The 135,515-nt window shown below is 35.3% G+C and overlaps 9 protein-coding genes, 2 long non-coding RNA genes and 1 other non-coding gene across 20 annotated transcripts in view; 7 read left to right on the top strand and 5 right to left on the bottom strand.

Annotated features, from left to right (window-relative positions):
* The window catches only part of LOC101738488 (uncharacterized), a 9,275-nt gene extending 1,437 nt beyond the window's left edge, over positions 1-7,838 (top strand). The window contains exons 3-14 of the mRNA XM_062673001.1: positions 91-673; positions 1,381-1,450; positions 1,558-1,659; positions 2,622-2,699; positions 3,118-3,991; positions 4,075-4,145; positions 4,362-4,438; positions 4,738-4,874; positions 4,967-5,031; positions 5,146-5,828; positions 6,469-6,734; positions 7,553-7,838. Coding sequence (XP_062528985.1) covers positions 91-673; positions 1,381-1,450; positions 1,558-1,659; positions 2,622-2,699; positions 3,118-3,991; positions 4,075-4,145; positions 4,362-4,438; positions 4,738-4,874; positions 4,967-5,031; positions 5,146-5,828; positions 6,469-6,734; positions 7,553-7,690 — 3,144 coding nt within the window. The 3' untranslated portion in view covers positions 7,691-7,838. The remainder of the gene's footprint in view (positions 1-90; positions 674-1,380; positions 1,451-1,557; positions 1,660-2,621; positions 2,700-3,117; positions 3,992-4,074; positions 4,146-4,361; positions 4,439-4,737; positions 4,875-4,966; positions 5,032-5,145; positions 5,829-6,468; positions 6,735-7,552) is intronic.
* On the top strand, positions 1,753-1,847 carry Mir2807a-2 (microRNA mir-2807a-2). The gene has a single exon (NR_107401.1). It is a non-coding gene; the product is annotated as a microRNA mir-2807a-2 (primary transcript).
* Positions 7,839-14,631: 6,793 nt separating the features above from the next.
* On the bottom strand, positions 14,632-17,506 carry LOC134200332 (uncharacterized). 3 transcript variants are annotated; one of them, XR_009975189.1, is made up of 3 exons: positions 17,143-17,506; positions 16,715-17,002; positions 14,632-16,231 (listed from the first exon to the last, which is right to left on the bottom strand). It is a non-coding gene; the product is annotated as an uncharacterized LOC134200332 (long non-coding RNA). The 3 variants fall into 3 exon arrangements; XR_009975190.1 differs by having other exon boundaries at positions 16,715-16,961; positions 17,288-17,383; XR_009975188.1 differs by having other exon boundaries at positions 16,715-16,961; positions 17,143-17,374.
* Positions 17,507-17,718: 212 nt separating this feature from the next.
* On the top strand, positions 17,719-21,337 carry LOC134200333 (uncharacterized). Its single transcript, XR_009975191.1, has 3 exons — positions 17,719-19,162; positions 19,619-19,739; positions 19,831-21,337. It is a non-coding gene; the product is annotated as an uncharacterized LOC134200333 (long non-coding RNA).
* Positions 21,338-21,636: 299 nt separating this feature from the next.
* Positions 21,637-24,957, top strand: LOC101738618 (large ribosomal subunit protein mL44). Its single transcript, XM_038016418.2, has 6 exons — positions 21,637-21,803; positions 21,883-22,161; positions 22,703-22,863; positions 23,490-23,616; positions 24,065-24,238; positions 24,745-24,957. The coding sequence occupies exons 1-6, from the start codon at positions 21,734-21,736 to the stop codon at positions 24,900-24,902; spliced, it is 969 nt and encodes a 322-aa protein (XP_037872346.1). The 5' UTR covers positions 21,637-21,733; the 3' UTR covers positions 24,903-24,957.
* LOC101737275 (centromere protein J) lies at positions 24,934-29,710 on the bottom strand. 2 transcript variants are annotated; one of them, XM_004933740.5, is made up of 3 exons: positions 26,374-29,700; positions 25,798-26,002; positions 24,934-25,293 (listed from the first exon to the last, which is right to left on the bottom strand). In XM_004933740.5, exons 1-3 carry the CDS (start codon positions 29,538-29,540, stop codon positions 25,162-25,164), a joined length of 3,504 nt encoding a protein of 1,167 aa, XP_004933797.2. In that variant the 5' UTR covers positions 29,541-29,700; the 3' UTR covers positions 24,934-25,161. The 2 variants fall into 2 exon arrangements, with proteins under 2 accessions (XP_004933797.2, XP_062528984.1); XM_062673000.1 differs by lacking the exon at positions 24,934-25,293 and having other exon boundaries at positions 25,915-26,002; positions 26,516-29,710.
* Positions 29,711-32,550: 2,840 nt separating this feature from the next.
* On the top strand, positions 32,551-64,505 carry LOC101747181 (nardilysin). Of its 2 annotated transcripts, XM_062672998.1 has the most exons (25): positions 32,980-33,275; positions 33,629-33,842; positions 35,980-36,084; positions 41,359-41,499; positions 41,601-41,769; positions 48,043-48,251; positions 49,118-49,288; positions 49,786-49,907; positions 51,429-51,549; positions 52,306-52,383; positions 53,172-53,312; positions 53,918-54,047; positions 54,499-54,757; positions 55,410-55,544; positions 56,120-56,168; positions 56,602-56,703; positions 57,585-57,718; positions 58,587-58,716; positions 58,996-59,100; positions 59,905-60,048; positions 60,651-60,787; positions 61,139-61,283; positions 62,163-62,225; positions 62,694-62,795; positions 63,704-64,505. In XM_062672998.1, the coding sequence occupies exons 1-25, from the start codon at positions 33,046-33,048 to the stop codon at positions 63,911-63,913; spliced, it is 3,546 nt and encodes a 1,181-aa protein (XP_062528982.1). In that variant the 5' UTR covers positions 32,980-33,045; the 3' UTR covers positions 63,914-64,505. The 2 variants fall into 2 exon arrangements, with proteins under 2 accessions (XP_037872311.2, XP_062528982.1); XM_038016383.2 differs by lacking the exon at positions 35,980-36,084 and having other exon boundaries at positions 32,551-33,275.
* Positions 64,506-65,524: 1,019 nt separating this feature from the next.
* LOC101735389 (apyrase) lies at positions 65,525-77,296 on the bottom strand. The gene is made up of 11 exons (XM_004928818.5): positions 77,056-77,296; positions 76,391-76,613; positions 75,734-75,925; positions 74,557-74,687; positions 72,554-72,698; positions 71,347-71,473; positions 70,292-70,446; positions 69,540-69,630; positions 68,614-68,775; positions 67,723-67,889; positions 65,525-65,906 (listed from the first exon to the last, which is right to left on the bottom strand). Exons 1-11 carry the CDS (start codon positions 77,169-77,171, stop codon positions 65,781-65,783), a joined length of 1,635 nt encoding a protein of 544 aa, XP_004928875.1. The 5' UTR covers positions 77,172-77,296; the 3' UTR covers positions 65,525-65,780.
* Positions 77,297-81,734: 4,438 nt separating this feature from the next.
* LOC101735519 (cell cycle control protein 50A) lies at positions 81,735-92,786 on the bottom strand. 2 transcript variants are annotated; one of them, XM_062672999.1, is made up of 10 exons: positions 92,545-92,764; positions 92,336-92,469; positions 91,664-91,866; positions 90,685-90,818; positions 89,325-89,444; positions 87,377-87,462; positions 85,530-85,665; positions 84,680-84,845; positions 83,395-83,445; positions 81,735-82,947 (listed from the first exon to the last, which is right to left on the bottom strand). In XM_062672999.1, exons 1-10 carry the CDS (start codon positions 92,597-92,599, stop codon positions 82,902-82,904), a joined length of 1,131 nt encoding a protein of 376 aa, XP_062528983.1. In that variant the 5' UTR covers positions 92,600-92,764; the 3' UTR covers positions 81,735-82,901. The 2 variants fall into 2 exon arrangements, with proteins under 2 accessions (XP_062528983.1, XP_004928876.1); XM_004928819.5 differs by lacking the exon at positions 83,395-83,445 and having other exon boundaries at positions 92,545-92,786.
* A 983-nt stretch (positions 92,787-93,769) lies between these two features.
* On the top strand, positions 93,770-108,174 carry LOC732880 (septin). The gene is given in 11 exon segments (NM_001046881.1): positions 93,770-93,944; positions 97,044-97,236; positions 97,772-97,902; positions 100,511-100,638; positions 101,313-101,430; positions 101,821-101,907; positions 102,895-103,055; positions 103,506-103,607; positions 104,142-104,235; positions 105,011-105,130; positions 107,235-108,174. Coding segments are annotated over 10 exon segments (1,140 nt in total). The 5' UTR covers positions 93,770-93,920; the 3' UTR covers positions 105,113-105,130; positions 107,235-108,174.
* A 2,211-nt stretch (positions 108,175-110,385) lies between these two features.
* On the top strand, positions 110,386-125,788 carry LOC101735655 (squamous cell carcinoma antigen recognized by T-cells 3). Its single transcript, XM_004928820.5, has 17 exons — positions 110,386-110,601; positions 112,218-112,330; positions 112,552-112,718; positions 113,235-113,406; positions 113,927-114,077; positions 114,163-114,239; positions 115,090-115,195; positions 117,375-117,584; positions 117,922-118,095; positions 118,833-118,944; positions 119,444-119,664; positions 120,405-120,684; positions 121,257-121,353; positions 122,162-122,282; positions 122,856-123,088; positions 123,774-123,953; positions 124,877-125,788. Exons 1-17 carry the CDS (start codon positions 110,500-110,502, stop codon positions 125,037-125,039), a joined length of 2,679 nt encoding a protein of 892 aa, XP_004928877.1. The 5' UTR covers positions 110,386-110,499; the 3' UTR covers positions 125,040-125,788.
* A 1,685-nt stretch (positions 125,789-127,473) lies between these two features.
* Positions 127,474-135,515, bottom strand: part of LOC101738750 (protein ABHD18) — a 9,338-nt gene continuing 1,296 nt past the window's right edge. For 2 of the 4 annotated variants that reach the window (XM_038016346.2, XM_038016348.2), the window contains 7 exons: positions 134,486-134,598; positions 133,876-134,014; positions 133,373-133,462; positions 132,532-133,057; positions 131,868-132,239; positions 130,704-130,839; positions 127,474-129,355 (listed from right to left, as the gene is read on the bottom strand). In XM_038016346.2, the coding sequence (XP_037872274.1) occupies positions 129,289-129,355; positions 130,704-130,839; positions 131,868-132,239; positions 132,532-133,057; positions 133,373-133,462; positions 133,876-134,014; positions 134,486-134,598 (1,443 nt within the window). In that variant the 3' untranslated portion in view covers positions 127,474-129,288. The remainder of the gene's footprint in view (positions 129,356-130,703; positions 130,840-131,867; positions 132,240-132,531; positions 133,058-133,372; positions 133,463-133,875; positions 134,015-134,485; positions 134,599-135,515) is intronic. The other 2 variants (XM_038016347.2, XM_062672997.1) reach the window with 1 other exon arrangement.

The following is a 135,515-nucleotide window of genomic DNA, read 5'->3' as shown; positions in this document are numbered from 1 at the left end:
CAGGCAAACTCAATAGCGGTTGTTATTGCATCACTCTATTTCAAGTTTTCAGTATTGCTAGTTAATTTATAATTTTGTCGCTACTTTCAGTTGTCAAGCAAAGTATCGCAAAACTTCAATGGTATTGGGAGGGATTTCGCAGAAGAAAACAAGCCCGTTATTAAAGTTACTGTAATACCCAAACACGACAGACAAAGACCAAACAAACAAAGGCTCAAATCAAAGACAATAAAGAATACGTCTTCTGACCATGAATATTCTGTACACGCGAACAATTTATATTTTATTGTAACCGGAAATAACAGTAAAGAAAAAATCTACAACGTGAAAACAACAGAGAGCGCGGATTTTTCTTCTGAATATTCAAAAAAGCATCATGATATCGAAGAGATTTCTATTAAAGAATTATCGAACATCACTAGTCTGCTGAAATCACTGGATATGGAGAAAAATAAGAAGAAAGTAAAGAAAAATGTGAAAGATCACAAACCTCTGATGAACGTTACTATACATCCGAATTACAAACAGTGTAATTGCGTCAGCAAGGATTGCAGCAACATAACTGATGATTTGAACAAAGTAGCCAGCAGAGTCCGAATATTTGGACGCCTAGGTCTAAATAATAACGATGAGTTCGTTATGAATTGCGCTGCCACAGTAAATGATAGTCTAAGTAAGTCCATCAATAGATTTCATAATTTTGAAAATGTTAATTGTATTTTTTTGACTTGTTTTTTCTTTTATTGTGAATATTTCTATTTATTTAAAAAAAAAGAAAATATTTGAGAAAAAACAAAAAAAAAAGCCCGCTGAGTTTGTTTCGCCGGTTCTTCTCAGGACTGTGGCTTTTTTTTGGAACCGGTGGTAGAGTTAACATTGTTATTTGTATTTTGACATTCAACAAGTGTGTCATACTGACATCTAAGTTGAAATAAATGATTTTGAATTTGAATTTGAATTTGAATTTGTTCAAAAAAAATTATATCGCTTCAGACATTTTAGCTAAACTAAAGTTACTTAAACCTAAAGCTATGACGAAATAGTGATGTTGGTAATAATGATTACTAAGTGCTGAGATGATATTTTAGATGTTATTACACCTTAAATGCAATACATCTTTTTTTATTGCTAAGATGGGTGGATGAGCTTACAGCCCGCCTGGTGTTAAGTGGTTACCGGAGCCCATAGACATCTACAACGTAAATGCAGCCACCCACCTTAAGATATGAGTTATAAGGTCTCAGTATAGTTATATTTCCTATGTTTGTCTCGGGTCGAGATTAAACTAATGAAATTGTTTATATATTAAACTACAAAAGTTGTCAAATACTTGTTCGAATTATTTGAATCAAACAAATTTATAATCAATAATATTTTCAGTTCCGACAAATTATCCTACAAATGAAAGTATATCCTCACCAGTTCATTACACGGACAGCACAAGACCACAGTTAGTTACGTTTTTCACGTTTCATTACGAAGTTCCTACGTAAATAGCAAATTGAGTTCAATTAGCATTATACATAAGATAGTTAATAGCTTATATTGTTTCTGCAGGTCACCGATAGTTTTGAACAAAATCGCCTGCATCAATCCGGAATGTAGTAAAAATTGCGATCTCTGGTCACAAGACAGTCATGCTTATGGTCGGGACTTCAGGTAAGTACAAGCGTCTGTCCCGTTAAGCGTAAGGAGTAAAATATTCAGATACCAGTATGGGTAGTGCGAGTTTTTTAACGTTCTCCATAGCGTAAAAGTTAAGTCAAATTTGTATGGAGTTGGAACGTTTGCCTATGTTTGCCGCTAGGGGCACTGTTCCAGCTGCATACAAATTTCAGGTAACTCTTACGTTATCGAGAACGTTAAAAAACTCGCACTAAGCACATATAATAACACAAATAATAATACTTGTACCGATAAAGTGGTTCCCGCCCCTTTAATGACAAGTGCCTACCGTCACCGATGGACATCAGCAGTACCACGGGCTGCATATAATACAATAACCAAGTCGCTGCATACCGCTAAGCACTATTTTCAAATCTTTTTTTTTTTTTATTGCTTAGATATGTGGACGTGCTCACAGCCCACCTGGTTTAAGTGATTACTGGAGTCCATAGACATCTACAACGCAAATGCGCCACACACCTTGAGATACAGTTCTAAGGTCTCAGTATAGTTACAACGTCTGCCCCACCCTTCAAGCCGAAACACATTACTGCTTCACGGCAGAAATAGGCGGGGCGGTGGTATCTACCCGTGCGGACCCACAAGAGTTCCTACCACCAGTAATTACGCAAATTATAGTTTTGCGGGTTTGATTTTTATTGCACGATGTTTTTCCTTCACCGTGGAAGTCAATCGTGAACATTTGTTAAGTACGTATTTCATTAGAAAAATTGGTACCCGCCTGCGGGATTCGAACACCGTTGCATCGCTCGATACGAATGCACCGGACGTCTTATCCTTTAGGCCACGACGACTTCAAATCGAGAACATTCTTTTTCTATTTAATTCGTAATCGGTCAAAAGTAAAAACATACTAGGAAGAACTGATAAATTTCCCCTCGTTCGTAAATAAGGGTGCGTTCTGTCCATACTTTATAACTTATTTCAAATTACAGAAACACCAAAGAAGTCAATGTCCAGGTTAATACAATTCCTAGCATCGTTCAAGTTTCAAGGCCTACTAATTTGCGACGGTGGGTAGATAAATTTGAAATGAAAACGGTCAAATATAAAGGCTTATTTAAATTCATTCACTCAGATACGATGATACAGTCGAAGAATTAGTACTTATTTATTAATCTATACTAATATATAAATCTACAATGGTTTTTACGGATGTTCCGTTATAACTACTGAACCATGCATCCGATTGACTTGAAACTTGGTATCCATGTAGAAAATACATGTACTTCATGGATAGGCTAATATTTATATGAGTGATGGACTTCCTAATAATAATGAAAATAAATAATAATGTTAATTTTAAATGCCCAGCGAAGCGGGCGAGTAGGTACGGCTAGTATTATTGTAAGCCTGTTTTAAACATTTTTACTATAGTAACGTGTATCTTTTTTTGTTGCACAATTCCAAGCTTTTGTTAATAATTTACAGCAAAGAATCACAAGGAACACAGGTTGATTTTTTCAGAAATGACGCATTTGAGAAAGCTCAGTCTGTTAACCACAATGATAAAACAGCTCAATGCAATTGCATGAATTGTAAAAACACACTAGGTCCCAATGAATCTAAAGAAACACAAAACCCTCTAGTTGTTATATCGGTTTATCCTAAAGAAGAAACAACAGATCTAGTTAAAATCACACAACATTCCGGAGAGAAAAGCCGTACTAGCTCACCACTAACTAATTACATGAGATCAAATACAAAAGAATTAAGGGGAACACGGAGAAATTTAAGTGAAAAAATTTACAGCCCGAAAGCAAGCCGATCACCGTCGCCGAATAGAAATTCAAAACTTCAAAAAAATAAAGAAGATAGAACTATTCAATCAGGAGCGTGTAGTTCTAAATGTCAGAATGGCTTGAAAATGCAAAAATCCTATCGACCCCTCAATATAGTAGACAAAAAAGAGCCAATTAAAAGAAGTAAAAATTTGTCTGATTCAATAAACACTGGACAATATGGTAACAAAGTAAAAAATACTACAGGAATCAATCACATGCCTACTGTACGTGATCAAACCACAACGAAAACGGAAATAAAAAGAGCATTAATAGACAGTTATACGAAAAACATAATAGAGAATATGGATAAACAGAAAATGAATCCTACTAACAGACTATCAAATGTCAAAATCAATATTGATAACAATAATGAGTTTTACGATGTAACGCTGCAACAAGATAAAAGAACAACTGATTTGAAAATTAGAAAAAAAATCAAAGATGATTCCGCAAAGAACGTGTTAACTGATGTATCTGTTAAGGAGCCTAAGAGAAAATCTCGTGACTTTTGTTGTAGGACTGTGAGTTGAATTTCCTCATAAAAAACAACTCGTTAAAGAAAGAGATTTAAAATCAGTGGATGACGTTGGATTTTTTTTTTCAGCGAACTGATACAGGGAGGCGTTCTGAAAAGCCAAATATAAATATTCGAGATAGTTTGGAAATTTCTCACAGGTAATTTTTGTGTTGAGTTAGTTACCTTCAGCTTGCGATTGTCGAAAAATACAATTAAATAATTTCTTTGGTTTTCAAGTTGTAAACATAATTAAAACGACTTTTACGATTTAATATGGCGTACCTAACGAAAACTAAATGTCGTAAATAAATGAAAAACGCAAGATTAAGCCGTAAAAGTAGTTCTATTTCTAATAAATATTATTTTCATTTCAGGCGTGAAACCAATCAAGGCTTAAAAAATATGCAAATAAAAAACAGCAAAACAAAAAACGACGATTTAGTAAACAGAGGTAATTCAGTAGCATTATTATAGCCACCGAGTATAGCTCGGGTAACAGATTCTTTTTCCGAGCAAAACAGCACACAAATCATACAGTTTTAATTTAAATAAATAGAAATATCAAAAATCCTAAACTTTCATGAAACCCTCTGTCAGTTGGTGAAAACCGTATGAAAAATCGTTTTTCTTACATTTTGAATGTATTGTGTTCAGACTTACAGGCCGGCTTGTTATTTAATATATTGATAATGATAAGTGTGTGTGTGTGTGTACAAATAAATAAACCATAAACTACACTACGGCTTACAGCTCATATCAAACATTTTGTTGGAGATAGCTGCAAGCTTCCTGATCCCCTTGAGAGAGATAAACAAATTAGGGAACTACTTGGATTGAATTGGATACATCAAAGTGTGGGTACTACGTCAAAGATAACAAAAATGCAGGTGAAATTATTTACGTACCTATTGATAAAATGAAGTCTTTAAAGAATGAAATGTATTGTAAATTTTTATTTTTATTTTTTATTTTTTTTTAGTCTAATTCCTTTGGAAACATTAAAGAAGACATTCATTTAAGAAAAAAGGTCTCTACAAAACACCGGTATAAACACATCGTCTAATATACATTGTCTGGATAGATAAAATTATTTTAAACATTTTCTTTTTTTTATTAAGAAAATTAACGTAGTCATAACGTAATTAAATGTATTTTTAGCGATAACAACTCCCAAACTGAAGAAACAGAAATCATACACGAAATTGGAAAAAATATATTTAAAACTGCGGAATTTGCCACCCAGTGTGACCGAGAAATAAATAGAACCATATACCAAGAGCTCGTTCTTCACCGAAACATCGAAGTGTTCTTACAATTTGATCGTTTCACAAAACAAAAGCCAGTCGTATTATCTCGAAGACAGTACGTAACAATCAAGAGAACTTTACAGAAAAGCATGTCAAAAAGAGCCAATTTAGACAAAAGGAAGAATTGCATTTGCAAACGAAGCTTAGTTTCCGTTGGTGACGTCAAAAAGAAAATACGAAAATTAAAATTATTCAATAACGGCTGTGATAAGATAACTCAGACCGAAACACAGACACAGATCCCGCTGTCTAGCAATAATAGAAGACTACTAACAAATAATTCGAACGGTCGTATTGAGAGTTGTTGCGATGAAACCGAACAATTACAGACTATTGTTCTGTTCAATTCTAAAGATGTACAAAACAAGATGCCTGAAGAGTTGTCGGTTCCCACAAGACAAGCGGTTTCGTCCGTAGAAGTTAATTATAGCGTTTCTTGTAAGCAAAATGTATCGTTTTCTTCGACTAAAATTAATTCATTGCACTCGTCGAACTTTATAGTTAAAAAGGATTCAATTCAAACTCTATTCAGAGGTACGTGATAGTTAATTAATGTTTGAAATGTGCACGCGCGTAATATTGTATTCAAAATCCCGATCCATTAACGGTGCTTTTAGGTATTTCAAGAACCGGTCACCGTCCTCGCCGAACCCGTCGCTTGCGACGAAGGGCTCGACGAAATTAACCCATAGACACAGCCCACTGAGTCTCTCGCCGGATCTTCTCAGTGGGTCCCGTTTCCGACCCGGTGGTAGATTTTGCGAAGCACTGCACTTGCTAGGGCCAGTGTTAGCCACACTCCCGGTTTGAGGCCCGTGAGCTCACCTACACGTCAAGGTGAAGCTGAAATAGGCTCTCAAGGCTATTAGCATAGGTAGGGGAAAAAAATCCGAAACATTGTTTTAAATTATTGGAATGGCCAATATCTCACTCGGCTCACTGACGTAAAATGTACAGTCTTGAGAGAACATTCATTTTACATTGCGTTCGTGACCCCGAAATAAAACTACATATATACCTTACCTGCTTTTTATAATTTTATTTATTGCTTTATTTATTTTATTTATCATTGATTCCCGTTGCGGTTACGGGAACGGTTTCTTTACACCCCGTGTATGCATCGGTTTGCCATTTTACACGAAATTAATTTATTTCATCCTTTTTTCACTTATAGGTTGGAGAAAATCTCCCACTCCAAATCTAGGAACATCAGCTTATTCATTAGATTCCGAAGCGATCGAACCGCTCACGACATCAGTTAGAAATTTGATGGAACCGTTCAAAATTGAGAAGGAGGAAAATAGGCGACCATTTTTCAAGAGATTAATGTCTTGTCTGGTGATGCGATCGAAAATTTCGCAAATTAAAATACCGACGAATCCGTCTCCGTTGCCAATGGAAACATCTATGGATTCTTATCACATTAGTACGTCGCTCGGTGTAAGTACAAGTTAAAATTTCGCACATAATGTTTTATTTTATTTTATGAAAGGCGATTGCATGCAGCAGAGATGCGAATGTTGCGATGGATGTGTGGAGTAACGAGAATGGATAGAATACGGAATGAATATGTTAGAGGAAGTCTGAAAGTGACACCTGTGACAGAGAAGCTGAGAAGTGCGCGTTTGGGATGGTATGGGCATGTGATGAGACGAAATGAAAATGAGGTCGGTAAGAAAATGTTAACTATGAATGTGGAAGGATATAGAGGAAGAAGTAGACCTAAGAAGAAATGGATGGATTGCGTGAAAGACGATATGGGTAAGAGGGGAGTGAGCGAAGGAATGGTATATGATAGAAGAGTATGGAAGGAGAAAACATGCTGCGCCGACCCTAGGTAACTGGGAGAAGGGCAGGATAATGATGATGAAATGATGAATGTTTTATTTTTCTGTTTGTCCCCTAGCAGCTGGAATTCGTTGTGATATAATAATATCAAGTAAGAATCAGGTAGGTACCGATTTTTATGAATGTTAAATGTACCTAACATGAGCCATTGATTGGCTTCTTCCACGATTCATGAAAAATGAATGTATCATAAATCGCTTGTGATCATATTAATTAAGACTTTATGAATAATGACTTGTGGCAAGGGGTAAATCTGAGAAAATATAATAAAATTATAGCGTTGCATTCTAATATAATCGCGATGTAAACGCCTATAAGTCTCTATTCGTATCTATGGTATTTTATTTTCAGAAATTATAATTATTGCCATGAATGAAGTAATTACGCATATATGTTTTTGTCTTTTTCAGGCAATGGAAATGACTTCGTCCATGTATGACACGTCGATTTCGTTCTACACCGACCACAACGTGTTCGAAACTAGCAGTAAAACAAAACGAAGCTTCTTTAATTCCGTGAGAGGCTTTCTAACAAATCGTAAGAGTTAAGAAACTTTATAGATACTTACTCTGTTAATCTGATATTTCTGTTTAAAATTCATTAATGGCATTGTATTAATTGTATTCTTAATGTTTTTAGAGTTATTAGGCATTGTGATAATGTTTATTTTCTAATAAAGTTTTTGTCTCATTATAAGTTTACTTTAATTTATCATACCTCTATTTCAGAACACTTGCCGAATAAAGAAGTAAAGGCGATATGCCAAATTTTTTTAAAACATTCGTCATTTTTGCTCTATTCCAAGAGGGCTATTTAGACTTTTCAGTCTATTTTATTTTCGATTCAAAAAGCGATTACTGCTATTTGCTATATTTTAACCAATTTCATTAGGTATCGCCTTTAACAGTATGGATTTCATTATTAGTTTAAAATTGTATGAAGTTTTTATGTGGAAATTTTGATATGGCGTTTTTAACTAACTACTAATACAGCTTATTTAAATGCAATTTTACGACTAATTGAAATTTACTTACTTCTACGATGTATTTCCAGAGATAGTTATTGCAGCTCTGGGCGAGTACAATGTGGCAACACCTCTGAAAACCCCCCTACTGTTTTTTTTTATTGCCTTTGTAGGCAGACGAGCCTACGGCCCACCTGATGGTAAGTGGTTACCGTCGCCCATGGACTTCAGCAATGCCAGGAGCAGAGCCAAGCCGCTGCCTACTGCCACTACTACTACTACTACTACTTTTTCCTGAGCTATTGCCAAATGCTAATGTCTATGAGCGACGGTGGCCACTTACCATTGGATTGGTCGCATACCTTTTTTTCAGTGTAAAAGTCTCAGTACATTCTAACAATTTGACAGGGACATTATTTTCATATTATCCCATATCATCGGGTTTCGTTCAATTCAATCCCGATTTTAATTCATCATTTCTTTCCGCTTTAATATGTATGCAACAGTATGTAACAATGGTATTGTAAGAAGATGATTCCTATACTGAAAAAGAAAAGAAAAAGAAATTACATCCGACAACTTTGTTTCATTTTCATATACTTAAGCACTTTCACAGGTGCGAAACGGTTTATAAGCCACGATTATTACACTCCTAAAGAAACACTAAGCTAACAAGGTAGGTAAAACTGTTCACATAATTTCACTCTTCGCGTTCCCACAGGAAAGTCCATTATGCCTTTGAATCTTAAAAGGAATAAAAAAAAATCAAAATGCGGCATAACGTAAACACCACAAGAAATGTGAAACTACAGCATACCTGTAGACCGAATGTTAAACAGTCGACGTCGCCCTAAACACGTCATTACGGATCCTCCCGATCCATTGACGGTGCTTTTAGGTACCACAATCACCGATCAAGGCCACGTCGAACCCGTCGCTTGCGACGAAGGGCTCGACGAGTGAATTAACCCATAGACACAGCCCACTGAATTTCTCGCCGGATCTTCTCAGTGGGTCGCGTTTCCGATCCGATGGTAGATTCTGCGAAGCACTGCACTTACTAGGACCAGTGTTAGCAAACCTCCCGGCTTGAGCCCCGTGAGCTCACCTACACGTCAAGGAGAATCTGAAATAGCCTCTCAAGGCTATCAGCACAGAAAGGAAAAAAAAGAAACTACAGTGAAAAAATGGGTTACAGAACTATAATGTGGACGAGCTCATGCCCTCATACAACTTTAAGTATTGAAATATACTTAAGTAGCTATCTTAAATGTTATTTTTTTTAGCTGGATTCGCCGTATTATTGCTCTCTGAGACGTCTGCTTTGAATTTAAAAAAAAAAAAGTGTGTGTGTCCGCTCCGACGCACGACTGGAGTTTACTGGATATAAAAAATTAAACGAAACAATACGAGAAATAGTTCTATATTACGACAACACGATACACTACAGATTATTAACAAATTAACGAGACACAAAACAAACGACTAACAAATATATGAAAATACAATAATGAGAGAAACGCGCGATCAGTACGAGGCTTTGTGGCGGACTGCCGGCGCAGCAGCCCGGCGCGCATTTCGTGTGACATGCGCAATCAGGCGCATAACGCATTTCGTGTGACATGCTAGTACGATTTTGGTCCCCATAATTTTCATACCCCGGGCCTATATATGTAAATCGATTCTAAAGGAGTAAACTCCAAAAAAAACGACCTTAAATTACAATATTTAAACTTCAAACTTATGGAGGGTAGAGGTAAGGAGCACCATCTTGTATAGGGGACAAGTTGAAAAAGTTCGAAAACTCATCGAATTAACGCTAGTGTAGCAAGGGGAAATAATATGAATGTAGAAGTTTTAAACTGAGTGAAGTGTGCTGGATTGCAGGCTATGTTCCGATTTACACTGCGAGCACTGTTCAGTGCTCTCACTGCTATTCGTTACTTGCGTTAAGGGCTGACAGTATACAGTCGCAGTAACTTAAGAAATCATTGATGATACATGATGATGAATGGAATGGGGGAATGAATGGAATAGAGGAATGATACATGATTTCATAAATCTTCACTTCAGCACTTTTACCCTGCATAACCTCATTTCAATAATACGGTTATTAAGTCATTATATATTAAATTGCTTGAAAAACAATATTTTCTTTTACTAAATAATATACTTACTTTTAGCGATTAATTCAACTGACAATAACTTGAATATTCTATTTTCAAATATAACTAAATTTAAGCAAGATTTTTTTGCTGAAGCGAAAACACCGCCATGACAACGTCGATGACAGTATACTGTACTGTAAAGGAACGGCTTCGCAGTATACTAATTTGACGTCACACCTTACAGTGCTCGCAGTGCAAATCGGAATATACCAGAAGTTTGGTAGCGTATGGCGCTGTTTTTAAATTCTTTCCACTTGCTACTATGGCGTCGTCTTAATTTGCTGCCCTTCAGTGGACACTTTTTCATATACTAAGATGGTTCTGCTCCTTACCTATACCCTCCTTTCAAACTATCACAAAATAAACCAAAGAGACTTTTTGGAGGGAACGCGAGAAGTGAAGTTGTGTGATTTGTTTTATTTTGTCTATTTAGTGTTTCTTCAGGTTTGAATATGTAATAACGGTGGTTTATTAACTGTGACAGTGCACAAATGTGGGAAAATGAAACAAAGCTGCTGGACGTAACTTCTCGGGATCCTCCAAAAAGTCCATTGAAAAAATCTCAGTAAATGACCACCATTTTACTAAGATTATATTTCATCCCATATCATCTTATTTCATCCCAGTTGATTAATGTCTAAAATTAATCATCTTCATTTCATTTCACTTCATATTATCATTTTTCATAAAAATAAGAATATAAATTAAAATAAGACATGACTTAAAGGTCTTAGTTACCAGGTCATAAAACCCTTTAAAAAAAAATCTGTATGGCATAGATTATACACAGGAAATGCCATAATCCTAAGAGATAGATATAGATTATACACTGTTGTATGGGCTTAGATCCCTTTGCCTTTCCTAATAAGGAAAAATTGTACCAAAAAAAATCTATGGAGTAACCCAGGGGGGTGCAACTGGGTGAATGAAGTTAGCCCCTCAAAAAAATTTTTCTTTCCTATTTTCTACTTATTTTCTATTAATTCGTTTGTTCATCATTTGTTCATGATTGTTCACTATCAATAATTGTTTGTTCTGCATTTATTTATTTAAAAATAATTATTAAAAATATACCTACAAGTTAGCCCCTCAGTTGCAATTTTTAATATTTTTTCGTCCTTAATGACTCGGACATATTCATTTTCGATTGTTCTTATATAAAATACGTTTGTTCTCTTTCTAAATAACTCATTTTTTGTTTAATTAACTATTTGTATTAGCATGCAAAATATGTGTACTGTAGACGTGCGCTAATCATGTTCGGAACTGGATTGAACATGACATCGTTCTTTTGAGTGTCGGAACTAGTTCCAGTAAACATGTTCGCGGAACTGTTTAGTTTCACGAACATGTTAAGTCTAGTAGCTGTTTGTAGTTTGTAGCTGTTTAGTTCCGCGGACATATTAAGTCTAGTAGCTGTTTGAAGCTGTTTAGTTCCGCGGACATGTTAAGTCTAGTAGCTGTTTGTAGTGTAGCGAATCACGTATTAAGTTATTATTAATTACACAATATTTTTCAAAAAAGGTATTAAAAATACAATTTTTTAAAAGCACTATATAAAAATAGATTGCCGCTTATGGCAATTATTATTGTAATTATTATTTTGTAAGGTTTTTAGTTTTAGGTTCATTGTTACAGCTGGTTGCATAATTTATTAATGTACTGTAATTACTTTGTCATAATTTCAACTACTCTACTACTTTCATTATTTTTCAATGTAGGTATTGTACGATGCACCGGAAACTATAACCTATCAGTTGTTAATTAAAATACCACGTTATTCTGATATACAACGTAAATTAAGCTCGTTGTAGCCTTACAACCTTTTTCCCATAACCGAGATACCGAATAGCGAAAGTGGTGAATGTTTTAAAATTCTCGAATTTTGAATTATGATTTTCTAAGAAATGGTCCACAAACACTTAAGGTTAAGTGCTCGTAGGAATGATGCATGGTCAAGGTCAAAATCCATAGCAAAACATTTTAATTTATTCAACTATCGACTGTAACACGTAGGTCGTAGAGCATAACTTCAATATTAATAAAAATGTAATATGAAAGAGCTCCACACGCAGTTTCATGCACTCGCTCCATCTCACTCTCTCGTATTCGTGCCATATGTCGCCTTATCTCTTTACGTGGACTCGTGTCGGTTCGAGACTCGTTCGGGTGGACTCGCCGCGCCACGCCTCCGCGCCGCGCGGTACCTATGCTCTAATCATGTCCGCATGTCCTTCATGTTCAACGCATTCGTAGTTCCTGCATAACAGTACACTTGGAATGGAAATGGAACTGTCTGAACATGTTAATTTTGACAACTCGGATTGAATGATATAGTTCCATATGAGGACATAGTTCCAGGAACTATTTAGGTCCGGAACTACGCATGTCTAGTGTACTGCGCATGTGTCAACTATAATGCCTAAACCTTCTATGCGGTTTTAATTGTGAAAAAAAAAACAATTATAAATCCTGAAGGATCAATTAATTGGTATACAGTTTAATTCAAAAAATTAAAAAATAAATAAATAAAATAATGTGCATTCGCGTAAAGTTAGCCCAAATACATTTTTTCCATCCTCCTATATACCTATCGCTATGAAGGTATAAAAAAGATAGGTTAAGAGTTCACATAGGTAATATAAACAAATAAGTAAATATGTTCATTATTTCTCTTTTAAGAGATAATGTAGGTATACATTATAATAACTTTTTTACACAGTCGAAATTATATTCATAACATTAGTAAAATAACATTTTAATATTTTTTTATAGGTTATGTATTGAAAGTGTTTGAAAATTATTTCATGTTTTAGCTGGAAAACGACATAGAGAATTATATGCAATACAAGATAATGGGCTTCATCAAATGAATTCGAATGAAACCAAACTGTTTACCATCCAAATTTGATTGTTGGGCAGATAGAAAACGAAAATTCACTCAAAGTGAACCTCGGCCTGCATTTGTGAAACGGCAAAGACTCACTAATACTCACTGTTATCAAGGAGATTGGAGAGACGACTAAAAATGAGATGTGTCATATACCTTTGCCATATTGTAGTCAAGGTAGGTGTAACTGTCAATAATTAGTTACACTCACAGATCTCATAATCAAATAACAATATCAGAAAAAAGGAGAATAGTTTGTTAGTTAGTGGAAGTAGCCAGAATGGGTAAGTGGACCTCAGTTCCTATTACATAAGGTTCTAGGAAGTTTGTGATAATGAAAATTTATCACAGTGTAATATAACTTACTTACTTTAACAGTGAAGGAAAACATTGTGATGAAACCTGCACACCTAAATGTTCTTAGGATTTTCTTAGGTGTGTAATCCACCAACCAGCACTAGGCCAGCGTGGTGGACTAAGGCCTAAAAACCCTCTCAATGGTAGTGAAGGCCAGTGTCCAGCAAGGGGATATATTATATGGGCTGATGATGATGACTAGGAAGTTAAATACTACTACTACTACTACGACAGTACACATATAATCCTATATATTTACAAACTATACGTTTGTTGGAAATTGCTAACATTATTTCATATTTCCAGATGTCCAGCCACTTGAAAATAGGTGTAGTAATGACAAAGCTATCCAAGTAGCTCCAGCACAGGAACACAAAGGCAAGGCAAGTGTGTATTGCCACATCACCCCTTAATATATCTGAAGCAAGTATAAGTAAACAATCAGAACCAGCAAAAAAAAAAACTGTTGTTCCTGAGGACAAATTTGACAGTGATGAGTCAAATGCACCAGCAACAGAAGGATCAACTGTTGACTATGAGTTATCTCTCTATATCTCCACTCCATCAAAGACTTGTGCACTTCAGACTATAGCTCTCAAGAAGACTAAAAAGTTGAAAAAATGAATGTGTTAACAACTTTATCTAAAGTGAAAAATAAACAACGTTTATATATTGGTCTTCCACAAGAATTATGTTTCATAATAGGCTTGATTGAGAAACATACAAATGTTTCTGAACAAAATATTATATTATGTCTGATGAGAATAACATTAAATAGAACATTCTCTCAATTGGCTGATGATTTCGATTTATCTGTAAGTCAAGCAAGCAATATATTTTTCAACAAACTCCCAGAAATTGCAAATGTAATATCACCCCTTGTTAGACTATAAAAAAAACAATACAATAAATATATATGCAGGAAGGATAATTGATGTCAACTTGGTGGAATAGAAAGTTTTTAGATAGTTTGCCACCTACAAAACTCTTTAATTAAATAAGTAATCCTTACTTATAAATAGGAAGTTTTGTAAGTATTTTCACTCTTCATTCAAAAACTACTGAACAGATTTTAATAAGACTTTTATGCTGGTCTTCTATGGCTAGCAACTCATTATTATTTTGATTCTGTTTTCCACAAATGTGCTAAATATGGGCTTATATATATGAAAAGGAATAAATATTAATGTTATGTAACCTTTGTACCTGTATGTTAAGAATAATTTTTAATAAAACATAATTTAAATTGAAATATTATTTTTATTAAATCACATTCATTTTGTACACATCAATATTTTGTACTCCCTAAAAGGAAAATAGGTATAAAGTTTTTTTAAAATATTTAACATTACATTTTTGTGTAATATTAGAAAATTGTTATTCTTCCAAAAAGAAACTACATTATCTAACAACTGTGCAACTTACTCGGAATCAAAATCAATACCTACTAATTATAGTGACCTGATTATTTTTTTCAAAGTTGCTGGATGCTACACAAAAGTAGCAAGTTTTACTTTTAGCACAATACATATGCATTTGAACTTGTGCATAATATCTTTCTTTAATTTTTTTTTGCCTTTTTATTTATGGAAACATAGCATTACTCACTTGCTTGTTTGTAGATCTATCAAAAAAACATAATTTATGTTTTTTTAGCACAGTGGGCAATACCCTATTATTCATATTAATTATATACGGCGCGGCGATGCGAAAATTCATTACTGAATTATTTAAGAATGATAGGCATAATATAATATTTTAATTCGCGATCTGTTTATAATTTTTAATATATGATTTAAAAATAAGTTATCTTTAATATTTTTAATTTTGTGATTTATGGGGTGGTCACAGTCATTATTATAAAAATAGAAATTTTGAGGAAATATAAATGTTTAATACAAATTATTTTGATAATCGAAATAAATTCATATCAATCCAAATTCATATTTGAACTATGAAAATTGTATGGTATGTAAACAGAAATATATTTTATAATTATAATGACTATTTATTCCATGCAGTATCGGTTAGAGAAGCTTGCACAGCTTCTCTAACCGACACTGCAACTAGAATAAAGTCTAATAAAGAATAAGAATAAACTTTTCTTCGAAGCTCAATTCTACAAGGGTATTCAATCAGATAGCTATCTATCTGTCGTTCCTGTATGAAATTTTGGTATGTCGAAATCTTGGATAAATCCAGCAAAGCTAAATAAAGTATTTACCTAAAAAATATGTTTATGCATAAAGTCACGTGTTTATATTATTCGAAAGTATTAAGCTCCAAGCAGCATTTAGCTCCAACTAAATTCATTAAGAACCAATTTTTCAATCGATGATTAAAACAACATTAATACTGAGAATGAATATTTATTTATAAAATACATATGTTTTGACCACAAATTTTGCACGATAATTAAAATTAATATTCATTAATATTAATTTAAATAAATATGAATTAATCTTCTTCTTCTATAACCCATAGTCAACAGTTGATCCTTCTGTTGCTGGTGCATTTGACTCATCACTGTCAAATTTGTCCTCAGGAACAACAGTTTTTTTTTTGCTGGTTCTGATTGTTTACTTATACTTGCTTCAGATATATTAAGGGGTGATGTGGCAATATACACTTGCCTTGCCTTTGTGTTCCTGTGCTGGAGCTACTTGGATGGCTTTGTCATTACTACACCTATTTTCAAGTGGCTGGACATCTGGAAATATGAAATAATATTAGCAATTTCCAACAAACGTATAGTTTGTAAATATATAGGATTATATGTGTACTGTCGTAGTAGAGTAGTAGTATTTAACTTCCTAGTCATCATCATCAGCCCATATAATATATCCCCTTGCTGGACACTGGCCTTCACTACCATTGAGAGGGTTTTTAGGCCTTAGTCCACCACGCTGGCCTAGTGCTGGTTGGTGGATTACACACCTAAGAAAATCCTAAGAACATTTAGGTGTGCAGGTTTCATCACAATGTTTTCCTTCACTGTTAAAGTAAGTAAGTGATATTACACTGATAAATTTTCATTTTCACAAACTTCCTAGTACCTTATGTAATAGGAACTGAGATCCACTTGCCCATTTTGGCTACTTCCACTAACTAACTAACTATTCTCATTTTTTCTGATATTGTTATTTGATTAGGAGATCTGTGAGTGTAACTAATTATTGACAGTTACACCTACCTTGACTACAAGATGGCAAAGGTATAATAATACGACACATCTCATTTTTAGTCGTCTCTTCAATTTCCTTGATAATAGTGAGTCTTTGCCGTTTCACAAATGCAGGCCGAGGTTCACTATGAGTGAATTTTCGTTTTCTATCTGCCCGACAATCGAATTTGGATGGTAAACAGTTTGGTTTCATTCGAATTCATTTGATGGAGCTCATTATCTTGTATTGCATATAATTCTCCATGTCGTTTTCCAGCTAAAATATGAAATAATTTTCCAACAATTTCAATACATAACCTATAAAAAAATTATTAAAATGTTATTTTACTAATGTTAGGAATATAATTTCGACTGTGTCAAAATGTTATTATAATGTATACCTACATTATCTCTTGAAAGATAAATAATGAACATATTTACTTATTTGTTTATATTACCTATGTGAACTCTTAACCTATCTTTTTTATACCTTCATAGCGATAGGTATATAGGAGGATGGAAAAAATGTATTTGGGCTAACTTTACGCGAATGCACATTATTTTATTTATTTATTTTTTAATTTTTTGAATTAAACTGTATACCAATTAATTGATCCTTCAGGATTTATAATTGTTTTTTTTTCACGATTAAAACCGCGTAGAAAGTTTAGGCATTATAGTTGACGCATGCGCCATAGAATATACACTTATGGCATGCGCAGTACACATATTTTGTATACATTTATTCAACTAATACAATTAATTAAACAAAAAATGAGTAATTTCGAAAGAGAACAAACGTATTTTATATAAGAACAATCGAAAATGAATATTTACGAGTAATTAAGGACGAAAAAATATTAAATATTGCAATCGAGGGGCTAACTTTTAGATATATTTTTAATATTTTTTTTAAAATAAATAAATGGGGACCAAACAATTATTAACAGTGAACAATCAAGAACAAATGATGAACAAACGAATTAATAGAAAATAAGTAGAAAATAGGAAAGAAAAATTTTTTTGAGGGGCTAACTTCATTCACCCGGTGCAACTCCCATACAAAGGAAAATAACATACAACTAGCGTCATCTTACTCCTGTGGCGACGTCATTTTTGTAACTTTTAGGCATTAATGATCTAATAAACTCACTAGATGGCAGATATGAGTTCTGACTCAATAAAAAATGTAGCGTACTTTGAAGCAGTGCTTCCACTTTTAGGGAATTCTCCCTTTTTTAGGGAAAAATAGCTGATATTTTGGATGATAAAGACAATTTAAAAAATACCAGGATTTAGGATATTTCGGGGTAAAAAGCAAAGCCTATACTAGTAACTGTTGTGAATTTTAAAATAAACGATAATTAAAGTAAAACAATGAACATTTTATTTTATGGAGAGAGAATGACATTAAGTCGAGTTGACAAGTAAAAGAATAAAACAGAGTTGTGTATAAAAACTATAAAGGTTTGATTCAACAGTAACCCTCTAGTAAAGTAAATCATAGATTAAGCCACTGCTTTTTCTTAGGGATTCCCCAGAATCCCAATAAGTATAATCCGCCAAATTTTTATTTACCTATTTTCGTTGATGTCACCAGAACTTACTTGTATTGTAATATACAGGTACTTCATGTACCATGAAAGATTATCATGGTAATTTCATTTACGAAAACCTTGTAATTGTCATTTCACTTTTGCTAGCAGTTCCTCCTTCAAAGACTGAGGTGGAAAGATTATTCAGTGTTCTCAAATTTAAAAACTGACAAAAAAAAACAGGCTTTCTAATGAAACCCTGAACGGCTTGCTTCATAGAAAGTTCCCAACTTTGCCAGCAAACAATTGCTCAATTTTAGAACCGAACAGTGTTAGGTTGTGCAGCAAAAGAATATAAAAGCAATGCGTCGACTTCCTTGAAAATTCTAATCCTATAGATCTATGATCTTCTGGGGGCGTTTATATTATATATACCTACATTAAATAATATGCTGTGGTTTATTTTCTGTATTTTATTTACGCTTTCTATATAAAGGATTTATGAAAGTTGTCTAGGAAATTTTAGGGTAAATTCAAAAGAAACTAGGGTAAAATGTGTTAAAAAAAACGTAAGTGGAAACACTGCTTTGAAGTTTTCAAAATTCCAGGGCCGTAAAACAATCTCAAAAAAAAAAAAATGTTTTCAAAATGTCGTAACGATTTAATTTTTTAAATCGTTTTTTTTTGGTCTTGGTGTGAGTTATTTTACGTTGTAGTATTAATTTAGAGCAACTTTTAGCTTTATGAGAATATTAGACGATTAGACATTGAGAAACTCTGTTTTGAATTCTCTTTAGACATAACTTGGCTCCAATACTTTTTTCTTCGTTAGCGTTTCGTAAGCCTGTGTAACTATTTTCATTTCTTACAGAATGTTTATTATTAAAAATCAGCATGCCTCGAAGATCGAAAATGAAATGCTATTTCGGATGCCTTGATAACGGTGAGTTTACACTATTTTCCCGGTATATTATTTGCTAACAGAATTATTATTCATAATATAATTAAATGAATTAGCACCAACTAATGGTCCTTCCTATTTCTGCTGCCTAGCTATCATATATGTTAAGTTTTGATCAAAACCGTCGGTATTAAGTCTCGTACTATCACACACACACCTCAGATAATAAAATTGTCTCGAGTGGGTGGAAGTATTTATGTTTTGCAATTCAGCGTATTATATGCTTATTGTCAAGTGGGCCCGAACTAGTTTTTTGGAATGATCAATCAGTCATGCTTTCCTGTTTAAATAAAATACAGCACAATTGATCTCACATCCAAAGTTAGATGATGGCATTCACGTTTTGTTTCCTGGTGTTTGATAACTAAGTTACACCAAGTGGCCTGTGACCACGTTCATCCTTCTACCCAATATAAAATAATGTTTTTATTTTTGTAGACAAAGGTTTGATAATGACAAAATTTTATGGAAAAATTATAAGGAGCACTAAAATGTCTGAAACATGAAAAGATTGATGCACTATATTTGAACCAGAACGTGTTATGTAATATATTAATTTGTAAGTAAGATTACATTAACACTAAATTTTTCATGGTCGTATTTTTTCAATATTTGTTACATACTTAAGATACTTTGTTTCTCCGTTTCAGAAGAGAAACTGATTCAGCAAGGAACGTGAACTCTCAAGGGATCTTAATTTTTTTTAAATATGTTTATAATTGATAAATTAATAATTGAAATAGTTCATAAGAACTAAATTGATGCCAATTTTGTTTTAAAATAGGTTGTTTAGTTCTTATAGTTATAGTATTACGTTTGAATAGTTGTAATTAGTAAATTAGTAATATATGAAAATACTGATATAAATTTTTGTAAATAACCTTTTGTAAATTCTACAAGAAGATGATTTTAATTAATGATCAAAAGTCAACGGTCTTTAAAAGTATTATTTGCAATTATTTAGATTAACTGTGGAATATATTTGCTAAGTTGTGTTTTCTGTATGAGCAGATATAAATGAAAATGCCCAAACATGATTATGTTTCTTACATTTTCATTATGTGAAATCAATATGCTTGTGACTGAGTATATTAATAATTTATTAAAACTTAAGTGATAGACAGCAACCCCTATGGCACTGCTGAAGTTTATAAGCACTGGTGACCACTTATCATGGGCCGGGTTGCGTGCTCGTCTGCTGTTGAGTGCAATAAAAATTTTCGAAACCCTTTCTATTATTTAGATGTAATATTAGTGTACATTTAATTTGGATTAAAAGATAAATTTACATTTTATGTTTGCATGTGTATGTTTATAATTCATTTGCATGTAACGAACACCAGTTTCTTTTGTAACAAAATGTAAACTAATGGTTTGTAATGAATGTAATTAACTTTAAGATGATTTTCTTTCAATCTGCTGTTTGTTTCATCGAGTATTACCAAAGCTAAAGCATCAGAAACGTCAGAATAGAAATAATTTAGATAGGGAATAAAAGTATAACTAATGTAATCATGTCTAAGATTACTATAAGCGTCATTAAGTACAAACTATCAATATTTAAGAGTACTTTAAGTCATCATTACATTTTTTAAACATTTTTTGTTTTTCAAATCATGTAATAAAACGTTTGTGCAGAACAAAATGTCACATGTTATGAACATGATTGTGGGTTAATCGTTTCTTAAATTTCTAAATGTTTATAAGAATGCTAAGAATAATTTAGTATTCACTTTAGTGTGTGTATTATCTCTACAATGCTAGTATAAATGACAATTATTGTATGACGAAGCATAGGTAGTGTTTATATATGTAATATTTTCATACAAGGTCATGATCTGTCACGATCAACTTTAAGCAAGAACTGCTATAGTTAAGAAACAAATTTATTAAATTTAATTCAAATTGTCTACTATGTTTGTAATGGAAAGCTGACATGTTTATATTTCGCACAAATGACTTAAGTGACATTGAATGATTTGATTATCTAGACTTAATTAACTTTTAGATAACTTTCGATTTAATGTTATTAAGTACTCTAGTAGGATTAATCTAGAGGAGTTATTGTTATTCGAAATTTTATACAATTGTACGTTCATACTATCTTTTAACAGTAAATTGTTTGTAATATAGGGAAATTAAATAGCTTACAGAGAATTACAGCTTTTTATTTAAAAAAACTGTTTTCTCTCTGTATGAAAAGGTCTTATCGATTAGAATGCTGAACACAATCAAACGTTCTTTAATATTTCATAAGTACTACCGGGAATTTCAGCGATTCTAAACGATAAGATTTTTTCATAAAGAGAGTTAATTATAAAAAATATTAAAATTACTAAAAAAGCCACCTGGTGGGGGGTAGGGAGACTAATAATCGACAGCAGCGACGCCTGCTGTCCTGGGCTCTAACTAAAGCAAAAATAAAAATGAGAGTTGCGCATCTATCTCAAATATATTAAGTGTATAATCTATGGTATAATCTATGGAGTAACCTATCAACAAAAACAAAACATTCAAATTGAAATAAATACATTGAAACAAAAACTAATTAAAATGGCACTAATGAGAAGATGTGCTCCGCTTTTTGCTAGGTGTATCAAAATACCACCTATGACTTTACAGAGTACGTAATAAAATCTAAGCTTCAAGAGGTTATGTGTAGAAGATTTTTAGTTTTCATGATTAACGTTTGAATTTTATAGGTCAAAAAATTCATCGATGGGTAGCTCCTACGCTTGTAGAATTAAAGAGGAGAGAAAAAAAGTTAGGCGGAAAGAAAACAAATCCCCGTAACACTTTTCTGGAATGGAATTTGGAGGCTGAACTTTATGCTTTTGGAAAACGTTTGAATGAAGAATTCGACTCGGATTTGTTACTACAAGCGTTTACTGACAGAACTTATATTATAAAGGAAGAAATGAAACAAAAAGAAATGGGAGTAGATATTCCTATGAAGGACAATATGGAGTTGATTGCAGAAGGTTTGACATTAGGCATTAAATTCCACAGAGTTTATACTTTACCACAGCTTAACAACTATCCCACTTGAAATTTTAGTATCAAAATTAGATAGATTGCTGATTTTATCAAGTGCAGATTAACATGACTATGGTCACCTTTTTCACTGTTTATAAGACACATTTTTTATTTCTCTTGTGATGTTCCTTCGTCATAGAAGTCACCTATCTACACATATTAGGTACAAAATTATTTAAGCTCCAAACATCAATTATAAGCACAATAAAATATTAATTAGTACTTATTTGATAAAATGTTAAGTAGTTATAATCTGAATTGACAATAGTTTTGTACAGTGCTTTTCCCTGCCACACTTTAAAACATAATGAAATGAAAGCCAAATCCTTTATGGGAGAAATAGGGAGAATGCTCAAGCATGCTCCTTAAACCATACAACACCTGAGACCAAAGTTTGAATATTGCTGAATACAATTTGTTGGATAAATTTTAATGCTATTATGAAACAATTATTGAAGATAGAATGAAAATCTTTTATTATTTTAGGAGAAAAGTTCATAAATGAATATGTGCAGCTCTACCTAGAGACAGTTTTACCGAAATTTCCATTAGAGGGAGTGAATGAAGTGAGAAATTATCTTACAAATGAGGACAGACTGGCTAAAATCTCCTTGAGTCTGGGAACTAAGGACATCATACTAGCTGCAGTAACTATTTTGTAGTTTTTTAATATGTTTATATTATATATAAAACTCTATTGATGTTATAAATAAAAAAATAGAAGCAAATCTTGTAATAATACAAAATAGTATTTAGAGCAGTTTTTGTTAGGAAAGACAACCCTGTACTAAAAACATTACTTAAAAAGAAATGGTTATATAAGATTTAAATATTTTCTTTTTTTAATTAAGCTGTTTTTATGTATATACAATAGTCTGGACATTATAAGAAGCTTTCATGCTCGTGAAAATGTATAATAGACAATTGTTAATAAAAACGAGTGTTCATCCAATGATGATTTGACAATAATAACGGACACTTTGAAGATTTAGATTTATTTTATGTATTTTATTTTTCCACTTGGCATTGACAAAAAAGGACTTCTATTTAAAAAAAAAATATTTTTAATAATGCCTATAGCCACCAAGAAGTAGTTCGTTAATATCTATTAAAAATGAAAATAATATTATTGACAAACAGAGCAGAGAAGTAAGTTAGTTAGTAAGTTAAAATTATTTTTGTAATCTATAGTAAGATTTGAAATCCAAATTTTTCGTATCAAATATCATATTGTTCTGTAATGTGTTTTCTGTAAATTTTAATATTTTTTCAGGAATATCCAGTTGATAATTACATTTTAGCAAACACTTTTAAAGCCATTGTAGCTGCTTTGTTAGAATCAACAAGTGAAGAAAGAGCAGCACATTTTGTGAGAGATTTTGTTATCACACAGTTACAAGGTAAAGCAAAACTATTTTTTGTAAGGATTATTCTACAGTTTAAAGAAATTTGGTTAGGATCATTTGCTTGTGCATGTTTTTGCATAGTAAATTGATGGTTACAATTATTTTTTTAAACATTGGTGTGAAGTTCTTGCAAATTACTACTAAGCAAGAAACTGGTTATATTTAATCAACACAGTGCTCTTTACTTTTGAAATGATTTTAAATTGTATATTTAACACCATATGGTTCAACACTGTTTTTATTTCATTGGGACTTACCTTCTTATGCATCAATTTTAACTGCTAATTGCCAGTTCATGATCTATTGGGTGCGGTTTGAAGAAGCAGACAGAAACACTAGTTTAATTAATTATTTTAAAATTTTCTCCACAATCTATATGACAAACTAGATGTGTGATGAGCTCAATTAAGTAAATTAATAATTGTACAATATATTATGATAGGTAAAGATGTGAACGAGTATTGGAACATTGAAGACCCTTGGACTATGCTTACTGGCATCTTAGAAAAAGATGGAAGTAAAGTAGAACCTCGACTAATTGGAGAAGTTGGAAAAAATACGTTACTTGCCTGTTACAGAATTGGCCTTTATGTGAACAAGAAAATGATATCTGAAGGTAAAATCTTTAGATTTTAAAATAAAAATAGATATTGATAGTTAGAAACTAAAATTGATAGGAAAAGATATATATTTTTTATTGCCTAATAAGGTAGATGATAAGGGCCCATCTGATAGTAAATGTCATGGATGTAATTAATGATTGGAGTACAGACAAGCCACCATACAAGATTCTTTTCAAACCTCGTTTAAAGAAGGATATATCATATCACTCAGGAAACACTGCAGGGGTGCTCATTCCAGAGACGGATGGTATTTAGCAAAAATGGAAACCTATTTTGAATATTAATAAAAAGGAGTAGACGCCTCATCTCGAACAATTACTTAATTTAGTTTATACATTACTTAGATTTATTTTTATATTATTTAGACTACAATACCGAAAAATCATTTGAACGTGGATCCCAAGAATCATATAAAAGTTCAGAGATAGTATTTGGCACAATAGCTCCATAAAAGTACAGTCAATGCTAATTTTCTTTTATATTTTGTTATGAATTACAGGTTTCGGTGAAAAAATTGAAATAGCAAAAGAAATGGCTGCTAGAGAAGCTCTTAAAAGAATATTTGGTACCGAAGATCACATGAAACCTATTAATTTTAAAATTTCTGGTATACCAAAGGGGTCCTCCCAAGAACGTTATCAGATTGCCAGTAATTAACTATACCTTTGTAGCATAAAACAAATAAAAATTCAATTAAGTAACATTTATTAAATATTTTTCCTTATAAAATTAATTTCATATTTTTTAAATGAATGTATAAATATAATTCATCACAAACAAAATTGGCACCAGTCAACTTTACAAATAATCACATAGTCAATAGCAAAACATTTACAAAATTTTTTTTTAATCTCCACTTTAGCAACTATCCCTATACAACTAAACGGGTTGCAGAGTATAATACTAAGTGTGGAATTCAATTCCGTGCAGAGTCCATAATCAAACTTCCGTGTTTATCCTTTATTCTGATACGTCCTGATGCATAGCGAGTCTCAGAAGTACCATCGTGATATACCAGCTTAACAGTACCATCTGGAAACTCGCGACGCTGAAAAGTTGAAAAAAAAAAAAATGTTTTTTTTATTGAAGCAACAGTGTATTGTTCGATAGTACTGGGGTGTCTTAACTACTTAGAAAAATAGATGTGATCTTAAGCGAGTTACTGTCCTTGTGTGAAGATCAGGGAAAGAAAAACTCTTCCCTAAGTAATTAATTAATAGTCCCTAATGACTATTCCATTTTTCAAACTGGAAAGCATGACTGATTCATGGTAGAAATGAGAGTGCTGGTAATTTTTCCTAAAAGCCATGAATGTCAATACATATTTATGTCAGTGTATTTATAAAAAAAACCTTATTATATATCTATTGGTTGTGGAGAGGCTGAAAACCCCTTCATTGAACTAGATATTTGCCATGTTAAATCTATGGACAGGAAATTGTTAACTAGACACTTAAACATTATATCAGACCAGACCTATAGCTTGTTATTAGTAGAAATCTTGTACCATATACATACATATACATGATAATGAAATTGTAGAGATGCTAACCTTATGATCTGCTGCATGCACTTCAATTTGACCATTACTAAAAATGATGCGTTGTTCCCCACTAGCAGAAATGGTGAGTGCAGCTCCATCAGGGAACCTCCACTCCTCACGAACATGTTCATTCTTAGGGTCGAAATATCGGATACTGCCATTCGGTAAGCGTATTTCAGAGGAACCATCTTTATATCTTTTTTCTACTTGACCACTGAAATATTAATATAAATGATGTCACAAGATTTAATTTGGAAATTATTAGTCCGAGGTAATAGGTGATTAGGAATATAGAGATTTTCATTTGATATTGGTTGATATTTCAGTTAAAAAGGTCGAAACTTATTATTATTGCACTAGATGGGTGAACATGTTCACATTCCTGCCATTGTTATAAAGTTGCAGGAGTGCACGGGCTGCACATTGTGAATGCCGCCACTTAAGATGTGAGGTCACATAATGATGTCATGAGTTATGTTAATTGCTTAACACCAGATAGGCAATCAGTTGCTTCACCCATCGCCATGCAATAAAATAAAAACCAAATTTTGCTTACTTTTACTTTTTACAATTAGTACAACTTACTCTGGAAACTCCAGCACCTCCAAACCATCTGGATGGGTCGTGTGATATGTTTTTGTTTCAGCATAATAATATTTGATTATCCCATCACTGTAAAAATTCTCCTTGACATCACCATTATAATAAATAAATTTACTATATTTACCATCAGCAGATATGTGTTTAACATTCCCATTTGGAAACCTTAATTCCCGTGATCCATCTGATCTTTTAATTTCCATTGGATTCAGATTTGTTTTTGTCAAGCTAGATGAACTGGTTTGTTTTGTAGCATCTGCACTCTTTTCATTGAAAATAACTGTTTCTGATCTTAACGATGAATGATTGCTGAGCATAGTGGATATTGGTGATTTTGTTCTAAGATTTTCGTTGATTCCAAAAAAATCTGAACAGCTTTCAGGAGAGTAACCGGAAGTTTGAGATCTGTTGCTCAAAATAGATACTGGTGATTTACTTCTATTTGTACTGTAGTTCTGGTATGTCCTAGTTGTTGAATTTGGAGATTTAGAAGTTCTTATTGAATTTGAAAAAGAATTGGATTTGGTAATGAAATTGTTGTCTCTTTTTTCTTGAATATTAGAATTACTATCAACAGAACTTGTACTAGACCTGAAGCTTTTTGGAGAGTTACATCTAAATGTTTGCAAATAAATCTTTTCTAAATTATTTACACCTTCACTGTTGGATTTTTCATTTGGATTGTCTTGGATGTCAGATACTTGTTCATCTTCCAGTTCCTCTAAATCATTATCATTATCTGAATAACTTATATTGATCTTATCCTTATTCAATGTCCGATTTTGTTCTATTTGACTAAGAGCATCTCTTTGACTGAAATATTTGGCATATGCTGAAGACACATTTAGGTTTGGTACACTCTTAGCTCTTTGTCTTGTATTACTTTTGGCTATTGGAGCAGTTTTATTTCTACTTTGTCTTTCTATCTCAAAATCTTTATACTTTGCATCATCATCTAAATCAGGTTCAGATCTAATATCTTTTGGATTCACATTTTTTAATTTTTTATTTATTTCAGCTAAATATTTCATGTTGGATAAACGCCTTGTAATATCATTGCTATGTTGAATTCTTTTATTTTCCTTTTTCAATTTTTCTATTGTTGTCTCCTTGTCTTTTTTTTCTTTTTCAATGATCTTAATTTGATTTCGGAGTCTAGCTATGGTTGATGTTGATTTTGCATCTTTAACTCTTATTTCTTCTTTGAGACTTTCTATTTCCTTTTTCAGATTGATTACTTCATCTTTTTCTTTTTTACTAAACCTGCCTCTGATTTCTCTTATGTTTCTTTCATACATTTGCTTTTGTTTTGTTAGTTTTTCTTTTTCTTCAGCTAGGTAATATTCAGACAAAATTTTCTCCTCATTAAACTTTTGTTCAAAAGCAGCTTTTTCTTGATAGAACTTTTGTCTCTCTAAATCAATATCTTCTCTAAGTTTTGCTAAATTTGAATTTTCCTTTCTAAATATTTCTATTTCACCTTCTAGTTCCTGCAACCTTTCTTTTAATAGTTCACTTGTGTTTACTAATTTGGCATTCATTTCCACTAAGTTGTTTTTCATTATGTCATGTTCAGTGTCATTATTATGACAACTATCTGCTTTTTCTTTGTCAACCTTTTTTTCCTTTGATTTTAGATTCTGTTTTATTTGTACAGGAGTTGTTTTGCAAGAGGTATTATCGTCAGTGTGCTCAGTAGCTTTACATGAGCAACAAGTTGATACAGAAGAACAATTGTCAGTACAACATTCTGTACAATCATAGCTTCTACATCTATCAACATCAATTTCTGTATATGTACTACTAACCTCTGGTAGACTTAAGCCTGCAGATATATGCCTTAAAGCAGGATTGTTCATTATGAACTTTTGTACGACCAAAGGAGTACTTTCTCCAGAAGAATCAAGATTCTTGGGTTTTAAAAATTTATTAAGAAATGAATTTTCTAATGTAAAACTATCATGAGAGACCTTGTTCTCTAAAAGCTCAAACATATTTTGCTCAGCTGCTTCTCTTTGCTGTCTTATATTGATTAAGCTCTCGTTACAACTAATATCAGATACTGAGCTTTTAGTTGGAGAAGCAAAGTTCTTGTAAAATTCACTTTGCTTAAGTTGCCTCAAAAAGTCATTCTGTTCATTTGTTAGAACAGAGGCCCATGTCTTTCCTTTATTTGCAACAAAGGGGTGTTTTTCTTTTGGTATTTCAGTTATTTTGTTAGAGCCTGTTTTGTTAGTATGAATTTCAGAAATATTGGATTCTACAAGACTTTTAATGCTATCTTTCTTCATTTCATGTGCTACATTTTCTGGTTTTAAAGAATTGCTTTGCTTAACTAATATCTCCGGCTTCAGACACAGACTTTGTGGTTTATCTGCCACTTTTTTAATTTCATTCCTTTTATTTTGTTTAATTTGCTTTATAGGAGATTGGTAACATTTAGTCTCAAAGCTTTTACGCCTCCAGGGCAGTGAGCGTGTGTTTTGAATTTTTAAATCGTTTTTATTAAGTCCAAACCTAGCCGTGCCTTCTCCTCTTTTCAGAAAAGGCTTTTTTATTATCCCTGGAACAATTTTGGATTTTGGACTTTTACTATCTGGAACTTCTTTACTGTTGTGAAGTTTTTCCATTAATAAGCCTTCAAAATCTTTTTTTGGAGAAAGTATTGGCATTTCATCCAGTGATATTTGTTTGCTTTGTACAGAGTGTATTTTTACACTATTATTACTGAAGGGAGGATTTGGTGTCAATTTCACATTATCAACCTTCAGGTGCGAATCCGAACTTTTTGTAGAAGCTGGAGATTTCACAATAAATTCTGATTCTTGAGATAAGTTCAAAACAGTCACTCCCTCAATCATATCATTTTCTTTTACTTTGGGCGCCATATCACCACTGTTGCGCCGTGGTGTTTCTTCATAAGTTACTTCAGAAGAATGCAACAAACTTCGGAAAGTGTTATAGCTAGTACTATTGCTGAAATGGCTCACAATTTCTGTTACGTTTGAGCTTACTGGAGATTCCTGGTACTGCAAACGCTGATTCTTAAGCTTTCCGCGTTGCATTAACTGTAATTGTCGAAGAACTTGTAACCGTTCCAGTATTTGTGTAGGAGACATAGAAACATCGCTGTCCGTATATGAATCTTCCATTTTCACTTCAGTATTTATTCAATTTTAATTTATTTTATTTTCTAAGCACATTGTAATTTTGGTTCAAAATAACTCCGTTTTATTGACTGTGTAGATACAAAAAATCAAATCAACGAACTTTTATTTTGAAGGCTTCTGTCTGTTCTTTTAATTCATCCATTAAACAAGCAAATGAAATTGTAGCATACAGCTCAATTATTTAATACCAAACAGATAAACAGTAATATATTTTGTAGCAAGCCACGTCTATTGTATAAAATTATAATGGAAAGAAATTAAATGTGGTGAGATAAGACAACACCATACTTGTTGGATGAGTTGTAATGATTCTTAATATTCGTAGATACCAATATTTTATATAATATTTATAAGGTAGGTATAATATTATATAACATTGATTTAAATTATGGAGAGTAGAATTAAGGAGAACTGTCTCATATGAGAGAAGCTTGAATAAGTGTCCTAATACCTAAAATTATTGCCATGATAAAACGTGGAGACACCGATTGCATTTTCTTATCAGCTTTCATTAAAACACTTTTTGTGATTCTGTAGTTCTTTCGTCTTTTCATAATTCTCTATCTTATTCTAATTACTTTCGGCGCCTTTTTTAAAATTTACCCGGTTGCTACTGTAGCGCCACCCTTATTTAATAGATTTTACACACACTTTTTACACACAGAGACGTTTCTCCTTACCTCTACCCTCCATGGTTGAAATGAAGACATCGCCGAAAAACGTCGATGACAGTATAATATCATACTGTAATGTGTTCCTTTTTAAGCAAAGACTAGTTTACGGCTTCGCACTAAGCTAATTTGACGTTACACTTTACAGTACTCGCAGTGCAAATTATATTAAGTGTATAATCTATGGTGCAAATCGAAACGAAAGCTGAACGGTGGAAGCATAAAGCGTTGCTTTTGAAATCTTTTCACTTCCTACTATTGCGCCTCTTTAATTGGGTCTCGGATACTTTTTAATACGCTAAGGTCGAACTCCTTAGTTCTACCCTCCATATTTTCTTGCCTGAGACCTGCACGAGTCGGTATTATTATCATGTATTTATCGCAAAGCAGTTTTATATTCAGGCAGGTTTGAACAAGGGGGAAACTGTATACAATACAGTGGATATTGCCGCGCAAAGTCTTTCAATGCCATTCAATCTATTACATAGATCAGGTGGGCCGTATGCACGTCTGCCTACAAAGGCAAAAAAGAAAAATTATTAATGTATGCACCGTTGCACTTTTACCATCTCATAGTTAGTTCATTGATCCCTTTACTAAAAAAACCAAGGGGGGGGGGGGGAGAATCAATAAACTCTTTGAAGGCGGTTTGGATTACCGCATCAGAGTTGAATTTTTTTCGTTGTAAGAAGTTAGCCAAATTCCGAAAAAAATCGTAATCTGTTGGTGCAAGGTCCGGGGAGTACGGTGGATGTCGCAGATATTCCAATTGTAGCTCATTTAACTTAGCGGTTGTTTGTTGTGCATGTGGTCTTGCGTTGTCGTGAAGCAGCTGTGGCCTAGACTGCAATCAGTCTTGGAGTCAGTCTCAAAGATTGGTCAATACCAATCTCTTAGCAGCTAGTTCTTCCTTCATGGTTTGCAGTTGCTGAGAATAGATATCTGCCGTAATTGTTGTGAACGACACCGGCACTAGTCCACCAAACACTCACAAGTAACTTTTTCTGTGTCAATTTTCGCTTAGGGCAGGATTTGACTCGGTCTCCAGGGATCAGCCAATGCGACGAGCGCTTCCGATAATCGTACAGTATCCATTTTTCATCACCAGTAATGATTCGATTTAAAATCCCTTCATTATTGTGTCGGTTGAGCAAAGTAACAGCAATCGACGCGAGTTTTCAAGTTCGACTCACTCAATTCATAAGGTACCCATCGTTCAAGTTTTTTTTTTCCCGATTTGCTTTTATCAATTACCATGAACCTTGCAGCTATCTCTGAAGTGCTTTGAGATGGATTTGCTTCAACAATAGCCTATAATCTTTCAATTTCCATTTGGGCTCCGACCGTCCACGGGTTGGTTCCGAAGGTAGAAATTTCCAGAACGAAATTATTAAAACCAAAAACGTACCGTACAAAAGAAATGCGACATCAGCGCCGGCGCCGTACACATCATTAATACGTTGATCTGTTTTTGCAGCACTCGTGCCACGGTAGAACTCATACTCGTAAATATACAGATATTTCATGTTTTCCATTGTGCGGTAATAAGCGACGCCAAAGAAGAAGAAATGAGGAAAAATCAAATAAATGACTGTTTTCAAAACTCAAATGTACCAGCTAAATGAATTTTATAAATTTGAATTTGGAATTCTTAACCAAAGAGGAGATTTTCAGATCAAAGTGGTCAGTACGAACGCTAATTTCATATGTAAGAACCTAATAATAGTTACAAGGAAATAGAATAAAGTAAAAATTTGCCTTTGAAATTATTGAATTATGAAGTCGTCGTGGCCTAAAGGATAAGACGTCCCGTGCATTCGTGTGTAATGTTGCACCGGTGTTCGAATCCCGCAGGCGGGTACCAATTTTTCTAATGAAATACGTACTCAACAAATGTTCACGATTGACTTCCACGATGAAGGAATAGCATCGTGTAATAAAAATGAAACCCGCAAAATTATAATTTGCGTAATCACTGGTGGTAGGACCTCTTGGGAGTCCGCACGGGTAGGTACCATCACCCCGCCTATTTCCGCCGTGAAGCAGTAATGCGTTTCGGTTCGAAGGGTGGGGTAGCCGTTGTAACTATACTGAGACCTTAGAACTTATCAAGGTGGGTGGCGCATTTACGTTGTAGATGTCTATGGGCTCCAGTGACCACTTAACACCAGGTGGGCTGTGAGCTCGTCCACGCATCTAAGCAATAAAAAATAAATAATCTAAAACCACTTTTTGAATGACGCTTAGAACTGATGGGGCCACTATTAATTTAAGTGTATGTATTATCTATGGGGGCCAATTCACAGATGTACAGTAGGACTTTTTGGCGGGAACGCGAGGAGTGAAGTTGTGTGATTTGTTTTATTTTGTCTATTTAGTGTTTCTTCAGGTTTAAATGTGTAATAACGGTGGTTTATTAACTGTTTAATATCTGTGAAAGTGCACAAATGTGGGAAAATGAAACAAAGACGCTGGACGCAACTTCTCGGGATCCTTCAAAAAGTCCACTGAAAAAATCTTAGTAAATGACCACCATTTTACTAAGATTATATTTCATTCCATATCATCTCATTTCATTTCATTTCATCCCAGTTGATTAACGTCTCAAATTAATCATTTTCATTTCATTTCACTCCATATTAACATTTTTCATAAAAATAAGAATATAAATTAAAATAAGACATGACTTAAAGATCTTAGTTACCAGGTCATAAAATCACTTAAAAAAAATGTACAATAGATGTCATACAGTCCCCCACTCCCCACTCCTGCATGGCGCTCCGAAACTACACATCAATAAATGTCAAATTTTTTGTATGAATTATTCATTCAAAAAACTTCTGAGTTCGTGCAGAGTCGTACTGATCAAACACACATTTGCTGCCATGTCCAAAAGAAGTGGTTTTCAAAGGACACCTAAATTTAAACCCGAAATTAAGGTGTTAAATAACCGTTCTAAACGGCCAGTGACTATGTTCCATAGAAAAGAGAATGTTGAAGTGCTCCCTGAACCCATTAAATCTGAAGCTGATAAAAAGCTATACAAGTGAGTATTTAAGTTTTAATTTTTTAAATGTGAAAAAATATTTTTTCCTGTAAAATGAATTTCCTATTACTCTAAATGGGTTGACAAGCTCACAATCGACTTGGTATTAAGTGGTTACTGAGGTAGATAGGTATCACAATGAGAAGACTACCATTCAGCTTAGAACATAAGGTGAAATCTCAATTACATATATTCTACATCAGTTATACCTTCATTCAAATTGCATTGTCAGACTGGATAGTGAAATATTATAAAACTAATTATTAAATAAAAATTTATACGTACATATTATTTACGATAACTCCAATGCAGTAAAAATTATTAGCAATAATTTGAATGTCAAATTTTTACAGGACTATCAGGCTAGAGAATGGTTTGACAGCATTATTAATATCTGACCCAAGTCGACCTGCTGTGACAGAAGAATTCAGCTCTAGTGAGGAAGAATCAACTAGTGGTTCAGATGAGAATTCAGACCCAGAAAGTGATGGAGGTAAATCTGTTCAGTCTGCCACCAGTGACCATCACGGAACCACAAGGCGAAATGACTTTGATGAAGAAAAACTAGTAAGTATAAAAAACTGTATATTTTTGGCATTAGAGCAAAAATCAAACCAATGACTGAAGCTGCTTATGATACTAACTTTTAATGATAAATAAAAAATAACGTCCAAATTATTTGTAAGATTGCATTCATATTTAAAAACAATCAAATAAAAATGTGACAATATTTTTACACATTGTGAATAATATTAGTTCAGAATATAAAACACACAAATTAAATAGAAATAACTATACACGTCACGTAACTTATTACAAAAAAAAAAAAAAACTGTTTAGTGCTTGCAGTCAAAGTGAATAATGATATTCTTGTCACCCAAATAATCAGTGATGTGTGAATTCTGGCTGCTTGTGTTTATTTTTACACTCCTGTATTAATGTATATTTGGTCCACGTCAATTATACATTTTTGCCATTCAACTCACGGTTGGAGTTATACATATACACTTATAATAACAGTGGGATAATTAATAATCTAACTTAGAAAGATGAAGATAACAAAAAAAGAGATTTTTTTTTAATTGTAATCGGGAATTAATTAAATATAAGAAATACAGTGGTACCTCAGCATACAAGCTTAACTCATTCCGTAACCTTACTTGTATGTCAAATTGCTTGTATCTCAAAGCAATTTTTCCCATTGAAATTAATTGGAATCCATTCCAGCTCCCAAAATGCTTCGAAAATGAGGGAAACAAGCACACCGATTGAGGTGTAATCTGAGGTGAAAGAAACTGTTAGACGTAGATAGTGCAGTGTGCGGTTCCTCGTATCTCAAATCTTGCTCTCATCTCGAAGTCAATATTACTCGCTCGGCTCGTATCTCAAAACACTCGTATGTTAGGGCATTCGTATATTGAGGTACCACTGTAAATACAAATGCATATAGTTTAAAAACTGTATAGTAAAAATAAGTGATATTAAAAAGTAAATTTAGTATTTATATTAAACAATTATAGGCTGAATAAACAAAATTATGGTCTGACATTAGTCCTTGGCATGTGTGTGATTTTTTGGTTAATCTGATGCCTTAAAATTTATAAGTTCATTTCTAAGATTCCATTACATAGATAGGAAGTGTTTTTAATTTGCATTTTGTGATCCTCTGTGACTGATATAAATATGATATTTAAGATCTACATAAAGGTGCGACGCATCGCTAAAAACCTAAAAAAAAAAGGAAATCCATCATTTGGTTTCGTAAAACAAATTTTTAATTACACCCCATATGTTTAAAAATTGTGATTTATTTTCATCGAAAGAGTTTTGAGAATATTTTTTCGCGGTGTTCGTGTCGTTACCGTTATCTATGGTGTATGTGACCATTTTCTATTAAGCGAAATTCATACTCTTCATTTTTTTTTAAATAAAATCTTGTAACTTAAGCCCAGAAGGGATTCTTTAAGTGAATTATGGTTCGCCAATCTTCTTGTTGACGCGGTTATTGCATTATGCTTTAGCTTGTTAATACTGAAGGGCAGAAAAGGCGTATTCTGTTTAATGTTGCCCGCGAATTACTGAACGGTCTCCGTGTATGGGCTCCGGTAACTATTTATCACCAAGAGGACCCTAGGCTTGTCTGTCCTTAAAAGCAACTATAGATTTTATTTAGCGTCACATTTAATGGGTTAACGTTTTCGATAGCGTAAAAGTTAAGCCAATTTTGTATGCAGTTGGAACAGCGCCCCTAGCGGCAAACGTACGCAACCGATCCCATTCCATACAAATATGAGCTAACTTTTACCCTATCGAGAACGTTAAAAAACTCGCACTAAGCACACTGAAGCGCAGAACGGAAGTTAGGTACGGTACCGAAAGTCTTATGTGAAGGCTAAAACTGACGTTCGTTTCAATGCCACCAATATAATAATAAGCAAAGATTGCTAATAACTTGACCTAAAAAACGTTACCATTAAAAAAAAACTACTACACGGCTATTTTTATAGTTTATTGTTTTGATGTTCGTATCCTTGTGGTTTTTTTTGCCGTTAGAAATCTGCGAAATATTTTCGACAAAAAACCAGTCTGTTGTTGTTAAAATTCCCTTTTTTTATCTACAATAACGCAACGTATCGTTTACTCGACGGCAATACAAATTCTAATATTAGCTTCTAAGTGGAATTATGTTTAATGTTTTCGACAGAACAATCGCCGCGGACGCAATGTATTCAGATTAGTCAAGAACACATACGAGAAAATAACTAGAAAGCAATGCAAGACGTTGTTAAACGAGCTTTCATTCGATACGGTACTGAATCGATAGCGACCAAATCGATATTTCATTCTTTTTTTGGCTTTAAAATCGATTGTTGACGGTTGATGTAATTTTAATGCAATATTTAGTTAAATAGCTTAGTCCAGATTGCTTTTAGTGTTTCTGTTCATAGAGTACGTACTTATTTTATTATGTAGGTATGTCAGAAAAGTATCGTGGTATAGTGTGAAATATTTAAAATTAGGGTTCTCGCTGTGATCGAATTATATAATTATTATATAATTATTATATTATTATATATATATATATAATTATATTATTATATAATTATATTCACTGACATAAGACACCTCAGGACTTAAGATTCCTTTTATCCATGTAATATGTTTTTTTTTAAACTTATTATTATTATTATTTTATTGCTTAGATGTATGGACGAGCTCACAGGCCACCTGGTGTTAAGTGGTTACTGGAGCCCATAGACATCTACAATGTAGATGCGCCACTCACCTCGAGATATAAGTTCTAAGATCTCAGTATAGTTACAACGGCTGACCCACCCTTCGAACCGAAACGCATTACTGCTTCACGGCGGAAATAGGCGGGTTGGTGGTACCTACCCGTGCGGGCTCCCAAGAGGTCCTACCACCAGGGAATTTTCGTTTAATTCATTTTGAAAAAAGAGGCCTGAATATCCTTAAAAAAGCTTAATTGATGGCAGCTCGTCAATAGAAGTTAAACATATTAAAATATATATATTTCTGTTGATAATCAGAAGAGAACATTGCGCTCAACTGCTTTGTCTTTGCTTTTTTATGTATGGATATTTGGAGTCTTATTTACAACTCAATGCAATCAGATTGAAATATTTTTCAAACGTTTATCAAGAAAAATATCTAGTATTTATCACATTAGGCATTTTCATAAAAAAACCAACTTTGCCAACTTTTCATAAAAAATATTCCTGTAAGAAATCGAAAAGATGAAATCGTAAGAAAAATATAACGAAATAAAAAATTCAAACAAAACGATCTACTCCAAAACAATCATTACTTGGGATCTTTGATCTCGATAATGCAATACTAAAAAGAACAGGTTTCGCGGTTATTTATGTACATATACATTTTATTTATATACATCTGAAATGTTATTGACCCAAAGGTCAAATTAGATGTTTTTATTTAAGTATGGACCGGACGAGTCAACAACGGCTTCATTATGCAATTTCACTTATATCTTTTCAAATTACAATGTTTAGTATTATTTTTTATATTTCGAGTTGTACATACATACGTACTATAAAGCCGAATTTACATTATGAAATTAGTGGCGTGAAATTAATTTCGTGACATTAGTTTTACTAACAGTTTCACGTGTAATTTAATACTTTCGTAATGCATGCATTAATTTCATGCATGGAAATTAGTTTCGTGCCCTGCGCGATTTTTTGATGAAATTAATGTCATGCAACTAATTTCATAGTGTAAACGCGACGTGAAACTAATGTCGCGAAAGGGCCTGCGCTGTGCGGACGTGTGTATTGTTAGTTCGGACGCGCTTCAAGCGTTGAAAATGGCAAACCAATGATGGAGTACAGAAAAAAATATAGATCTTATTAATGAATATCAATGACAAGAGTCCCGAAACACCTATAGTAAAAAATCAAAATTATCTTCACTCATTCGAAAATAGTTTTTATAACTCTCAGGATCTTCATCTGCTAATTCAGAGACTAACTTCATTGCACCTAAATGCCTTCTTGTTGACCAACCTCGAATCTACCAACTTTTTTTTTCTTGATAGTCTTTTTTTAAGTTTATAGGTATATAAACATTTCTTTAGCTACATTGAATATAGCAAATTATAGCTTTGATGCTGAAGGCGCCATGGTTACTGCGATACTGTTGATTTCGCGACACTAATTTTTTAACGAAATTACTTTCGCATATATCGAAACTACTTTCGTGAAACTGAGCTCAACATGCATGACACTAATTTCGTAATGTAAACTCGGCATAAGCGCTGGATAGAAAGTAAAAAATCTGAATAAATTACAAAATCAATTCCTCTTTGTCTATGGGCTCCAGTAACTTAACACACATCTAAGCAATAAAAAAAAAGTATTTTTTCTTTTCAAATTTTATTAAAACACTACGTAGTGTGAAACATGTTCATCAATGCCCACAGATGCATACCTGTTACCAATGCAACATGGGTTTTAGGTTTATCACTATAATAAAAAATTTATATTTCATTTCTTAAAGTGATCGTATTCTGACTACTTCATTCGAAGCAATAATAGTTGCAAAGTCGTATATTTCAACGATTGTTGTCCGAGGATAAATGAATTCCTTAATATCCTAGTGCGAATACGAAAACATCTCGTGAAAACAACTTTCACTCCTCAAAACGTCGGTTTCGAAAGTAGATTTATTATACGCTATCTCTGCCAGTATTTCTTATTACTTCCAGAGATTCTTGTTTGCACATATCTACTACATTATATTTTCGATTGATCCGCTTCTAAAAATCTTTATAATAGAGTTTCTGAACACTATTTTCGTGGTTTCTGTTGGACGGTTAAATTTGAGGGGATTGGGTTCTGTAGGTTGATGAGGGGCTATTTAAAAACACACTGCTTCATTATAATTATATTGCAGATAGTTTGAACACTGTTACACCATTATAAAATTATTATCTTTATAGTTTTATAAAAGTCCTGACTTTTTTCTTACGAGAAGCCAATCATCTGTTTTTAAACATTTAAAATAATTCTAATATTCGAAATCTGTAATCATGTGTCAAGTGTTGCCTGCCATTACATTTATATTCAAACTCAAACAGTTTCTTATTTTATTTCGTACCACAGTTCATTGCGTTATGCGATTAGGTTTAGCGTTCAACAAACTCTCATCTCGTCAGATGGCCTTGCCATTAACATAAAATACGAATTTTTTTATAGTTATCATTTATGCCCAAACGAACTTGCGATTCGTCTGATGTGAGCTGTCAACAGAACTCATAGACAATAGTAAACAAATAAGACTTTGAAACTTTCGAATGTATTGTAAAAAATGATTCAAATCAGGAGATTGATTACGTAATTTAAACTATTTTTTGCGGTTTAATATTGTGTTTTTTATTTATTATTTATTACACTTCATGTCATAGCTATATTGGCGGACTTAATGCCTGACTTAATGCTTAATGCGGATTTAATTAATCTAGCAATCAACCAAAGGTAGTCCAGAGTAAATAATGATAGGTGCATTAAAATTTAAAATAAAATAAATTATAAATACATGCATAAAACTACATACCTACCATACATTCATAAGTATATACAACATAAGTTAATATATAAATATATATAAATTCATACATTTTTACATATTTAATACATTAATACATTTTTAATTGCCATTAAATTATTTTCGATGTTTACTTTACAGTTTTCGTGGTCACGGACGACCGAGTTTAACGAAATAATAATAAGATACTGTCACGGAACTGATATGATGACCATAAAAACCCGGGATTAAGCCGTAATAGTAGCATAGTCTTAATCATGTCGTCTTCTATCTCTCACTGCTGAGGATCGCGACCACATGTGACATTCCTCCACAGTGTTCGATCATGGGTGGCACGGACCGCATGGTACAGACTACTTCGCAAAAATCTAAGAGAATACTAGACTGATTACTTGTCATCCAAAAGATTAGCCACAGCAGTAAATCTTGCTACTTTTCCTTTAACATGGCAGATTCCAATCAGGCAACTGCAACAGCTAAGTCGTGGCGCTCTAGCGACAGCGTGGCAATATTAATATTCCACAGAATAAACATGCATTTTTTTTTTTATTGCTTAGATGAGTGGAACGAGCTCACAGTGCATCTGGAGTTAAGTGGTTACTGGAGCCCATAAACATCAAACAAGTAAATGCCGCCAGCCACCCTGAGACGTGAGTTCTAGGGCATCAGTTTTTACATTATAACGGTTGCCGCATTACTGCTTCACGGCAGAAATATGTCGATGGTTGTACCTACCCGGGCTGGCTCACAAAACGCCCGACCGCCGGTTACCTAATACGCGTATTAGAATTTTTACGGGTTTGATTTCACAATCTTATTTTCCTTCACCATGGAAGTCATTCGTGAATATCTGTTAAGTCATTTCTTATTAGAAAATTGGTAACTGTCTGCGGGATCCGAACACCGGCACAGTTGCGTCGCTTGATGTGAACACACCGGAAGTCTTATCCTTCAGGCCACGACGCTTTTGTACTGAAGGGTTTTTTTTTTGTCTCATTTTGATGAATGTTCGCAGTTAATTGCTACATACGCGGTTGCTGTAAGACGAAGTTCGACTATGTATACTTTATAAAATTTACATTGATTATGTTAAATAGAGTTTTAATATCAAACATTATTATAATTAGACAGTAAACACTTGATCCAACAACCAAAAACGTGAAAACAAATAATAATTCGCTAAATAAATCGTATTCCTTAATTTTAACAGTATTATAAATCGAATAAATTTTTAATACGGCTCGTTTTGCGATATTAAAGGTCTTTTTACCTGTGATGTTGCCATTTTACAAAAATGCCCATTTGAAAAGTAATTTATGTATGGTTGGCAATAAATTCAAAATTCAAATGAATTTTATATCGCTGTTTCTACACGACAACGCTCAACCACAGACTGCGTAACGGACTCTAAGCTACAAGAGTTAAGGTTGAAAGTTTTGCTTTGACCACCGTATTCCCCAGATCTTATGCTGACCGACTTCTATGTTTTATAACTATAATGTAACTGTATATTGAGATCTTAGAACTTATATTTCAAGGTGAGTAGCGCATTTACGTTGTAGATGTCTATGGCTCTAGTAACCACTTAACACCAGGTGGGCTGTGAGCTCGTCCACCCATCTAAGCAATAAAAAAAAGTTTTCCAAAGTTTGGAAAACTTCTTGGCAGGAAAAAATTCTATACTCGACAGGTGGCATGATAAATTGTTTGAAAAATTATTTCGCTCCCGCACATCTGCTATCTTCGAGAAGGGCATTGAAAAATTACTTCTACACTGGCAGAGATGCATCGATACTATTATGCAGTTTTTCATTGAGAGAAATAAATAATGTTTATAAAAAATATGACTTGAACTTTCTTTAGATTAAACGATATGAGGCAAAAGACCCAAATATATTCAAATTTTCGACTATCAGACACGCCTTGTGTCCGTTCACCTCCCTATACGCTTATACGTTGGAATGTAGTACTTTTTACATGCTACCTTTTTAAACAGGCAGCTTGCGCCCTCTGTGTTGGTGTGGGCAGCTACAGCGACCCAGCAGAAATACAGGGATTGGCGCATTTCGTCGAACATATGGTGTTTATGGGAAGCGAAAAATATCCCAAAGAAAATGAGTTCGATGCCTTCATAAAGGTAAAAATAATCATATAAAACACAAGGTCGATCCGGTTTATTCAAATTCGTTTGGTGACCGGCACCTTAATTCTTATCAAAATCGTTTTTTTTTAATACAGAAAAAGGGCGGTTCAGATAACGCTTCGACAGATTGCGAAGTAACTACTTTCTACTTTGAGATACAAGAGAAGCATTTACCTCATGCCATGGATATGTTCAGCCAGTTCTTCGTGAGCCCGCTAATGATGAAGGAGGCTATGCAAAGGGAGAGAGAAGCTATTGAATCGGGTAAGTCCGAGTTCTTACTTCTAAGTGAATTATAATTATAGAACGGGATTGTTTTCAGATATTTTTTGTGTATATAACAAACCTCTTTGGTCGACTGAAATACTGGCCACTAGTAATAATGTAATGATTGTCATTTTCATGAATCATGTTATCGTTTCTTTGAACATGTTTAATTTAAAAAAAAAAAAATTATACATGCTGTATGTCCTCGATTCTAATGATCGTAATTTAAATCGTCATTGTTTCATTGTAAACACGAACAATATCATATTATTATTATTATTACTATTATTGTTTATTGCTAGCTGACATATTATGCTTAATAGTAACGATAATCTATACTTCTATACTAATATTATAACAGGAAAGATTTGTTTGTTTGTTTGTATTGAATAGGCTCCGAAACTATTGAACCGATTTGAAAAATTCTTGCACTGTTTGGAAGCTACACTATTCACGAGTGACATAGGCTATGATCTTTTTTGAAAAAAATTAGGGATCCTTATTAAAGCTCCAATAATGTAACCCAAGGTGTAAAAAAATACCTAAAATATTATTTACATCGCGTGCCCTGCGAAAACTATTGATGATAGAATAAAATAATGTACTACGACTTTGTAGGACACATTATTATTTACAAAAAGTGTCGCGACAGCATATGTCTAACTATTATAGTTATGGCACAATAAGTGTTCTTTTATTTAAAAAAATAAAACAACGTCAAATATCGTTGAAATTTTTATTCCGGAGCGGGCCGCTATCTAAAATATACAACTAAGCACACAGTCAGTATAAGCGTGTCGTATTAAACCTTTTAAAACTACAATTTTAGATTGAATTGAATCATTAAATTATGGGAAGTGGCCAGTGTCGCTCATGGACGCATGGGCGAAGCATACAATGTTCTGCAATCGTGTCGTCATCACAACATGATAACCCGTCCGGGCGTAACTGGAATAGCCCCTCAGGCTACCAGCGAATTGCTAGTTTAAAAAAAGTAAATTACATACATATTGTTACTGGTTGTAGGACCTCTTGTGAGTCCGCACTGGTAGGTACCACCACCCTGCCTATTTCTGCCGTGAAGCAGTAATGCGTTTCGGTTTGAAGGGTGGGGCAGACGTTGTAACTATACTTGAGACCTTAGAACTTATATCTCAAGGTGGGTGGAGCATTTACGTTGTAGATGTCTATGGGCTCCAGTAACCACTTCACACCAGGTAGGCTGTGAGCTCGTCCACCCATCTAAGCAATAAAAAAAAAATTGATTATACTAATGTAAAATATATTACATAATAATATATATTTAAAGGCACCCATTGAATTTAGCTTGGTTTGTTAATTTAAGGTCTAACATTTTCTCGGATGCCGTCGAATCGCTTCTCGACTTGAATGTATCGAAAAAAAAAACATAAACAAGAAAATTTGTGATTACTAAAATGAAATCACCAATCATGAACTCCAATTAATAATATTCGTAATTTAAGTTTTTTTCTAACGCTTTCGTAATAAATAACCTGGAAATGTTTTAGCGTGTGTCTGAACATTGTTACGTTTAGTGAATTAAGTTGTGTTTTTTGCGTGACGATACGACCTTGAAAACGACGATAATAATTGCAAACTGTAATTAAACGAAGATCGAACGCGTTTCACTTACATACAGGGTGTTAGTTAGTTAGGCGAAAATGTAATAATCTACAATGGATTGTGAGTACAATGTAAGAAACAATGGGATGATTAAAATAGTGAATAATAAAACTGAATTATATGTGATATATCGTATGCAATATGATAACGCGCTTATTATATGGAAATTGTCTGTGTTTCTTAACTGTACTCACTCAATTTATGAAATGAAACTTTTTTTTTTTTTTTTTTATTGCTTAGATAGGTGGACGAGTTCACAGCCCACCTGGTGTTAAGTGGTTACTGGAGCCCATGGACATCTACAACGTAAATGCGCCACCCACCTTGAGATATAAGTTCTAAGATCTCAGTTAAGTTACAACGGCTGCCCTACCCTTCAAACCAAAACGCATTACTGCTTCAGGGCAGAAATAGGCAAGGCGGTGGTACCTACCCGCGCGGACTCACAAGAAGTCCTACCACCAGTTCACAAGAGGTCCTACCACCAGTAAACTGAAAAAAAACGTAAGTGATGCCTATCGTTTTCATTAAAAAGATGGCAGCATGCAAAGACACCGTGAATCACTCGCGTCATTAGTTATTGATCGTGGTAAACAAAAGCACTAGTCAAGCCAAGAGTCAACGTCGCGTCGCTACCGGCCTTCGATATCTGAAACATTTTCTTAACACCCTGTATATGTTACAAAGCGTGATATGAATTGTCTAATCTTCATGTTTCATATTCGTTAGGTTTGTATGGCATAATAACACAAATATTAGCGTAACCTGTTCTTTTTGTGTTAGACATATTCATGTCGTACGTGAAGTCACATTTGAGACTTAGAACAAATGTCTCAAGTTGGTTAGTGGGCATTTACGTTGTTGATGTCTACGGGCTCCAGTCTAACACCAGATGGGCCGTGAGCTCGTTCACCGATATTATGAACAATAAAACAGCGAGTTTTTTTTAGATTCTGTGTCACGCTTAGTTTTCACGATAACAATTTACAAATATTTAATATTATCCTCATAAATACACGGATGGTGCATGACGGTGATAATCTAGATAGTATTTTAAAAAATTACCCAATAAAATAGAAAGTTATTTAGAAAACTGATTCGCTACTGGGAGCGTGTAATTCGGAATAAAGGTAGTAGTCATCTACAAAGAAGCCGGCAATGTTTATCTATACTAATATATAGGTATATATCTACAGTGGTTTTTACGGATGTCCCGTTATAACTACTGAACCATGCATCCGATTGACTTGAAACTTGGTATCCATGTAGAAAATACATGTACTTAATGGATAGGCTAATATTTATATGAGAGTTGGACTCCCTACACCAGTTGCAGTGGTGGCGTTAATGATGAGAATATTTGTGGGGGTGAGAAATAATAATGTTAGTTTTAAATGCCCAGTGAAGCGGACGGGTACAGCTAGTCGTGCATAAAACTAACGTAAAATGATAATAGAAAGTTGTGTAACGAATTCATAGGTCACTTGGTTTTGGTATGTTCGCAATTTTGCGTAAATTAACCCATGTTTATAACTACATACACTTGAAATGACATAAATTCAACCATACGAATACAAATAAAAATCGATTACGCACACAAATGTTTCCAAGTTGTGTCATCGATACGAAATAATAAACATCATGACATCTATATATTAATACGTGAAGCAAAAACTTTGTATCCCTTTTTACGAAAATTGCGCGGACGGAGGAGTATGAAATTTTGCACACTTATAGAGAATATAGAGAAGAAGTGCACAGTGCTAATATTTTTTCAAAATAATGCATAAAAGATACATTAAATCACTAAAGAAAACATTACACACACTCCATACCATGTATTTAACGCACACACGCATGTATACTATTTATTGTCAAACTTTTGTTCTTGGCGTCTGTTGTCAAATTGAGAATAGATTAAATATTGTTGTTAATATTTTTTACGGTGTAGTCTTGGCGAAATTTGTGATTATAGAAGTATAAAATACAATCATAATAGTGTACAAACTTACAATTCCAATTAATTATAGTCGAATTTCGACTACTGCGGGACCTCTAGTATTCATTAAATCATGTTTAAATTTCATTTTTAATAATATATCCTTACCTCTGTTTATTTTTAATTCTAAAATAGGATAAAATATTTTTATTATTTCACATATTATGCAGGGTAGAGGAAGAGAACGTACGTAAAAGTGGTGTTATTTAATTTTTATTTTATTGCCCTTGTAGGCAGAAAAGCATACGGCCAACCTGATGGTGAGTGGTTACCGTCGCCCATGGACTTCTGCAATGTCAGGGGCAGAGCCAAGTCGCTGCCTGCCGTTAAGTACTCTCCACAAGCCTCGTTAAATTTCAGCACATTTCATTCCATAGCAGTTGTTAAAGATTTTAAGTTGCTAGGACCTCTTGTGAGACCTATCACCCTACCTATTTCTGTCGTGAAGCGGCAGTGGGGCAGCCGTTGTAACTATACTTGAGACCTTAGAACTTATATCTCAAAGTGGGTAGCGCATTTACGTTGTAGATGTCTATGGGCTCCAGTAACCATTTAATACCAAGTGGGCTGTGGGCTCGTCCACCCATCTAAGTAATAAAAAAAAAAAAATTGCTGCTCTACCCTCAATAATATACTATGAAGTTTATAACCTAAATATTTTTACATGAGTACATATTATAAACGAAGTAAATGTCGAAAATCATAATTAAAAACCATTATTAAACATAATATTCTTCATAATACTGTTAGTTAAAAAAAAATTGTTACATAGTATTTTTTCATTTATTCGAACAAAATCTATACAAAATGATTGTATGTTGTGATGGCTAGTTTACAAGAATTAAATAATAGAAAAGGATAGGTACGTCTTCAACGATAATTGTGTATCATTTAAACTCTTAATAACCGCGTCCCATCAATGATTACGCTATAGCTATACCCGCCATATCAAATGCGCGCGTTCACGTTTCGTTATTGAAGGACGTAAAAAATACCTGTTTACATTTGAAGGTAGTTTTTTTATTGAATGACACTAGGCTTTCGATGCGTATGCGGTAACCATATTATTACGAAAACAAACATGGTAGCCGCCAATTAATTCTAAAACTTATTTCTTTCTCACAAAATTCAATCTAAAGCGGTTTGGAAATACGAATGTTGAAAAAAGTATTTTATATATCGAAATTTTGACTCGTCCCTTTTTGCGTTTTGGGCCACATTTAGTACTACGCATTAAAAGCGTCGCAGCTAGCCGTGCGATAGTCTGCGAGAAGTGATCGAATATTCGCCGACACATGCGACCAGGTCCTTCTTCAAACGAGGCTTGTGGAGAGTATTAAGCGGTAGGCAGCGGCTTGGCTCTGCCCCTGGCATTGCTGAAGTCCATGGGCGACGGTAACCACTCACCATCAGGTGGGCCGTATGCTCGTCTGCCTACAAAGGCAATAAAAAATTATAATAAGAAGGGTCCCATTTGCAAATGAAAGAAAGCTATTTGAATTGTTGGTTAAACAAACTCATGTTTGGATACATTCAAAACGACTCGTGTTTGGGTACATTAGTTATAATGGATTTAAATATGTATTTATATTAAATCCACGAGTACCTGGGAATCCCAACTATATTGCACGAAGTTAAGTAATAAGAACCGCTGACAGCTCACCAAAACCCGTTGTCCGATATGTTTTTGTAGACAAATCCGATTAGAAGACTCAAGGAGCTGGTTTGCTATCCTACTGAAGAGAGACAGAACATTGGCTCTGCCTCTCCAATCCCTAATCTCTCGCAACTCGACTAAATCGCAGGTACCAACGAGAAAATAAAAAAGTAAAAATTTAGAAACAAATTTCCGTTTTGATTCTACCTGCCTTGTTGGAAAGCTAGTTTGTTAAATAGTACATTAAAGAACAGAGAGTTTCACCGCAGACTTCTTAGATCTAATCGATTTGCGGACTATCGATATAAACTGGTTCTACAAACATTTAAAATAAACTTTCCCGCGGCTGGCCGTAGCCAGATATTAATGAATTCGCGTAGTTACTTTTCCAACATTTGGGTGCTATGTGCCCAACCAAATTCCAGTATGTGAACTATTGTTCGTTTAGCACTTAGCAATCGGGAGCTTTCGAGGATTGTCCGCATATCGGTACGGAATGTGTGGCCAGCCCATGGATTAATTATTTAATAATTTATATTGAACTCAAATGACGCAACAATTTTTAATATGCTTTTATTAGCTATATACATATGTATGTTTCTATGTATGTATCGGAATCTTTGAATTTCTTTCTCATTTACTTCATAACGTCTAATTAAATTGAAATTTTGGATTGCATTAAGGAACGATGACAATACAGTAATTTTATAACTTCGCTCTAATATGCTGACCACTATCAACAGTATATAAAAAAATATGAAATCGTATGCTACTTCGGTTTGTTCTATAAGCGGTTATTTTTTATTGTCCTTGTAGTCAGACTAGCATACGGCCCAGCTAATGGTGAGTGATTACCGTCGCCCATGGACAACAGCAATGCCAGGGGCATTGCCAAGCCGCCGCCGTTAAGTACACTCCAAAAGCCTCGTTTAGTTTTTTAAACTATACATTTTATGTTTTTTGTTTAAAGAATTCGCAATAGCGTCGCCGTCTGACTCGAATCGGAAAGATCAGTTGCTGTCAAGCCTATTTCCGGAAGGACATCCGGCACGCACTTTCACTTGGGGTAACCTGCGAAGTTTAAAAGATGACATCAACGACGAGGAGAAACTACACAAAGCAGCTCATGAATTCAGGAAACGACATTATAGTGCCAACAGGATGACGGTCGCCGTTCAGGTATGAGACTCTATGATAGTTTTGCTGACGTCATAAGCAGACAAGTCTACAACCTTCTGGGGAATCCATTTACGGATACCCGGTCGAGGGGGGTAACGGACCGGTTTATGTCGGACTCCGGCGCCTCCTGAGAGGAAGAAGGGGAGAAGAGAAGGGCCGAGGTCCTTCACCTCCCCCAATTTCTCACAGGAGACTACGCCTTGAAAAAGGCGCGCGAAGCACTTGCCCCGCAGAACGACTACCGACTCTGCAACCTACTTAATAATAAACACGAAATGAAGCGAAAAATTCGAATATTTTTAAAGTTAACACCAGTCACAACGCATATCATTTAATAACGCATAATTTACGGTAGGCAGCGACTTGGTTCTGCTCCTGACATTGCTGACGTCTATGAGCGACAGTAACCAACCATCATGTTGGCCGTATGCTCGTCTGCCTACAAGGGCAATAAAAAAAATTATATTACAATTATTATTAATTATTTAAAATTAAATAGGCTTACAAACAACAAATCTTGGTGTATTGAAAATTAGAATTTCGAAAAAAAAAAACTTTATTGTTGATGTCAAGATCCGATCGCTACCTTCCTATCTATTTTTTCCGTGAAGCAAATTTATGTACATAATGTTTAGTAGATATCTTTTGTTAAGTTGTTCATTTTGGCCTTTCTTGCACATAATCACAGTTAAAAATTTTGGTAATATTGATAATTATGTGCAGTTTTAATGTATGTATGTTCCCTTATTCAAACTTTGTTTATTTTACAACGCTGCAGCTAACCCATCATTTTAGCCCGTGAAGAAATTTTACATAGAGCAACGCCAACTGATCTTTCTAGAAAGAATTGTATCGTTGTATTTTAGGCTCGCATGGACTTAGCCTCTCTCGAACAATACGTCATAAATACGTTTGGTCGTGTACCGACGAACAAACTTCCGGCAGACGACTTCAGTCCCTATTCGTTCCGTCCAGAAACCGTCACGCCAGAATTCCGAAGTATTTACTACGTCAAACCCATCGGAGACACAACGGAGGTAGGTGGAAATAAACAATAACAAAAATATGAAGGTAGCTGTAAATAGAATGTTATCGTAATGGTCTTAGATAAACTATGTAGTATTATGCTAATTATATACACATATTAACGAAATAGAAATCAAACGTTTTGAATCATACTTTAAAAAAAAAAACATAAATAAATGGGCATATAATAATATGATATTTATAAAAAAATATTATAAAATTTACAAAAATTTTAATTAAATTTTTTGATAACACACCCTAATTTATCTTAAAGAAAAATTGCGAAAATTGTAGCATTGTAACTTCTTTACATATTGTTTGAGGCAGTAATTTATTAAGGTTAACTTGTGCTCACAATAAGCCTGTATTGCCCAGTGTGAGTTCCGTGAACGTTCAATATGTAATTTAGTTTCGATAATAAATGATTTGGTTAAAATATTTATTAAATTCACGTGTATATAACTGAATAAATAGCGCAATACGTTAAAATTTTTTGTTTAATTTACAGCTTCACTTAACTTGGTGCATGCGCTCCTTGATATCCGAATACGAATCTAAACCACATCAGTACATTTCGTACTTGCTTGGACACGAAGGAAAAGGCAGTCTTTTATCTTACCTTAAGAAGAAGTAAGTTCTCCGTTCGTCATTCTAATTTCAGATGCGGTCTTTGAATTTAACACCATAATATTATTAATAAAATATCGCCAGATGCTAGACAAAAGACTCCCTCTAATTCTGTCTGTCTCTCTCTTTCTCTATCAGTCTTAATATTATAGTGGTAACCCATAAGGAATGTTTGATTTCGGAATTCATTAGTAGTCTGTGTGCTTAGTGCGAGATTTTTAACGTTGTCGATAGCGTAAAAGTTAACCCAACCTTGTTTGCAATTGGAACAGCGCCCCTAGCGGCAAACATAGGCAAACGATCCCATTCCATACAAATATGAGCTAACTTTTACGCTATCGAGAACGTTAAAAAACTCGCACTAAGCACACTGTACAGTTTTAAAGTAAATGTCTTTGCACGTTATAGTGACATTTGTGACAGAGTACGTATCGAGATAGTGTTACTAGAAAATAAAAACAATTTAAAATTTTCGGGAAATTTAGTCTATAGATAAATTTTAACATTTTTTCTCAAGACGAAACCATTTTAGTGCCGGTTTTCGCAATCTGAATATACATTTTTGTTCAGTTGTAACTATCAAAATGTTTCTTAATAAACAATATTTCTGCATCTATTCATATATTTTATAATACATAACTCTGCCGTTTACGCGACTTGTATAGAGTATTCGAAAGACAATAATAATGACAATAATAATAAACGCGGGATTAAAAAGTAAAAGTTGTTTTAATTATGTTCGCGGGTTGTAGACATAGTTAAAACAACTTTTACTTTTTAATTTCGCGTTTATTATTATTGTCATTATTATTATGCTTCGAATACTCTACAGCTTTCATGGTTACGGACGACTAAGGTGTTAATCGTCGACATTTGAATATAGTGCTAACTACCGTCATAATATCTATAATAATTATTGTTTTCTTTATAAAATAGTTTGGATTTTGGATCTATATCTGGTGCATTCGTGATGTCATTACCATTTAGAACTTTTTTTTTATTGCTTAGAGTGATGGACGAGCTCATAGCCCACCTAGTGTTAAGCGGTTACCGGAGCCCATAGACATCTACAACGTAAATGCCGCCACCCACCTTGAGATATGAGTTCTAAGGTCTCAGTATAGTTACAACGGCTGCCCCACCCTTCAAATCGAAACGCATTACTGCTTCACGGAAGAAATAGGCAGGGCGGTGGTACCTTCCCGTGCGGACTGACAAGATGTCCTACAACCAGTAAATTGTTAGTATTAAAAATATATATTAACTAGCGACCCGCCCTCGCTTCGCTTCGTAAACATTAAAACACAAATGAAACCAAAAAAATAAAATTAAAAAAAATTAAAAAAAAGTAGCCTATGTTCATCAGGGACAATGTCGGCTTCTAATGGAAAAAGAATTTTTCAAATCGGTCCAGTAGTTTCGGAGCCTATTCGAAACAAACAAACAAACAAATCTTTCCTCTTTATAATATTAGTATAGATAAAAAAATACTATTTTTATGTAAAAATATATTGTTTATTGCAGGGTTTGGGCGTTAGGTATATACACGGGGAACTCTGAGAGCGGTATCGATTACACATCAATGTACAGCTTGTTCTCTACACAAGTAGTTCTTACCAAGGACGGGCTCGACCACGTCGATGAGGTGAATACTTCTTAATTACTATTTCTTAATTAATTACTTCTTAATGTTTTAGTTGGGTCTACCAGGAATTGTGACGTCACCGTAGTACATAGACACTGTGACCTAAACGCAGGTTTCAGTGTGATTAATGCGAGTTAACTCTTACTTTGTATGGAGTTGGAACAGCGCCCCTAGCGGCAAACGAGGGGAAGCTGTTTCAACTCCATACAAGTTTTGAGTTGACTACCAAAAAATCTCGCACTAAGCACACAGGACAAGAGATCAGAGTAGGTATTGTAAGTGGGGTACGCGAATTACTTCCACGATGAAGGCATAGCGTAGTGTAATTAAATTCAAATTCGCAAGAGATACAATTTGCTTTTTTTTTCCTACCTAAGCTGATGGTCTAGACAGACCAAATCAGCGTAACCTTAACTAGTAGGTGAGCTCACGGGGCTCAAACCTGACAATGTTGCTACCACGAGCACGCGCAACACCCTAGCAAGAGCCGCGCTTCGCAGAATCTACCACCGGATCGGAATCGCGATCCACTGAGATGTGGTTTAATTTACTCGCCGAGCCCTTCATCGCAAGCGACAGGTTCGACGAGAACGATGGCAGGGCAATTTGCGTAATTTTTTTGCAACTTTAACCATAAAAAGCAATTCATGATTTCTCAAATAAATTAATACACGTCATTACTTCGCTGCTGATCTTTCGATTTCCTGCGCCATTACTAGTACGTGTAATTCGAAATGTAACGGGTATTTTTTTCAGGTACTCGAAGCTATATTCTCGTACATAAACATGTTAAAGAAAATCGGACCTTCGGAAAGGATTTACAACGAGATCAAGGTAATTTTTCTTTAACGCCTCAAGCGCGAACCGTCGATATTTCGACTTTCTATTAATGCGGATAAAGTGCGGAGCATCGGAATATAGACTATTACGATAACCATTTAAAATTATTTTGTTTGTGAATTTGGCATTGATTTTTGTATTTATTATTTATGTTAAAGTTTTTGTAAGGTATTTTTTAAATCCTTTAGCAATTTTTGCAAATTTTAAATCCTTTAGCAATTTTTGCAAAATATGTGAAAATAAGCTCAGCACTAAAAGGGTTAAACATATATCGATCTTGTTTAGTTGCCGGTCCTTCCTTCCTATTAACAAGCTTCCTATTTATAAAATACACAAAAAAGGACCTATACTTGGCATATTGGTGTGGCCTTATGCGAAACTATGCAGTCATAGCGTCCAACGTGTTAATATTGTAAAAATCCCTCTTTTTTTTCCTACCTATTCGCTGGTAGCCTAAGAGGCTATTCTAGCTACGCCCGGACGGGTAGGTGAGCTCACGGGCTCAACCTGAGAGAATTTGTTAACACTAGCCCTAGCAAGAGCAGTGCAGAATCTACTAGAAGATCGGAATGGCGACCCACTGACAAGTAACTATACTGAGACCTTAGAACTTATATCTCAAAGTGGATGGCGCATTTACGTTGTAGATGTCTATGGGCTCCAGTAACCACTTAACACAAGTTGGACTGTGAGCTCGTCCAACCATCTATGCTATAAAAATAAAAAATAAAGTTCCGGCGAGTAACTCAGTGGGGTAAATTTTGAGTGTTATGTTGTTTTAGACTATAGAAGAGACCAGTTTTCGCTTCGAAGAGGAGTCCCAGCCAGCGGACTATGTGGAAACTCTGGCCGAGAACATGCAGTTCTTCCCGCCCGAACACTACATAACCGGCGACAGACTCTACTACAAATACGATCCGAAGGTAAAGTGGTAGTACATCAAGCTTAGTATTTTTATTACTAACTATTACTCTAGCCGGAAGATCTTACATAATAACCGATAACCGAACCGGAAGATCTTACATGATAACCGATAACCGTGTGGGTAATGAAGCTACGTCCCTCCTGTGACTAGTACTGATTTAAAAAAAGGACCATTCATCAAAACTCGCACGACATCTAGCGTGCGTTTTTCGGTACTATAAAATTCAAGGTGCAATTTATTAATATTAATAATGTTTTCAACTATTCAGGGCTTCATGTGGTTACCACTTCCACTTGCTTCAACCGTGTGCTGACATTTCTACAAGTTTTTATAATTTATCTCCTTAAGGGCAGCAGATTGGATGTTATATTATTGCAAAACAATAGACTAAAAAAAAAGTCTCACATATGCGTGTCGATGGTTACCGTGTCTATGTAATTTCACATCTAATGGACCATAAACTAGGGCATTGTTTGTCAAAAAAAATTTTTAAGTTTTTTTTTTACATAAATTTGGGCACCGGGGACTTGGTCATTCTTTATTTAATTAAGTTTTTTTTGTTGTTCAATTTTTTTATATATTACAATTTGGCATTCGCAACAGGGTATCACGGAACTATTGGATTGCATGACAGCCGACAGAGTCAACATCATGATATTGTCAAACAAACACTCTAAACCCATAGCGTACGATTCCAAAGAGAAATGGTTCGGCACTGAATATAGGAGACAAGGTAACATAGAACAAATTCGTTGTATAAATGAGTAACTGATGGCTCAGTTGAGATAGTTTAAATTATACGTTATTCGCTTTAATCTTATGACATACTTTTGCTTGGCAAGAATTCGTCTTAACCCTTTTAGTGCTGGGCTTATTTTCACATATTTTGCAGAAATTGCTAAAGGATTTTTGAAAAAAAGTACTTTATAAATAACTTTAATAGCAAAATATCTTAAAGTCGATACCTAATACCTATAATCAAATTGTGCAATAGTCCAGATTCTGACGTTCTGTACCTTACACGCATTAAATAAAGTCGATCTATCGATGGTTCGCGCTCTAAGCTCTGTTCATAACCTCGCAATTCAGGTCAAGTTAAAAGCCTAATGATTTTCTCATTCTTTTTTGTTAGTTCCTACAGTTGATTTACAAGGAAAATAAATGCTATATTATTTTTTTTGCAGAAATCCCAGAGAAATGGCTCGAACGTTGGTTGAACGCCGAACCGAGCCCGCAGTTTTACCTTCCGGAGAAGAACATCTACATAACGACGAACTTTGACTTGATAGCTCCAGCTCAGCCATACCTCGAGGCGGCCAATGAACTCGGCGTCGACTTAAAGAACAGTTCAGTCAAAGACATACACAAGAAGACGGCTGCCGTCGGTGGTAAGGAGCGGGTGTTGAAACGCGCCGACTTGATTGCCACTGTTAATAATTTCAGGTGAATATTCGTTGCGTTAATAATTGGATAGAATTAGCGGTAGGCAGCGGCTTGGCTCTGCCCCTGGCATTGCTGACGTCCATGAGGTCCACTCACCATCGGGTGGGCCGTATGCTCGTCTGCTTACAAGGGCAATAAAAAAAATATAGTAAAATTAGTTTCGAAATACTTTCTCCCGTTGCTTACGTCGAAGGGCTCGACGAATAAATTAACCCATAGCCACAGCCCACTGAGTTTCTCGCCGGATCTTCTCAGTGGGTCGCGTTTCCGATCCGGTGGTAGATTCTGCGAAGCACTTTTTGCTAGAGCACAGTTTTTGCTAAAGCCAGTGCTAGCCACACACAGAGCTGGAGTCCCGTGAGCTCACCTACTCGCCCGATTAAGTTGTCATAGCCTCTCAAGGCTATCAGCTTAGGAAGGAAATAAAGCTATTATTCATTGCACTGTTCTTAATAGAGCGATATTAGTTGTAATAAATGAGTTCACGGCATCTGTGATCGTTAGCAATACACCCCCCGCCCCCCCAAGAGTCTCAAGTTATATTCCTGACTTGTCTAAGCGTGGCGGTTCGCCTCTCACACCGCCGCCCTTAAGGTAGGGGAAAAAATCACCTCGATCAGAAGATAATAGTGATGTAATATTTTATTTTCAGGCTGGACCAGCCGAACCTGCTACGCAAGAACCGTCACATGGAGCTGTGGTACAAGCCCGACTTCAAGTTCCGCTTCCCGACCGCTCTGCTGTACTTCTACTTCATAACGCCGCTCAGTCTGAAGTCGCCGCGGGAGTGAGTAGTCCACAACAATAACCAGTTTATTTCAAATACATATTTGCGTTTAAAATATTAACAAATTTATTTAAAATTAAATTACGTGTCTCGTACTCTGAATCAAGGATTTGATATCTTCGTCTTGTTATGTTGAATATTAATGGAATGTTTCGGCAAACGGTAGGCAGCGGCTTGGCTCTGCCCCTGGCATTGCTGAAATCCATGGGCGACGGTAACCACTCACCATCAGGTGGGCCGTATGCTCGTCTGCCTACAAGGGCAATAAAAATATGATTAAACTTGAACTCTGATACATGAAGTTAGCAAGTAAAAATATTTAGAATATTTTTCATTTTAGTTATTCAATCAAATTGTTTGCTGACAACGATTGAGGATATGAATCTGTATTTTAATTTAAAAAAAACGATCAGTAAACTTCTATTGAATTTTTTACATACCTAGAGTTGTAGAGTTTTTTCATTATATTATTTTTATTTCGTTAATTTCACAGAGTATTAATTTGTTTGGTAATGTTTAGACGAATGATTTAATTATTTTAGAAATATTATGAGCATGTCAGTTTTGTATTACAGGTCGTGCCTACTCGACTTGTGGACTGACGTACTCCAGCAAGGACTCAAGGTAAGGCTAATTTTAAAATTTTTGCTTTTTAAATTATTGGTTTGTAAATGAAACCTATTGCGTAAAACGAATGTGTCTTTTGATACAAGTTAAAATCAATATTGATTCTCGATTGATTGATTAATAACATTCTACAAAACACTTTGACAGTAGTATCAATATATTTTTATTCGTCCATTAAGTATTACAGATTTCTATTTAAAAAAATTTAAAGCCATTTCCAAGTGTGACTATGCCCAAGTTAGGTTAAGATATTAAAAATATAATTAAAAATCACTATTTCTGTATAAGTATTCAAAACTTCAGAAATAATGTAATGACAATAAAAAACTCTAGTCTACTAGAGTCTATGACTCGCGAAAACCAAAGATAATTAATGTTTTTTAATAGACCTATCGCATACTATCATTTCACAGACATTCTTTTGTTTCAGGAAGAAGTTTACCCTGCCAATATGGCGGACTTGACCCACTCAATATACGTCTCAGATAAAGGGCTAACGTTAAAAGTCAACGGGTACAGTCAAAATTTACATGTAAGTATAAAAATCTACAAAAAACATCAATGGCTGGGCCATTAATATTCACCAATTAAAAGTTCACAGTAACATCCGGTATTATAATATTTTCTCACTAAACTTAAAATTGTCGGTATTTTTCTCTTTGATAATGAAGTTTTCGCGTTTGTACTCTTCATTACATAGCTAACATTAGCATTGTTCTTGCAAAAACCAACTAAATATTGACAAATAAACTCATTAAAAATTCCAATTGATTTAGACAGCTCGTGGCATTAGTTTAACGATTGCCCAGAAATAACTGAAGATAAATATTTTACTTATTTAAAATTTTTAAACACATGCAAATCTTTTTTTTTAATACGCTTTTATTAGCTTCAGACATATGTATGTATGTTTATAACGGAATCTTTGAACATGATTTTGATCCCCTTCAAAACGTCGAATTAACTCGAGATTTTGTATACCTATTTAGGACCCATTATTCAATCAAAAATAAAAATGGAAATAAATAATTGAAAAAATTGAAATTCAACTAAAAAATCAAAAATTAATTATAGTTTAAAAAAACTAACAAAATACGCTTTTATATAAAATCCAATAAAAAATAAAAAATAAATTAAAAGCGTGGAGTGCATGGTATCAGTAGTTATAAATATGTTATATGAGTAGAAGGGTTATTATGATAATATCCTGAAAAGCACGCACGCTATTTTTTTGTTCACTATTTTTAATTCAAATTTATTAAAATATATTTTCAATTTTTTTAGTTGGATTTTATATAAAAGCGTATTTTGTTATAATAGTTTTTTTAAACTATTATTTATTGCCTTTTCATACAATTTTTTTTTTTGTGTGTAGCCATAGAAATAATAATTAACCACGGATACTTGTTACAGTTGCTAGTGGAGTTGATAACGCGCGAGATGCGTACGTCTCCCGGCGGCCTCACGGCGGCCATGTTCGAGGCGGTGCGCGAGGTGCGGGCGCGCTCGTACCACAACGTGCTGCTTAAGCCGAACCGACTCGCCAAGTACGCACGCACACTGACCCTAGCCGACATCTCATTATCTTACACGCCAGCTATTTTACTGCTCATCTGTTGAATTGTTTCCAATAGCTCGAGATAAATAAAACTTTCACCGAAGTACAAATTAAAATTCTATTAAACACTTAGAGCACTTCAGGAACGCTTTACAAATCGCAATTCACTTCTTCCGCTTCGCTTCAGGTGATCCGTTCGCTGGTTCGCTTCTAGTAGAACCGGTTACTAACTGCTTTCATGTCGTCGTGGCCTAAAGGATAATACATCCGGTGCATTCGTATCTAGCGATGCAACGGTGTTCGAAGGTCCAATTTTTCTAATGGAATAAGAAATTTTCACGGTTGACTTCCACAGTGATGGAATAACATCGTATAGTAAAAATCAAACTCGCAAAATTATGATTTGCGTAATTACTATTTTTAGGACGTCTTGTCAGTCCGCACGGGTAGGTACCACCACCCTGCCTATTTTTGCCGTGAAGCAGTAATGCGCTTCGGCTTGAAGGGCGGAGCGGCCGTTGTAACTATACTGAGACCTTAGAACTCATATCTTAGTTGCGTAAACGAGCTCACGACCCACCTGGTTTTAAGTGGTTAACGGAACCCATAGACAAGGTAAATGCCACTACACACCTCGAGACACGAGTTTTAAGGTCTCAGTTTTAACAATACAAACATTTAACCGTTTTAACTATATAAATTAGTACACATCAGCTACTAAATCCATTATTTACAGTACATCCTCTAGACTTGATATTTTGACTTTGTCCGGCCTGATGTGAGTTGTAGTTCAAAATCCACAATATTTATAACGGAACAAATATGTATATATTTATCTAATTCGAAATATTTTTCAGAGACCTCCGGATGCAAGTGTTGTTGGAGCCGTACATATCGCCTCGAGACAAAGCCTTTGTTATCCACAACATAACTCTGGACGATCTGAGAGACTTTCATGATAGACTGCTCAGTAAATTGTATATGCAGGTACGCTTATAATAAAATGTTATAGTTAAAATGGAAATAGGAAGCACGATGGAATCTACCCGACAACTAATACTACTAAAACCACATAAACATGAGAAATGACGGTAGATTGATGGTAGTAGAAATGATGGTAGATTGCCGACTTAACCTAATAGGTGTATGGCTCTAATAAAGAATTAAAAAAAAATTGATAGATTAATAGTTAACGCTATTATTTAAACTCACAATAGTGATAAAACTAAACTTGTAAAAAATGTACTAAAGGAAAATTTGTTTCAGGTTTTGGTTCAAGGAAACCTGGCTTGGTATGATGCGATTAATATATCGCAAAATGTTTTTAGCAACATGCAGTGGGAGAGTCTGTCTGAGAGCGAAATCCCTCAAGTAAGGATATTATTTGTTTGTTAACGTATTCAGAATAACAATAATTGTGGCTACAATGAAGCTTTAGAATTAACTTGCTCCTACCACGGTTTCTGGGCGCTCTGACCTGTCCGCGTTCAATCGAGGTTTGAGTCCTTATCAGTAAATGGCAGCTGTGTCACTGGCATTAATAACGATGAGCTAAGGTGAATACTCACTCATACTCACCATCTGTGTGCCTTATGATTGTCTGTCTAAAAAACAAAGCTTTTGACAAATTCGCTACTGGTCTCAGCAATGGTGGTTATGAACATATTTAATAATAGTTGGTATTGTAATAATAATAATATAGATATTAGTTTAATATTATATATGTTATTTATAAGCGAAACAGCCAGATTTTCCTCTGTTAAAATGTCGCGTAAACTTTCCAGGATTCAAATATACAACGAATCAACCATAGATCATACACTAATACCAAACTACTGATTATTATAAATATTTCACAGAAACATATTGAATAATCGTTTTAGTTTTAGTTAAAAAAATTTACACCTATTTTTCTTTTTATATCTGAACGTTAATTGATAACGACATTGAACATTTATGATATTAAAAAAAAAAAATACATTAAAATGGCGAAGATTGATATCAAATCAAATCAATTTTTTTTTTCAACATAAATTAAAGTGCATACTTGTTGAACGTCAAAAAGAACTATCGCCAATACCCAAATAAAATAAAATAAAAAACAATATAAAAAAAATGATTGTAATAGTAATGAGTTTCAAATTTAATAGTTTACAATTTATGTTATTTGTAAAGCTGCAGGTACACGAGCTACCGCTGGGCGAACGTAAACTGAGGGTGATGAGTCTGAACGAAGCTTCAACGAACAGCATCATCACAAACTACTACCAGGCCGAGGTGACCACGCCCTCGGATTTGGCCGTACTCGAAGTCCTAATGGTTAGTCAATACGGATATAACGGATTAAAAAAAGAATTAGAATCATTAGATGCAGGATTCTTTCTTTTGGATATAGAAAAAATTATGTTTTTTTTATGGATCTGTACAGATATAAAAAAGTATAAGGAGACAAAGGATTTTATATATGAACACAAACATATTATTAATCTTATCAAATTGTCACGACCTTCACTGTCAAAATTGACTTTAACCAAAAAGTTGTACCTTTCGTTGTGAAGGTGTTCCGTCCCGAATAAAGATGTGTGTACTGATGTTACTACAGACATTTTGGCGGGAACACGAAGACTGAAGTTTTGTGATTTGTTTTATTTTGTTTATTTATATGTGGCAAATGTGGGAAAATGAAAGGAAGCCGCTGAACGTAACTTCTCGGGATCCTCCAAAAACTCCACTGAAAAAGTCTCAGTAAATGACCACCATTTTACTGAGATTATATTTCATCCGATCTCATCTCATCTCATTTCATAATATCATTTTTCATATAAAAAAGTTTTTATTAAAATAAAAATAAGACTTCACCTAAAGGTCTTAGTTACGAGGTCATAAAATCCCTTTAAAAAAAAGACATAACTACACACTAGATGCTGATGGAGGAGCCTGTGTTCGACATGCTGCGTACGAAGGAGCAGCTCGGCTACAGCGTGTTCAGCATGATGCGCTACACGTTCGGCGTGCTCGGCTTCTCAGTGTCCGTCAACACGCAGGTCGACAAGTTTAGGTAAATACTTTTATTCATTAATAATTTAGACTGGGTCACTTTTAGATTGATTTTCGAATTAAAATCCGCCATCTGGCTTTTAGATAACCTATAAACATAATTTGTGACTGTTACAATTAAACATATTAAAGTAATGTTTCGTTATTGACAGTTCCAATGTAATGTTTTATTTGTATTTTTTTTATTACGTAATTGAGCGAACGAGCGCTTTATTGTATACAAAATATTTAAAAAATACACTTTTGTTTTAAACACATACACAAATACATCACATACAACATATACATACAAATATGGACAATATATTAATTTATACATAAATAAGGTTGTCGTTTTGTTTGTTCGCACCAGCGTGTCGTACGTGGACGGTCGCGTGGAAGCCTTCCTCCGCAAGTTCTACCGCGACATGAAGCGGCTCAGCGAGAAGACGCTCGCGGCCACCAGGAACTCGCTCGTCCAACTCAAACACACAACGGACTACGAGCTCAAAGAAGAGGTCAATATACTACCTTAAGCTTACAGCTTTACGGCTCAATTTCGCAGTCGTCTTACAATCTTCTTCTTGTCCTTATCCCGCTATGTAGGCATTTTTACTGTGGCAAGTATTTTTTAGTGTGGTAGGACCTCTTGAGAGTCCGCACGGGTAGGTACCACCAGCCTGCCTATTTAAGCCGTGAAGCCAGCCGTTGTAACTACTGAGACCTTACAACTCATATCTCAAGGTGGGTGGCGCATTTACGTTGTAAATGTCTATGGACTCCAGTAACCACTTAACACCAGGTGGGCTGTGAGCTCGTGCACCCATCAAAGCAATATTTTTTTTTCTTTTTTCATTCAAATCTATCATACGTCATCTCACGTGTATCCACTTCTTCTTTATTTTTTGGCTCCGGCACGGTTTGTGCATTAGCCAGCATCAAGTAATAAGACTTTTATAATTCGCCGTTTTCATTATTTACAGTTTATGAAGAATAAAAAGCGAAGGAATCGCAAAATTATATAAATGATTACAAACGAATTAAACAAAAAATTAATGTAAACGAAATTAATTTACAAAATATAGAATATAATCTCAGTAAAATGGTGGTCATTTACTGACTCTTTCAGTGGACATTTTGGAAGATCCCGAGAAGTTACGTTCAGCGGCTTTGTTTCATTTTACAGATATTAAACAATTAATAAACCACCGTTATTACACAATTAAACCTGAAGAAACACTAAATAGACAAAATAAAACAAATCACACAACTTCACACATATCCTCTTTCGCACAGTCCATTCAAGTTTTTTTTAGGACGTCTACTTCCTTACCCAAGGTCTTTTGGCCACATTGGTGATCTCGGCATTCGTTTTATAAGTAAATATTTATTTTCAGGTTGAAAGAAACTGGAAGGAGATTGTGAGCAGAGAGTACCAATTCCAAAGACTATTTAATGAGGTAATAACAATTCTCATCTCGAAAATCTGTCCGCACTAACAGATCGATATGTAACGTGTGACCATTTTCATTGTACTAGTGGTCACCATAATTATTAATTTAAATTATAAGTTTGAACATTATGATGGTTCTGTTGTCAATATTATACTTCTAAAATCATAGATTTCGTCAAGACCACACTATAGACAAATAATATTAAAGATCAAAAATATTAATCTGTTCTGAATTTGGAATACATATTATTATATATGTGTATATGTGTTGTGTCAAATACATGGTAGTGTGTGTTATGTATTTTTTATTGATTTAATGTATTTTTATGCTTAATTTAAAAAAAAAAAAAACATTCTGCGTTCCTTCTCTATAAGCGTGGAAAATTTCGTACTCCTCCGTCCGTGCAATTTTCGTAAAAAGGGGTACAAAGTTTTTGCTTCACGTATTAATATATAGATATGTTTGACTTTGCAGGCTGACGCCATAGAAAAAGTGAAGTTGGCCGACATTAAAACGTGGGTAGAGAACCACTTCCCGACCGGCAACAGAGCGCAGTTTAGGAAAATCTCGATACAAGTAAATTGTTTATTTATTTCATTAATATTTTGTTTCTGCACGAGGCTCGAGAATTGTGACTTGAGTCAAATCACTTATTGAAAGTCTTAGTTTATCGAGAAAAGCGTTGTTCAAACATGGTCGACGCCTTAGAAGAGCTTGTTGGTAAGAGAGTAGAAAAAAAAAATCTGTTAGAATACCAAAAAAACATTTGGAATTAGTGTTGTGACAACAAAAAAACGCGACATTAAACCATAAAAGAATTATTAACTACATCTACGAATCGCGAAAACTGCATTATATATTAATAACAAAATCAAAGTCGCAGCCTATACCTAGTTGGTTGTGTTCTCTCTTTGCCGATAAGTTTTATCGATAATTGTTCTTAAAATTAATAGGTAAAATCGATAAAAAAAAACTACACACGGATCCCTATTAAAGCAACGGCTTAAACTTGGATGCTACCTTACGCTTCTGATTTCACAAAGTATACATTAATGTTTGATTTTGTATTTTTGACGTGACAACGTCTTATAATTCGATGGACTGCACGCATGAAAAAACATGACTCATTGAGGCGTTCCATTTAAGGCTTGAAGTGCAAGCGAGAGCGCGCAACGAGCGACAAAGAGGCACAATCGGCCTCCGCGTTCGGCAGCGTTCGACATCTGTCTCTCTCCTACTTGAGTGAGCATGCACCCGCGTGGACAGCTGCTATACAATAATACATTTACATGTTTTCGTCAAGTATGAAGTTCAGTGAAAAGTGAATGTGGTGTCAATTGTCCATACAAAATATCTATCAAACAAATAAAATTAAAATTTTCTTTTGAAAAATGAAACCATTCCATCAGTATTTTTTTATGACGTTGTCACGTTCAACTATCGTCAGTAAATCGACTTTACAGACAACCGATTTTTTTTTTCAGGTAATGGGACACAAACCGAAACAAGTCGACGATAAATCTTCGGAGCAGGAAATTATAAAGCCTAAAAACTACACGTTGACTTATTTAGACGCGAGTCAGCCGGTCGGCGATACCACCGAGAACAACGCGGATTTCATAAAGGACATTGACGAATTCAAAAGCGATCTACCGATAATAAACGTCCCTAAAGTTCAACTTGCACAATGTTAGAAAAACAAAATCCTGAATGAAAGAAAAAAAATGGAACTTAATAGTAAAATACATTTAAAAAAAGAACGCTAACTTAAAGCTAATTAATATTCTTAATGAACCAAGTGCCTAAAATTTGTTGGTGTTCCTTTAAAAATATCTAAACCAAAAAAGAAATCATCTCAATTACAAATATTATTTGTATATTTTTTTTAAATTTCATTATATTTTAGTAACTGACAAGGCCTTTATTTGTTATCAAATTATTATAATTTATAAAATTGACGATCAGAGATATTCTTTGTAAACTGTACTGTCATTTGTATAGATGATTAGTAGCTCATAGCTGACCTGGTGTAAGCTTCTTGAACCGTATTCAATGTGATAATTTTGTTATAAAACAAATAGAGTTGATTATATTAATGCTGAAACTGTATGTAAACTTGTTAGCAGTACTTAATTTTCGATTATAAAATGAAAAATTTACTTAATAATGTTTCATATTTTGTACATTTATAGTTTTATTATGAATATTATAAATTCGTTATTTTTATGTAAATATCCTTTGTTGCCCTAGCAGATGTTACGTAACAGTAAATTTATTTCTTTTAAATCTTTGTTTTATTTTTGGAACTGAAAGAGCATAGTGCTTAAAAGAGTAAGAAATAAGGTAGCTTACTTATTTTTTGTAGATGTACCTACAGGAAAAAATTGAATTCTGATATAAGATTTGTATCTATGTTAAGAGGGTGCGTGTATCAAATTACACAAATGCCAGGATCTATGTATAATGTGCGGTCCTATCCACTTCTTTTTTAAGTATGGCAATTAGCTAGCCTACGCTGCCATTGTTGCCATTGTTGACTTTATAAAAATCTTCATTTATATCTACACCGTCCTAAGAAAAAGGGACTGAAGTAAGCTGTCGTGCATATTTATGCTACACTGCGTGCAGTGTAGAATGTCATGTCCACATGTCCAGGTCTAATGTAAAATTTATGTCCCCCAAAAACTTTAGCGGTAGGCAGCGGCTCGGCTTTGCCCCTGGCATTGCTGAAGTCTATAGGCGACGGTAACCACTCACCATCAGGTGGGCCGTATGCTCGTCTGCCTACAAGGGCAATAAAAAAAAAACTAGGTCTAGTTTTTTAGGAATCTTATTTACAAACAGTAGGGCGTGTTGTAAGCCCGCACGGGCAGGTCGGACAGCCGTTATAAATTGAGACTTGACCTCATGTCTCAAAGTGGCGTTACCCATCGTTGTTGGCACGATTCACATTGTTACTAATAGCTCGTAACTTTAACTTTTTTTCCCTACCTATGCTGATAGCCTTGGGGGGTTATTTCAGCTTCGCCCTAACATGTAGGTGAGCTCACGGGGGTCAAACCGGAGTGTGCTAACATTGGCCCTAGCAAGAGCAGTTCTTCGCAGAATCTATCATCGGATCGGAAACGTAACTCACTGAGAAGATCCGGCGAGAAATTCAGTGGGATGTGTCTGTGTGTTGACTTTAACGATTTCGTTCATTTTCACTGAAAATCGCATATCGAACAACCCATTCTGGCAACATCTTCTCAATATTTAAGGGAAAGAAAAAATACCTTTGAATTCAATTTCGTAAAATCTGTACATAAATAGTAAAAAAAAAGCAAAAGGTATGTATTTATGTTCGTATTACATGGTAAGGAAGGTAATTCACCTCAGAAGTAATTGAATATTTATCAGAGAGAAATAATATTTACATTTAAATAATTTAGGTAGTCTTAATTGTGAGCTCGGTGCGACACTAAGTGAAACAAACATATAGGATTTAGCTTGCGCGAGAGTGCGATAGAACATTTCTGATAGTTCTTCCGTTGCATGTCCACTGCGCACGTCTTCATTTATTTAATACACAATCTGTATGCGTCCGTCCAGGTCTTGCAGTACTGTTTGTTGTCTACGCATGTAACGTTGTAACACTACGTAGTCGACATCCAAATTCTCGAGGTTTTCTCTGTTGTTCGACAGCATCTGTTAAGAGAATTTCAGTTTATTAATTTATTTTAATACTGTATCAAATCAAATAAAATTTATTCATCATAAATGAAAGTACATACTTGTTGAACGTCAAAAGAACTACCGCCAATTCACAAAAACTAGCCTCCGCCCTGAGAAGAATTGATAAGAAACTCAGCGGGCACGTTTTTTTAATTTTTTTTTTTTTAATATTAGATATATTTTTAATATTCATTTTTACAATTAGTATTATAACGTAACAATTATTACATTATTATTTAATTAATTATAACATTATTATTGAAATTCCCGGAGCGAGCAACTCGATCGATTGGAAACGTGTAGAATGACGTCCTACCTCGTGTTTGAGTGGTTCGAAGGCAATGGATATCAAAGCGTGAATGCCGCCGCCTACCTTGAGACATGAAGTCGACATCTCAATTATACTATCGCTCTCTTGGCCTTTGATCAGACAGACAGCGACAGAAATAGGCAGACTATAGACATAGTAGCGTTGGTTTAAAATACGCGATATTAAAATTTCTAAAATGGTGGTCATTTACCTACTGAAATTTTTTCAGTGGACTTTTTGGAGGATCTCGAGAAGCTACGTCCAGCTACTATGTTTCATTTTCCCACATTTGTGCACTTTCACAGATATTACATAGTTAATAAACTACCGTTATTACACATTTAAACCTGAAGAAACACTAAATAGACAAAATAAAACAAATCACACAACATCACTTCTCGCGTTCCCGCCAAAAAGTCCTTAAACATTAAATAAGTAGATATTTAACATCAAAATTGTTATTAATATATTAGTGAAATAAAAACGATGACAAGGCCACTTACACTGATTTTCGCGAAAAATATTAAGCTTTAAAAATTCTACATGTCAATTTTGCAATTTAACTCTGACAAACGAGCCAATCTGAGATACAGTATGTCAATCAGCCTGTTTTAAATTAATTTTGAACAACAGAAGAATTCCCGCCATGTTTGATGTCAAACAGTGTCGAAACATACATTACGATAACTATTCCCCGAATCAGTTCTGACTGCTTGTTGCCCACTGAGTTTTTTTTTTTTTTATAACTACTAAGAGGCAAACGAGCAAGACGGGTCACCTGATGGTAAGTGATTCACTGCCGCCCACGGTCACCAGTGTTTACGCCAGTGCGTTGCCTACCAATTCGCTACCAGTTTCTCGCTTGATCTTCTCAGTGGGTCGCGTTTCTGATCCGGTAGTAGAATATGCGAAGCACTGCTCTTGTTAGGCCCAGTGCTAGCAACATCTCCGGTTTGAGCCCTGAGAGCTCACCTACACGCTAAGGTAACGCTGATATAGCCACTCAAAGCTATTAGCATAGGTAGAATTAAAAAAAAACTGCTTGCTTCGCGCTATAACCAGGCGGGTCGGTGGCACCATCCTTAGCCGGCCCAAGCCACGCACGACAGGCAAATAAAGCTTAAATAGTGAATAACAAAGTCGCTGGATTTTCTCAATTAATGTTCACGATTGACTTCCACGGTGAAGGAATAACATCGTGTAATAAATATGAAAACCGCAAAATTATAATTTGCGTAATTACTGGTGGTAGGACCTCTTGTGAGTCCGCGCGGGTGTGTACCACCACCCTGCCCTTTTCTGCCGCGAAGCAGTAATGTTAATAATAAGTTGTAACTATACTTGAGACCTTAGAACTTATATCTCTAGGTGGGTGACGCATTTACGTTGTGGATGTCTACGGGCTCCAGTAACCACTTAACACCACGTGGGCTGTGAGCTCGTCCACCAATCTAAGCAATAAAAAAAATAAAAAATTACCGTGTAACCGCCGCCTCCATCTCCGATATAGTTTTGCGTCACCACTCTGTAGGTGGCGGTGACGTCGAGGGGCTCATACTGCGGTACGTCGCACTCTATGCACCGGACCGTCGCGGAAATCACACGGGAACCGATCGGAGCTGACGCATTGTATACATTGCGCATCCCTATTAAAAAAAAAAGTTTGATATTTATAAAAAAAAAAGATCACATATGACTTCTTTGCAATAATGCGGAAGAGAACTGCGTCGAGCGCGTGACAGTGGCAACAGTCTTCTGAACAATTATATCGAGCAAGATCGAGGGACTGGTAATTAATAGCCTTAATTAATATTTCTGCCGTGAAGCAGTAATGCGTTTCGGTTTGAAGGGTCGGGCATCCGTTGTAACTATACTGAGACATTATAACTCAAATCTCAAGGTGGGTGGCGGCATTTATGTTGTAGATGTCTATGGGCTCCAGTAAACACTTAACACCAGGTTAGCTGTGAGTTCGTCCAACATTCTAAGCAATAAAAAAAAGCCTATGCAGCAGGCACTTGCGAAAAATAGTCAAATAGTGATGTATTAGGTTTTTAAGTTACTAAAATACACAAGTAAGTTTTAATAACAAAATGTATGGTTTCTTTATTGAAATAAAGATACATAACAATAATAATAAGCTCTCCTTCACGATCAAAAATAATTTCTAAATGCAAATGTCGCGATTCCAATTCTATGGTAGATTCATGTAGGTAAATACTGCCCTTGCTACGGCTAGTGTTAGCAACTCTATCAAGCCTAGCTCCGTGAGCTCGCTACCTCATTGGCTAGGCTACTAGCAATTGGTGAAGCTTTCAACTACTTATCAGTACTGGACTTGGGGTAAGAAAAATAAGCTCTCATTATTACCTCCTATTTGTAACATTCGTGAACTAGAGAAGTCTCCCGGTGTTGTCTGTGCCACACCCACAGAAAACTCTAACGCCTCGAGTAGGTATTCACCCTTTAGGTCGTACACTTGGATGTAATTCTCAAACGGTATAGCCATTAGCAGTCCCTCAGTTGTTACCTCTGTTAAATACAAAAAAAATTATGTAATATGTTTTATCTATCGTATTGGGCAAGTCACAAAGCGGTACAATAGTAAAAACAAGGATCGTATTGGGCATGCCTTAAAAATCAATCGTTAAAACAAGGTACTCATTTAAGTTCATACAGAAACGTGTCTCCAATTTACATGCATTCTTTTAATGCATGAATTGGATGCATGCCATTTAAATATATTGAAAGTCGTCGTGGCCTAAAGTATAAGATGTCCGGTGCATTCGTATATAGCGATGCACCGGTGTTCGAATCCCGCAGGCGAGTACCAATTTTACTGGTGGTAGGACCTCGCGTGAGTCCGCACTGGCAGGAACCACCGCTCCGCCTATTTTTGCCGTGAAGCAGTAATGCGTTTCGGTTTGAGCCGTTGTGTCTGCCCCACCCTTCAACTAATACTGAGATCTTAGAACTTATGTCTCAGGGTGGGTGGCAGCATTTGCGTTGTAGATGTCTATGGGCTCCAACAGGTGGGCTGTGAGCCCGTCCAACTGTCAGGGAAATAAAAATAAAAAAATTGTAATGAAATACGTACTTCAGAAATCTTATCTTTAGGCCACGGCTATTTTAAATCAAATATTAACGAATAGTTCTTAATGAAGTGTAGTTTGAAATTTTATGGAAATAAAATTGACAGGAGGGTGGCGCCTATCCTTATAGTCTCACAGCTCACCCTCATTATTCGCGAAAGTCACAAAGTCATCCAAAGTCAAAGATATAAAGCGGGAACATACCGCCAGGTGCTATTTGCACGCGCAATCCGCCCGAATTTATTAAGCAGAGATGAGCTCCATTCCACGCTGTACCCGTAGCTTGTGACAACATCTTTAAATTCATAGAGTATTTCAATTTACATCGCACCGGTACCAACAAAACCGCAATACAGTTATAAAAAAAAACATTAAAATCTTCAACTTGTGAAAATCTAGTTTAATTTTCGACTGTTACTTGTGCTCTTCTTGTGAATAATAATAATAATAAATATTTACTAACAATCACGCCACGTTAACTGATCCCGTGTTAAGTTCGTAAAGAACTTGTGTTACAGGTACCAGATAACGGAAATAAATGTAAGATTTTTATTATACACATACATATATTTAATATACATCGATACCCTGGAAAGTACATTTATATTTATCATACAAATATCTTCCCTTGGCGGGATTCGAACCCGCGATCCCCTTGTGTAGTGACCATGTCACTTACCACAGACGGCCGTTAGTACACAATTAATATTAAATTAAATAATATTAAAATATTAAATTTTTGTTTATCTAATTAATGCAATCGGTATGCTTCAAGTTTAACTCTAAAAAAAGTTCAGTATAAAGATTCATTTAATTTTCCCTTTTTAATTTATTCAATAAAATTAAATACAAAACGAATTTTAAGAAAGTCGCTTTTAAAAATTAATTATTGCGAGAATTACTCATATGTTTGTTTGAAATTAAGCAAGTAATTAAGTTTTCTTTGTGTTTCGTACCTCTTCTAGAAATCCATCACACGCCCAGCTGCCAAGGTTACACTCACGGCGCGTACATCCTCGGCTGAGACTCGTCAGTGTAGTGCCGAGCACCTCTTTACCAATCGCATCCACCTCCTGACGCCACGGCTCTAATTCATCCAGGATCCTAGGATCTGATGATAATCGTTCAATACAAAAAAGAAATATATTACACAGGGTGTCCCGGAAAGAATGGATAATCCTGAAACATCTCATAGTAGAGCTATTGGGAACACAAAATAAAAAAATAAAAATTCTCAGGCAGTATCCAAATTACGTATTTTAAAAAAAAGTGGTTGGTATTTTCCATACTGCTCTGCGTTTCTAGAATATACAACAGCTACAAATAAATGAAATCCATAGGTTTTTTGGTGTTGTAATATTCTACATGGACTATATTAAGAAATATGCAGGAAATCGTATGATTAGCTAGTGTATTTTTTTATAAAAGTTATTCTGAACTTAAATTTTAATCATGAAATTTGGTAGCTTTTCATTTTTAATTTGGGTACTACCTAAGAAATATATATATATATTTTTTTTTTTTGAGTCCCCAATACGTCTACTATGAGGTGTTTCCGGATTATGACACCCTGTATATGGCGGTGCAACGTCATTATTTACTTACCTAACAATATTTAAAGTTAACTGTTTCCTTTATGTTACGTATGTCAACAACTGTTCAAGACGGCATTCAAAAGAATTCTTGACTAAGCTACCCCCCTTTCTACTACAAATACGAGTAACTATTGTCGTACAAAACATTCCGAGTTGAGTAGTTGTTATCGTTGTACACTTGAAATTGAATAAATGGATTCATTGGAGAAGTGAGTCTTAATTACTGTCACTGTGCAAGGCTATGACAATGATGAAGAGCCATCGTCAAAAACGCCATCAACGCCATCATTTTAAAAACACCATGGAACTAGCCACTCTGTCATATATAAACCTACTTAAATACGTAATTAGGTTAAAAGTCAAGTTCACTTCACAGACATAAAAAAACTATTATGCAAAAAAATATCTGTACCTACCTTGTACAATAGATGATCCTAAGAAAACAGGCAGCCCTTCCCAGCTTTCAATAATGCCTCTATCGTTGATATACAGTTTTATGTCGCCCAAATATCGCGTGTAACAAGACGCTTGAACCACCAGTACCTAGATGGGGAGTTTTAATTTTAAGAATAGGTTCATTATTTTATATCATCGTTTCTTATAAAATCACAATTTTAGTTAATTTTAAACGAAGATAAGGAAAAAATCTTATCCAATTGAACCTTCAAAAATTAACTATAAAGAGATGATCTTTCACCAAGCGGGTGATAATGCTCGATGAACCGACGCGACGGTGCGAATGCTATTGTTCGGAACTTGTGTATCTATACTAATATTATAAAGAGGAAAGATTTGTTTGTTTGTTTGTTTCGAATAGGCTCCGAAACTACTGGACCGATTTGAAAAATTCTTTTTCCATTAGAAGCCGACATTGTCCCTGATGAACATAGGCTACTTTTTTAAATTTTTTTTTTATTTTTATTTTTTGTTTCATGTGTGTTTTAATGTTTCCGAAGCGAAGCGAGGGCGGGTCGCTAGTATAATAATATGTACATAAATATGTAAGGCCCTATCTTGAAATATTAAAATAATTTATGAACCTTCTCATTCAACGGCGCTGGTACCAAACATGTTTAAAAACTCATAGATATCTACAACCCACTGAGTTTCTCACCGGATCTTCTCAGCGGTTCGCGATTCCGATCCGGTGGAAAATTCGCCGAAGCCCTACCCTTGCTGGGATCACCTGGGATCTTTCACCAAGAGCATAATGCTCGATAAAACTATGGTGCGAATGCTATTGTTCGGAACTTGCATATAATAATATGTACATATTATTATGTAAGCCCCTATCTTGAAAATGTCGTTAGCGAGAGGCAGGTATCTGTCAATAATCTTTTTGTGTCCTATGATGACTACTGCTTTAATTGATTTGATTGGAAAAGTCAATTGTTTAATACGGCAACGTCGGGGCACATATTTTGTAGTCGACGCGGTATTTAATGAAGGCGTAGTGACTTTTGAAAGTTATTCGTATGCAAAAAGATAATAGATAATACACATAACATTTCAAATAGGAATACGCATGGCGCTCGACGTCATTGGTATTACCGCAACGTCAGTAAAAATAGTTGTTACAAGTAATTAACACGAACAATCAAAACCTAATGTTGTCAGTCTCACCCTGTGTCCATTATCTTGTGTGACAACAGTCGGGTATTCCCCTAATGCCGTGTCACCATTAGGAGTTTCTCCGTTGAACAACAGTGTATGGGAATGCGCGCCAACTATGATATCCACTTCCGGAACAACGCGGGCCGCTAGATTTCTGTGAAGTCGTATTAAATAAACTCTTTGCTTAGGTGATAAATAAAAATAAATTTTGTTTATTAAATTTGTGAATTTTTGTAGATTCCTGAAAAATCGGTGTTTATGCAAAAGATCCATCACACGGAACAAACGATAGTTAAACGAATTGTTTATGGGAATATTGAATCTGTATCTTCTTAAAATATTTATTTATTTAGGAAAGTATGTAAAAGTTTTTTGAAGTGAAACTTCCTTATCGGCGTTGGAAAAAAATTTACCGTCACATTTTTCGGTTACGCGTCACATTTTTCCGTTACGCGCCATCTTTTAATTAACGGCTGTATGTTCTGAAGTATGGATGCGCATTTGAGAAACCGACCTCATGTCTCAAGGTGGGTCACGGAATACATTTTGTAATTGCAATAATCCCAGGTAACCCACTTAATATCACGTGGACCGTGCTATTATTGTTATTACGTAAAATAATAGGAAGAAAAGTACCAGGGTATTATGATATCAAAGAGATGTATTATTATAACTTTACTCTGACGTACAGCCTTCTTTATTAATTAACGGCTGTATGTTCTGAAGTATGGATTCCGATTTGAGAAATTGACCTCATGTCTCCAGGTGGATTACGGAAATCATTTTGTAATTCCAATAATCTCAGGGAGCCCACTTAATAATATCACGTGGACCGTGCTATTTATTACTGTTATTACGTAAAATAATAGGAAGAAAAGTACCAGGGTATTATGATAGCAAAGAGATTTATTAATAATTAACGGCGGTATGTTCTGAAGCATGGTTTCGGATTTGAGAAATCGACCTCATGTCTCAAGGTGGGTCAAACTTCACGAACCTCAGGAACCCCATTTAACACCACGTGGACCGTGCTATTATTATTAATTTATAGGAAGAAAAGTACCAGGGTATTATGATATCAAAGAGATGTATTATTAAAATGCTGTAATAATCTTAGTAGCAAAAAGGTAAAGTGAAATAATTGTATTATTTGTATTCATGTCTATGATAATAAAATCCTTTTGTTTAAACTTTATCTAATTTAACTTTATTTAACCAATTTCTAGAAAGTTGTTGTTGTTGTGTAGATCATTTTTCGAAAAATAAGGCCATAAACAAGTTTCACTTCTTACGTGTGTACACTAGTACACGCACACATTTTTTTTTTATATACGCAGGGTCATCCTGTTCCAAATTAAGATACAGATACAGGGATATATTATAGGAATCAGAGCCTGATCTACATACGTTTAAATATTTACATGTGTATATAAATAATAAACACCCAGGCTAAGAGCAAATAAAACTTTTCATCACACAAATGTTTGCCCCTAAGGCGGGAAATGGGATCAAAGCCACGACCCAGAGCGTAACATTCAGGAGCGCTAATTAATGCAACACCATTTCAGTCAGTTTATACATTCATAATAAAGATTGGTAAAAAAAACCAAACAAATTTCCACGATTAAAACTACACATGAGTGAACTCACACGATTGAACAAAAATAACTGAAATTGATTTAAAATTTATAAAAGGTTAATAAAATAAAAAACAATAAATAGTACTAGTAAACCCATAGATATAACACACTGAGTTTTTTGTCGGGTCTTCTAAGTGGTTCGCGATTCCGATCCGGTGGAAGATTCGCCGAAGCCCTACCCCTGGGATCATTGTTCTAGTCATCTCAGATTGAACCCCGTGAGTTCACCTACCAATCAGCGTATAGTTAGAAGCCCCTTAGGTGGGGAATAAAAATATAAAACTTAACAAGAGCCGCCTGAAAATCAACCTCTGATTCAAAGACACAGTATTCAGGGTCACTGATTACCTAGATTTTTACTTTTCTACTTACAAATCACTGGTGTATCCAATATGAGAGAGTACAATTATAATATCAACTCCGGCTTCGGTTAGTATGGCCGCTTCTCGATTTACAGCCTCAAGTTCATCTTCCATGATGACTTGACCAATTGGCGCTGAAAACTGATGTTTTTTTTTTCTAGAACAGCTTAATCAAAGAGGTCAAATATAGCGGGAAAGTTTTGTATATTCTTCATTAAAACATTAATAAATTAATTCGAGTATTTACTGTGAATATGCACATTTTATGAAATATACTAGAATGTGAATGCCGGCAGGCCGAATTATGAACATTTGCTCCGAGATTTGAGGTTAAAATCGTATTTAAATTTGAACAACATAATATTTTCTTCAATTTTCGAGAGCCGTAGTTATATAATAAAACCACTCCTATGGTTTAATCTTGCGTTTATAATTGTCATTATATTATTTTCGACCTTTCTTCACAGCTTTCGTGGACACGGCAACCGTAAAGTGTTCCAAACATTGGAAAAGCAGTTCAAATTAGATATATATATCAAACCACGAGTGCGAAAAAATCATAAGCTGTAAGCGGCGGCTAGCTTGGGTCTGCCCTTTATAGTAGATGGTTACCATTAATTCTGAAGTCGTCGTGGCCTAACAGATAAGACGTCCGGTGCATTCGTGTTGAGCGATGCACCGGTGTTCGAATCTCAGGCGGGTACCAATTTTTCAAATGAAATACGTACTCAACAAATGTTCACGATTGATTTCCACGGTGAAGCAATAATGCATTTCGGTTTGGAGGGTGTGGCAGCCGTTGTAACTTACTTCAGACCTTAGAAATTATATCTCAAGGTGGGTGGCGCATTTACGTTGTGGATGTCTATGGGCTCCAGTAACCACTTAACACCAGGTAGGCTGTGAGCTCGTCCACCCATCAAAGCAATAAAAAAATATATAATAATAATAATGGACGTCGGCAATGCTAGAGATACAAAGGCAAATTGCTGTTTATCGTAAAATACAGTGCGTTTAGTGCGAGTTTTCTTAACTTCTCGATCACGTAAAAGTTAACTCAAATTTGTATGGAGTTGGAAAGTCGCCTCTACTTTTGCCACTAGGAGCGCTGTTCCAACTGTAAGTTAACTACGTTACTTCTCGTATAAATTAATGAATGCTATATATAGTAATAAAAAAGAACGTACCACTCGCAACAAAACACCTATGATACCAATCTTCCTACCATTTCGTTCTACAATTACGTGATTTTTCACGAATGGCGTCAAAGATGGTTCAAAAGTTGTATTAACATTAGCACCTAGCATTGGGGAATTTAAACGTTCCAAATACGGCAATAGACCTTCCACTCCATGATCGAACTCGTGGTTTCCGAGTACCTGAAATTATAATTCAACAAGAAGTCACGGGGCCCTAAAGCAAGCAATCTATTCGAGTCGGAAGATCTTACAATGCAATAGACACATTGAATTACTAGATACTTGTATCATGCGTTCGTAGAACTTTTTGGTTAATGGGGTCCTTACTTTATTTTCATCACATCGATTCTTATCCATATTTCGCTGTCTCAAGAGCAATCAACAAGAGCTGAAGACAAATCAACGTGAAGACATACCAAGTCCACTGAAGTGGTATAAGAGCAACAAAATGAAGAGATGGATAGGTGGATATACTCATTTTAATCCTTTAACAAAAACGCCAGATAGCTAAGAGTGATTACTTCAACAATTACTAAATATTTATTAGGATTTCCATCAACAAGATAGTGAGTTTTATCAAGATAAAATTTTAATGACAATTAATTATCTCTTGGATCAAATATTAACTTCGAATGCTGAACTCACGTGTGCATCATGTGGCAGCATGTTCATAAAATGTTGAGTGACATTCCATCTCAAGAAGTTGTACCAGATTGTTCCTTGGAACGTGTCCCCTCCGTTAAGAAGTAGCGAATCTGGTTCGGCTTCAAAAATCTCCATAATGGCTGTATACAGCCTAGCAAAACCACCGATGCATGGGTCTTCGGTGGGATTACAGATCGTTCCTCGTGGACTAATCTCGTCGAAGCTTAAGAACGATTAAAAGAGATATTTTTAAATTTAATTAGATCTGTAAAAAAATCTTTTGCGGGTCTTAAGTATAGTTTTTGGTTTTGAGGCAGAGCGTATAGTTACTCTACAGCACGGTCTTATAACTACGGGCTGGTTTTCGGAGACACGTGTTCTCACTCACGAGACGGGTATACAAAGCTGTTTGCCCTTTAAGCCCGAAAGCATATAGCCTAAATAGGCCTATCGATGGTGCCTAACCATATATTCTCATAAGGAGACCTGATTTTATGAAAGCTATTGAAACTCAATTCTCATATGAATTTTTTTTCTTTTAAAGATAATCTTACTTACCTCGGTTTTTATTATTTATCTTCAGTAAAAAAGTGGATTCATACAGAAGTAAATACAAAAAACTATTATATGATTCGTATTAAATATTAAGCAAAATAAATACTCACTGTGCGTGGAAATCGTTATAGTGAATGATGTTTAATTCGAAAAGCCCATTGTCAGATTGTCCCAAAACTGTGCCGAGAACTACAAGATACAAAACTAGTTTCCACATTTTCTGCATTACTTTACCGGCCCTTTTGTTTCTACGGGGACGACCAACACATGAATAAATATAGATTTAAAATATTACAGGATTTAATAACTTACGATTGTGACAACATAAATTACCTACTGATAAAGTATTATAACATGAAAATATAAAGGTAGAATTATAGCAGGTGAAATTTGTAGCATTCCTAAAAATTTACTTCAAACTGTCTACGTGCGACCCAATTTGGTCCCTGAATTGTTTCTTTTGTTGGGTGGGTCGAACGACCGTCTCAATGACTCAACGTATAAATGCCAACCCGACTTTAGTTTCGCTCGTGATGCCATACTACAGTGGGCTTTGTCCTTTTTATACGCATTCAGTCACCCTCGACCTTTGGTCAGTCCTGAGCTAGGAAGGCAAGTATCTGGGAGTCATCCTAGATGCACCTATGCCAATCTGCCTAAAATGTCCCTTGTTTACAAAACTTGCATGCGACCCATTGCATGCGTAGGTATGCGATGAAGCGCCGTAGTTTGTGAGGAACGTCGACCCCATTAATGACTTAGTCCTCGAATCCATCAGAAAATACCTGAAGTCAGCGTCGGAACGGTACTTTGATGTGACTATGTGTCATGAAAACGCTTGAAAATTGACTTTTCGAATTGTTAGCTTAGTTTGACAGACGATCGCCCACTAAATGTTTAGCGAACACCACTCATAGCACATTGTTAGCGATGCTGCTCACTTTGAGATGTCAGTTGCATACAGTAACAATTATCCTCGCCTTCAGACCAAAACGCATAATTGCTCCGAAACAGTAAAGAGCGGGGCTGTGGTATTCTTTTATTGCATTAGGGTGGACGAGCTCACGACCCAATCAATGTTAAGTGATTATAAGAGTCCATAGGCATGACGTGACTGGTACAAGCTCATAATACGGCCTAGCATCAGCACTCAAAACATCACATCCTTACGGATCCATTTGCATTAGTCGCCTTCAGCTCTAACGCTAGGAGCAGGCTTAGGGACCCCGATAACCGTAGTAGTCGAGTCTAACCAATCTAATCTAAAAAAATCTAATCAATCTAACCTAAACATCAACCCGTTGAGTTTCTCGCTGGATCTTCTCAGCGGGTCGCGATTCCGATCCGGTAGCAGATTCATTCGCGAAGCAGCTACTCTTGAGTTGTTAGGTCTCCTTTGGATGCGTTCAGGTAACTGTTAGCAAATCCCACCCCTCCTAGCTGGGCCCTTGCTCGCCCACCTGTTCTGGTGAAACTGGACAGACCTCTGGGTCAGCAGTGATCCCTCAATCATAAAAAAAAACTCATAACAGAAATTAGGAGGTAATGAGAAATTGTGAGACTTTTATTACTACGAACAGTTAATCTTCTGATGAATAAATCAGACACATTGTTTTCATATCCTTGTGTATTTATGTGACCAACCATGTTTGTGAACATGTATTAACATATATTAAGCTAGACGTAATCTTTATTTAGATATTAATTAATAACCGTTGTAAGTTAGTAACTGTTGATATGTGCGTCTTATACTAAGTGTTGTGGGGTCTTTAATTATATACCACAACAGTGGACCTGTAATAATCTGTCTTAACTATAGAGATTAATAAAAATAATAATTTACTACAATAAATTCATTCGTTTATTAAAATTATTTTTTTTAAGCATCTCTATTTTTTATCCAATAGATTATTGTTTATGGCAGCCATTTCCCAGATACATTATCAACGTTATCAAAATAAATTATAGCTGTTACGTTTGGGAGTTCGTGGCGATTTTTTTTTGATATAATATTTCTAATGGTTCAAGCAAATTAATCTCAGCGGCAAGGACAAAGATAAAATCGATAAAACAAGTAATACATTTGAATTATTATCATTGATTACTATCGACCTTTAATACGTATTGCCTGTCTGTTCTACCGGATAGAGTCAATTAATATTTGTTTTATTTCAATAAAGTAAACATTGGTAAAACAACGAAAATTTAAACAACAAAATCAAGTTTGATAACTTTTTTATTGGTTTGGATAGAACACGAGAACGCGGCCCTTACATTTATACCTTTGGGAAGCTGATTAAAACTACACGTTTTTTTTTAATATTTATTTCTTCTATTTGTTACTGTAAAGGTTAATTACAATCATGACCAAGTTATAACATTAAAGAAGCTCCTAAAACTAAATAAAAACTCTAATTATTTTGGATTCTAACATTTTGTGTTTACAGTTTCAGTTGTTACTATATTTCGTTATTGTTCGGTTATACATATATGAAGGATATTGCCTTAAAGCCTTCGTCAAACAGAACGCGTAATTAGCGCGCGTCAGAGCGCTACGCTATGACGCCGAGATGTGTTGTACTACTACGGTATCATACCGTCAAACAGAGCGCCAGCGCTATAAGTACGAAGCGCTCTGTCGCGGCGTTAAGACGCTTTGACGTCAGGCGTTGTAATTTTTTACAAATTTTATTTTAGTGTCCGAGTGAATGTGTATTAAAATACTAGATAATGCCCGAAAAAATGATATAAATAGTTAGAAAATACCCATGCTTATACAATGCCACATTTGAATCACTCCATTTCTTAATACTTTTAAATTTTCACACTGCTATCGAAAGGCACTATGATTTAGCGAATACGTTGCGTCAAGGAGCGTTGGACTCATCTAGTCAATTTGAAGAGCGCGACGTTAAGTACGCGGCGCTAAGTACGCGTTCTGTTTGACGAAGGCTTAACTCCTAAGACGTAACGAAACGTGACGAAAACGTGATAAAATTATCAAGGCACTTTCAAGTTCGAGTGAACGAGTACAATGCTACAGTTTGTTTCGTTTAGCGTTCATTTTAATGCCAACAATTTTCGTACTTGTAACAGCTAAAGACCGTTTAAAATGCTGATTTTCTTCGACAATTTTAGTGTGCGTCTGTGAGAGCGTATCGTACGATTGTCCCCTTCTACTGTTGACAATGGCCAAAGTTTAGAACAATGTGTGACAATGGCCAAAGTTTAGAACGGTCAAGATGATGATGGGGACATTAGAAGTGAATATCTTATATATAGATAAGTGGTTAATTCTAGACAATAATGTTATTGCTTGACACATTCGAAAATATATTATTTGTAAATACTAAGTTTATAAAAAAAAATTACAAAGAAAAAACTATAAGTGTGGGTGTATGAGGTGCACAAACAGTACAAATCAAAGGCTTGTTTTAGAAGTTCTTAAAAAATCCTAATTTTATAATACGCTACAGTGAGATCAGATGTTTAAATTTATGGTGTAACTTTTCTAAATCACGCAGGCAGGTACAGCAATTTTGTCTTTTTTTTTTCTTCAAAAAATCTGCTGGTTTGTATACACAAAGAAAATAGCAACTGTAATTTTTTAATAAATAATACTATATTTCTATAATTATAACAAACAATGAAATAGTTAACTATGTTAACGTTCTATTAAAACATTATTTTTTTTTCTAAATAAAATACAGAGTATAGAGTAAACGCTAGAAATACACATTGAGGGTAGAGCTAAGGAGCACCATCTTGTATAGGGGACAAGTTGAAAAAATGACCACCTTTTAAAAGAACATTATTGTTCGAAGATTCACCGAAATAGCGCTAGTGTAGAAAATGGAAATTGTATGAATATAACAGTTTTAAAGAAAGTTAAGTGTGCTGGATCAGAGCCCTGAAACGATACTTTAAGACAAATATTTTTTTGTATGGAAATTAGCGACATCTCGTAACGGATTCCCCTAAGCTTATACGTTGTTAAAGTTAAGACTAGAAAAAAGGGCGACGATTTATGACATCATATATTTACCTAGGATACTGCGATAGTATACTGACAGTTGAAAACGGCACGAATTTCTCGAGTACAAGCAATAAACAGTGCTCGCAATGTATATCGGAGCATAGCCTTCACTGCAATTCAGCACATAGATAATACACATAAATTAGTTATAGATAAGCAAGCACTCAACAAAAATGTTAACGGGCGTTGGCCATTAGATGGCTAGCTTCGATTAGTTCCTCATTGCTCCTGTAGAAGGCAGTAACATATTACCTATCGTATATTTTAATTGTAATGAAGGAGCTTGTAAATTTTCAGAAACTATAAATTGTTAAAATGTAATAAATTTGTCTATAACAAATAAAGACTTGTATGATTTATTAATTATTTATTTTCTGTGTGTAATTATACCATAATTAAATACCTTAACTTTAACAACATAAAAGTTTAGAGGCATCCGCTACAAGATGTCGCTAGTTTCCATACAGAAAAAACATTTGTCTTAAAGTATGGCAGGTTTAAGGTCCTGCTTACTGTGTTCGCAGTGCACATCCGAACATAGCTAAATTGGTGGTAACTTATAGCGGTAATTAAAAAAAAAAAACCATTTGCTCCTATGGCGCCACCTTAATTGTTTCCCTTTCATTTCATTTTAATATACTGAGACGGCACTCCTTCCATAGATGATATAAACAACAGCCTTAAGTAACCTGTTCACTACGCAATCAATAGATAGCCTCTCTAAGAGTAGATCAAATAATTAATATTAGTCAATAATCGAAAACAGCAATTTTATTAATTAAATTTTAATACAGCACATTTTAAATCTATATATTATTTCCGCTATCCTCTTGTAGCTTACACGAAATGTTAACAAGATTAGTAAGTTAAATACAATTTAAATGCCGACATAGCGGTATTCAGAATAATTTTTTTTTATTGCCCTTGTAGGCAGACGAGCATACGGCCCACCTGATGGTGAGTGGTTACCGTCGCCCATGGACTTCAGCAATTCCAGGGGCAGAGCCAAGCCGCTGCCTACCGCTAGAAGGTTCTTTATTTTCAAGAAGTAGTTGAAACAAGGTTGAAGGTAATACTTAACAGTGAACAAGAGTTTTTTTTATAATTACACCAATGAGGCCTTTAGGTCGTGTATATCGGAATTATCTTGATCTCTGAATCAAAGTTTCTTTATCGTCCACATTGAATGTAAAATTTGATACAACAAACAATACATTCCACCGTTTTTGTTACTTCAAAAACAATTCTAAATTAAATAATATTAAGTTCGATTTTCGCGTGTCGTTGACATAATTAAAACAACTTTTACGGATTAATATCGCGTTGCTTATTACCATTATAATATTTCCGAAGTTTCTAGCACTTTACAAAAAAAAAAATTAAACAGTTTTCGTGTTCTCAAAGGAACACGTCGTGTTTAATAAAACAATTAATAAATCACGAGAGGTTATACAGTAATAGTAGTTTTAATTGGTTCCGCATATCGATTAATACATTTTTATATTTAAAAATAGATTAAAAGTGTTACGAAAAAGCACAGAGGATGTCCGCAACACAAAACCAACGCTGTTCAAAATATAACTTTTGCTGTTTCTAAAGTATTCATTCTAACACAACGATGAAATAATTCACTTAGTACACTGACACACAAAGCTACCTATAGTTTCTAGTGTATTTGCGTACTTCGACTCTTATATTTTATATTTCCTTAAACATTCGCTTTAAGAACCGTTTTTTCTTTTTCAATACACCAAAATCAATAATACTTGTGAAAGCAATAATTTTTAATACAAATGACTCTTTCCAGAACGTAATCACTAGAAGTGTTTGTTAAATATATAAATTAAATTACATTTTCTTTGTCAAAAATCTACAAATCGTTGATACTGTTCTATTATTGATGAACTATGACGTCACCGTTCAAGAGTACGGCGTGCGCGGGTTCACGTTGATCATTTCGGTTGTGCTGTAAGAGATATTAATAAAAATGATTTTCTATTATATTCATACATATATAGATGCAAACTAGATGTTATCTTACACTCCAACATACCAGAAATAACGTAAAATGATAATCAACAAACAACAATCAAGGAAAATTCAATAATATTAATTATTTATCGGACTAAATAGTTTTGTGTTCTGTAATGATTACAAATATTACTATATAGCTAACATTAACATTGAATCTATCTACGTAACTCTAAAAATTGTTTTTTTTTTTTCGTTTTGTACAGTATACAATACTTGTTTACAAACAAATTTAATTAAAGATCTTCGTCTAAATTCTTCAAATTACAACTAAGCAAGTTTAGCGACATTGATAAATGCGTGTGATTCCGTCGCTGCCAATCAAACGATACGACTGTATCTACATTTTGTACATAGATTTTTGTTAATTTCATAAACTCACAGGACTTGTGTATTCGGTTCGCGTATGTAGTACGTTTGGGGTGTTGGATATCTAAATGAAACCAATTTTCTTTTAAATCCGATATTACGTTAGCTTAGACGAATCCGTCTGCTTTATTGAAATAATGATTTAAAAGTATTTTAGAAGATCAAATTCAATGTAACAAAAACTGCGAATCTGTATTTTTTTTTATTGCTTATTAGCCCACCTGGTGTTAAGTTGTTACTGGAGCCCATAGACATCTACAACGTAAATGCGCCACCCACCTTGAGATATTATAAGTTCTAAGGTCTCAAGTATAGTTACAACGGCTGCCCCACCCTTTAAACCGAAACGCATTACTGCTTCACGGCAGAAATAGGCAGGGTGGTCCTACCACCAGTAATTACGCTAATTATGGTTTTGCGGATTTGATTTTTATTACACGATGTTATTCCTTCACCGTGGAAGTCAATCGTGAACATTTGTTGAGTACGTATTTCATTGAAAAAAATTGGAATCCGACTGGGATTCGAACACCGATGCATCGCTCAACACGAATGCACCGGACATCTTATCGTTTAGGCCACTACGATTTGAAGTAGTTTCTAGATGATAAGCTATCATGAATCTAGCAATGAAGTGTGTTTAAGTCGATAAGACGCTCCGTATATCCGTATAGTGATGCGACAATGCCGATGTTCAACTTCTGCGGTACTTATTAACAATTTATGTGTTGAGGGAATCGCATCGTGTAGTAATCAAACTAGTAAACCCGATTAGGTAAAATCATTCCACATATTTCTGCCGCAAACAAGACACGAGTTGCGGTTTGAAAAAATCTTGAAACTTCTATCATTTATCTTTTAGGCAAATGATAACTCGCGATGGGTTATGGTGAAATTCCGACTCATGATTTTCTCGATTGTTCAAATATTGTAATGATCCTCAATGACATTTCGTTTCTGTCAAACTAGTTTACATACACTTTTTAATTTTTATCTTAATCGATTTTTCGGAATCGATTGTTGACTCGATTGAAAATTTCCGTTTCACTTTTTAATATACTTTGGAATCGATCATTGAATTAACCCACAGACGCAGGCCACTGAGTTTCTCGCCGGATCTTCTCAGTGGGTCGCATTTCCGATCCGGTGGTAGATTCTGCGAAGCACTGCTCTTGCCAGAGCCAGTGTTAGCAACACACCCAGTTTGAGTCGCCCTGAGAGCTCACATACACGCAAGGGTAACGCTGATATAGAGTCTCAAGGCCATGAGCATAGACAAAAAAAAACATGAAACTTACCTCTTGGAACATCTGACGTGTATGACGAGTAGTACTATGCCCAGTAAGAGGCACAGGGTACCGACGACTACATAAGCCACTCCTAAGAACGGATTCTTTCCCCCCAGCAACGATGTAGTCGAAATTATAAATGATTTCGTCCCATGGAAGTCAACTACTGGGTAATCTACGACAAATATACATATATCGCACCTTTAGAACTGAAATGGCTTAACTAGAAAGTTTAGGAAAATGACGATTTATAAACATTTATTCTAACAGTTTATAAAATTAAAATTTTAAAATTAAATGTTAAATTTAAAATTTTCGACTCTTTTATTATAAATCAAGCGCTACTTTAAACTTTAAGATATGCGCTTTAAGGCTTAAAATCGAAATTGAAAAATTACAATTCATCAATTAGGTACATTTTTGGTGGGTACCAAAAGACAAGAATGTTCGACGACTGTGACGCTAATCATGATACGAAGCTACTATTTTATTTTAGTTTGTAATTGTAATTATGAATCTACAGTGAATAATAACCACTTAATTTAACCAAGTGAGCCGTGAGCTCCATCACCGATTTACACAATATAAATTGTTTTATGTTAAAATCCGAACTATAAGCCGAAGTGGTAAGCAGCGGCTTGGCTCTGCCCCTGGCATTGCTGAAGTCCATGGGCGACGGTAACCACTCACCATCAGGTGGGCCGTATGCTCGTCATAACAAGGGCAATAAAAAAAAAAAAAAAAACCATTTTAAAACATAGATTAGTTTAATCAACAAGCAATTAGTGTCCAAATAATTTTGGTTTGTTTAATATAGTATAGAAGCAATTTCTAGAATAAAGTGAACTAGATTACTTACTGTAGTCGACTTTGAGAATATACGGGCCTTTGACGAGTCCACCACCGAACCCTACCTGGCTGTGGTCCACGCGCCGATACAACTTGCGGAATGTCGGCAGGGCGGCTGTGCGCATCCACACGATCAAGTCTTCATTCTATTAGATCAAAATTAATATATAGTATTAATATGAAGTGGTCGTGGCCTAAAGGATAAAACGTCCGGTGCATTCATATGTAGCGATGCATCAGTGTTCGAATCCCCCAGGCAGGCAGGTACTAATTTTTCCAATGAAATACGTACTTAACAAATGTTCACAATTGACTTCCGCGGTGAAGGAATGACATCGTGTAGTAAAAATCAAACCCGCAAAATTATAATTTGCGTAGTTACTGGTGAGTCCGCACGGGTAGGTACCACCACCCTGCCTATTTCTGCCGTGAAGCAGTAATGCATTTCGGATTGAAGGGCAGGGCAGTCGTTATAACTATACTGAGACCTTAGAACTCATGTCTGAAGGTGGGTCGCGCATTTACGCTGTAGATTATGTCTATGGGCTCCAGTGACCACTTAACACCAGGTCAGCTGTAAGCTCGTCCACCCATCTAAGCAATAAAAAAAAGACCACAAATGGACTGGCAACGTTTATGGATTAGACATTATTGTGATTGTTTCATTATTACTGAGTTGTAGATGAAACGCGAGCGAAACAAATGTTTGAGTTTGATTTAGTTAATCACTACATAGTATAAAACAAAGTCACTTTCTCTGTCCCTATATCTGTCCCTATGTATGCTTAAATCTTTAAAACTAAGCAAAGGATTTTGATGCGGTTTTTTTTTAAATAGATAGAGTGATTGAAGAGGAAGGTTTATATGTATAATAACATCCATTAAATAGTGGAGAAATCAATAATAAATTACAGTTTCCGAAGGGAAGCGAGGGCGGGTCGCTAGTATTATTATAAAAGAAAAATGTATATTCCCCATTTGATTCCCAGGCAGAAGTATTATATTCACCTACGAATTTCGCGATGAACGAATGATTGTTGTGAGTGATACCGCGGCTCACTACCAGCTTTTGTTGGTTTAGAATATGACTTTACTAGTGTTAAGATGAACAAAAGTACATTACATTACTAAAGTACATTAACATAACACGTGCATTCCCGATCCTGCGGACAGAATGGAAAGCAGTCGACGTCGCCCAAAACACGTCATCTCGGATCCTCCCGATCCACTAACGGTGCTTTTAGGTACTTCAAGCACCGGTCACCGTTCTCGTCGAACCCGTCGCTTGCGACGAAGGGCTCGACGAGTAAATTAACTCTCAGACACAGCCCACTGAGTTTCTCGCCGGATCTTCTCAGTGGGTCGCGTTTCCGATCCGGTGGTAGATTCTGCGAAGCACGGCTCTTGCTAGGGTTCGTGTTAGCAATGTCATCAGGTTTGAGCCCCGTGAGCTCACCTACTAAAGTTAGGGTTACGCTGACATAGCCCCCAGGGCTATCAGCTTAGGTAGGAAAAAAAAAAAAAAAAAAATAACACGTGACCTTGACCTCTTTGGTCGCCCCAATCCTGACCAATTAGGGGCTGACTCCTAAAAGAAACAGGTTTGGGGGTAACGACAAGAGGGAAGATCTTCCACCGTGAAAATGGTTGGTAGATCGACGGCCTGAATGTTATTCGGAACTCATATAATATACCTATGCAAACTTATCTTGAAAATGTCGTTTATTGAGATTCAGACATCCGTCAAATATATTGTTTTTTATGATAGCTACCTGCTATACAAGTGATACCTAAAGCAATCAACATACAATAATTGCCAACACAACCCAGTGAGATAAGATCAAGAAGAATTCTTACCTGAAAACCGTTGTTATCAGGATTGCCGGGATCTAACTGCCAAATGTTGACACGCCAATTCACTGGCTTCGTAAAGTTTGCAAATGCTGTAATAAAAATAACACACAAAAATATATAATTAAAAAGTTTATTCATTTAATAAGAATAAAATAATATCAAGACTATAGACACTGTTGTTGAACGGGTTCTTACAACGATTTTTACATTTAATGGGTTCCCGATATTACACTGTTTATAATGTAGATAGTAGCCACGAAAGTTTAAAGCAATTAGGGATGTCGCGATTTTTAACAGTTTTCAGAAAAATATTTTTTATTTTTTTATTGCTTAGATGGGTGGACGAGCTCACGGCCCACCTGGTGTTAAGTAGTTACTGGAACCCATAGACATCTACGACGTAAATGCGCCACCCACCTTGAGATATAAGTTCTAACGTCTCAGTATAGTTACAACGGTTGCCCCACCCTTCAAATTCTCGGAGATTCGACGGGGTGACTGGTGACGTCAGAGATTGGCGCTACGTTGTTATTACTAAAGATGACATCACCGACGCTGCTAATTACAACTGAGAGCTCGACCCTGTTGGGCTGCTTGGGCCGGAATTAATATTAAGGACCCACAAAGTTGTCATATTGATTTATCGTGCGTAAATATGCAGGTCATTACGTATGTACGATAAGTTGGCTTTTAACTTTTACTTATTTTTACTGCACATTGATCGCTTATTAGTCTTAACTGTTATTACCATAGTACTCCAGAAAGATCTAGTTATTTCCAGACTCGGGCGAACATTAATATGGTGGTAGGCTGTGTAAGAAAGAGCTGACAAATCCTCATAATATTTTTCGTTCAACATACTGAGGAAATAATCTCTTCATAAACAAAAAGGTTCCGATCGATCCGTGAGATAGAGATTATCGATTATCCAAACCTCTTCCGTGGTCAGGGGGAAGTACCATCAAACATGGCATTTTAGCGGTAGGTAGCGGCTTGGCTCTGCTCCTGGCATTGCTGAACTCCATGGGCGACGGTAACCACTCACCATAATGTGGGCCGTGTGCTCGTCTGACTACAAGGGCAATAAAAAAAACATGACTACACTACAGAGTTGGTAGCCACGTGAAATCGGACCTTTGCTACACAGTAGCAACGAATCAAGAGCATCCCATAAAACATATTTAGTTCAATACAAAACGAAAAGTCAACCAAGTGATATTTAGCCGCAAAGGCGTGAGGTAATCACAGCCTTGACCTAATAATTTTATTACAGTGGCAAAGTACCCGACACACCTTGAAGCCTTAGTTCAGACATGATTTTCATGAAAATAAACGGTTCTAGACAAACCCTGCTACTGTTGTTACATGGTTCATCTTTAAAATTATTTATTCAATTCAAATACTAAAGGGTTGAAATTGACAATGATTTATTATTTTTTAATTAAGGATATTAGTCAACCTAGAAATATACCTGTACTTTGTTATATTTCTGCCACAAATCCATCATTCATTATTTTAGTATCTAGGGGTTCCAGTAACTTATTAGCTTCATGTGAATCAAGTTATATGTATCTGCTATTGAAATCCATTGTCAGTAGGTATTATTCTCTAATATTTTTTTATTATTTTTTTATTGCTTAGATAGGTGGACGAGCTCACAACCCACCTGGTGTTAAGTGGTTACTGGAGCCCATAAACATTTACAACGTAAATGCGCCACCCACCTTCAGATATAAGTTCTAAGCTCTCAGTATAGTTACAACGGCTGCCCCACCCTTCAAACCGAAACGCATTACTGCTTCACGGCAGAAATAGTCGGGGCTGTGTTACCTACCAGTGCAGACTCACAAGTGGTCCTATCACCAGTAAATCTAAGCTTAGTAAAGAAAAAAACATAACACATACATGTACCGTGCCAGTTCTACCTACAGAGGTAAAAACAGTAAGTTACCTTCTTCGAGATTGCCTTCTGGGTTCCGGAACTTGGTCCTCTTATCAGATGCCCAGGCAATACCAGTTCGTAGTACAGGAACATCGCCATTCGATTCCACTGAATGCAATGTAAGTGTATCTGCATGGAACAGAAATATTGGTTGACTAGCTGACCCGGCAGACTTCGTAGTGCCTCAATCGAGAAATAAAACCCCTAAGCTTTTGTATAAAATAAACTTAAAACAAACAAAAGTAATCCGTCCGATGGGGGACACATCAAAAGAAAAACAAAATTGTTATTTTTATTTAATTCCGAGCATTCTTTTAATTGTAGCTACCTTTTAAACCTTCTCTGGACTTTCACAAATAATTCAAGACCAAAATTATCCAAATCGGTCCAGACGTTCTCGAGTTTTAGCGAGACTAACGAACAGCAATTCATTTTTATATATTATAGAAATAGAATATAGATATAGATAGAAGAAGAAGATATTTGCACAAATATTGTACACTTTTGTGTTTAATTTCGGTACCTATACTTTTTACTGATAGAAGGAGTAAAATAGTTTTGAAACCGACCAGAATTTTTACATCAGAATGGAAATGTTTATAAGATATTGTGAACACACTTAAAATTATACTAAGTATATTATTATAGTTAAAATATGATTATCATTTACTCTTGTGAAGAAGACATTTATACACATAAACAGTAATTTTTCAGCAACATTTACATATTATATTATTGAGTATTAGAAAAAGGGATACATAAAATTTCAATCCTTTTATGTCAATATAAATATTATTTAAAAACTATAAAACTGTGTATCTCTAGAAAATACAAACGCCATTAAAAATTACCTTGAAGAAGTATACAAAACTGAAACTTCATAAAATTTTGTTTTGTTTACCTACATGCATGTAGCTGTTTGACTCAAGGATTTATAGTTCTATATTTAAAAGTGATGTAATATTCGCAAAATTATCAACTTTTATAAATAGGATTTGTAGATCAAAACTATAATAGGCTTAATGTTGAATTAAAATTTTCAAGACTATTAATTCTGTCATTGATTGCAGTGATCAGTGATTCTATACCACTCTGACACGCAAGTGCTGCATAGTTTTACCTTCAAAATTATTATAATTTACATATTTACACTATTAATATAGGCAAATTAACAATTTTAAAACTTTTATATTTCATTGGGTGCAGTCAAATATTAAAATCTTTAACGGAGTGTCAAGGAAAAGTCTAACACTCATAACTCTAGATGCTCTTATGACTCACCTGATATTTTACTGGAACCTACACCTCACAATGTGAATGCTTACTTAAAGGAGCTATTGCCATATTTTAAATTATAATCATTACGTACCATTGAACAAAGAGTTAGCTATAGCTCCACAAGGTGCTATTGGTTTCATTACTCCATTTTCTTCAGCACGTGCAAATGGATCACAATCAGAAGATGGAGTTAATGACAGGCGGCCTAAAAGCTGATTGTCATCCCTGATTCGAAAATGCATTCATATTTATTAATAATAATATAACTTTATTTAACACCACATGTGCAGAGTAAGCATATCGACGCTTGAAAGGAAAACATGACTATGTGACAATGCGTGAACTTTACAGTAGACTAATTTAAAGTTTAAATGCCTGAAAAAAATTCTATTTTAACGAATCTAGTTGTAAGATTTTAGTAGACCTAGAAATATATATTTTTTTTGCGCATCGAATATGGTTATAGCCTATAATTTATGTACAAAGCAGTTATTGTCGCTTAGTCACGTTTGCCTTTCAAGCGTCGATATAAAACAAATAATAGACGGTGACATAAATTGGTGTTGACATAAATATTAATTTTGGAAACTAGTTTATATATTAACATCAAAATTAAAGTCTGAACCTATAACTAAAATATATGTATGTAATTTAAAATACAGCATGGACTTTACTGTTTTGTATATGAATTTACCTTTTAACAATAACTAAGGGAGAGTAAATTATTGGAGTGTATGTGTGCCAATTTTGCATGCTTTACAGCCCTTTAAATAATATATCACGTAAGATATACAGGGTGCCCCAAAAAGGATAAATCAAGAAGACTTCTTTATTGCTTATATGGGGGGACGATCTTACGGCCCACCTGGTGTTAAGTGATTTCCAGAGCCCATAGACATCAAAAATGTAAATGTCGCCCCCCACCTTGAGACACTTGCAAGAGGCTCTACCACCAATTTCTAATTTTATATTAATACTTATTAGTATTCTTAAAGCAGTCAAGTTTTTGTTTTATTTAATAGTTTATATGTTATATAATATATGGAATTGTTAGATAAAAATGTATATACCTGGATTTTACATATCGTCTATGATTCTGGTAATAATTGGTCAGTCCATAATAGAAATAAACTTCTCCTTTGAAGTCCTCAGTAAGATTGAAGGGAAGATGACAAGTGCATATTTCTTCAGTGTTGTTTTTTAAAAAATCTGCACATGTGACGTTCATATCATCTTTCATGCAATAAGTGTAGTCAATAACATGCTCTTTAACCTGTAAGTTATTTATACTTTAATAATAGAAATTTGATATAATTTTATTCTTGAAATTATTAAGAGACTTGAATTCTACTCTGTGACATTGATAACATTTTTTATTTATTTATATCTTTATATCTTTATTAGAGCTATACGCCTATTAGGTTAAGGCTAGTTGATAACATTGAATCAGATAATAACTGGTTTTAAGTTTAGTTTTTTGCTGGGTAAAGCAGGAAGAGAAATATGCAAGTGAGAGTAAGATGAATGTAAACCTTACTAGAAAAAAAAAGCTTCTGTTTGAATCTAGTAGAAATATAGAATTACATCAATATCAGTAGTACCAAATATTTCAAAGAAGCTTTATAGAGTGCTATTAATAAATTCTCATAATACACTGAATAATAGCTAATATAATTCCCAGCCAGCTCTAATTGGTGACGAGTAACGTAACAACGGTCGAAAAACGTAACGTACAAACATACCTCATCAGAAAAATAGAGCAGACCTATCCCGACTGGTATAAAAGCGATTCCGATTACAAAGAACGTAGGTAGCACAGTTCCAGCAGTCAGTATTGGTTGCCATGCAGGTAGACGTTGCTGCTTAAAAGCAGATTCTACAAAAAGCCCGTGTTTTAACAATCAATATATCATCAAGGTTAATTTGGTAGCAAATTAACAGATTCTCTTACCAGCAGGTCGTCTTGACTTTACATTTTGCTCCGACGTATCACTAGACGTCGCCATGGTTTGTTAAGAATTATGCGTATTAATTCGTTTTTTAGGAATTACCAGGTAAAACCAATAAATTAAACTTTCACAGTCATTGCATCAGACAAATTTGATAAAAAATTATGTATGTTTAACACTGAAGTAGGAAATGCTTAGGATACCAGCAATTGACAGTTGACAGTTTTGACTTTTCACTTTCTTATCGGGCTCGGTTTTTTTGTATTATTTTAATCAGCAACAGAGAATCCCATTCTTATATCTATTTTTTTTATATTGTTTGGGATGAATTGACCGCCGTAGATATTGGTTGAGATGAAGTGAACACAATAATTAAAAGATGAAATGAAATGAAATAGCCTTTGAAAAGCATAGGGGGAGTTTATTGAGAGTTAGATAGACTTTTTGGAAACTCCTAATATCACGTTTAATGGCTTCGTGACAATTTCCAACTTGTGTACAGTCATCGATGCTACACGGTTAATAAACCACCGTCATTAGACGTTTAGATGTGCAGAAACAGCAAATTAATCAAATAAAATAGTTTGATACTTCGCGTTTCGGTTAAAAGTATCCAGACCCAAGACTTTATCTGACTTCCAACCAAGTTCGACGAGTACGGTTACCGAGGTTCCTCAGTCTGCTCCTAGTGTTAGAGCTGAAGGTATCTAATGCAAGAGTTATTGGATCTGATGGATCCGTAAGGACGTGTCTAGGGCGACGACGGTGACTTGCTCCTGCGTGATCAGGATTCGGGGAGTAGTCAGCGGCGGCAACGATAAGACGATTACCATGACGGGGTAAAACGTGAAGACATCTATTAGTCTGTGAATTTTACCAAAAATATTTTCATATTTTTTAATGAGATTATATTTCATCACATATCACCTCATTTCCTTTAATTTCATCCCAGTTGATTAATATCTACAATTAGTCATCTTCATTTTATTTCATTTCATTCCATATTATCATTTTTCATAAAAATAAGAATAATTAAAATAAGACATGACCTTAAAGGTCTTAGTTACCGGGTGATAAAAACACTTAAAAAAAGTAGAGTCATAAATATTATGTGGGTTATTTATAAACATAGAACAGACAAGGCTGTATGGGCTCAGATCCCCTTGCCTTTCCTAACAAGGAATGAATAAAAAAAAAATTTCTATGAACTAAGAAACGCACTCAGTTGAAGTTGATTGGTTTTGAATGAGTTTTAATTTCTATTATTTCCAATTTAGAGAGCCTTTAAACTTAATTTAAATATCCCTAATCATTGCTTATTCAGCCACCGCAATTACCGCAAGTTTAAATTGAATATAATATTAAAAAATTGTTGAAAATGTCAAATGAAACAAATAAAACAGTAAGTACTAACTACCATTTTACCGTTTCTAATGTGATAAAGTACACAACATTGCAAAGTTATGTTTTCAATAAAAGTTGTATTAAAATCACAGTAAAGTAGTCAACCTGAAAAAATGAATCAACTTTCCCAATTTTTTCGTACCAACTTATTTTAAGCTACGTTAGTAATGATTCATCATAAACCTTCTAAGACAACATTCTGAACGCTATACGCACTTCTAAATTAATTGGATTAACAAGAAAGATAACTAAACACGGAGTAAACAAACATCTAAATTTAATTAAAATTATAACTCAGTCTTGTCATGTTGCAAATGTTATTTTTCCTGGTAACTTTTGATTTCATTATACAGAAAGAAATAGGATGCTCCCTCTCTTACCACCAAACAAGTACTACACAGATGTCTACTAGTAGTGCCTATAACAAATAGATGTTTTTTAAAAGTACTGTGATTATTTAAGGCGTTTGCCACTAGACATAATTCTACCTTTTTATATTGATTAAAACTTGGGAGAGTCTTCTATCAACATTTTGTTGGGCTTTCCTAGGCTTGGAAATGTCAAAGACAAGTCTGAAAATTATTAGACTTTCATTTTACTTGTATCTATTTGTGGCAATGACCCCGGAACACTTAATCAATATCTCATTTCCTGTATGAGTGAGTCATTTACAAGTAGTGTATGTTTTGGTCATTATATTTTACATTCTGTATTAGTATTCTAAAGTTTGAAGAGAGCATAAGAGTATTCTGAATTTACGCAGTGGCTATATTTATTCTATCTTAGCTCTGCATTGGTTATAAGTGTGAATGAATATTCCTTAAATGTATGTAAGTTCTTTAGTGCTTGAACAGGTGAAAGTAAACAAACTAATAGCTTATCCTGTGTTAAGTGTTTACTGGGGCCCCTAGACATCAACAACATAGATACCGCTACCAACGTTTAGAAATGAGTTTCAAGTCACTCAAACAACGGCTGCCCTACCCTTCAAACTAGGACTTAATACTGCTTTCTGACAGAAATAAGCAGTGTTGTGGTACCCACCTTTACGGGATTATGACATGACGTAGAATTAGTAAATGCCAGTTAGTGGTTGCAGTATGCTGATATGATACTGAGAATGCTGCTGTCTGTCTACCTACTTACAGATTTTGTTCCATAATGTTGAATCTGCTATTTCTTAGAAGAGTGTTTAATAGTCAACAATAAGTATATTTCATTTGCCTTCATAAGACAGAAAAACTGTTAGTAATAACAACAGTATGGTAAAATTATGCTGGTTGTAGGGTTTTTTGTAAGACAGTACAGTTAGATACCACCATCTTGCTTTTAAGAATTATTTCTGTATTTATGTATGCTGTTTTAAATCACTTTACAATAAATTGACTTAGACCTTATGTGTCATACTGGGTGATGGCATTCACAGCACTATGTTTATAGGCTTCAATAAACAATTGAAACATGAGTTTATTACACACACATACAAAAAATATATATTTGAGACTAAACATCTTGATTGCACCATTCACATTATATGGTATCACGGACTTTAACTACCTATTCACTATAATAATAATAAATCACACATTATGTCTTCATTATATCATTTTACTTGTGATATGTTCCGTTATGACTTCTCTAAATTGCCTTATCTTTACATTGACAGTACTATGTAAAAAGCTGTCTTGCGCTGCCAACAATAATTTCCATCATTAATGAATGATTGTAATAAATATAGGACAAAAATATTATATAAATTACATTATTTTTTATTAATACAGATAGATTTCATACATTAAGTCTAATTAATTTAAGAGCTAATTTTGTAGAAATGTTGTTTGCAATATTTTTGTTTTGAAAAAGAATCTTCATACATCCTGCCCAACATAAAAATGTGCATTCTCTTCATTGTGATACTTAAAAAACAAACAAGAACAAAGTGTGTCAGTTGAATTGTGTCAGTTAATCGAAGTGAAGACTGAATACCAGATATGTGTGTTACTTGTGACTATCATACATAATTAGCTACAACCAATTTTGCTTACATTCGATTTACAACTAGAGAAAGTTTCTTGAATAAAAATTAAATAAAATTAAAGTAAAATATTACTTTTGTAATTTTGATTTAAAAAAAAAGAAAACATTAAGTGGAATGACATTTAGAGACGGCTTTCTTTGTCCAAGACTAATATAAAGAGTGATCAAAATATTATGTCAACAAATGATAATATTATTATATATTGATGTCATGTCCATATTTAGTAAAGCAAACAAGCAAGAAAGTTAAATTAAAAGGAACACACAGTGTTGAAAAAGAATGTTGAAGCGTAAGAAATTGGTACATTTGGTAAAAGTACAAATATTATTTTCCTTGTACAATATTCTTTCAATAACTCTCAATAAGCTATATATATAGCTAGCTATATGGTTCATTTAGTTATTAGTAATTAATTAGACTCACACAGCCGGCGGGCTTGGTATAGCTCGCCGACGGTAAGACCCGACTGTCGTGGCGCTGACCAACGCTGGTTTCGTATTCAATGTGGGCAGGGTAAGAGATGTACTCCGCCCAAAACTCGTCGTTTTGCCTTCAGTACATTGTGGTCTAATTCTCTCCCGTCTGAACTCGGACGCGGATTGTTGACCGATAGGGGGTTCAGGAGGGACAATGGTCGGTTGAACTTCGACATGACTCGCCTATCGCACCTAACACACTTAGGCGAAAGACCAGCAATTTCCTCCTGACCATACAAAAAAATCCATGCTATGAAACAGGAATGCAGATAAAATGAGACCTAACTATTCTGCCTTAGGATAAATTTTTACTGTCATCACGGTCAATGCCGAATTAATTTGCCCTGTTGCATACTGTGTCAAATGATGAATTAAAATTCAAAGTACACTCTGACTGCAACGTAATTAATATAACGACAGGTTCTAGATGATGATGCTCAATTTTTCTACAATGATAGATACAACAAGAAACTGCAAACATGTTTTTTTTCCCCAGATTTTCCCCTCTATTGTTCTCCTCGAGAATAATCTCGATGTAGATTTATACTTTCTGACATTATCCGTTAATCGTTTTTATTTACAGTTCTCAAATCTGGAAACACCTGGTTATGTTGGATTTGCCAATCTGCCTAATCAGGTACACAGAAAATCTGTAAAAAAGGGTTTCGAGTTCACCCTTATGGTGGTCGGGGAAAGTGGACTGGGCAAATCTACTCTGGTCAACTCTTTGTTCTTGACCGATTTATACCCTGAACGAGTAATCCCTGATGCTACTGGTAAGCAAGTTGAAGAAAAAACTTGGAACTTTAGTCAAGTTTCATTGTAACTAATTTCTAATATATCATTGAAATACGTGCTTTCGTAGCTATCCTCTTCATATCCTATTCTCTTTAGTGGTAGTAGGACGCCATGTGAGTCTGCACGAGTAGGTACCAACGTCCTGTCCATTTCTGCCATCAATAGTAATGCGTTTCGGCTTAAAAGATTGAGCAGCTGTTGTACTTGTAATTACTGAGACTTTAGAACTCATGCCCAGGTGAGTAGTGGCATTTACGTTGTCGATGTATATGGGCTCTGGTAACCGCTTACACCAGGTGATCTGTGAGTTCCATCCACCCATCCAAGCAATAAAAAAATAGTAGCTATTCCCCCTTTTTAAGAGAGTTTAATAGTTTGATTAATAATAAAATGTTTTCCTATGAATGATTAATAGTAGAATCTGGCTAGTGAAACACTTGTGACATGTGCAAATCGAGAGTGTTGTAAACAATTTTTTTTAAACAGTCCAATCAGTGTTTTAAATTGTTACAGAGAAAACAAACCAGACCGTGAAATTAGACGCATCGACGGTCGAGATAGAAGAGCGCGGCGTGAAGCTGCGTTTGACCGTCGTGGACACGCCCGGCTACGGAGACGCGATTGATAACACGGATTGTTTTCGAGTGAGTCTACAGCAACGGTCGGGGAACTTTTTTAATTATTACCCCAAAATATTTTTGTCTAAGTTGATATTACCCCATGGCGAAGAACAAAAAAAAAAACAAAATTGCTTCTTTTTAGTATCTTTCATATTATAGGCCCCATGATAATTTTGAAAAGAAAACAATAAGTAAAAATTTAACGATTCTAAAGAAGTTTCACTTAAATGTATATATTTTTCTCACAAGTTTCATTTTTACCTCACAAAATTTCATTTTACCCCATTTGGGGTAATTTACCCCGGTTCCCCGACCGCTGGTCTACAGTCATTCATGGACTTACAAAAAGCTCTTATTCATCGACTTTGGAGGTCAAGAAACAAATTGTCAGAAATGAAAACATAAGTTCATTTAATAATATAATGTAAATCATCTTGCTTCGTGACTGTGATTCCGAGTCTTTCTAAATATATAATGATTAAACTAGTAGTAGTAGGTAGTAGTAATGAGTAGTCGGCCATTAAATTTTTTTAGTATCACACCAGGCATTCATGTGGATTTTGTAGTTTCCTTTTTTATTCACCGGAAATACTCGCAAGCATAATCATTTATCCAAACCGCATTGAGCAACTTTAAATATTATTACATATGTACTCGAACGCCTACCGCCAGTGAAACATTTAAAAAAAACACAGATTTCTATTAATAGATAAATGTTTCTGAAACTACCATGTGTAGTGGTGGCTACATTGAATGTGGTACATTGAACTTTCCGTAAGTAATCGTTTCTGTATTCAGAGATAGCGATGGTGACTAATGTCTCGACAAGGACTTTGTTTAAATATGCAGTTGTTTGCCTTGTTAATAATGTGGCGTTAATCGTTCATATATGTACTAGTGTGATGTGAGACCTGAGAGAGATTAATATTAATTTTAAGAGATTAATATTATTCTGAAGTTGTCGTGGCCTAACGGATAAGACGTCCGGTGCATTCGTGTTGAGCGATGCACCGCACCGGTGTTCGAATCTCGCTGGCGGGTACCAATTTTTCTAATGAAATACGTACTCAACAAATGTTCACGATTAACTTCCACGGTGAAGGAATAACATCGTGTAGTAAAAATGAAACCCGCAAAATTATAATTTGTGTAATTACTGGTGGTAGGACCTCTTGTGAGTCCGCGCGGGTGGGTACCACCGCCCTGCCTATTTCTGCCGTGAAGCAGTAATGCGTTTCGGTTTGAAGGGTGGGGCAGCCGTCGTAACTTTACTGAGACCTTAGAACTTATATCTCAAGGTGTGTGGCGCATTTACGTTGTAGATGTCTATGGGTTCAAGTAACCACTTAACACCAGGTGGGCTGTGAGCTCGTCCACATACCTAGGCAATAAAAATAAAAAAAAAGTAAAATCAAACCTCAATATCTCCATGCTAACTGTTCTATGTTAAGCTTAGGCCACTTTTGCGCTGACGACTTCAATTAAAATAATTTCTTCCGGTTTCTCGAGTCATAGACGATACCGCTTCTACAGTTTAAGCCCGCGTTTTTAATATCATTAAATTGTTTCCATCTTTTGGAATACTTTACATGCTTAGGAGAGACATAGAACAATTTTTTTATCATAACATGAGTCCAGATCATTGAAATCGTTAATGAAATAAAAACTTAGTGTTGACATAATAAGGGCTCAACAATTATTTATTCGAGGAGGGGGCGTTTTAACTATACTGAGACCTTAGAACTTATATCTCAAGGTGGGTGGCGCATTTACGTTGTGGATGTCTATGGGTTCCAGTAACCACTTAACACCAGGTGGGCTGTGAGCGAGTCCAACCATGCAAGCAATAAAAAAAAAATCTTACTTTTTTCTTGATACAAAACAGCATTAAAATACACTTTAAAAGTCCTCTGCAATAGGTATTAAAATTTATAGTAAATATCCTGTTACTCCATATAATTTTTAGTTTTAATGTGGTTAATGGATCAACAAAAAGTTTTTCCGGCTGGATTCTATTTTGTTTTCAACTGCAATAAGAAATGGGGATGACCGTAATAAGTCTCAGAAATGAACAGTAATTGGATCTCAGGGCAAACTTTAAATTGCATTCAATCCAAAAAATAACAACGCCTTGCTATATTTAAGAATTTAACATCCTTGGGCCCGCGGTCCGCTTCCAACATTATGCAGACCATCAAAATCTACATAAGCTGCGCGCTCCCTAGGCGTGGAAACCTCAGCCCCCTGCTCTCAAAAAATACAAGTTTTCTGTACCCAAAGAAAAGGTTATTCCGACGTTCAATACTGGTGGAAGGACCTCTTGTGAGAGTAGGTACCACCACCCTGCCTATTTCTGCCGTGAAGCAGTAATGCGGTTCGGCTTGAATGGTGGGGCAGCCGTTGATACTTGAGATCTTAGAACTTATACCTCAAGGTGGGTGGCGCATTTAAGCTATAGATGTCTATGGGCTCCGGTAACCACTTAACACCAGGTGGGCCGTGAGCTTGTCCACCCATCTAAGCAATAAATAAATAAAAGCTACCTTCGTAACACGGTCTGGTATCAAGATACGATAATAAACAAATCTCTAGATTAATAAAAAGTAATCCAAGTTTTCTTTATTTTTCTCAGTCCATAATTCAATACATTGACGAGCAGTTCGAAAGATTTCTTCGAGACGAGAGCGGCCTAAACCGTCGTAACATTGTGGACAATCGCATTCATTGCTGTTTCTACTTCATATCACCGTTTGGACACGGGTAAGCTAGTTTTTCGAATCGTGTGGGCCCGAGGGCTCATTTTAAGTCCGGTCAGCTTAAAAAGCTCGGCGAGGCTGATCGCGGCGCTAGCCGACGTTTTACTATAACTAGTGGTCCCGCCGTAGTCGAAATTCGACTATAATTAATTGAAACTTTAAGTTTGTACTTATTATGATTTTAATGTAAAAGACTATTTATTATACTTCTGTAATCACAAATTTCGTCAAGACTACACTTCAGACAAATATTAATAAAGACAAACAATCTATTCTCAATGTGACCACAGACTTTAAGCAATAAGAAAAGTTTGAAAATAAACAAATAGTATGCATGCGTTTGTGTATTAAATACATGGTAGTGTGTATAATGTTTTTTTTTATTGATTTAATATATTTTTTATGCATAATTAAAAACAAATTTACATTCTGCACTCCTCTATAGGTGTGGAAAATTTCGTACTCCTCCGTCCGCACAATTTTCATAATAAGGGGTACAATATTTTTCCTCACGTATTAATATATAGATAAGATGGGCTTAATATTTTCTGCGGATTTTTGGTAAAAGAGCTGGTGCTCTAGATATAACATAATTTAAAAAAAACTACATACTTTCAAATTTCGAATCTACTCATTTTCGAGAAAAGAGATTGTAATGATTTGTTAATTTTTAACCAGGTTAAAGCCTCTTGATATTGAGTTCATGAAACAGCTGCACAACAAAGTTAACATCGTACCGGTTATCGCCAAAGCGGACTGTCTCACTAAGAAAGAAGTTCAGCGACTGAAATCTAGGGTATGATGTTTTAATGTGCTCTAAGAATTTATGTTCAGTAGAAAACTATGGATCAATTTATTCAGTTGCTATAAAATACGTTTCAAACTATGGATCTGAAGTTGTACAACACGAACATTTAAGCTATGTGCCAATTAATGCATATCAGTTCAGTTAATAAAAAAAATGCATTGATTTTAATTTTGTGAAATAAATACTTGTCTCATTATTATCAGTTTTTGTAGTATTGTTTACAAACTTCTTAGAGGAACTTTCTCTTTAGTAATTCCATTTAGAATACATTGCTCGTTGAAAATACATATTCAACTAGTTTTTTTATTTTATTTTACTCAAATCTTGAAGTGTGTACATTTAAATAAATAATCTGATACAAAAATAATACTCGTTAAGGTTATGGAAGAAATCGAAAGGGAAGGCATAAAGATATACCCGCTGCCCGATTGCGACAGTGACGAAGACGAAGATTACAAAGAACAGGTAATAATAATATACCGGTATTAACAATAATAATTTTACCTAACGATACCATAACGTTTGCTATAGTTTTTTTGCATTCACCACACAAAGAGGGAACTTAAACTAATACGGAGTGGAAACGTTTCTAAAGCCGGAACAGCATTAAAGTGCATTATTATGGTTTTTTTTGTTTGATTAATTTCAATCATTTTTATTATTATAGCAATCACATTTTCACAACAATCTATCTGTAACATATACTTATAAATCTCCGATAACGCATTAAAAAGACTAGTGCTTTCATTTTCTGAAAGGCTAATGTCATAATAATTCAATTAATCGGGATTTAATTCGTATTTTATATACTGTGTTTTATTTAACTACTTCAATTATTGTATTTTCAAAAATCCTTGATATGTTTGTAAATTTGATGTCTTGAAGTTCATAATGCTTAAGTTGGGAAACCATATGGTTCCTAAGGAACGTGGATCTCCATGATGACCTGGAGCTTTACTCAGTCAGTAAGTATCTACAGACGCCATCATTGTGCCACTTTGAGAAGGCGGCACGATATGAGAACCTTCTTGTCGTGGCTGCTGGGGATTTATACCCGATCCTGTAGACCGAATGGTAAATAGTCGACGTCGCCCAAAACACGTCATTACGGATCCTTCCGATTCGTTAACGGTGATTTTAGGTACCACAAGCACCGGTCACCGTCCTCGCCGAACCCGTCGCTTGCGACGAAGGGCTCTGCGAGTAAATTAACCCTCAGACACAGCCCACTGAGTTTCTCGCCGGATCTTCTCAGTGGGTCGCGTTTCCGATCCGGTGGTAGATTCTGCAAAGCACGGCTCTTGCTAGGGTTCGTGTTAGCAACGTCATCAGGTTTGAGCCCCGTGAGCTCACCTACTAGTTAAGGTGACGCTGATCGACGCCCTCAAGGCTATCAGCTTAGGTAGGAAAAAAAATATCTCAGTAAGTTAGTGCTAAACCCACGGTTCTCAGGTCCGCCAGCTGAAGGAGGCGGTGCCGTTCGCAGTGTGCGGCGCGGGCCAGCAGCTGGAGGTGCGCGGGCGGCGGGTGCGCGGCCGCCTCTACCCCTGGGGAGTCGTCGAGGTCGAGAACCCTGAGCACTGCGACTTCATCAAACTCAGGACCATGCTCATGTAATTTATTTTATCTTATTGGCTTCGAACAGACGCTCTGAGAAGAGGCCTCATGGATCGTTTGGAATCTCTGCGTCTGCGGTGGTACTTCGGTTCCCTCTGTGTTGTGTACCGTATATTCCATGGGCGGAGTAGAGTTCATTTATACTACCTGGAGCCACTGCGGTCATCCACAGTGCGTTTCCAGAGATATTTATGCCACGTACCATCCGGCTATGGAATACTGATTTTGTGTAGGTCATTGTAGAACTGCAATTACTATAACATAGACGTTCGCACGATGAGACGATTCGCAAATGGCATACATGCTAACACCGAAATCTCACTGTAACTAGAAATAGAGACCAATCATCGAAATTAGTGATTTTGTTACCGACTGTACGCAATATGTATCGCCATTGATTGTACATTGATTGACATGTAACCATTGATTAATTTTAAATGTTTTAGTACCCACATGCAGGACCTCCAAGAGGTCACACAGGAAGTTCACTATGAGAACTATCGTTCGGAGAGACTCGCCCGCACCGGCCAAGTTCCGAAACGCCACACGTGAGTGTTTGCAACTCAAATGCATGTTTAAATACTTTTATAGCAGATAGAAGATAGTTAAAAAGAAGAAAATGAAATAGGGTTTATTTTATTACTGGATAAAGTGAGACGAGCTCACAATCCCCTGGTGTAAAGTGATTACTAGAGCAAATAGATATTATTGGCATACCGTATAAGTCTGGAAATTAGATCACATGACTGCAGCCAGTACAAATACATAGTATGGTGGTACCTATCCTTATTTCGGTAAGTTAGTCGGAGCCAAATGAATTATAATAGAATAATTTAAAACCAGTGAAACTGCAGAACCTAAGGTGACTGCCCTTAGGGGGAGCCTAAAGACTATGGACCCTCGTGACATTGTAATTCAACAAATGAAGTATTAATATCAATTTTATTGAAGAAGTTAGGATATTTTTTATGTTCAAAAATTTACTAAATTTCATTCCTTCAGATACAGTATTCTGAAGCAAAACAATGCATTATCTCTAGATGTGATTTCTTAAATAGTATTCTTAAATTGTCGTTTACTAGGTCAACTGAAAGCGGACTTAGTGAGGCGGACTCTGCGCTCACCAATGGCTCCGCGGAAGACTCCACCGAGCGCGAGCGTGCCCTACGTGAAAAGGTGAAATCTACCAACACCTTCATATTGTTAGTGTAGAATCTACCATTCTACCAAGTCACTCAACCAATTTGGTGGCAAACTGTTACCGGAGACCATAGATAACGCTACAATTATGACTTCACATACTGACTCAGAGATGTAGACTTTTTTACTAAAAAGTTACGTTATCTATAATCTAAAACAGATAGTCAAGGCACTAGAGGGAACTTTGATTAGTATTAAGAAAACTACTGGACGAAATAATAGTACTAGCATAACAAACAGACTTAATAATAATTTTAAGATTTTTAAGAGTTCTGGAAAACAAATCAAAATTGTTAGTAATAATTAATAAAATAAACTTTAATAAATTAGAATTGAAAATAGTGTAAGAAAAAAGCGTGGGTGCTTTTCAGGATATTATTAAAATAACCCCTCTACTCATATCTGTTCATAAAATATTTATAACTACTGATACTATCTATTCCACGCTTTTTTTTACAATAAAATCATTTTTTATTACACTATTTTTAATTCAAATTTATGAAAATTTATTTTCTATTTTTTAGTAGGATTTTCTATAAAAGCGTATTTTGTTAGTTTTTTTAAACTATTATTTATTTTTCATTTTTTAGTTGAATTTGAATTTTTTCAATATTTTTTTTAAATGTTGAGTAGTCATCAGTCCTTAATAAGTATACCAAATTTTGAGTTAATCCAACGTTTTGGAGGAGGTCAAAATCATGTTCAAAGATTCCGTTACAAGTTAAAGTAAGGCTATTGATTCGTTTTGCAGGAGGCAGAATTACGTCGCATGCAAGAGATGTTGGAGCAGATGCAGCGGCAAATGCAATTGCAGGCCGCCGGTGCTACCACCGCCACCTCAACCACTGCATAGTGTACGCTAACGGCGCAGGTACTATATTATTCGCTCTGTTTTTATTATCACTTTTACGGAGAAAACAAATTCAGCTGCAGCACTGTAATCAATGACTAATGTATTTAAGTATGACTAAAACTAACTCTTACTACCTACTGGTGGTAGGACGTCTTGTGAGTCCGCACGGGTAGTGTTTGAATTCGGAACGACAAAAGTGTCAACGAGCGACGTCCGCTATGACACTTTCCCCTTTCAATTCCAGCCGCCAAGGGCGATGCATCGATTTCATATCTATCTTCTAATATATAAAATTCTCGTGTCACAGTTTTCGTTGCCATACTCCTCCGAAACGGCTTGACCGATTTTGATAAAAATTTTTATGCTTATCTGGTATCTATGAGAATCGGCCAACATCTATTTTTCATCCCCCTAAATGTTAGGGGTAGTCCACCCTTAAATTTTTATTTTCATTTTTTAGACAAAATTTTTAATTTCTATATTTTTATGATACAACATACAAAAATACATACAATCCTCAATTTTCACCCCTCTACGATCAACCCTTATTTTTTATTTACTAATTAAAAACTTAAAATTTTTTTGCGAGAATTTTGTTTTTATTTTGTCATGACGTAGAATAAAAAAATTCATATTACTCTGAAATTTTCACCCCTCTACGATCAACCCCTATTTTTTATTTGTTAATTATAAACTAAAATTTTTTTGGCAAGATTTTCATTTTTATTTTTATTTTGTCATGAATTAAAATAAAAAATCTGATGTTACTCTCAATTTTTCATCCCTCTATGATCAACCCCTATTTTTTATTTGTTAATTATAAACTTTAATTTTTTTGGCAAGTTTTATATTTTGTTTTGTCATGACTTAAAATAAAAAAATCATATTACTCTCAATTTTCACTCTTATACGATCAAGCCCTATTTTTTCATCCTGATTAATATTTTTTTTATTCTATGCACAGATCCGCAATAAGGTTGCAAGATGGCAATCAAATATTATAATTGAATTGTAGTACGATAAATTCTTATTCAGAGTTTATAATAATTATGATTTTTTTTAAATTGAATTTGATCTCCCGCCCTCTCCGGTCGACTACTGATCAACTATCAATCGATCAGCTATCCCCGCCAGGTGTCACCACTCATCCAGCAAACATCACGTAGTAGGGATGAGGACGAAGCCGGTCTCCTGTCTTACTTACTCACTATACATCATAGATTATACACTTAATATATTTGAAAGCTATACAATACTATACTTTTTCAGCCATGTTTTTTTGGTTTTGTTTGTGTATCAATAGTATGTTCAGTAAGTCTGAGAATCGGCTACTATCTATTTTTCATACCCCTAAGTGAAAAGGGTTGTCCACCCCAAACATTTCTTTTTTATTTTAATTTGTTGGATTTTTTTTTGTTTATTAGGTATTATGTGGTTAAATGGGGGTTTTTTTCGACAGTAGAATTTCCCTAGAAATCTTATTTAAGGCAACACAACGTTTGCCGGGTCAGCTAGTACTAATATATAAATCTACAGTGGTTTTTACTGATGTTCCGTTATAACTACTGAACCATGCATCCGATGACTTGAAACGTGGTATTCATGTAGAGAATACATGTACTTAATGGATAGGCTAATATTTATATGAGTGTTGGACTCCCTACACCAATTGCGGAGGCGATAATGATGAGAATCTTTGTGGGGGTGAGAAATAATAATGTTAATTTTAAATGGCCAGCGAAGCGAACGGGTACAGCTAGTATTCATATATCTTTAATTTGTTACATAAGGACTAATAAAGATATCCAAACAAATAAATACAGTCCACTCTCATTTACCATAACGCAACAGGTAGGTACCACCATCCTGCCTAGTTCTGCCGTGAAGCAGTAATGTGTTTCGATTTGAAGGGCGGGGCAGCCGTTATATTGTTAAAAGAAACCTTACAGCTCGTGTTTCGAGATGGGTGGCGTTTACATTGTAGATGTCTATGGGCTATGGTAACCACTTTAGATCAAGTGAACCGTGAGATCGTCCAGCAATCCAAACAAAAAAAATACTGTAAAAAATACATGAAGTAAGGACTGCCTGCACTTGAATTAATTTATGTTTCTATTTACAGTGGGACACACAAATGTTTCGGCTGCCTGACATGTGCGACGTGGTCAATTCCATACTGCGCGCCATTCCCTACTGTGCTACTTCCACTTGACTGTACACTATGACGATATCATTTAAAGTATGGCAAATGTTAAAAATGTCTCAAAAAAATTTATTATGCAATGACTAGGTACGAGGGGCATTTTGAAATTCTTTGGAGTCTCTATCGATTTGGTACCTTAAATATGACTTTATTAAAAGCCATGTCATGACATTTTTACATCATTTGCGTTGAAACAAGTTTATCTCCTCGTCATTTTAAGGATACTAGAGTATTAAAATTTTATCTCAAATAATTATTTTATAGATGTTTTTATAGATCGAATATTTCTCTCTATTGTAGTTGTCTAAGATAAACTATACGTAAATTCAATGATACATTTGAATCTAGCACATGGCTTGGAAGTTTTTTGGATTTACTTTGACGAAATTGAATTGATTTTAAAATAATAAACATACCATAACCTGGTAGACGAAATATGTTATTTAGACATATACTGTAAGTTCTTTATAAGATCTAATTAATAGTGATCTGATGTTTGATTGTATTCATTATTCTCGTGCCATTGTCGACTTTTTATTTCGTATTTAAACTCTTGCATGAAATATTTTCATTGATCCCAATAATTGTATGTACTTAATAAGTATCTAAACTGTAGTAAGGAGAGCCAAATCGGATTATCTGCGTTTTTTTTTTGTAAAATATCCCTTTGCCACAAATAATATTGATCTGGTCCCACTTTAAAGAAGAATTAAGCTTAGAAATACTATATATATAGCATTTATGGCGTTCGCATCTAAAGGTAATTTGGTAAATTAACTTATACTTAAAAAAATCAGCAATGTCACTAGCGTATTACAGCATCGCATATATTGCTGTAGACCTCACATCCCCTTATTCAAAGTTTATGTGAGAGACTTGTAAACTCGAATAAAAACTATTTTAGATTATAATAAATGTATCATCTCAATTTTTGATACCTACTAATAGTGGTGATGACGTTTATTTCCTTTTTAAAATATGTTCACAAAATATTTAATATTGCAGAAGACAAAGTTATTATTCTTCCATTTAGATTTGAGTTAGTAAGTATCAGAACATTTTAATTTCGTGTTAACATTAAGAGAATATTTACTCTATTTTATATCATCATTTTAGTATATTGTGTTGTTATTTAATGAGTGTAATGCAATATTTTATCGGATGTCCATTACAAGACTGAAGTTGTGAGTGAATATGATTGGTATAATAATTTCTTGAATGGTACTTAATAGTTTGAATCATTCTGTTACAAACCCATTCCCTATTGGTGCATTTATATCCTAGTTGATGTTAATAGAACAACGATTTCATAGTTTCTTGTAGGATTAACATGATTCTAACTTTCAAATTCTAGATTCTAGATCGGTGCCAAAGTTGGTTATATTATGAGGTTTGCTAAGTAAAGTTTGTGATCGGATGTAGTAGATTTGAATTATTTCACTCGTTAGAGAAAACCTATTAGAAAATTAAATGTAATGAATGAATACTCTTATGTAATCATATTTTTATAAAATAAAGAGTTTCTAACTAAAGCCATTTATTTTACTGTCCTGTATATTATTCTGTTATAACGCATCGCCAAAGAGGAAAGTAACTATATTATAAGTGTCCGCTGAAAGAGAGAAAATTGAGGCGGCGCTATAGTAGCAAGTGGAAAGATTAAAAAAACTGCATCATAAACTATCGCTACCACTTTCACTTACGTAACTTGCGTTCCGTCATTTCCACCTGCGAGATGGTGGACTCAATAATCTGTGGATGAACTTACAAAAGTCAATCGTGTGCCCAGCGACACGGTATAAGTAACGGTCTTTTGGGCTCTTCAAGCACCGGGCATCGTCCTCGTCTTGGTTCATGGCAGACCACTGAGTATCCCCCCGGATCATCACAATGGGTTGCAATTTCGGTCCAGTGGTAAATTCTGCGAAGCAAGCACTGCTTCTACTAGGGCTGGCGTTGACAAATTCTCTCAGGCTGAGCCCGTGAGCTTACCAACCAGTCCATGCGAAGCTAAATATAGGCCCGCATTTTTTTTTTACCTGTGCTGATAAACTTGAGAGGCTATTTCAGCTTCGCCCTAACATGTAGGTGAGCTCATGGGGCTCAAACCTGACGACGTTGCTAACATGGATCCTAGCAAGAGCCGTGCTTCGCAGAATCTACCACTGGATCTGAAACGCGGCCCACTGAGAAGATCCGGCGAGAAACTCAGTGGGCTGTGTCTGTGGGTTAATTTACTCGCCGAGCCCTTCGTCGCAAACTACGGGTTTGGCGAGGACGGTGACCGGTGCTTGAGGTACCTAAAAGCATCGTTAGTGGATGGGGAGGATCCGTAATGGTGTGTTTTGGGCGACGTCGACTGCTTTCCATTCGGTTCGCAGGATCGGGAATGGACTTTAGCCCCGTAGGCCACCAACCCGGTATATATATCTTATCTATGCCACTAGCAAATAGGTAGGGAAAAAAAAAGAAGATCCAAGTAGCTGTGACTCATTACCACCTGCGATAATTATAAGGTGAGACGCCTTCTACCACATTTACAGGCAACAGTATAGCCAAGGTAAGCATTGGAGTTTTGAGATTTTATTAATTTAGAGATTCTTTAGATCAGATTCTTCAGATAAACCTCAGGTCTGACCATTGGTGGTTTGTTCACTGTCTAATATTTCTAAAAGTCCACAAATATTGGAAAAAGGAACAAAATCTCCCAAATATTTTCTAAAAAGTTAATCCAATTTTCAATAATTTTCACTATTTTTCTGTAAGTATGTTTAAGTTCACAATTTGTTAATTAACCCGTTTTTCTTAAATTGCATGATAAGTAAATTCGATAGCTTCTCGGGATCTTCCAAAAAGTCTACGTAAAAAATCATCATTTCACTGAGACTATATTTTATCGCATATCATGTCGTTTCATAATTTTATCACAATTGAGTAATGTCTCAAATTAATCAACTTAATTTCATTTCGTTCCTTTTAGTTTTTATAAAACAGAAAATACAAAAATTAGGTTGTATGGTCGGATTTCGTTGCCTTTCCAGTTAGAAAAATGGAACCACTACTTTATTTTGACAATTGACAAATACCTCCACAATCACATTCTGCCAATCGCCATTATTCGTTCGTTTGTGAATTTAACAAATACAAAACTACACAGTTATTGATTACTCTCGTGTGATAAACAATGGCGATAGTAGAAGACGAAATTCAGAACGGTTCTGAAGGGGAAAATGAAATTGAAGTTGTGGTTGAAGAAGATGATGGCGACCAGGATCCAGATTCTGATGTAAGCTATTCTGATTTTAATTTACAAAATGATACTTTGTCTGTATTTCAAGTTAATTAGCCGGTTTTCATTTTAATACATGTGATTCTACGTTTTACCAAAGCAAATTATAATTTGTAATTATTAACTCCATTTAAAAATACAAATTGAACCTAATTTTGAAATCATAATACAATGTATCATAATAGAATGTAAACATGTTTTGTATATTTGCTTTCTTTAGTATGTAGCTGTACAAACTTAACTATAAAAATATCTACCTTATTGTGACACCAATAGCATATGTAAAGGGAAGTTTAAACAAATAAAAAAAATGAAATTTTGGTTCATTGTTTTTTTTGTTTATATTTTTTTAGTTTTTTATTACACAGATAGGTGGACGAGCTCACTGCCCACCTAGTGTTAAGTGGTTACTGGAGCCCATAGATATCTACAACGTAAATGCGCCACCCACCTTGAGATATAAGTACTAAGGTCTCAGTTTAGTTCCAATGAATTGGAATGAAAACGTAAACTCTGCTAATAATTGTAGGCACAAATGTCTAGATGTAAATTAAGTTTTGGGTCAATTTAAAGATAATATAATATAAAAGTATTTTCTTCATTTTTCAAAGGTCATAGATATAACTAAAACTTCTTTTATGATTTAATCGAGCAATTTAATGTCTAAAGCTTAAACTCCACTGGCATTTTGCAAATTTCACTTTCAGCAACAGGATGGACTCAACATATGCACTGTTAATCCCTGTGTTTCTAAGATATTTGTCTTATTCCTATGCTTCAAATACAATTCAGTTACATTTTTCATGGACACACAAGATAAAATTTATCAATAAATAAAATGAGAAACGTATAACTATTAAACAATGTTAAAATATATATAGTAAAATAATTTTCTGTGCTTATAATATTGTTATTATAACCCCACAGTTGCTGTCAAGAGGGTTGGATGTCCAAAATAAAGTTTTAATATAATCTAGCCAGTTGCTTTACAGTCTTGAAAAAAACGTTTTATTGTTATAAAATTTGTAGTTAGCATACAGGGTTGGGATGACACGGTTGCCTTGAATGAAAACACAACCCTTACTAATTAAAAATAAAAACATAAGATTTTAACAAAATAAGGAAATGAGAAGGTATTCAAAGATAATATATTGTTTGTATATGGTCCTCAAGTAATTGATCTTTTTTCTCAAGCAGTGTCCGACTTAATCTCATTAATTGAGTTTGAAAACATTTCCCGGCAATGTTTTTTATTTGTGATCATAATTCCATCAAAATTGACCAGCATTTATTGTTGAAGCCACATATTAATAAATAGCAAGAATTTCGTTGTGCACCTAATACATAAGTTTCACAAAATTATAAAGTTTATTACTATCTTCTTAAATGTAATTTACTGAGCTCATTAAATTATAATTCAAGGAAGTGAATAATTGAGAATATGGTCATGTGTATAAATTATTGAAACATAATCGAGTGATACAAGAAAAACTATCTTAGTAACTAGTTATTTCAAACCTCCAAGGAGTGTGAATATTTATTATAACTTGTGCAATATCCAAGCAAAGTAAAAATTGAAAATGTTTACAATATTCAGAAATAATAAATTTTAGGATGAAATATTGGAGATGGGAGATTGGCAGAGGAAAGTGGCCGAATATGAACACAAAATCACATTACATCCTTTTAATTATGATGATCACATTGAATTGATCCAGACTTTGTGGTAATTATTATATTGAATTTCTCAAATAAGTTTTTTTTTTAATAATTTGTTCCTAAAATGTTTTGATCAGAAATTTTCCTTTAATCAAATTTAATATTACTTCATTTAGAGCGGGGAATCCCAAAGTGTTTCAAATCTTGTTTTTTTATTAAACATGTGAGTTAGAATTTTATAATTTATAGATATGTATTTGCCAAAAACAAAGCATATCAAATTTTCAGGCGTCTATCGGAACTGGGGCAATGGCGAACGGCGTTTGAAAGATTATGGGAGATGTCAGTTATAAAAGTTGATCATTGGCTCTTGTGGCTCCGAACAGAAGAGAATATTTCACAGTCTGAAGAACTAATTGCCAATTTATTCTATAAGGCAACCTGTGATTGCTACTGTGAGTACATTTAACTTCAGAACATTTAAATTCTAACTGCTTTAAAAACGAAATATTTCGGTGTTTTAGTTATTCTAGCTATTCAAGTACTTTTTCTACTTAACCAGACAAAGCTTACCTTACTGTGAGTGGTAACAATTGCTCATGGAAATCACCAATGCTGGGGCAGTGGCCTGGATCTGAATACTTACTTCACTGGTGGTAGGGTTCTGTGTAGAAGCCCGCCCGGGTTGGTACCACCGTCCTGTCTATTTCTGCCGCAAAACAGTAATACTGTGTTCCGGTCTGAAGGACAGGATAGCCGGTGTAACATACATAAGGCTGCCCATCCAGGCCAGGATAGGCAGCGCATCTGAGTCACTGATGTAGTTTGGATGTCTATGGGCGACGGTTATCATTTCCCATCAGATGAGCCGTAAGATCGTCCGCCTATCGAAAGTAATAAAAAAAAAAAAAAAAATCCTACTGCTGAGGTTGCTTATCAAAAAATTTTATTAAAATATAAATGCCTTTCAGCTATGTCTATACTGTCAAGATGGAGTTCGTGGGCCCTTTCATTAGATGAAATACCTAAAATTCGAGCGCAACTTGACGAAGTTTTGCGTCGTGGAGGCTCCGATCCGTATTCAGGAAAAGTGTTGTGGGATCTAAAAATTGACTTTGAAAAATCACAATTAAATGAGACATGGTATGTATAGGAGCCATAGCTAGTATGTCGACTGACCTTTATAGCCCCAGTAAAAAGCTACAGCTGATCTACAAAAACAAGATCTGTTTCGAAATTAAGAAGTTACAAGTGATTTAATTTCATATCATATACAGAGAATTTACCATGATGTCAACATTAAAGAATAAGATACGGTTTCAACAACAACATTCTTGTTGAGGACAGACTGGCAGACAGGGATACAGAACCCCTTGCCCAATCCCTAACAAAACTTATAAATGCTTAAATTTTAGACCCTTAAATTTTATAATTTTAGGCCAATTTAATACACAAATGATATTTATTCCTTATTATGCCTATTAAGTGCTTATTGCTGTTGCAGTTTGTGACATATTTCCAATGATTAAAATAGCTGTTTCTATAAACCAAGTGATCCTTCTGACATGGCTGCATTCACAGTTCCTTGTCGGTAGATTTTGGCGGCGATCAAATTAGGGTATTGTAGGGATTCCATTGATAAAACATATTAAAACTTTCACAGCAAAGAAGATTCGGGTTATAAAGAACAAGAAGACCGTGTGTTGAGGTGTTTAGAGGTAGTGGCATCGCTTCCTATAAGCAGAAATCAGGAGGCATGGGATCTATTTGAAGATTTTGCTAAAGATATCCGTGAACAGGAGTACATAGAGAAGGTATGTTTTCGTTTATAATAAAAATATAGGTTTCATCATATTAATAGAAAGACTCTTATGGAATATATGTTTGGAATTATTACAGGTGGAACAGCAACATAAGGCAGCTGTGGATTACTTAAAGAAAATTATGCCATATGAAATCAGAACAAAGACCACTCAGTGAGTTCTAGCGAATACTTTTCAACAAGCTTTTGCCCGCGATTCCGTCCGCGTGGAATAGTTACTTTGGCATCATAACGCTAAATTTTACTCCCACTTCATTTATGTAGAAAGTGAAAATATTTTTGAATTATAGAATGTTAAGGAGCTCATTAACACCCCTATTTTGAAACATTCACTGAACTGAATTCAACACTGAAAGAATTTTTCAAATGGGACCAGTAGTTCCTGAGATTAGCGCGTTCCAACAAGCAAACAAACTCTTCAGCTTTATAATATTAGTATAGAAATAAAAAATATTTTATGTAATTTAATAAAATTGTATAGATTTATTAATCTACAGCCAATCTAATATTCGACGATCAATAACACTATACAGTGAACTATGTGCGTACGTATGTACAGTATTGGCGACCTCGCCCGTGCCACGCGTTAGTATAACATGTGAACATTCATAAACCTATTTCAGATTGCTTACACTTGGCATAGCATTTTTTACTGGTGGTAGGACCTCTTGTGAGTCCACGAGGGTAGGTACCACCACCCTGCCTATTTCTGCCGTGAAGCAGTACTGCGTTTCGGTTTGAAGGTTGGGGCAGCCGTTGTAACTATACTGAGACCTTAGAACTTGGTACCCACCTTGAGTGGGTGGCGCGTTTACGTTGTAGATGTCTATGGGCTCCAATAACCACTTAACACTAGGAGGGCTGTGAGCTCGTCCACACATCTAAGCAATAAAAAAAAATTGCTTTCAAGAAAACAAAACACAAGTATGAGATGAGACTAAAACTTATATCATTGCATTGTCATAAAACAGCCTTGTCGACTACATCAAAACTGATTGTTTCAGATGTTATATGGCCAATTACAAGGTATACCTTGAGTATATTGATCTTGTGAAGCAGTTGTCTGTAGAAGAGAAGTATGCTGAATGTGATAGCGACGGTCTGCTCAGGGTAAGTCTAATTTAGCTTAATGTTAAACTGTTTCCATCAGAGAGATTCAGATCAGAGAAGTTTACATCAATGTCTATTGGCAAAAGGATACAGAGTGTGGTGCCGCTGACAGTTATTTTCACCATTTCTTTTAACTTGCACCCTAATTCTTAATGTTGTGAGTTGCGATGTATGACTTATTCCATCTTGGAGGGGTGATAGGTGATATATTAGTGGTAATATTTTATGTCTCAAATCGGTTGGTCGAATTCACGTTGTGATCTCATTGTCATTGGAAGGCCGCTCAACATTATTCAAAATTAATTAAGAGTGAAATAAATTATATTTCATTTATTTACTTAATGTATAAAATCAGAATACAATTTTATATGTGATTGTTATTTAGATATTGCTACTTAATGTGAATTTCATTTACGGTTGAAGCAGTCCGTTTATGGAATGCACTACCCTTGAGCATCAAACAATCGCCCTCGCCGGAAATTTTCAAGTTCAGATTAAAATCGCACTACCTTGCACAATAATATGGCTCCTACGATGTAACTGTACAAGTTGCTACTTATTTTGTATTTACTTGCATATTTTTAGTATTTATTTGTATTTAATCGTATGTAAGTCTATCTCATATTGTATTTATTTTTCACATGTGTGTATAAGTATATGTTTTTATGCAAGTTTATTAAGATATAGCACCGTCCAGTTTGCTTATTCCTCTCCCTGCAAGGTTGCCTGGAAGAGATCGCTTTCAGCGATAAGGCCGCCAATTTATATCACCGACTATTATTTGTTTTATATCCTTACTCTGTCCATGTGGTGTTAAATAAAGAGTTTTCAACTTAAATATGGCATAATCGAACGTAAATTATTATACAGTCAAACCTGGATAAGTGAGAACTGGATAAGTGAGAAAACTCTATAAGTGAGAGTAATAGCCAGGACCCGTCATTTTAAGCTCCCAAAACCTCTATTAGAGGGAAACAGAAACCTCTGTAAGAGAGAGTCGTTTTTCCCTCATGGACCTCCGTAAGTGAGACTGCTACTTATCTATACCTCTATAAGCGAGAGTCGAGGAGGATGGATTTAGGAGGAACAAATGACAAAACAAATTACAAGTTTAACATCTGTTATTTTATGACTCATTGTTAACTTTTGTGGAACTTTCTACCATATTTTTTGAATTGTTTTCTCGTCAATATTGAACCTATTCTATTTCGTGGAACTAAATAACGTTGTTATTTTATCGCTTTCTTTTCGAATGGACACGTGTGCCTGTGTACCGTCCTGTTTGTCGGACTTACTCAGTTTATTGTTAATCAATTGCAAAGAAAAGTTCTGTTCTGCATCATGTCAAAACGGAAAATTAAAGTACTGTCATTAAGTGATAAACTTAAAATAGTGAATGCGTTTGAATCCTTAAATCGCGAAATAAAATTCAGAGGGAGCATTAGCGAGAAACTCGGGTTAGTGAGAAACCTCTTTAAGCGAGAATGAGATTGTGCTCCCTTGAACTGTCTCTTATCCAGGTTTGACTGTATATAAATCTAAACTAGATGATGACCAAGCTTTGCTCGGTTTTTTTTTTGATAACGCCATCTTGTTGTGTCTTTAAAGTGGTTAGTTGCCTTCAATTAAGAAAAATAGTATTGTTCTTGATTGTGAATTTCAGACTGTATTTCCTTTGTGATTTTTCTTAGGTGGTTTGTGAAGTCTGCCGTTAAATTACGAATACTAGTGAATTCCCTTTGATTTTAATTTGAAAGTAATATTGTGAAAGTATGTAATAATATTGCGCGTCTTGTAGCTGTTGAGTCCTGTTCAGAAGTGAAGGTGGTTGTGTGTTTTGTCCGCGTCGCGGAGCTCGCCATTCCGCCGGTTTGCCACCCCCTCCCTCGCCGCGCTGCCTGCGTCTTTCCCGACTTTGCGAAAGAGGAGTTGATGCGTAAACAAGTATTATTATTCGCCAACAGATGTCGGCTAAAGTTGATCATTGAAAACACGAATAAAACAACATTTTCTGAAAATAAATCGTAGCTAAATCGATTTATCGCCCCCGAAATCCCCTGTATACTAAATTTTAAGAAAATCGTTGGAGCCGTTTTCGTGATTCAGATTATATATATACAAGAATTGCTCGTTTAAAGGTATAAGAAAGATATATTTTTTCTTCTGGCCACCAATAAAGCTCCTGTACGACCGGGCGACGTACGAATGTCTGCTCAATCCGGCCGTGTTCGAGTTGCTGGTCGAGTTCGCGAAGCACACCCAGGTGACGTCATCACGCGCGACGTACTGGCGCGTCCTCGAGCTGTGCACGCGGCGCTGTCCGCAGAAGCACACCTTTTGGACCCTCAAGATGCAGCAGGCTGAACACGAGGAGAAAGACTTCGACGAGGTTCGTCAAATAAATTGTAAACAATTGATCAATGATAGAATTTCCTTTTTTTTTGGAACGAAGTTCCTTATGGGACGATGCGGAGGGGTACCCTAACCAGGAAAAAACGTCCGTAACGTAAGATTTTTATTTGTAATGCACACAGTGTACGACTTAACTTTGTAATAACGTACAAATTAGTCATGCACACAGTGTACGACTTAGCTTTGTAATAACGTACTAAAAATAGCATTTTTTTATCATTCATTTCAATAAACAGATATATACCGTTTACATATAATATGAAATAAATTAGCTTGTTGACTAACACACAAAATTAATTTTTTTTGGAAATCAGGTGAAGTCGATCTTCGAGACTGCCTTATCGAAAGGTCTGGAATCTTACAAGGAGGCTGAAATGCTATGGCTGAACTATCTCGAGTACGTGCGCCGCAACACGAAGTTCAGTGACGACGATCAGATTGAGCGGTTGAGGCGCACATTCAGGCTGGCCTGGGACTCGCTTGCTGAGGTAACCAACGAAATCTGAATAGTTTGCACGTAGATAATTTTTGCACGTTTTTTTACTGGTGGTAGGACCTCTTGTGAGTCCGCGCGGGTGGGTGCGACCACTCTGCCTATTTCAGGCGTGAAGCAGTAATGCGATTCGGTTTGAAGGGTGGGGCAGCCGTTGTAACTATACTTGAGACCTTAGAACTTAACTCGAGGTGGGTGGCGCATTTACGTTGTAGATGTCTATGCGCTCCAGTAACACACCAGGTGGGCTGTGAGCTCGTCCACCAATCTAAGCAATAAAATAAAAGATAATTTAAATCTTCGCGTTTCATTCAAAAATTTGTGTTTCTACACAAGTGTCTGTTGTCTGTGGTAAAAGTTTGTGGATCTATTGTTGTTTTTCTTTTTTTTTTCTACTTTTCTACTTGTTTGCTTCGTATTTGAGAAACTACAGTTTTTATATGTTTGAATTTTATCATTTATTTTAAGCGTACTTAAATTTCAATTAGAACATTTTTGGAATTCTGTTCATTCAACACATTACTAATTTTCTCATACTCATTGAATTTATACAGTTGTGAGGCAACTCAATAAAAAATTGGCCTTTTAAATAGAGTTACGTATATTCGTTGTTCAATTATGTTTTTTTTTTTGAAGATTGAAGAGAACTTCCTTAATGCAGGCGTCCATAGCAAATGATCTCCTATTTTAGATATCCGTATTTTATTTAATTGAATTTTTGCGGTGTCATAGGCATGGGGCGATGAAGCGAATGATTGTGAGATACCATTGTATTGGGCAAGAATTGAATACAAATTCTTGAATTCACCAAAACGAGGGAAAGAGATCTTTGAAGAATTATTCAGTAAGTTGTTTATTTACAGAAATTGAACTGCGATAATGATTTTAATTTAAAATTACTTGGGCTTGCTTTTCATCTTCCTTTGCTTTTTTTCGCCTCAAAAAAAAAAGTGACATCTACATTTCAAGGGCTGTCTTGTATAACGAGCAGACGAGAAATTACATAATATTATATTATAAACTTATATTAAAAACATAGTAGCTACTGTAGTCCACAAACACAAAAAAATATCTATCTTACTGACTTTAAACATGATAGTCATTATTTTGTATACCAGTTATCCGACGTTCCATTGAAAAAGTATAATGTTCGGTTTATCCTAAGCTAGTAAATTATTCAAAAACGATAAATAGATATACTGGCCGGTAAAAATAGATTAAATTAACTCCATAAAACTAAGTATATGAAGAAAGCTTCAATTTTTATTTCAATCACCTCACTGAATAGACAATAACAATAAACCGATCGATAATAATAATTGATAATCAATTATCTTTTTTAGAATATGGCTTCAATAAAACCATGTCCAAGTATTGGGAAGCTTTGATACAATTAGAAAGTAGCCGGTCTCCTCCGCTGTCCGAGTTCAAGTTCCGGGATCTGCTGAGACGCGCGTTGAGGTCGGTCACCGACTACCCCCCGGCCATAGCGCGCCTCTGGACTGATTACGAACGAGACTACGGGAAGCTGGACACCAGTAAGGAGTGTCAAGAAACTTGTGAGGTTTGTCAATCTGTATGATTCGTAAAGTGGCAGAGTGTTTTTTTTTTTTCCTTCCTTAGCTGATGGTCTTGAGAGACCAGTGTCAACGGGCGGGTAGATGAGCTCACGGGGCTCAAACCTAACGTTGTTGCTGACACGAACCGTAGAAGAGCAGTGCTTCGCAAAATCTAAGACCAGATGAGGAGATCCGCAGAGAAACTCAGTGGGCTGTGTCTGTGGGTTAATTTACTCGACAATTGGTTTCCTTGCATCGATAATCCTCAATGCTGAGATTCATGGCCTCATGAGGCTTTCTTGGGATAATACACATGGTGGGCTCTCGCGTTATTCCACGGCAGTGCTTTTAGAAGAGATTTAGTTCTCAGTATTCGCCAGACATTCGGTGTTTACTATTTCACTGCGAAAAGGTCGAACTCCAACTCAGCTCTCCTCTTTTCTCATCCGAGTTTGGGATCGGCATTGGCAGAGTGATTTATAAGGTCGGAGAATTGAATGTTGCCTCAGCGTTACAAGGGATTTTGGAACAGTATTGTACAAATCCTTGTCTAGGAATAAGTTTAAAAAATCTAATTACAACTGAAGAAGCTATATTGATTGATTTACCATAGCAATGTTAACCTCAGAGGTCAGATCGGATTTGTGAAATTAAATCAAATGTTTTTTATTTATTTATTGAAAATAATTCAGACGATGTAGTTTCAGAATGAAAATTAAAAGTTATTTTAAAATTAATTTTTCAGTTAAAAATACGGGAGTGGAGGAAGAATTATCAAGCCTTGAAGGAAAATATGACAAACAAAAACGATACTGATAAAACAAATGATAATAAGAAAGGAAAATCAGCCAACAAAAACAAAAAACTCGAAAACAAACAGAAAGGTAAAAGGAAATTGAATGGCGGTAGTGATGAAGCTAGTGACGTAAAGAGAAAAAGAGACGGAGATCAAGAATTGCCCGTGAAAGAAAAGGACGGAGGTAGCTCTGGAGTCAAGCGGGCACATACTGAAGAAGAGACTGAATGTATGTGATAATTTTTTCTTTTGTTCGTTGTTCAATTGAACAATGCAGGTGTTTATCAATAGTTGGTGAAAGCTCATTCCCGATCCTGCGGACAGAATGGAAAGCTGTCGACGTCGCCCAAAACACGTCATTTCGGATCCTCCCGATCCACTAACGGTGCTTTTAGGTACCTCAAGCACCAGTCACCGTTCTCGTCGAACCCATCGCTTGCGACGAAGGGCTCGACGAGTTAGCTAACCCACAGACACAGCCCATTGAACTTCTCGCCGGACCTTCTCAGTGGGTCGCGTTTCCGATCCGGTGGCAGATTCTGCGAAGCACGGCTCTTGCTAGGGTTCCTGTTAGCAATGTCGTCAGGTTGGAGCCCCGTGAGCTCATCTACTAGTTAAGGTTACGCTGAAATAGCCTCTCAAGGCTATTAGCTTTGGTAGGAAAAAAAAGGTGAAAGCTTACCTCATGATAACTCTTACTCACTCATGAACACTTCATGATACATACGGTATAAAACACACAGAAGACCGTAGTCTAATGTAGCTAATTATTTATGTACAATTTTTTGTTTATTTTTTCAGTAACTGAGAATAAAAAACAGCGCGTAGAGGCGGCCGGTACAGCGCAGTCTGCGAGCACAGAGGCCTGCACATTGTTCGTCAGTAATCTAGACTTTAAGTACGTTGGATTTAAGTTTAATTTGTTTTGAAATGAACTTTTATGAACAGATTCACTAGTTAACCACGTTTGCATCTCTTGTCCAGAATTGACGTAGATTTAAAAGCTCTAAAATATTTGTCAGGAACCCTGACTGTTTTTTTTTATTGCTTAGGTAGGTGGACGAGCTCACAGCCCAGCTGGTGTTCAGTGGTTACTGGAGCCCATAGACATTTACAACGAAGGTGCGCCCGCCACCCAACTTGAGATATAAGTTCTAAGGTCTCAGTATAGTTACTCTGCGAAGCAGCATGAGTTCCGGTTCGGAGCATAGAGCAGCCGCTGTACTATAAATTGAAACTTAGACCTCATGTTCCAAGACCAGATTCGGTTTTTTGGGTTCCAGGAATCGCGTAACACCAGGTCCGCTGAGTTACTTAACTTAAAAAAAACTCTTTAATAGTGTATAGTTATAAATAACGTCGGTACTAAATCGATGCGATAAAATTGAAAATCGAAAAGCAATATGGCAAGACGAACACATACATAATATATTTATTACCTTACTCTTTTGGCCTTTAACCTACGAGAGAATGAGATAGAACACATCTGAAGGTTTTTTTTAATTGCCCTTGTAGGCAGACTAGCACACGGCCCACCTGATGGTGAGTGGTTACCGTCGCCCATGGACTTCAGCAATGCCAGGGGGGCAGAGCCAAGCCGCTGCCTACCGAAAACTTGTAATGCATTTGTACAGCACATATTATATATTTTTTCTATTTAAGAAATTAAAGAAGTATGCGTTTTAAAAACAAAAATTTAATTTCAGAGTCGATGAAGATAAATTACGACAGGAATTATCGAAGTACGGTGACATCGTCGAAATGCGGCTCAGATCAGGAGTGAAATCGTTCGGCGGCTCTATTTGCTACTGTCAATACAAGACAGCGGTACGTTATTTTATTATGATACTACACGCATCCAGAGTGTTTGCTACACAATATAGGGCAAAACAAAGTCAATTAATGTCGATGTTTAATTGAAATACATCGATACTGGTGCTAGGGCGTCTTGTCAGTCCGCACGAGTAGGTACCACCACCCTGCCTATTTTTGCCGTGAAGCAGTAATGCGTTTCAGTTTGTACTGTAAAAACTGAGACCTTAGAACTCTTGTCTCAATGGGGGCGGCGGCATTTACATTGTAGATGTTTATGGACTCCGGTAACCACTTAACACTTGGTGGGCCGTAAACTCGTCCATCCGTCTAAGGAAAAAGTTATAAAAAAAATACATCGATTTCAAAGTATCGATTATTCATAAACTTCATTTTGATTTCTCTTCAAACTTCCCGCCATGCGTTAGTACGTGTTGAGAGCAGGTACAGTGGTTCTCCCTATTTCTGCCGCGAATCGATCACGTGCTTTAAAGATCGAAGCGGCAGTTTGTACAAATCGATAGAGATGAACTAACGCATCGATCCTTAGTTTCGCAGCACTATAATCCGAAATGTTTTATTCGACAGGACTCAGTGGAGGAGGCTCTGAAGCACGATCGAACTCCTTTAGACGGCAGACCGATGTTCTTGTCTCGATACTCGGCCGATAAATCTAAGGCGACCTTCAAATACGCTACCACGATGGAGAAGAACAAGTTGTTCGTGACGGGCCTGCCTTACTCGCGCTGCAATAAGGAGTGTTTGACCGAAATATTCGAGAAGTACGGCAAACTGAAAGACATCCGGGTGGTCACTTTCAAGTGAGTATACACGTCATCGTCTAACATAGTGCTCTCTCTGTCTAGCACGAATCTAAAACGATTAGTGTCACGAAAGGAATTTATCGATTTTTTTTTAACCTACCTATAAGCTGATAAGCCTTTAGAAGCTATTTCAACTTTACTAGCGTGTAGGTGAGCTCAAGGGACTCAGACCGGAGATGTTGCTAACACTAACCCCAGCAAGAGCCGTGCTTCGCAGAATCTCCCATCGGATCGGAAACGCGACCCACTGAGAAGATTCGACGAGAAACTCAGAGGGCTGTGTCGCTTGCGACGAAGGGCTCGGCGAGCGAATTAACCCCTTCGTCGCAAGCGACGGGTTCGACGAGCGAATTAACCCGCAGACATAGCCCTCTGAGTTTCTCGTCGGATCTTCTCAGTGGGCCAGCTAATGACGTGTTTTGGGCACATTTCATAATAAAAGCATTAAATGAATGATAATTTTTACTAAAGTATATTTCGTTATTGGTGACCAACGTTGATTTACAAAAGAAATTCGTAAGACACTTTTTTACTACTCTATTTGAGAGGCGAGTTCATGAGCCTACGAGCTCCTGGTATTAAAACGGTCAAACCGAAGACATCAGGAGGTTTAGAGACCTCGCTCGCTCTGAGGTCGTAGTTTACAAAACACAGTTTGTTAATGAAATGACAATTATTCCAGAGACGGGAAACCGAAAGGTTTGGCGTACGTCGATTACGAGGACGAAGATTCCGCGGCCAGAGCCATAGCGGCGACGAACGGCACGACGGTGGGGGACAGGAAAATAGAGGTCGCGATCAGCCAGCCCCCGCCCCGCGCCGCCCGCCCGACCCCCGCCAGCCGCCCGCCCGCCGCCGGCATGTGAGCACACGCTTGTCACTTATGGCCATTTCGCGAAAGCGACACGACACGAGACGAATCCGTAGATACTGAGAATGAATCTATTTCTAGAAGACTTTTTTTCCCTACCTAAGCTGAGAGCCTTGAGAGGCTATATCAGCGTAGCCTTAACTAGTAGGTGAGCTCACGGGGCTCAAACCTGATGACGTTGCTAACACGAACCCTAGCAAGAGCCGTGCTTCGCAGAATCTACCACCGGATCGGAAACGCGACCCACTGAGAAGATCCGGCGAGAAACTGAGTGGGTGTGTCTGAGGGTTAATTTACTCGCCGAGCCCTTGGTCGCAAGCGACGGGTTCGACGAGAACGATGACCGGTGCTTGATTAAAACACCTATGTTGTTATTAATTTGTTTGGGATAAACTAGGTTTTTTTTCGAAAATTTGTTCGTTATTTTGATGTACTTTGTGATGATTGGTCTCTTTTAAAATGAAAACTTTATCAGGCGGATCCCATAAATAGAAAATAGATTTCGATTTGTTTCACGAAAATAAACCATTAGGTGAAAGCAACAACACTGAAATGACAATAGCAAATCAAATTATAACATAAAAAAAAGAAAAAAAGCTAGAGAACAAAATTCAGTCTTATCTCTTGCACTAACAAACTTTGCTGGCAGTGACGTCATGGCGTCCTGGTTTCGCCACTGTGGGATTGATATTCCCTCTTGAACCAATGTTCAACTTTCGTAATATGTTATTTCACAATTTACTACATCCTAAAAGAATCAATTTTTGATGTTCTTTCTATTTTAAATTTCGAACAACATTTTTCAAGTAAAAAAAAATTCAACATGACCGCTGAATTCATATTAAGATAATTAAAATTTTGTTAGTAAACCATAGGTGAACTATAATGAAATCTTTTGTAATTTTTTGTTAAAGGCGGCGGACGCAGCTAAGCTTCCTTCCTCGAGTTTTGCAGCAAGCCTCAACGAGCAAGGAGTCTTCGACAAACAGCCACGCCAACGGCACCGAGAAGCGACCTCTCTCTAATAGTGACTTTAAAAAAATGATTGCGTCATCTTCTTCTTCTCACGACAATTGAATCATAACATCACATTATTTTTAGGATTCATTTAAGTAATAAAAACATTCTCAATAATATCTTAATCTTAATTAAATTCTATCCTCGGTTTCAGCTTTAGTATACATTAAAATTTGATTCAAAAGTTTAAAATGAATCTATTTCACGGTCCGTCTGACGTTTTAAAGCTACGTAACCGCACGTGAATCGCTAATTACAGTGAATGCGATTTGTTTTGTGTAGATATTTTGCTTGCGGCTCACGTATATATGAGAATTAAAAGAGGGACAGACTAAATCGAATGTTATCTTTGATAATGTATGATAGAAGTTTGAATGATCGATAAAGGTGATTTACATTTGCGTTTTCTGATTAAGTGAATGTACATACATATATATCTATGAAAAATATTATAAATGTCGCATGCATTCTACAACGTCTCTCTGTGCTTCATTGTAAAATGTTCGATTTACGATATTACGTCGATGTATTTAAAAATACATTGACGTAATATCGAAGTCTGTCCCTAAATCGGCTTATAAATTTAAAAAAAAAGACTGTTGTGTTATTTTTGTTAAAACGATATTATCGTTGATTTGTGAATTGCAGGTCAAATGCAGTAGGCGAAAGTAGAAAACTATTTAAATTAAAACGTTTACTCAACTGAAGATGTGATTGTCGTTGTCTCATCTCAGTGAAATCTATTAATGTAAGTTAGTGTTAATATGTGAGTGTATTCGAAGAAAGTGAATAAAGTACTTGTTTTATTATTAGACAGTTTTATTTCAGTGAGTACTTGGGTGCTTGGTTATAACAATGACTTGTCGAAGTCGTCGTGGCCTAACGGATAAGACGTCCGGTGCATTCGTGTTGAGCGATGCATCGGTGTTCGAATCCCGCAGGCGGGTACCAATTTTTCTAATGAAATACGTACTCAACAAATGTTCACGATTGATTTCCACGGTGAAGGAATAACATCGTGTAATAAAAATGAAACCCGCAAAATTATAATTTGCGTAATTACTGGTGGTAGGACCTCTTGTGAGTCCGCACGGGTAGGTACCACCGCCCTGCCTATTTCTGCCGTGAAGCAGTAATGCGTTTCGGTTTGAAGGGTGGGGCAGCCGTTGTAACTATAATTGAGACCTTAGAACTAATATCTCAAGGTGGGTGGCGCATTTACGTTGTAGATGTCTATGGGCTCCAGTAACCACTTAACACCAGGTGGGCTGTGAGCTCGTCCACTCATCTAAGCAATAAAAAATAAAAAAACTTTGTTTCTGTGGTTGATTTGCAAAAGCTTGCTGTTCTACACATCTAGTGCTTTAATTAATATTGTTTGTTTTTATATAAACATAATTCTTTGTGTATTTCTGTAACTGACCTCCTAGAAATGGATTTTACTGTTTTGTTGTTTGAGTGCGACCTGTGCTCAGTGCGTGTTTTTTAACGTTCTCGATAGCGTAAAAGTTAACTCAAATTTGTATGAAGTTGGAACATGACTAGTAGAAAACGTGAGCAAACGTTCCAACTCCATACAAATTGAGACCGTCAGCGCAAAAGTGGCCTAAGCTTACCGTAGTTATTATGGAGGCAATTAGGTTTGAATTTTCATGAATTTGAATTTGAGTAGGCAAAAAAACAATACGCGCAAAAATAATGTTTACAAAGCTATGTGTTATCTATGGGTGAGAAACTATGGATAGGCCGATTTTGCATCAAAATTTATTATATTTTAAATAAATTTCAATATACGTCATATAAAGGGTCACTTTTGCGCTGATGGCCTCAATTCAAGTTAACTTTACGCTATCGATAATGTTGAAAAACTCGCACTAAGCACACTGGTTACTATAGAATTGGACCCGATAGGTTAAGCTGCGACAAGATCAAGACAAGAGAAATGTTCACGATTGACTTCCACGGTGAAGGAACAACATCGTGTAATAAAAATCAAATCCGCAAAAATTATAAATTGCGTAATTACTGGTGGTAGGACCTCTCGAGTCCGCGCGGGTGGGTACTACCACCCTGCCTATTTTTGCCGTGAAGCAGTAATGCGTTTCGGTCTGAAGGGTAGGGCAGCCGTTGTAACTATACTTGAGATCTTAGAACTTATATCTCAAGGTGGGTGGCGCATTTACGTTGTAGATTGTCTATGGGCTTCAGTAACCACTTAACACCAGGTGGGCTGTGAGCTCGTCCATCCATCTAAGCAATAAAAAAAAAAGATTGGATTCTTTTTCATGTTTCAAAGCAGCAAAACCTGTGTAACCGTCATCACTAACACCGTTATAAAACTGCAGCCGATCAAGTATTTTGAATATTTTTATGATATATGATATATAATAATCAAACTGTCCAAATGGTATTCCGAGGCTCCACACAACATGCATTTATAGAGAGTCGATCTATCGACGGTTCGCGCTCAAAGGCTTATTAAATAAAATCACAGTTCAGGTAAAAACAACATTTATTTATAAAAATATACACTTTTCGTCTCAATAGAGAATATATATAATCTTATTTATGAATAGAGTCCTACAATAAACCATTTCAAAGCATTGCACATAAAGGAATAAATACATCCTTTTATACATATATATATTAATTTAATATTTGTACTATAAAAATAGTATAGTCAAAATCGCAGTTTTGAGCATTTCAATTATTAGATCGTATCTCATTTATTTGAGTGTATTCATAATTTTCTATCTGCGGGGTTTTGAAGAATATTAAAATTTATTAAATTATAAGTAAGCAAATCGGTTTTATTTTCTACGGACAGTTTTATAAAGCAATGGCATGGCACCAGAATTACACTGGAGAAATACTTATTAAAGAATGTTTAATTTCCAATAATAGACTAGAACATTAATTATACATTAAATTTATTGTTTAGCGTGGAACAAAACCTTGACATAATCAAGGGGTTTACTGCTTTGTGTGCTTAGAGTTTTTTAACGTTCTCGATAGCGTAAAAGTTAAATCAAATTTGTACGGGATTGGAACGTTTGCCTACGTTTGCCGCTAGGGGCGCTGTTCCAACTGCATACTAATTTGAGTTAACTTTTACGCTGTCGAGCACGTTAAAAAACTCGCACTAAGCTCACTGTTATAGAGAACGTAGCGACTGACTGACTTTGTTGCTGACCGGACTAGTTAATTTCGGATCTGAGTATAAATAAAGTTCGTCATTGCGGACACACGCATACTGCGTGTTCTGCATCGACTGAGCAATTCCGTGCTCTCGTTAAATTCGACCCTTATATTTTGCATAAGGTCGATTGAGGCGATTCTTAACTCATTACGAGAAACAAGGCCACGAATAAGTCTTTCTCTGTTCGAACACGTCAATGGAATAGCAAGAGCTGCGCTTGGATTGGTGCGTTGGAGTGTGGCGTAGGGAACGTAAATCAATCTTGTTTCGACGTCCTCACAGTATTTTTTTTTAAATATTTTTTTTATTGCTTAGATGTGTGGACGAGCTCACAGCCCATCTGGTGTTAAGTGGTTACTGGACCCATAGACATCTACAACGTAAACGCGCCACCCACCTTGAGATATAAGTTCTAAGATCTCAGTATAGTTACAACGGCTGCCCCACCCTTCAAACCGAAACGCATTACTGCTTCACGGCAGAAACAGGCAGGGCGGTGGTACCTAACCGTGCGGACTCACAAGAGGTCCTACCACCAGTAAAATCGTAGTATCAGACGAAACGTAGTGAATCAAAGGAAATTCGAAGGTTTTTGAAACCCCTTATTAAATTATGCCTTTTCCCCTACGCGGCAGGCCCTATTCATGTTTTTCTTAGTATTGAACGAAATATACGAAATTCCAAAAAGGTCTACAGTTTAAGCGCACATCACAGTAAAAACTAATTTCAATATATATCATATTATATGATTTTTACGTAGTCACTGGTGTTTAAGTATGAAATTGCAAACTTGGCGTCAGCTGTCAATAAGGGATATATTTAATTATTTTAGTCATTTTAAATGAATGTTAAAATAAGTTTAATTTCATAATATAAGTCTAAATATTGATTTGGGACAAATTATCGCGATAGAACCTCGACACCTAACTCCTAATCACTACTAGCTATAAAATCACAACCTGGTAACAGAAAATTTTATGACGGAAGAATACATTATTATTCCACTAGACTATTTAGAATCCTACTTAAATAAGTGAACGCATGTTTACGAAACGCTACAAATATTACTTATAAATTAACTATATTTTAGCACCTAAACAAACCGTGAGGTCAGTTGATATGTTTTCCGTCTTTCCAACGCTTTTTCGAACGTTCAAAGGCTTCTATTATGCATGATCTGCAAAAGAAGGCAATATTTATTTATTTATAACTTCATATACTAGACAGTATAAAGGCGGACTTAATGCCATAGGCATTCTCTAACAGTCTACCTTAGGGGAGTGCAGAGATGAACCTTGGTAGGTGTAGTGTGAAGGTGATATTACTTAAACATATGTGTATATATAACATATATAATATTTATAGATACATATACATAATAGAGAACTCGCACTAAGCACAGTTGTTGTACAATATAAGTGATAAATCGACTTCAAGATGTTTAGATGGATCGGTAACTACTGATCGAGGTTCCGGACTTCCTTCCTTTCCGACATTGTCGTACTTTTCCCCCTACCGCTAATCGCTGGTAGCCTAAGAGGCTATTCAAGCTACGCCCGAACGGGTAGGTGAGCTCACGGGCTCAACCTGAGACAATTTGGTAACACTACTTTACTACTATACACTACTACAAATCAAATCTGCAAAATTATAATTTGCGTAATCACTGGTGGTAGAACCTCTTGTGAGTCCACACGAGTAGGTAACCACGACCCTGCTTATTTCAGCCGTGAAACAGTAATAAGTTTCGGTTTGAAGGGCGGAGCAGCCGTTGTAACTGTACTGAGACCTTAGAACTCATATCTCAAGGTGGGTGGCGGACTTCCGCTGTAAATGTCTATGGGATCCGGTAACCACATAACACAAGGTAGGCCGTGAGCTCGACCACCCACATAAGCAATAAAAAAAAGGATTGTGTGGTTTTATGAAATCACGGTAAAAGTGAAACTTTTCTTTTCACATTATAGATAGACATTTAACTCTGACAAACAAAATTTACATTAAGCACTGACAAAAACAAACAAAATAGTGTGGAGCAGTGGCACAAATGAATAATAGTCTATACACTACACGGTCAGCTGCTGCGAATTATAGGCGCCGCCATATTGGCCTTGGCTGCTCTGGCGAGCGCCTTTCACTTTATCCCTACTACGCGGCCGACCGTCACGCGACATGCGACACAGACGATAAAGTTTGAGACGATGTAATAAAAGTTTCACTTTAAAATTAGCCCTAGCAAGAGCAGTGCTTCGCAGAATCTACCTTCGGATCGGAATCGCGACCCACTGAGGAGATCCGGCGAGAAAGTGAGTGGGTTAGTGACGTACCACGGTGTTTCCCGAACGCTATGACATGTCCTTCTTCAAACGAGGCTTGTGGAGAGTATTAAGCGGTAGGCAGCGGCTTGGTTCTGCCCCTGGCATTGCTGAAGTCCACGGGTGACGGTAGCCACTCACCATCAGGTGGGCCGTATGCTCGTCTGCCTACAAGGGCAATGAAAAAAAATAAAAAAATAAAAAAAAAACCTGAACAAGGACTGGTGTAGCAGGTATGCGGATACGTGGCCCGCGTCCACGTAGCGCACCTCGGCGCCGGGCCAGATCTCCTCCAGCGTGCCCACGTCGTCGCGCGGCACGTACGCGTCGTGCTGGGCGCACACGGCTGCACGAACATCGACGACACTTAATATCACTTTACTAATATCTTTAAATTAATACGTGAAGCAAAAACTTTGTACCCCCTTTTTAGGAAAATTGCGCAGACGGAGGAATATAAAATTTCTCACACTTATAGAGAAGACTAGCTGTACCCGTCCGCTTCGCTGGGCATTTAAAATTAACATTATTATTTCTCACCCCCACAAACATTCTCATCATTAACGCCCCCGCAACTGGTGTAGGGAGTCCAACACTCATATAAATATTAGCCTATCCATTAAGTACATGTATTTTCTACATGAATACCAAGTTTCAAGCCAATCTGATGCATGGTTCAGTAGTTATAACGGAACATGCGTAAAAACCACTGTAGATTTATATATTATAGTATAGATAGAGGAGTGCAGAAGTCAATATTGTTTAAATTATGTTCAAAAAAATACATTAAGTCAATAAAAAAAAACATTACACACACTAACATGTATTTGACACACACAAGCATGCATACTATTTGTTTATTGTCAAACTTTTCTTGTTGCTTATAGTCTGTGCTCAAATTGAGAATAGATTAAATATTGTTTGTCTTTATTAATTTTCTTTATTAATAGATACATTTAATGAAATATAAGTAGAAACAAGAGAAAATATCTTATCTATAATAGTTTGCCAATTGAAGGATTACCCATGAGTACAGTTTCAGTTTAATTTTAGTAAACTTAATATTATTGGAAACAGAGCTATATTCAAGTACTAGTTCCAATGCTAAAACTTTTTTAATCATGTATATTTGACCATTGTGTGAGTACTGCCTGTCAGTTCAACCCATTCCGTCCAACTTCATCTATGAAGTAAAATACGATTGTATCACAGCAGAAGTGACCGAGACTCTGGTGAATTCACAATGTATTTCTTTTACTTCTCCCACAAATTCCCACTCTACTTATTTAACACTAAGTAGAGTGAGATACCTCGGTACCGATATTGTCAAGGATATGGTTGTCATTCGACAGACTTAGTTAACATATAGCTTACCTATGATCAGGGAAGTATCAAATGGCACGGAGAAATTGCTTAGATGGGTGCACTCGTCCATAATGCCTCTCATGAATTGCAACGCTTCTCTATCCCTCCAATGTATTTTGCCTATGTCTATCTTCTTCCCGCTTGGCTTGAAGAACGGCAAGTTAGCCCAGATGTCAGATGTGAAATCCGTTATGTTCCACGATTTACTTTTATCAGCCTCCGGTATTAGTTCGTTTTTCTCTGGTGCTTTCAGTATCGGAACGTTCGTATTGTCCGCTGTAATGTTCGAGGTTCCCATATTTCTCTGCTTGGTTGTGTCATTAGATTCTTTGGTGTGTGTCAGTGTTTCGGATAGCAGGGTTTCCTCGTTTCTGAGTTCTGCTGAAGTTTAATAATAATTTTAACATAGACGTATACATTTTTCTTTCACACAAAACATAAGTACAAAACTGTTGCTCATCTCTACCATGAAGCAGTAATGTGTTCCGGTTTAAAATGTGGAGCAGTTGTTATGTAATGCTTTTAGTGTTATACAGTGAGACTTAAAGCTGTATGTAGGCATTTACATTCTAATGTCTATGGACTCTAATAACAATTTAACATCAGGTAGGCCGTGAGCTTGTTCAGTTTCATGTAATGCAATAAAAATAAACATAAGAGCATTGTTACTAACCAACTTTACATTTCAATAACATTTCCTTCAATTTATTCTCGGTCAATTTGTTAATATCCTCAATGTCTTGAGGATCCAATTCGAACTTTTTGTTCGATATTAACTTCTCGTACAGTGCCTGATTTATTTTACATTCCTCCAAAAGTTTTTTCAGTTCTTCATTTAAATTTTCTATTTGATTTTCTAGTTCAGTTCTGTTCGCATTTTTTACAATTTTGTTACTGTCTAAAACAGTTTTCGTAACGTCTATAACTTTTTCAGTATTTTCACTTTCATTTTTATTTTCTTTGTATGTAATATCTAAGTTCTTGTTATTATTATTCCCTACGTTATCACTAGTTTTTGTTTGTGTGGCCGTCTGGACATTTTTTTCCATGTTCTGTGAGTATGTTCGAGCAAACTTTTTTCCGGCTAAGAATGCTTCATCTACTATGGTTACCATTTTAGATAATTTCTCACGGTATTCGCCATCCGATAAATACTGATCTTCTAGGAGGTCCCAGTTTATTGAATGAGCCATAACTCCCTACAAAAGATGTTCTATTTTATACGCGTTAAAAATATTTTGTTCAGTACTAATGGTATTCATGTATCATAGATGATAATTAAAAATAAATTATTTCATTAATTTAATTAAATAAATTGATGATTAAAATCGAAAAATTATAATAAGATTTACTATTGTTTAATACCTTGGAAAATGGCATTGAATGAGTTCTTCAAACAACACTAGTACCTACGATTTCGAGTTTAGAATGCTTACTTAGTTATTTTTTTTTTTTAAAACCTACATGGAATCATCAGAATAACAGAGCAACGGAATTACGCAACAATGTTAGACCTGTAAGAACACAGCCGATGCTGTCGACCAGGAGAGGCACGGGACTAGGACTAGAGGCTTTGGCCAATTAGTCGCTGCTAGAGACGCCATCTGTAAAAAAAATAAACATGAGTTAGCTGTGTGCAAAAAAAATTTTTCTACCTATTGCTAGTAACCTTTTTTTTTGCTTAGATTGGTGGACGAGCTCACAGCCCACCTGGTATTAAATGGTTACTGGAGCCCATAGACATCTAGAACGTAAATGCGCGGCGGGGGTAGGCGGGGTGGTGGTACCTACCCGTGCGGACTCACAAGTGGTCCTACCACCAGTAACCTAGAGGGGTTATGCTAGTTTCACCGAAGGTGTAGCTGTAGTTATCCTCACGGGGCACAAACTGGAGACTTTGGCAACACTAGCTCATTAGGTTAATTACCAAAATTTACCAGGGATGCACAGAACTTATACCATTAAGTTCGCAAATCTCACAAAAATACAATATTTTATTAAGCATTTTTAAACTCACATGTCCACCCATAGAAAGCCCCGTAACACCAAGTGGACCTAGCCCATTCCTCTCGCACCAGTGGAATAGCACCAAAGACTCCAAGATCAAGCAGCCTCCCATCACAAATATATCCGAGACATTGTGGAGAGACGAACGGCTGTTTGAAATTAATAAAAAATAAAGTGTATTAATGACATTCAATAAGTTTCCAACCTTAAGAATAATGGAATTTTTGGAATTTTTTATTCAAACATGAGAGAAGTTTTAATTGGATTTTTGTGTCTTACTTCACATAAATATAATTTTTTTTCATGTTAGTTGTTGTAAGGCCACATGAGTCTGCAGTAGTCTGCACTATGGTCCTGGTTAGTTTTCCTCCCAAAGTAATAGGACACTCCAGTGTGACAAGAGATTGGGAGTCATTCACATTCTATTGGCCAGAGTTTTGAGAAAGGTCAGAGTGTGGAAAAAAATTGTTTGCTAGTGCAGGATTTCTTGTTAATAAATTCAATTCAATTAGAGTAAAGTTGGAACACACAGACCCTATCAGTGAATGATGTTCCTTTGATTGTATGATGAATTCACATTTCGAACTTAACTAGAATAGTTTGCTTTTTTATGTACTTACATTTGATCAATAGGTTTACGAAGTCCATAAAATGGGTTCTCAAGAATGATACCGCCAATACCGGCTTCTTTTAGTAACGGTTTCACCATTAAATTACGACGACGCCAATAAAACTGAAATTAATAACTACATAGGCTTATTATGTTAGCTAGACATGATATTCAAAATCAAAATATACTTCAAAACAAGGCTTGAAGATAGGTTTTTACCTATAACCTTACTTAAACTAAAAAAAGTCAGTTTGAAGCCTTCATTCTGTAAAAACATTCTATAATGTAAATATTATTTCATATTATGCTTATGTGCAGTGTAAATTTTATTTCAAAGCCGAGTGCCACCCCTTAATTTTTTTAAAATATTTCTATACAGCCTGTTTACTGATTAATTAGAAAACACATCAAAAATGTTCATAACAAATGATAATTTAGAGACAAAATGGTTTTTTTAATCTTCTCTTTGAATGAAAGAATTCGAATATGAAATAATATTATCCAATAGTAAAATTTTAATGCACCTGTTCTTAAAATAATAACATCCAATGACAATTCACACGTAAGCAACCACAGTCATATGTCAAGCAAGTGTGAAGTCAGGTAATTTTTCACTTTATCATGGCTACTTGCCAAGAACTTGTTATGAACTACATAACACAGTAGAGATAACGTGAAATGAGAGCTGATTATGTGTGAGTGCTACTACAGTTCACATGGTAGAAATTCCATGAACAAACAATTATGAGAGAAACATCATATCTTGATTCCCTATGATAATAAATTATATAACTACTAGCTGACCAGGCAGACTTCGTAGTGCCACAATCAATAAATAAAATACCTAAACTTTTGTATAAAATAAAATTATTATTTTATAATTCGGAGCATTTTGATATTTATCTACCTTTTAAACCTTCTCTGGACTTCCACAAATAATTCAAGACCAAAATTAGCCAAATCGATTTAGCTGTTCTCGAGTTTTAGTGGGACTAACAAACAGCAATTCATTTTTATATATATAACTATTACTTTGTTTA

The sequence above is a fragment of the Bombyx mori genome, chromosome 16 (genome assembly GCF_030269925.1).
Source record: "Bombyx mori chromosome 16, ASM3026992v2".
NCBI classification, from domain to species: Eukaryota; Metazoa; Arthropoda; class Insecta; order Lepidoptera; family Bombycidae; genus Bombyx; species Bombyx mori.
Note: the sequence above shows the minus strand (reverse complement) of the source record. Positions and strands in the feature narration are given on the sequence as shown.

What these genes read in the sequence shown, in the direction of transcription:
- LOC101738618 (XM_038016418.2), top strand. Translation starts at nt 21,734, where the DNA reads ATGGCACTAATGAGAAGATGTGCTCCGCTTTTTGCTAGGTGTATCAAA. An exon ending in ACCACCTATGACTTTACAGA is followed by an intron (nt 21,804 to 21,882) that starts GTACGTAATAAA and finishes TGAATTTTATAG; the next exon opens with GTCAAAAAATTCATCGATGG. An exon ending in AGGACATCATACTAGCTGCA is followed by an intron (nt 22,864 to 23,489) that starts GTAACTATTTTG and finishes ATATTTTTTCAG; the next exon opens with GAATATCCAGTTGATAATTA.
- LOC101737275 (XM_004933740.5), bottom strand. Translation starts at nt 29,540, where the DNA reads ATGGAAGATTCATATACGGACAGCGATGTTTCTATGTCTCCTACACAA. An exon ending in GAGGTGCTGGAGTTTCCAGA is followed by an intron (nt 26,003 to 26,373) that starts GTAAGTTGTACT and finishes TTAATATTTCAG; the next exon opens with TGGTCAAGTAGAAAAAAGAT. An exon ending in TGCATGCAGCAGATCATAAG is followed by an intron (nt 25,294 to 25,797) that starts GTTAGCATCTCT and finishes TCAACTTTTCAG; the next exon opens with CGTCGCGAGTTTCCAGATGG.
- LOC101747181 (XM_062672998.1), top strand. Translation starts at nt 33,046, where the DNA reads ATGAATTATTCATTCAAAAAACTTCTGAGTTCGTGCAGAGTCGTACTG. An exon ending in GAGAGAAGCTATTGAATCGG is followed by an intron (nt 41,770 to 48,042) that starts GTAAGTCCGAGT and finishes TTTTGTTTAAAG; the next exon opens with AATTCGCAATAGCGTCGCCG. An exon ending in TTAGGAAAATCTCGATACAA is followed by an intron (nt 62,796 to 63,703) that starts GTAAATTGTTTA and finishes TTTTTTTTTCAG; the next exon opens with GTAATGGGACACAAACCGAA.
- LOC101735389 (XM_004928818.5), bottom strand. Translation starts at nt 77,171, where the DNA reads ATGCAGAAAATGTGGAAACTAGTTTTGTATCTTGTAGTTCTCGGCACA. An exon ending in CACAAGATAATGGACACAGG is followed by an intron (nt 71,474 to 72,553) that starts GTGAGACTGACA and finishes CTCCCCATCTAG; the next exon opens with GTACTGGTGGTTCAAGCGTC. An exon ending in CGTGCAAATAGCACCTGGCG is followed by an intron (nt 68,776 to 69,539) that starts GTATGTTCCCGC and finishes TGTATTTAACAG; the next exon opens with AGGTAACAACTGAGGGACTG.
- LOC101735519 (XM_062672999.1), bottom strand. Translation starts at nt 92,599, where the DNA reads ATGGCGACGTCTAGTGATACGTCGGAGCAAAATGTAAAGTCAAGACGA. An exon ending in AAAGTCAAGACGACCTGCTG is followed by an intron (nt 92,470 to 92,544) that starts GTAAGAGAATCT and finishes GGCTTTTTGTAG; the next exon opens with AATCTGCTTTTAAGCAGCAA. An exon ending in AGACGATATGTAAAATCCAG is followed by an intron (nt 90,819 to 91,663) that starts GTATATACATTT and finishes TTTTCGAATCAG; the next exon opens with GGATGACAATCAGCTTTTAG.
- LOC101735655 (XM_004928820.5), top strand. Translation starts at nt 110,500, where the DNA reads ATGGCGATAGTAGAAGACGAAATTCAGAACGGTTCTGAAGGGGAAAAT. An exon ending in TCACAATTAAATGAGACATG is followed by an intron (nt 113,407 to 113,926) that starts GTATGTATAGGA and finishes AAACTTTCACAG; the next exon opens with CAAAGAAGATTCGGGTTATA. An exon ending in ATCAGAACAAAGACCACTCA is followed by an intron (nt 114,240 to 115,089) that starts GTGAGTTCTAGC and finishes TGATTGTTTCAG; the next exon opens with ATGTTATATGGCCAATTACA.